Here is a 144,179-nt window from a genome sequence, read left to right as displayed (position 1 = left end):
TTTTCTTGTTTGGTTAATCTAAAAGAACAAAGGAATTGAATACGGAGTTTGTTATTTTTGAACTCTCAATCATAAAAATTGGGAAATGACGCCTATTTACATGAAATTTAAACTTAGGAATTGGAGGTCCCAAATTCCAAGTTTTTTTCCTACGCAGAAATTCTAAATTTATATGTTTATGAATCCAAACAAGGGAATTGGTGCATATCAGTTTTGTAAATTCTAACTTTTACCCAAATCTCGAGTTTATTTTCCTCATCCAAACATAGTGTAAGTTTTCCTAAGCACTATGAAACCATAAAAATACTAGGAAAACCCTAGATAAATCATTCATAAACTATACATGCAAGCACAAGCTCTCTCTGTCTCTCTCTCATGCTAAATCAGTTAAATTGGAGTCATTGATTCAACTGGAATGCCTCTAATGCTTTTGATTTTTGGACTTAGTGCCGAAAATAAATTATGTAAATTGAGAGTTTTCTCGTGGTCCAAATCCAACTCGATCAAAGGGTCCCCAAACATAAATTAGGGACCATGTCATAACTCTGATTGGCCCCAGGATCCAAAAGAAATACCACCAAGAGTGGCAATGCCTCATAGAAAGCAGGCGAGGCTACTTTTAGGTTGAATGAATCTCAGCGTGAGGAGTAATGGCAAGAAAGCCAAGAGAATCTGGAAAAATATGTCATGCCATACATCATTATTGCCATCCATGCTATGGGAGAAGCCCAAAAGGAGATCGTCGTGTCGGTAAAGGAACTGAATAGTTCAATCCCAAAACTAAGAGAGAAGATTAGCGAAAAAGACTACACACATAAGGAAAAGATCCCTAAGGAGGAATCAGCCGTTGTTGTTGGAAAAAGTTCTGAGTGTGGGAATGGACCATCCTTCGTCACCTAGGAAGATATCATTGCTATGTTGGAAAATGAGTTATACATGAGCTTTGAAGACTAGAAGTATGTTCCCCAACTGCCATATCCAGTCAGTCTCCTCCACATGCCATATCCTAAAACTACGAAACTCCTAATTTCGTTGTCTTTGACGGAAGGAAAGGTAGCCCAAATAAGCACATAAGTTGCTTCATTGATATTTTGGGTCCTCATGTCGGCGATTATAACCTCCGTCTTAGAGATTTTTCAAAGAGCCTTACTGATCATACTTATACTTGGTACAAGAGGTTGCATCAAGTTCTATTTGGTCCTGGGAAGAATTGGCAAGCAAGTTTTGCAAGAAATATTTCCAACATGAAGATAGGGTTACTACAACCCAACTCAACAACACACGCCAAAAACATGAGGAAAACCCTGTAAGTTTTGTCCCTTGCGTCCAGGATCTTGCCTTTGACTGCTACGATGAAAAAGATGAAGAAGCACTTACAGAAATTTGCATTAACAACACTGTCCCAGACTATAGGGTGTATCTCGAGAATATTGGCATAAGCCAGTTTTCGAGGCTTTTGGAAGCAGTGAAAAAGAGTAAAATGTTAGTCAAACCAACTGCTAAAAAGTCTTGGAAGAATGAAAAGAATGAGACTCATCAATCCTAGCCATTGATGACAAGCCTGACTATAATTTGCGAAAAAGAAAGGAAAAAGATGAAGAAAAAGAAACCTATCCACCACTATTATGCAAGGTTACAACTACCATCAGTACATGGGACATCATTATGTTGCTTGTCAAACTCTAAGAAGGATCCTCCATGCAAAAGTTAACGGAGGAACACTAGAGCTACCTTCCAAAAAGCAAGCCTTTGATACTAACCTTGTATCGAGGCATAGAAGGAAGCAAGTAGTGGTAGTGATAACGTGCTCTGATGATGACGATGCATATCACCCGTGGAAGAGCGATCCCTAGTTGCCATAAAATATTTGGGAATTTTTTGGGAATATGGAAAAAGCCTACTGGTGCATGTACTCTAAACCCTAAAGCTATGACACACTATGGCCCAAGCTAAGGAATATGAAGATAAAGATAAAAACATCATAGACTTGGATCTCAGGTTTAGCGACGAAGTCTTCACCATCAAGATGCCAGAATATATGTCGCATAAACTTTATTTGGACAGCAAGCTTGTTAGGAAATGGTAGCTGTAACCTTGCACAACATTTCCAATGTCGAGTCCAATACAGTTGAGTGTTACCTTGCCCAAAACCAAGGACTAACTGCGTCACAAGTCCTCCAAAGAAATCAAAAATTTAAATCCCTCTTCGAGCAACTCAGATATGGTTCAAAAGCAAGAATAACTAAAGCAACAAGGAATGTTTTCGAGGACTATGGTCCTCAATGCTTCACCGCCCAACCACATAGGGCATTCTTGGAAAATGACAATGTCGTTATCTTCATGAACGAAGGTATGAAAGTTGCTTTCCTAGACCATTGGAGGTTGTTATACTTTGAAGGCCAATCTTTATTTGGTGAGCTCTAGTTGATACAGGCTCTCTTGTCAACATACTGCCCTTAGCAATCCTAGGATTCTCCTGGTTTAATATGGGTTCCATATCCTAAAAGGTTCATATCTCGACTAGTATAAGTACACCCTTTCAGGGTTTATCTCTAGTAATGCAATTATCGCACACTTATTCTCTTGCCTACTGCTTGAGTCTCCTAATATTGCTTGCTAACTAGACCGTCGTAGAGCCTTTAACCAGCACTCCCCCTGGTTCTTTGTTGCTTACGGTTGTCTGTTCTGTTACAAGTAAAGAGATTTATGCATCTTCCACTACATATAGCAATGTGCAAATTTGGTTTGAACAGTTGTTTGAGGTGAAATGGAGTGTATAAAAATCACCACCCACGATGTATTGATACTCATTTCATATTTGACTTGTATGTTCTAGATTTTAAGTTCAACTTTTGAATTCTAAATTTGGTACAAATTATTGTTAAGTAGTTGAGTCGCTTAACCTAACTCTTACATCCATATCATCGTCCAAACATGAAGGTCATATCTTAGAGTTATTAGCCAAGAGGTGCTTATCATTGATTTGGTTGAAGGAGGCTTAAGATTCAAATCAGCTAGATTTTAAACATGAATTTTTTGTACTATTCATCGCACGTGGCATGATATGTCAATGGGTTTTTAGATCTAAATTTTTGAAATTTTTGAGCAAATAGAAACGGAAAGATCTTGGTTGCAATATTTGTAACGACCCATCCCCAATTACTACGAATTTTATAATTTTAAAATGTGAAATTTCGAAAATGCCCTTCGAGGCAAATGTGTTGACTTTTGTTGACCGCTTTGTCGCGGCACATAAGATCTTTTTTCTTGGCGTATCTTTGTTGTACTTGTCGTTACAAACGCATGAACGTAAACAAAACACAATTTGGAGTTATTAACGACCGAAGTCAAGGACAAAATGGTCAATTGATCATTTTTTGGAAGGCTCCAAAATTGTTGGAGAAAATCTGGGAAGCCACGTGTGTGGCTGTGAATGGAAAGATAAGGAGAGGAAAGAAGGAGCTGCTACCCAATCGGAGGAGAACGACGGGAGAGAGGGAAAGCAACCAGAGAAGAGGGAAAGATCAATCGGGAAAAGGGAAGAAAAAGGAGTGACCAATTAGAAAGGAGGAAATGAGGAAAGGGAAAGAAGAGAGGAGACCCCTAACCCAGACCCTCACCTGACCTGGTTTATGGCGACTTTTTCGTCACTGTTTCCATCAGATTTCCGGCATGTTAAAGCCATCCAACACCACCACTAAACTCATTGATCTTCCCTCTTCAATTCCCACCCAAACTTGATAGCGTATAGCCCCAGTTTCTTGAGGAACCGAGTGGGTGGTGCCGAGGGTCTCATGGGAGCGATCCGCCATTCCTGAAGCAAACTCTGTCGACTACCACCATAGGTCGACTCTTCTTGAACCTAGGAACAAGTCCTAAGCCTTGGTTGGTGCAGTGGAGCACTGAAGGTGACAAATCGAAACACACCTTTTATAGGGTTCCGGCGGTTCGTGGTAATCTCAAACCACTTCCTGGTTGAATTAGATTTTAGACCAGGTATGAAATTTTTTTCCCCTCGTTAAGATCTTCATTCCTGTAAAATTTAAGAAATTTTTGAAATAGTTTAATTTTCTAGTAAGTTGGGGCTGTCGGCCACTGCGTGCGGTGGCGCATGGGTAGAGACACCACTTGACCTCCCTAGGCTAAAATGGGTGCCCCAATTCCATATTAGACATCCAATTGACGAAGTTCCGTTGTTGGGTTATATTTCCGTTAAGGGCCGCCACTTGGTTATTATATGATTCGACGATCTGACCATTGGATCATCACTAAACTTTAATACATAGTAGTTCATAATATTTAAGGATATTAGGAATCAACGGATCAGGAATCTGATGTACGGATCTTCCTGGATGGGTTTTCTAAGTTTGTAAATCTAAACGTTGGCTGCCACTTAATTTTAGCGATTGTCAGAGATTCGACCGTTGGATCGTTCCGAAACTTTAGGATGTTGTGCTAGAAACTTATTGAAACTCTTGGGAATTACAGATCCGAAATCTGAGATACGGATCTTCCGGATCGAGTTACGTAGGGTTGTGGACCTTACCGTTGACCTTTGACCAGCAGTTGACTTTTGGTCAATGGGTTACAAATCATTCTAGAACATCCTTGGGGATGTGTTTTATGTAAGTTAGATGTTCTATTGATAAGAATTTTGAAATGTGATTTGATATTTGTTCTAGGCGACGATCGTTCGTAACGCCTCGATATTCGTGCTAGGGAGTTATAGCGCTGACTTTAGGTGAGTGGGTTTTTTCTTTTATATAGTATATAAATATTTGTTAGTTTCCATTTATACATTGAAGAAGAATTTACTACGTATGCCTAGCTTAAACTAATGCTTATAAGAATTAGTGAAATAACGGAAAATTACGAAGTGATCATAAATCCTACGGGATGCACATGTATGCGTATGTTTATTGATGCCATGATTATACCTATAGCTATGAATGATATTATGTTGATTAGAACTATCGACCCACGATGGAATGACTATATTTATGTTTTATGTTCATCGTTTGCTGCACCGGTATTAGTGCTCGCCTAGGGCCAGGGCCAATTTTTCACGTGTATGTTCACATCCGCACCACACACTCGCCTTGGATCCAAGTAGGTGCCAGTCTTGTCGTATAGGTTGCAATAAGCAACTTCGACTCGTATATGATCGCGAATAGCGCCAGTCTTCACGTGATTGTAGTACTAAAGCGTATATCATTATTACACTTAGTCATGTTCATGTCAGAATAACTCTGCATGAACTCGTGCATCAGCATGTGTCGATGAGCACTTGGTTTGATATGTTTGCTTATGCAAAAGTATACGATTACTGATGTCATGCACTTATATGAACTATTGTGCCGTATTGATATCTTGATATTTTGCAGGCTATGGTAAGTATTTTCATACTATATGTAGTACGTATATCTTGGAAATTATACATGTTTTACAGTGAAGGGTTATAACATTTTCAAAGGTTTTTATTAAAACTTTATTTTCAGGCCCACTCGTCATTGTTTTTTGCCCCTCTAGGTTTTAGTCGCTAAGCTTTCTTATCGACGAGGATTCTTGTTAAATCTTGGTGTAGATGATTACCTTTGATGTATAATTCTCACCCTATCTTATTGTACTGTACTTATGCTTTGACATCACGTGTGAAATGAGTTCATTCCCGTTCACAGCGCACTCTTATATTTAGGCACTTTTAGGTTTAAATTTATTCACATATTCTACCACACTACACTTTATGGCTTTGTCACCTTCTAGGTGTCGGCCAACACAGCTCGATTCGGAGTTCAAGTGGACATTCCGGGTCGAGGTGTGTCAATATTTATACACCAAAATATATTAAAATTTGACAACAATATTTATATTATTTAATTTAATTATTATGTGAATTTTGAGATTAATTATATTAAATATATGTAAATATTGTAACCAAAATTGACATTAGATATTTGATTGCGTAAGAGCATCTATAATGGAGATGTCAAAAAATAAATGTCAAATGTTAATTTGATGGCTGATGTGACAATATCAGATTTTCTCTTTTTCCAACCGATATGTTTTTTGTTATAAATGATATTTGTATGACTCATTTTAAAAATAAATCAATTAAAATTAATTTTCAAAATCTATAATTAGTGCATTTAATGGAACTCACACAATAAAATAATAAAAAATTATTTGACATCACCTTTTCTCATATGTCAATCCACATAGGATTAACATATCGGTTGAAACTTGCTTCTACCTTCAATTTGATTACATGACATTCTACTTGGGATTTAACATCTCCTTTAGATATGGTCTAACGATTTTAATGTTTAAATTAAGGCTAAGTTACATTTTACATCCTTAGGTTTGGGTGCAATAAAAATCTCATAAAACATTTTTAAAACATTTCAATCTCATACATTAGTTATCATTTTATTTCAATTTCATATAACCGATAAAAAATCTATTAAGTGATGATGTGGTAATAGTAGACTCTACAATTTTGCTGACGCGACTGCCAGCTTGTGCCACGTGGCAAAACAAGTAATAATTTTTTTTAATAAAATATCAATTCTTTTGTTAAATTTTTATTAAAAATATATATATATAAAAAAAAAAAAAAAAAGGAAAAACCAAACCCTCCCCAGTCCCAGGCCATTCATCCTCAGAATCCTCTCCTGAGCAGGAGATCAGGATCCTCCTGACCCACTAACACGTGCTATTGGATTTTGATTCAACGACTACAATTATTATAACTTTTAGAGGGCATTTTGTTTGTAATCGTTGGATTGATCCAACGACCCGTGTTAGCGGGTGAGGAGGATCCTGATCTCCTGCTCAGGAGAGGATCCAATTCCTGCATCCTCTCCCCTTTGGTTACAATTAAAAACTTAAAAAAATAGAAAGAAGAAAAAGGAAAACCCTAAATCCTACCTAGTCCTATGCCCCCCACGTTCTCCAAGCCCACGACACCCCGCCCTCGTCCTATCCACTTTACCATTCTCTACGACCCTGACCGTATTCGCTGTTCGCAACACCTAATTCCAGAACTTCGTCATTAATTACAGCGTTGCCTACTTCCTCACCGGTTTTCCTTAACTCGTCTTCTTCCCCAGCAACCACCTCGCCACTCTTCGTCTTCCTCACCTGCGGTTACGTTGCCTTGCATAGCACATTCTCCACTCACCATCCTGATCCTCGCCGAGGTCGCTAGCCTTTGCCAGAATGTCACCAACAGATTGATTCCATGGTGTGTTTGGGTTTCTTGGATTGAGGTGGTGATGGCTGCCATTTCTGTTAGCATTTTGTGCATTTCGAATCCCTGGGAGGAATTGGAAAAGAAAACTAAATAATAAAAAAAATCAAGAAGGAGAGGAAGAACGGCGTGGGTTGACGAATTGGAGAAGAGAACTGGTTAAAGAAACCAAAGGGGAGGGCAGAGGATGAATGGCGCTGGATTGGGGAGGGTTTGGCTTTTTTTTTATTAAAAAAAAAAATTATGTTTATACAAAAATTTAACAAAAAATAATATTTTATTAATTATATATTTTTAATTTTTTTTGCCACGTGGCACAAGTGTCACGTTAGCAAAATTGTAGGACTTATCACTACTATGTCATCACTTAACAGCTAATTTAATAAATTTTTTAACTTTTGTATAAAATTGAAATAAAATAATAACTAATATATGAGATTAAAATATTTTAAAATTAATATATAAAATTACAATTACACTCAATATTTAGGGGGTAGAATAATTTACCTTTAAATTAACGACAATCATAACTGATAAATTAGTTTTGTCGTGCAACTAGTGCATTACAGACATCCTATCATTTTTCAAAAAAAAAAAAAAAACAAAAGTAGAAGTCTTGGGGGTTCGATAAGTTTCAAGTGTTTTCCTTTGCGGAGGTTTGATAGCAGAAGTAGCGATCTGGGTTTTCTTCTCATTTGAGTGGAGAGTTGGAGTAGTTGAGTTGGGAGGGGATAGAGAAATGGCGAGTTATGGGGATGCGAGCCAGAAGGTAGACTATGTGTTCAAGGTGGTATTGATAGGAGACTCTGCGGTGGGCAAGTCTCAGATTCTGGCCAGGTTTGCCCGAAACGAGTTTAGCTTGGACTCCAAAGCCACCATCGGTGTCGAGTTTCAGACTCGGACCCTCCTCATCGAGCACAAGAGTGTCAAGGCTCAGATCTGGGACACTGCTGGCCAAGAACGGTCTCTCTCTCTCTCTAGCTGTAGCATACAACCCTTTTCTTTCAATCTGCTACTTGGGTTTTTTGGATTGATAGTTTGCAGCGATTTCATTAAACTTTCTGCTTTTTTTACTTTTTCCTGTTTTAGTAAAAGTTCTTAGTTGCTTTTTTGGTGAGCTGTATGCATAGATTGCATTACATCCTTTGAAGTTTTTTCTTTTCCTTCTTTCTGGGATGATTTCTTCAAGTAAATTTTTAATGTTGGTAAGTGAATTACTTCTCTGTATGCTACATATGAATTAGATAATCACAGTGAGAAAAATCTGTACAGAAAGTTTGGGTAAGATTAGTAGTTTTCTATTTATCTGAGAGTTTTAGATCCATGTTTTTGAACCTGATAGCGTACTTAATATGTTGTGATATTGATTTGGATATCCACTCGAATGATTAGAAATGTTAAATACCGAGAATTAAATTAGTTATCGGTTTCTTTATGTGATCCGTGTGTTGCTTAGTTGTAAAAACTTGACACCATTAATAAGGTTTTTGGCTACAAAGATATGAAATCGTGTTTAGTTCATAATCTAGTTTTGATCTTAGTTTCATTTTCTTGTAACTTGGAGATACCATGGATGATAAAGCGTGATAAGAATTGTTACCCTTTGTCAAACGGTGTGAATAATTACTCTTTTGATTTCCCCTATTTGAGAGGCATGACAATATGATTTGTCCAGGCTTGCGATTCGTGCCTGTTTATTCCAGATTTGGCCTAAAGGTTAATTTCATTAAAAAGAAGATATTAGACTTTAGAGTTGATTTATTTTTAGATGGGAATGGATAATTGCTCGGGTGACGATTGTCTTCATTATGATGATGCACGATTTTGGACAGGTTTACTCTACGAAGTATAGATGGTTGACAACTAAACCGGTCAACTTTGCCTCGTATAACTGTATAAGATGATTTGTGCATCTCATTCTTCTCATGGTATCTTTATCAGCAAGTACCATGTATAATAGAGCAAGTCAAAACATCATATGTTCATATGAGGCTCGGCTTTTGGTATCCTTTAAATAAACAAAGTACATCATTTTCAAAGAAAATAAAAGTTAGCCTTGTTTGGATATGTAAACTAGGTGGATTAGAAGCTTTACTCTGGCTGTCACTCCTTTACTTTCTCGTCATGGAAAAGTTTGGTGTATTGGCAATTGATGTGTCTATTTCTTCTCTTATTCTGTTTTGAGCAGATATAGAGCGGTGACAAGTGCATACTACAGGGGTGCTGTTGGGGCAATGCTGGTCTATGATATAACCAAACGCCAGACCTTTGACCACATACCACGTTGGCTGGAGGAGCTGCGCAGTCATGCGGACAAGAACATAGTCATCATTCTGATAGGCAACAAAAGTGATCTCGAGAACCAGCGTGCAGTCCCCACTGAAGATGCCAAAGAATTTGCTGAAAAGGAGGGACTTTTCTTCTTAGAGACCTCAGCCCTGGAAGCAACAAATGTAGAGAATGCTTTCTCGACTGTGTTGACAGAGGTATTCAACATCGTTAACAAGAAGAGCCTTGCAGCCAACGAAAATCAAGGTAACGGGAACCCTGCACCTCTGGCTGGTAAGAAAATCCTTATCCCGGGCCCTGCACAAGAAATCCCAGCTAAGAGCAAGGCGTGCTGTACGTCGTGATTCAACGGGAAGGCTGATTTGTAAACATCGAATACTTTCTTCGAAATTCTTAATACTAGCAAATTTTGAGGGGTGTGATATATTTCCGTTGTATATTTTGCGCATTGCTTTGCTTTAGTTTGCATGTGAAAATTTGAAATGAAGAACTAAAGACGAGCCTGATTTGGGTCTGCTCGTTGTTGATCTGTTTGAAATATAGTTGAATGCAGTTTTTGGAATATTGTTTCTGCTGCACATGCGATTGGGTGGTTCGGAAATCAACGGTTAAATCTTGCATCTAATAAATCTTTGCAACAGATAGATTTTGCATAAAACTTGTACCACTCAGCCAAGCCCCTTTTTATGACTCGCTACTACAAATGTCCCTTTTTATGACTCACCACTACAAATGTTGCGGCAATGTTTTGTATATTCAAATCGTTAGAAATGAATGAGGTTAGTACACACTAACAAGATTAGTACATTCATTTGAGAGATTTGTAGCTTATGTCGTTAAGAGCATTTACAACTGCAATTATTTGGCGGGATAACGCTTAAAAAAACCACTTAAAAGGCATGACCCATGACCTGAGTATAGCACTTGCCACAAAACACAACCAAAACAAGAAAGAAGAAATAATGAATGAGGATGATTAATCTCGTTGAACAATGTCATAGACAAAAATAAAAATTCGCCAAAAACCGGCCTGAAATACGAAGAATATTTCGATGTTAAAAAGGAAAATCCAATTTTGTATTAAATTATCTAATTAGAGTACAACAATGCAACCCTGGGATTACAGAAGTTATCGCTTAATCCTCCGATGAAGTTATCGCTTCATGTCCTGTATCTCATACCCGTTGACATTAGAAGCCTCGTTTTTCTTCCCCAAAGGTCCCGTCTCGGTTTCCATGCGTGCCAAAAGCCTTTCTTGCAGTTCTTGGCAGTCAATTGCAGTGACCATCACAGACAAACTCGACCTACCTTTCCAGCATCCAATGGCTATTGTTGACTCCTCTACTTCAATAGGACCCGACGTGGCTTTGCCATCTGCAGATATAAAGTTTACGTAGGTGTAAAAAAAGAAGGAAAAAAAAATACAATGAATGTGCACTTCTGGTCCCTGAACAAATGATGGTGTATACCTTTACTCAAAACTATCACACAGCATCCTGACATTATGCCTGATGCCTTCTGACCAAACTCAGAATCAACAAAATCAGCAAACTTGATAGATTTATACTCAAGAAGATGCTTAAAGTCCACAAGGGATGCACATAGAATCTGTTTGGTGATGTATGGAAGAATAAGTGGCAACCCTTCTGATGATATCCGGAATAAACAAGGTGCCAAATTGCCTTCTCTTGCAGTCTGTCGTTCCTGTTGTGCGAGAATAAATTAGAGAATGACTGTTACGGAATATTTAAAGGTAGCTCCAGAATGTAGAAAAAACTTTTGTTCATCAGTCCCGGGCTTTACCAGAATCTCTAGCTTCAAAGCATGAGAATCCTAGGATGAAAATCATATGTACGACCAACTTGGAATCCACTACACCGAAACAGTAGGCACTGCACTACTTGTTTCGCTCATTGTATTAATTTTAAACACACGTACGCTATGGGATTTAGAAAGTGATCAACCTATCTATAGGCATGACAATTTTGTAGAACCTTCTTTGATCACATATCTAGAAACTCGAATCATATAACAGCATTTTTTTAAAAGACGAAAAAAACAAATTCATATTTAAAATACTCACAAACATCTTAAGCCCAATGGATGTTATCTTAAGTTGCTGTCCAACGGAGAAATTCAGCTCAAGAACATCTTTGACCGACTTTGAGATGTAGTAAATTCTCTTCACATGATTAGCATCGGTGTTTCTTGTAACAAGGTGGTCATTGAAGGGAAACGATTCATCAATGCCATAGAATGTCTTTATGCTATCGATGGTAGCTTCATCTTTAAAGAAAACAACAGGGTCAACTCCTCTCCACTTGCCTTGACACTGCTTCTTTCTCTTTCCTCCAGCTTTTTTGGGATCAATTTCCTCATCAACAGGCTCTTCGGCTTTCTCCGATACATTTTCTTCAAGTGTGACAGAAGGATCGAGTTCCAAAGACACCCCATCTAGTTCGTCCTTAATAAACCCTGCCTCTGAAGCTGCTTCTGAAAAAGTCTCATCTGTACCATCTGCCAAACTAACCACTATCCCATTTGTATCTTGGTTACCCTGATTTTGTAATTCCACCTCCGGCTCATCATTTCTCGAGTCCAAGTCCCCTTTAGGACTACTAGGTTTCCCCTGAGTGGCTGCTCAATGAAAGGGAAAGAGGAAACCAAATTAAAATAAATATAAACAGATCACAAAAGCTGGCAGCACATGCCTTTCTTCAAATCCTAAACAAAACTACAGGCGACACATTATATATACTAAAACTCAGTTTCCCCAACACTGTTCATTAACAGTGATTTGACGAGTTTGCCCTTTATTTGGTACTCATCCTGAGCTTTTTAACATGTGTTGAACAGTAGATTTACCTATTTGCCCCTCCTATACACGTGCTGCTCATCGTGGAAGGCAAGAAGGATGGAAAAGCCGGGGCTCTTCCATTTGCTTCCAGAACGGATTTCTCCAGCTCTCTCTCAAGACCTGAACCCCCTGGCCTCCGCAAGAAGGTTCGTCTCTCTCTTTTTTTTTCAATTTGTGATCAAATTTCCTTTGCATGAATGCTTCCCAAACTCAATTTCCCCAACACTGATCATTAACAGTGATTTGATGAGTTTTCCCTTTATTTGGTACTCATTCTGAGCTTTTTAACGTGTGTTGGACAGTAGATTTACTTATTTGCCCCTCCTATACATGTGTTGCTCATCGTGGAAGGCAAGAAGGATGGAAAAGCCAGGGCTCTTCCATTCTTCCAAAAAAAAATCCCCAAAATTTCTTCTTTTTTGGTCTCAGATTTTACATTCCTCAGACCCCTAGTGTTCATTTATTTGATTTTTTTATTTTTTTTTGTTTTTTAGATTAATTATTGATATTTTGTTGACTTTAATTGATTGAAGCTCTTCGTTTGGATGCAGCCATCCGATTACGTAACTTACAACCCCAATTGCTCGAGGGGTTGTGGAATTTGAACTGTTTTGAACGAAATGCTGTGGACTTGGAATTGTTTTGAATGAAACCAAGTATCTTTTTATCCATTTTACTTCTTTCATGGAGACAATTGTTAATTTATTTGGTGGCTGATTTAAGAGGCATTTTTTTTCTTAATTGCTTGAGGGATTTGCTGCATATTTGCGTATTTCAATGTATTTATTATGGTTTGTAGTTTCTCTATGTTTCGTAATGGGAATAGGTATTCTAAAGTTATTAGATACATATTATTTGAGCAAGATAGAGGAGATTGTTGATAATTTTAATTTATGATAGCTCATGTCATATGCTATTTTTTTTTCATTGCTTCAAATATAGATTGATTACTAAAACGCATATATTGACCATCCTCCTTTTCGAATTTCCTTGGTTTTTTCCGTTTGGATTTTTTTGTTTGTATATTCCAATTTTTTTAGGGATTTTGGCTACTATGCACTTATCAATTCAATTCTCATGTGATTTGTACATCCACATTCCTTCTGATTTGCATCTCAGTTATATATATCTGTATGTAAGAAAAAAATATACATAACGGCAATAAAGAGGGGCCAAAGGAAGATTTTCAGATGCAGAACAAGGTCCTGGAGAGGAGAAGGGCTCCAGCAAATTTAGCCTTTGAAGCTTGCCAACAAATTGAACAAGTTCTCTCTCTCTCTCATACGAGATTACAGTGTGAACTACAATCCTTAAACATACTTTTAGAGGCTTTATTATAGCAAAGATAAATTGAACAAACTAGCTGGCTACAAAGTGGAATAGCTACCTCATTCGTTGTTCTTTCTTAGAAGGTTCTTTTATAGTAGGGTTATGAGTTCGACATCAATAATATATCTCTCGCTTAAAATTTGGGAGATAGCCCTTCCTCCTAGCCTACATAAGATCGAAATCGACTTTGTTCTTCTCAATCAAGGATCGACCTCGAGAAGTGGACAAAACTTAGAGCTTCTTCAAAGATTGCTAAAGATATGTATATCTTCATCTCTTTTTTCCCTATATGTGTGTGTGTGTATGTATATACACATATATATCTTTTTTGTGTTCTATATAGTTCATATTATTCTAAGCTCTGGGTTAAAATCTAAACCATGTGGTTTGCCATGTTGCCTGTTTTATTTTGCATGTGAGAACCAAATGATTACCAAGTAAATCAATAGAGTTCATAATATTATTTAGTTAATTTAATAAGCACAATAACATATTAAATGTTATCATCTTGTGTTATGTTTTTGCAAATTCATAGATCATTTGAATTGAATATAATTCCTATAAATATTATATCCAAACATGAATTGCAACAGTTAGCTTTGATTCATGTTCTAATTAAACAAATAGTTATGTTGCAGGTTTTAACTTGAATCATCTTTTAATATGTTCAAATTATCTAATATGAACCTATGCATATTGTCATTTCATCGTTATTATGGTTAAGAATTTCTGATAATACACTTAACTATTATCATAATTACATAATGTCTTTCAAAAATGAAATTGAGTAACCCTTGAAATTTGGGCACTTCTGCAAAAGCAGGCCAATTTCAAAACTGCAGGTACACACGCGGATGCACCTGGCAAATTGAAGTGAAGTACTAACATTTTACAGGGCAGAACCTTCAAAAGGTATTTTCTTAACTTCTCTTTTCACAAATTGTAGATTGCATAACAGAGCTCTTCTAATATTTGAAACACTATTTGATATTTGAATTGATACTTGAACTGCATAAACATCAGATAGGCCAATCAATTTAAATATCAGATTTCATTTTTGTATTATGTTTCTCAATATCATATTTTAATCATCATTATTGGTATTAAATGTGATAATGAAGCTTTATAATCAATACAATGTATTATCTAATATCATGTTGATTTTGTCATCTGAGTTTGTCATCATGTTGGTGTTTCAAGAAGAACCCCAATTTGTTTCAAATTGAATTTCCTTGGGAGATTAGGCGAATCTGATAAATGTGGAAAAAGACTGAAGCATTTTCTTCCAGATGAGTTCGGATCTTATCAGACTCCTTTCGAGAGGCCCAAACTGAAGGAAATTCAATCTCCCAATCTCACTTTCTTAAATACTGTTTGTGAACAGATGGAAGAAAAGGAGAGTGATGTCGATGAAGTTCCAATAAGCCCATCGGGCGGGTTGATTGAGGAGGAATCATCTGAACAAAGGATGAGGTTGACAGAGGATCTTGGTCTGGATTATTCTCAATTGTTAGAGTTTGTTGAAGACGAATACATGCCACAATCATCAGATTCAGAGGAGGAGCTTGGTGATTCATCACAAGATGAAAAAGAAACCTTCGATGTTTTTGATCGCTTTAACGATGTGTTTCACAATCTCTTCACTGATACAACCATGGAAACAAGGACGACGTTGGATGAGGTACCTTCTCAGTCGCATCATATAGCAGATTTAGACGTTGTGGAACAAGTTGAATACAAGGATATTGGAAAAAACAAGAAACTGTTAAAGTACAGCAGGAGGAAAAGGTCGGCTTGCGTATCAGTCAAACGTGAAGCACAAAATCGAACTACCAAATTCATGTCAAATATGAAAGTTTCTTTGGTGCCATTGAAAAGGTCTTTATTTCATGAAAGGAATACTGGGAAAGTCAATGTTAGCAAGCTTGTGGGTGGAAACAAGGAAGAAAAGAAAATTCAAAGGGGCATTGTCAGATTTAATGAAGATAATTAGCTGGAATGTTAGAGGATTGGGAGGTAGGCAGAAGAGGTTGATTTTGAAACAGTAATTCAGGCGCTTAAAGCCCGATATCATTATCTTACAAGAAAAAAAGAAAGAATCAATTGACAAGTCGCTTGTGGCTAGTGTTTGGGGAAGCAGATTTAAAGAGTGGATTTATGCCCCTGCTCAAGGAAGATCTGGGGGTATAGCTGTGATTTGGAACACCAAACACATCTCAGTTATTGAATCTTTGGTTGGAGCTTTCTCTGTCTCCATAAAAATTAAAGCCCTCAATGGGTTGGAATGGTGGCTATCTGGTGTTTATGGTCCCTGCAAAAATAGAGAGCAAAGGGAGTTCTGGGAAGAAATGGCTGGCCTTTACGGTCTTTGCGGACCAAGATGGTGCGTAGGAGGAGATTTTAACGTGGTGAGATTTGTAAATGAGAAATCAAATGGGGGAAGGATGACTACAAGCATGAGGAATTTTAATGATTTCATCCAAGATACAGAACTCAAGGATCTGGAGTTGCTCAATGCTCAATTTACTTGGTCAAACTTCAGAGAAGAACCTATGTGTCGAAGGTTAGACAGATTTTTGTTCTCAGTAGGTTGTGAAGAGAGGTAAGACAAATGGCTTTGGCAAGGGTCACTTCTGATCATTGTCCAATCCAGCTAGATACTAACAAGGTGAAATGGGGGCCAAGTCCTTTCAGATTCGAAAACATGTGGCTACAACACCCAGATTTCAGGAACAATTTCAAACAAAGGTGGTAATCTGAGCAGGTGGAGGGTTGGGAGGGTTATAAATTTTTGTACAAGTTAAAAGCTATCAAAAGAAAGTTGCAAAGATGGAGTAAGGAAATTTTCGGTGATGTTGAGAAACAAATTAAGGATGCTGAGGCTAGCATAGAGGATTTAGATAGGAGAGAAGGGTTGGAAGGGCTAGATGTTGCTGCTAAAAGAAAGAAGGAAGAGTTACTTTTCCTTGTGGAAGATCTGGCTTATAAGGAAGAAGTGAAGTGAAGACAGAGAGGTAAAGTGGAATGGGCTAAAGAAGGGGACGGTAATACTAAATTTTTCCATAGAATAGCAAGTGGGAGAAGGAAGAGAAACTATATAGAAAGGTTGGAAATGGATGACAGGGGAGTGGTAAAGGATGCAGAAGAGATAGAAAAACATATCGTTAACTTCTTCAAGTCCCTGTTTAGTAGCAACGAAGAGGCATGTTGGGGCTTGGAAGGCATCAATTGGGCCTCAATAAGTGAATCTGAGGCAGCTTGGCTTGAGAGGCCTTTTGAGGAATCGGAAGTACAAAGAGCAGTCTTTGATTGTGGAAGGGATAAATCGCCAGGACCAGATGGTTATTCCTTGCAAATGTTTCAACATTGTTGGGAACTCTTGAAAGTGGATATTTTGAAGGTCATGGAGGAGTTCTTTGAGACCGGGATAATAAATGCAGTGACAAATGAAACATTTATTTGTCTAATTCCGAAAAAGTCAGATTCTTTGAAAGTGACGGACTACAGGCCTATAAGCCTAGTTACTGGTTTATACAAAATGCGAAAACCCTAGCTTCAAGATTAAGGGAGGTTATGGGCAGCACAATCTCTCCACGTCAAGGAGCTTTTGTTAAAGGCCGACAAATTTTGGATGTTGTCCTTATTGCAAATGAGGTGGTAGAAGAGGTGAGGCAGAAGAAAGAGGAGGGATTGGTGTTCAAAATCGATTTTGAAAAGGCTTATGATCATGTTGAGTGGAGATTTTTAGACGAAGTTTTACAAAGAAAAGGCTTTGGCAATAGATGGAGGAAATGGGTGCAAGGATGTCTAAATTTTGCAAATTTCTCCGTTTTGATCAATGGGAGGCCTAGGGGAAAATTTCATGCTTCAAGAGGTTTGAGACAAGGCGACCCACTGTCACCTTTTCTTTTTACCTTAGTAGTGGATGTCTTGAGTAGATTAATGGAGAAGGCTCAAGAAAACCATCTGATCAAAGGTTTAGGCATTGGGCAAGAAAGGGTGGAGATCTCTCATCTTCAATTTGCTGATGATACCATTTACACGATTCAACTGTGGTGGAAATTGTTTCAGGAGGTTAGAGTTAGTTGGGTCATTCCAAAGGGTTGTTTTGAGCTTCTAAGCACCAATTTTGAGGCTCTAGGAATTGCGAGGAAAGCTAAAGCTTTGTGGGGTTGTCTGGTGTCGGCAGTTTTTTGGAACATTTGGTTGGAGCGTAACAAAAGAATTTTTGAGGATTATACTGGTGTGGGGGTAGCAGATCTATGGGGAAGAGTAAGATATTGGGCAGCCCTCTGGGCTTCAGTTTCGAATGATTTTAAGAATTACTCTCTTTCTCACATACTGTGGGATATGTTAGCAGTTGTAAAGTGATTTTGGTTGAGGTTTTCCTACTTGTAATTAGATCCTCTTGAGAGATTTTCTTGTTCTGTTCTTGGTGGATTTCTTATCCACTTCTGTGTATTTCACTTTTCTTTTATAATAAAATGTTATAGTTTCTTCTCAAAAAAAAGAAAGCTCGCAGCTCGGTTACTTTTTTTACTAGGGTTTTGACTTTTTATTTGTATTTTTTAGGAAATTGCAAAAACCTCGCATTGAGATTTGGTTCTTTCAGCAGTAGGACCTCAGGATTGAAGACTGAATTATTGTAAGTTTGTTTTCTTTTTCTTTTGTTTTGGCAAGTGAAATCTCAATTATGCTCCACTAATGTTTTATAGTGTTTTTGTTGATGTTGGTACACTCATATTACTGTAAAATGAGCTCTTTATCTTGGTTTGTTTGGCATATGGACAATTTTAACTACTCTAATTGATATGTCCAAGTTACAAATGAGGACTAGGGAAAAAAACATTAGTTGTGTAATTCCAGGAAAGGTGTAAATGAGAACTATCAGGGAAAATAATAATAGTTGTATAATTTCAGGGCTATGAAGAAGGTTAGAAAAACAATTTTAATCGTGCAATTTTATTCAAAATTTCATTTCTATTGGAGCTGAAAACTGACGTCACTGCAAGAACGCAATCTTGATATGCCTTTAGTTTGGATGAGAAAAGCAGTAAGCTTTTTCAATTTTTTTCCCTTTCATGTAAATGATACTAGATTAATTCTTTTAAGCGTTTCTGCCAGTGTTTTCCTTACCTACTCATTGTTCATAGAGATCCCTTCTAACTCGAGTGTTTAGAGTCGTACCTTCTATGACTTTTTGCACAGAACAAGCTTCACTCTCAACCTGGTTAGGCTTCAATCTACCAATTAATTTAATGTCATGTCTTCTAATTTGTATTAGTTTAGGCTTTCAAAATTCATGTTTGATTTCTACCATTTCTTATATTGTTCTATTGTTTTAGGCTCCATGTGAAATGTTAAGTGTTATTCATGTTAGGTAGAATGAAGAAGTGAATTAGGTCCTCTTGAGAATACAGTGGATAAATCCATGGGTGTTAACTTGATTTTTAGATTGTTTGTTTAGTAATAACATAGATCTCAATATTCACACCTCCAAAATATTTAACATCACCTACTAACTAAATATTAGATTGCACTGTTCTAAATAAGATCCTATTAAATCACTGAAAAAAAGTTCTCTCCAACTGGTATAAACCAGATTCCTTTCCTCAAAAAAAATAAATAAATAAATGACTAGGTGGTCATACTTTATTCTTATTTTCTTTATAGTATAAATTTGTTGGTGTATAAAATAATTGCATGTAATTTCATTTTATTTCTTTGCCTAGGCAGCTTTCTTGACAATCAAGAGTACTGGAGGAAAACTTTTGGTGCTCCAGTGAACAATTTCGGTCATATTTTCTCAAGATAAATGAAACAACATTCCCTAATATTTTTTTGCATGTAAATAACCCAACGTTTCGTAATCTTTTGTATATAAGTTCTACTATTGATCAAAAACCACAATCAAGTGGAAGGTCTAGATCTAATTTTTTTTTTTTTATATTTTTTATGTAGATAGCCAAGAGTTCTACGATTTTTTGTATGTGGACTGTATTGATTAAATCTTTTGTATGAAAAAAATCTTTCTAATGATTTCAATGTAAATAATGTTAATCTTCTATGACTCAAATTTTCAGATTTTTCAAAGTCAAACAAAATCTCTTACAATTTTTAATCCCGCATCGCGTGGGCAGCAATATCTAATTGACACTATAACCCAATTTATGTGTGACACGTCATTTTATTTTAAATTCTTTTTAAGGTGTACTCTTTTTCTCCTAAATATCTTTGAAAAGAATTTATTAGGCGAAAGAGCATTAACTAAATGAGAGAAGAGAATAATGGGGTAAGTTGTTTGAGGTCATAAATATTTTCAGCATTAGGATTGAGGTAAAACAGAGACGTGTTTTCTATGTACGATGCAAACAACCCCTTCATACCCATATAAGAAGACAAAATACAGTAAAGCTAACATTTTAGCACAGGCATACTAAATCAGAGCACTTCAACTCTTTGAAGAAACTTGAACTCACCTGGCAAAGCAGAATGTTTGTGGAAGACAGCAATGAAGAAAGCTCCTCCGTTTTGATCATGCGGGACTATCCTCATGCAGCGTTCTAGTGGAAAATCAGAAACTTCCTCCTCTTGTTCATTGGCTATAGTTGCAGGATCATCAGTTGACTGCAATGCATCTTCAACATTTCCACCATTCTCATGCTTTTCTCCCACTTCCATACTACCATTAGCGTCCATTTGTTCTGTAAAGCTTCTTCCAGAAGGAAACATGCTGGGAACAATGACACTTTTGCGATATTTGCTGACCATTTTGTGGGAAGCTAACCACCTACCCTTGTCACGTATCTGCATTGTCGAATGAATATGGATTTATTACTGACGCTGCAACTTGCAACACAGTAGGTGATGTTTGGACAAAATATTGCAATTGAGACCACTATCCTTGTAGACTTATTTTACTATGCTATGAAGATAGCTATATATGTATTAAAGACAAATAATTACAATGTTGACTCAATTTATAAATAACCACGCAGCAAGAGTAAAATAAAATGGCTTCACCTAACATTGATGGTGCAATATAATGCATTGATTGCAAAAGGATTTCTTAACCCCTGCAGCTTTTATCAGGAGAAGAATGGAAATTTGTGATATCTTCTCCTTTACATCAGAATTATTTATGGCAAATATACCTTATTACAGTTTTATATTAGTGTAGTGAATACATGACACAATCAACGGTTAGATCTGACAATTTTCAGAGCACCAGCATAACAATAGCACTAAAAGTGATATCAGCATGATCCCATTCAGTAATCAGAAACAAACCTATGTTACACAAACTAAGGAAACAATTCTTATTCAATAATATGTTGTGCACATCAAGCTTTCACTATACAGTACTACCTTAAAGAAAGGTAAATCTAACACTGACCTTCCATTTTTTAAGACCTGGCCTTCGAACAAGTTGAGGCAGCTCACTAGAGACATCAATAAGCTCAACAGACCCACCACCTCTCCGCAAAATCTGCAAAAAAAAAAAAAAAAAAAAGGGACACAGTGGTCAAATAGCGCAATGACCACAATCCATGGAAAGTCGGACTATAAAAAGGAACACTTTCCCAAAATAAAAAAGATGTAATTTACCACTCATAGCAAGGTCATCCAAACAAAAGAATAAAGAAGCACAACAAAAAATTATGAAACTCTGCCACTCATAGCAAGGTCAAAAGCATCAAACTAAAACAAAATGTTTACCCATGTACTATTTCATCATAAAGATAATACTTCAATTAAAAGCTAAAACATAAAGCTGAAACAGAGTGACCAAATAAACAAATCCATAAAATCAATTAATCATATGAAGGTGAAGAAGTGTTCCAATCCACTCATCAGTTTGCAAGAAGTGAACAAAGTCAAGAGAACTAGAAGAAACAACAGTTGCATGGTTGGCATTCCATGGCTAACTACCATGGCCTACAAGGCCTCTTCAATTGTATGGATAAACCATGCTGTTGCCACTTATAAAATACAATCTTTCAACCAATCAAGTTCTAAGTTAAATATTTTGTAAGAAAATAACCAAACATATTACCTCAGCAACCACAGCTTCATTCTCAACTGGATTCATAGAGCAGGTAGAGTACACCATTCTTCCACCAACTTTAAGCAATGATAAACCTAGGATAAACAATATAACATATGAGAATATACTAGGAAGCTAAGCATAGAGCCATGAAAATATACAGAAAGGCTTATTTTTTGGTATGCCCCCTGGAACTTGAATTTTGATCTCATTTTCCCCCTGACGAGCGGTTGCTAAAGCCAAACATGTGTCATCGACGAATGGTCCGCCCCTATCACTTTGGCCTAGTCTCCCTTAACACTCCCCTCCCTCTGATCTCTTCTTCTCCTCCTCTCCCTCTATTTTTATTTAACTTTCTATTTTTTAAATAATTTCTTTATGACTTAATTCAAAATTTTGATTTAATATCTAATCCATGTGGCGTCATATTATTGGTGCAAGAGGTCCCACATGTGTGCCACGTAAGCAACTTAACAGCATTCATGTAGAGCAGAACAAAACTTGAGTTTCAGGGGGTTAGGTGGTGTTATTTTTGTTTCAGGGGGGAAAGGGAGATTAAGTTCAAGTCCAGGGGCCATTGCAAAAAATAAGCCATACAGAAACTATGAGAAATTGCTTTTCATGAAAATACCTCGCATAGCTATTTGAATTTGTAGAGGATGAACCCCATTGCCCAATCCAGCATGCCTGTATATAAGCAAAACAAATCTCATCAACCTGCCAAAAGAAAAATAGTGATTGAAAAAATAAAAGTTATACCATTTCCTCCATATATCAGGAGCCTTGCGAAGGGTACCATCTCCACTGCAAGGAACATCACATAAAACACGATCAAACACAAGTTGGCTGATGGGTGGCTCCATTTCAGCTCCTATTTCGGAAGCAGTAGACTTTGCCCGGCAGCCAGGAAAGTGCTGAGCCTCATGATTTGTGACTATTAAGTTGGCTGTGCACATTCGTTTTGTTTGATGGATGAGTAGATTACATCTTTGGACATCAAGATCATTTGCTACAACCTAATTAATGAGCCAATAAAACAAGGAACCAAAATCATAAATGGTTAAATGAGGGAAAATCCATGGCACATGAAGGGAAAACACTAACTGATATAAGGAATGTGAAACAGTATATAATTAAAAGGAACCATACCAATCCATCAGGTAGGGATCCTGGTTTCATTGATCTGTGTATAATCTCAAGCAATTGGAATGTTTTCGAACCTGGTGCAGCGCACACTGAGAAAAATTATAGCAGACGGTCAATAAGCAGTAGGTTTAGTGTTGTAATGCAAAAAAAAAAAAAAAAAAAAAGAACTGTCACAATCAATACGGTAACAATTTTTCCTTATAAATTTTGAAAAATGCACCATAGAACAGAGTGTTCAGAATAAAATAAGTCCCACAAGGAATTATGCATCTCCAATCCAAACTACATTTTTCACCAACACTCACAATGCTGACAAGAAGCTTGAAAACACCATATAGAACACAACCGATTAGATTTTCACTTGACGCTCATGATTCAAGTCTCATCATTTGGGTCAACTAGGTTCCTAAATTTTCAGTTTGAGAAAGGGGAAAAGGGTAAATGCAATATAAGTTGCTTACTATCAAGTACAAAATGATCTGGACGTACATCAAGGAATAGTGGAGGCACCTGTAACATAAAAAATTAAAATAGTGTAACTGAATACTTGAGCATTACTATAAGGTAAACTACTTGCACTGAAACGCCCAAAATTTATAAATGAATATTACAGCATTATTTCAGGATCAGACTGCATGTAACATAGGCCTACCATGCTGACAGCCTCCTGTCTTGTGATGTTTCCAATCTCATTTTCAAGCTTTAAGAACTCATGAAACCTGAGATATTGATACCATCAGAACCATGAACACACAGAAATAATATTAAAATGGGGGATAGATCGAAACAAAAAAGAGTAACTTGATGCCATTATGGAGAATTTGGTTAAATTCTATATAAGTTAGAAAATGAAGAAGGATCAACCTGGAAACCATCACAATAGTTATGGTCGATCCAAACAACAACAACAACAACCAATCAGTATTATTCATATAGGAGCTCTGTGGTTAATACAAGAGTCAACTCAGCCATTCATCTTGATTAAAAATTACTACAGGACAGGTGGTAGTAAAAATCCCCAACACCATCAGCCGACCGAAAAACTTTTACCATTATAATCACAGAACAACAAATGCCTAGATTACTTGTTTCTAAGAATGTATTTACCACTTACATTACAAACTACAATGAATCCTCACATAATACATCATTTACCTCTCAAGTGTTTGGTTCTTCCTCAGCTGCATGCGAGAGAAATTCGAATGCCAAGCTAGATTCTCAGGATACCAAGGCAACGGCCTAATAGGCTGTGGTTCACCCCCTTCACTTACCTGGAATAGTACAGATTATATAATCATAAATACCTTAGAATTTACAACAAAACCCAAATGATGCAGCACAGTTTTTCGCTACATTTCATTTGTAAAGTAGCCTACAAGAGACCAACCTCAGATTGCAGAGAGATCATAAAGTCATCCTCTAACTGCCTTCGGATATCCGAACAAAATTGGCTACTGCAATATCCACATAAGTTCAATTGAGAATTGTGTGTCACATAGAATTAAGCCGCATTTAAAACATGAAAACACATAGAAAAGACATTATTTCAATCACCTTGAATTGATTCTAAAAGCAGCAGGCAACGGCTTTCGAAGAACTTCAATGAACGCATCCCACTCTTCTGGGCTCACTATCCCTTGCTCCTACCACCATTAACACATTCCACACACGAATAAATAATGACCATAACTTACTTCCAAAAGAAGAAAATGAACAAACTTTTACTCCAAAAACATACATGCAGATATATAAACATACAAACATATATATATATATATATGTATGTATGTATGTATATAGAATCTGATATCACCTTATAGTATTCATCGAATGCAGGGTTTTGAGTGGCAAAGGGTTCCCAACCACGATTCTCGCCATTGTTTTCATTGGTGTTTTCAGAGGAAGGATCAGACTTGGGACGCTTCCAAACGTTCTCTCTGTTCTGACGGAAGTGGCGTCGCTGAGTGCGAGAACCGCCTCTGCCTCTGCCGCCGCCGCCTCCCATTTGGGTATGTAGCTTAACTGTTTGATGCTTGGTCTCAGCGAAAAGAGTTTCGCTGTTCCGCTCGCTGTGAGTTTTATGGGAACTGCAAACAGATTCTTGGGCTTCCGGGTGTCTTGGTTTGGGCTGCTTTGTTTCTTTGTTAGATCTAGGGTTTCTATTTTGTGTTCTTTTCTTATCTTGGGCCACCTTTGTTATGCTTTTCTCTCTTTGTATTGTTTTTCCTTATTAATGAATGTGCAATGTTGACAAAAAAAAAAAAGAAAAAGAAAAAAGAAAAAAAGAAGGGAAAATATCAAAAACCCCAAAACAATAAAGGACCTTGAGGACCACACAATAGAAAATATCATACACAACTCCATCAAAAGACAATGAAAAACAAACGTCCCTATAAATAGCGACTTATTACTTAACTGTTTGAAAAATTTGAATAATGTACGTGAAACTTGAATTATTTCAATGGGCGAGGTAGGAGTTTGTATATTTCAACAGATGAGATTGAGATAAAATAACCTAATCCAAAACAACAATTTACCTAGCACTCTGAGATAAGAGAATCTAATCCAACACAACAATTTATCTTAACTCATCTGTTGAAATATACAAACCCCCACTTCGCCCTCTGAAATAATTTGATTTTCACATACAACACAACAATTTACCTAGCACCAATTGGTAAATTAGTATCATACAATTTGATAAAAAAAAAAAAAAAAAAAGTTGAAAATTTCACTTACCAGTGCCAATGAACGTTCAATCAACTGAAATTTTAATTTTTAAGAATTTTAAAACAATCATTAATTAGCCAAATTGCAAGAAAAATCTGTTAGAAAAAAAATTAAAAAAAAGAATAAAAAAGAATATAAGTGTATTCGCAAGTAGAGAAAAAATAATATAATTTTACTCACATGAGTTGCTACTTTTTTATAGGACCTACTGTTTTTTGAGGCTAAATGTAACCCCATTTAATGCTATTAAAAATAAAATAAAAAAGTTACTAGCTCTAGGTGATGGATTTAGTCTTATTTTTTAACCCTTTAAGATGAAATTCTCACTAAAACTTGAAATGTAATAATCCCGTAAAAGATAGAACCTTCAGACGATGCTTTAATAAATTTAGGACTGCAACAGATGACGAAATATGAGATAGCAAGAGGTGGTGGGTGTCGCAATTGTTGACTGACGCAGTAGTTGCAGTGTCCCCACCAGCCCATCCATAACCTCCTATGTCGTCACACATGTCATGAGTTGGCCCCTTCAGCCAATTGGCTTCTGCTGCCTCCTCTTGTCACAACATACAAACTCAACCTCTTATTTCTTTTTCTTCTTTTTTGGGGCAAAGAACCTCTTATTTGTCGACACCCATCCAAGAGAGAGACACGACCAGAATCCAAATTCCAAACCCCATTTTTTTGGATCAGCATCCACTCCTGATCTTTGTATGGGGATTTTCATGATAAAAAAATGTAGGTTGTTGGATGAAAATTCAACGACTACAAATAGGGAGTTCCTTTAAAATTATAATAATTATAGCCGTTGAATTTTCATCCAACGATCCACACTTCTTGATCATAAGGATCTCCATACAAAGATCAGGAGAGGATCATGATCTCAATTTTTTGAATTCATCAATCAATCAATCATAATATTATAGAGATTAAATTTGTAAATTAAATTTATAAACTTAATCTTCTTAACATTACTCATCAATTAATCCATAACTCACAACACGCCACTTGCCCTCCCCTTTTTACTATTGATATTATTACTCTATTATTCTATTTGAATTAAAAAAATTTAAAACGACGAAAATTAAAATACAAAAGTAAAAAAATTTAAGATTATTAAAATTTAAAATGACGAAATTTTATTTTTTAAAATTTATAAATTTTTTTTTTTATTTATTTAACCTAATAACAATAGAATTTGAGTATGGATTTTTTTTTTTTTTTTAACTCTTACTCATATAAATTTGAAAATAAAATTTAAACTTGGGAATTAAAGGTCCCAAATTTCAGATTTTTTTCTACGCGAAAAGTCTAAATTTTTTTATTTATGAATAAAAAAAAAAAGAAATTTGTACATGTCAATTATTAATTTTAACTTTTGTCAAAATTCTAAATTTATTTTCTCATCCAAACACAAGCTCTTGCATACATTCAACAAATTTTGAAAATGAGAAATTTTATTTGAACCCATATAACTTTTTTCTACACCCATATTACTTTTAGTTAAACTATCAATATCTCTTTAAACCCAATTTACTACCTAAACTACCCTCACAAGCCTAATTTAATATGTAAATTTATCTTTACACCCATTTAGAAAATAAAAACTCAAAGTTAGTATTTTGCCACGCATTCTATGCAGCACACATCACTCAATCTTTTATAAAGATTAGCATCAAATGACACTGCCAGCCACAACATGCACTTGAAGTGTTCATTGAATTTTTCCTCATTGCAGTCGAAGGAGACGAAAATTATCTCTCACTCTGTGCATTTCATAAAGTCTCATTAGCCTTCCAAGGCCTATGCCAATTTGCAGAGAAGTAGAGAGGCACAATGCCTCCCATTACATGACCGATAAAGAGAGTAGGATTCTCTCCCCTCTTATTCCCATCCCTTTTCTTCCCCTCCTCTCACATACTACTTTTTGTCCTTTTCTGACTATTAAAAATTAACGCAAAACGTTGACGTGACTTAACCATAACCGTTCAAATAGGAAGGGAGGGAAAGGGAAGGAGATTAGGAGGGGAGAGAATCCTACTCCCCGATAAAGACACCTAATAATCTCATAATCAAAACAAGATTATGTTTTAATTATCATAATCAAGATAATAAAAAAAAAATCACCTTAAAAATGAAGGCATATTTGCTATGCTTACTTGAACCTCACATTCATTTATTTTCACGAAATTAAAATATTTTTGATATCCAACAACTGAATTAAATTATGAAAAATTAATATGGATTGAAACAAGAGGAAGAAGGGGAAGCTTTTGGAGACTACATACATTTGTTTCACCAGATATAAGGAACTCAACACCTTCAAATTTTAGGACAGTCGCTATTTTGCTGCTATGCACTGCCATCATAACTACAAGCAAAGTACGACCTCCACCCTTCACGAATGAAGCAAAAAAAAGCGTGACATTCACACAAGTAGTTAGACTTTAGATTTTAAATCTCATATATATTTCTGCTAGTAATTATATACGTTGGAAAAGGCATTGATTTTGTTATTAATTCCTTAAAAATAAAAAATAAAAAAAAAATGAAGTCAAACTGGGATAAATCAATTCATACTTTAGTTTGAGCATTCAAAATTTTAAAATCATTATCATTGTTAAAAAATAACTTGTTTTTTTTTTCTATGTTAGGGTTTGATTACTATGTATGGGTTTATTAATAAATTTTTGTTTTATTAATTTTATCTTGTACTTAATTGTAATTATGTAATAGGATAAAAAAGACAATTCACATTTAAAATTTAAATTAAGATAAAAAAAATATTATATGAATTCCAATAAAATTTGCCCTAAAAAATCAGCCAGAAATGATTTTCACGGCGGATTAAAAGGGTAGAACAAATAGGGGTGAAGGGAGAGAGATTTTCCCCAAATAAAAGCCCATATCCAAAACTGCAATTCAGGCACTCCCAAATTCAGGTACACACACCTCTGCCACCTAGTAACTTAATGTCTCCTCTCTTGTTCCTCCCCTTCCTCCTCCTCCTGCTGCCCATAGCCGTGCCCGCCGCGCAACTCCGCCCCGGCCATTACTCCCAAACATGCCCGGAAGCAGAATCCGTTGTCCGGGACGTCATGAAGAAGGCTCTAGTCAAAGAGCCCCGCAGCCTTGCCTCTGTCATGCGCTTCCAATTCCATGACTGCTTTGTGAATGTAAATAAACAAAAACTTTCTGCAAAAAATTCTATATCTTTCCCAAGTTTTGTTAATCTTTAAATTAATATGCTTGCAGGGCTGTGATGGTTCTATGTTACTTGATGACACGCCAACAATGCTTGGAGAAAAACTTTCCCTTTCAAATATAAATTCTCTGAGATCTTATGAGGTGGTTGATGAAGCCAAGGAAGCCTTGGAGAAGGTCTGTCCCGGAGCTGTTTCTTGCGCTGATATCGTAATCATGGCGGCTCGAGACGCTGTTGCTCTGGTATCAAACTTTTCTTACTTATTTCATTACCTAAAACAGAGTTTTAATTTGTACATAATTTGATACGGATTTGTTTGCAATTTGGAAATTAGAGTCAGAATATCAGTCATAGATTTGCCCCCAAACATATGCACTTAAGCTTTGCATCGTAAGTGAAGTTAAGAGTCATTTGATCGGAATTCAAAGTAACCGAGGCGTAGTTTTCTAAGGGAATTATCAGTTGTATCTGTGAAGGGACTTTTGTACCTTTTGTTTGCTGTCAATTCTGGAAAACGCGCAATCAAATTTCGTTATTGCTCGGTCTTGGTTAAGAACTTAAGAGCTACTGATCAGTTCAAACGGGATGTTTTCCTTCTCATTACAGCGCAACTTGATATATTTGAAATGTTGTATATAATGTATCTGCGCTGTGGTCTCTTGAATCGTGTCGTGACATTTGGGATTTCGTTTTGTATAAAACGAAGACTAAAAACAGATTTGTCGACGTGAATTTGCAAAAGGACTAGAATTCTTTCTGCTGTTTGTACTTGAAGATATAATGACATAATTTTGTGTTAATCAGACGGGAGGACCTGATTGGGAAGTGAAATTAGGGAGATTGGATAGCTTATCAGCTAGCCAGGAAGCATCAGACAACATTATGCCAAGTCCAAGAGCCAACGCAAGCTCCCTCATTGACCTCTTTGCCAAATTTAATCTTTCTGTCAAAGATCTCGTTGCCCTTTCGGGGTCACACTCCATTGGCCAAGGTAGGTGCTTTTCCATCATGTTTCGGCTGTACAACCAATCCGGCACTGGGAGGCCCGACCCTGCCTTTGAACCAAAGTATAGAGAAAAGTTGAACAGGCTTTGCCCTTTAAACGTGGACCAAAATGTGACCGGAGACCTGGATGCTACACCTTTGGTATTTGATAACCAGTACTTCAAGGACTTGGTTTTGGGGAGAGGCTTTCTGAATTCTGATCAGACACTTTACACATATCCACAAACTAGGACATATGTTAAACACTTCAGCAGTAACCAAGGAGAATTTTTCAAGGCCTTTGTTGAAGGGATGATAAAGATGGGCGACTTGCAGTTTGAGCAGCCTGGGGAGGTACGACGGAATTGTAGGGTGGCTAATCACCGTCCTGTCAACACGCTTTGGAATCTTGGAGGGATGAATCCGACTTTCTGAATAGAGACTAGAGACAATACGCATTAACAAGGCTTACTGTGTTTATCATAATGTGGACGTTGGTTCCAACATACGAACATAGAATATAACGTAGTGCTGTAAATTGTTAGCAAGGCTTTTTCTATGGTAATCAAAACTTTCGGTTCTTCTGAGATTTGGTTAACACTACTTTGTTTACGCCGCTTCAACAGGATTGTTACAATTTGCGCTAGTAATTTTCTTCGTATGTGTACTGTTTGAAAGAAGGAAACAAAAAGTAGCTAATGACGCATACTCTCCCACAAATTTCAAGCACAAATTTCTGATGCTTGATTAGTTTTACATAAAAGAAATTAAACTGTGATTGCATGAACCGAATCAGGAGTCCATATACTACTCATAGAGTTTCTAAATACATTAATCTGCGCTATTCGTTGCAATGAAAGGATTTTTTGCTTGAGAAGTTTTAAAGGGGGCGTTTGTTGCGTCGGACTATCTCGGACTGGATTAGCTTCAATGACTAAGCTGGACTGGCTTAGACTAGACTAAACTGGACTAACTTAGTGAAGCGTTTGGTGCAGTATTGGACTAAGAAGCTGGATAATAACAAATTCTAATATTATTTTATTTAATATATAAATTATTAATATTTTATTATGATCTTATCTTTTTCTCCATCTTTTCCTACTATTTCCGTCCCACTATTTTCCTCTTCTCTCATCGTCCCACCCTCTCCCTCTTTTTTTCCTCTCAGACCTCTCAATTCATGTCTCTTTCTCATTCTTGGTCAAACTCCTTATTGATTCCAGTCTCTATTTCTCTGTCCTCCCTCCCTCTCTAGCTATGCGTTGTTCGAACGGAACCTCACGGCTCCAATTTTCCCGACGAGTTGCAAGTTTCCCGATGTGTTTTTTGGCCAACCCTTATTAAATTGGATGAAGTTAGCACCACCAAAAAATTTCTTACCATCCCTGGACCGAGATCTTAGCTTTGCATGCTCGAATTTGTCATGGATTTGAAGAAGCCCAAACAGGCCGAGACTTCCAGGCCATTTTCCGGCCACATTCGACCACATTTTGGCCTCGATTCAAGTACAATCGTAATCTTGTCACTCCCAACTTCAATTTGGTATATTTTATATGAAAGTTGGTTGTGAAATGGATCTGAAAGAGAGTCGGGAAGTTAATGATTGATCTAGGTGACCGGCGATGATGAGGAGTCTGTCGGGAGTGGTCGTTGAGCATGACAAGGACGAGAAATAGAGGATAGTCTTAGCTAGTCCCATGGTTATTGGGGGGTCTCACTAAGACCTCTTAGTGAAGGGTTTTGTCCATGCTAGTCCCCTTTAGTCTCATTAATGTTAGTCCCAGCATGGAACAAACACAGTATTGAACTAATAGCTAGTCCAGTCCAGTCCAGTCCGAGTTAGTGAGGGCAAACAAACGCCCCCAAAACGTCTTTGGACAGTGTGTTTGTTTGGTTGTTGAAATTTTTTTTTTTTTCGCTTTTTAATCCTGTGTGTAGCCTGTCACTTCCGGCTTGGCATCTAGTCGTAGTTTTTTAGCTTATGTAGCGGTCGGCCAGGCACCCCTCGTTCGGAATCCCTAGCATTCTTTATGTTCCTCGATCTGTGTATAATCTCAAAATGTGTGGAGTATTTTTCAACTTGATGCAGCATACTATACATTAAGGGACGAATGGAGGATAGAGTCAGAAAGCGCTACATTTGCACATGAAAATAAATAACTGATGCATCTCCCACCCTTCCTCCTTTTTTTTATTTTATTTTTTTTATTTTTTACATCAACAATAAAATTTCCAAAATCCCATTATTTTGATTTGGTATGAATATTTTTTAACCTACGTAAGTACCCTCCGTTAAACAACCCTCATGTGCAGTCTCGCCTCCACGTGGAGAGCCGACAACACTGCTATGTTAGACAACGTTTAATCATTTATGTAATAAGCCGGCAATACATATCAAGTAAATTTAATTATTATTATTAGAAAATTTTAACGAAAAATCTGCGGTACTGTTTACTTTAACGAAAAATCACATTTTTACACTAAAAAGTCAAATATAGTACTATTCATTTTAACTTTTTATTTTATCTTTATCATTAAAACTCAAAGTTTTCAAGTTTTTTCCATTAATTTTCTTTTATTATTATTATTAAAGAATCCATTCATAATGAGATAATAAATGATTGTATTAATAGGAGCTAGTGATTGTTAATCTTCTACTTTTAAGCTCAAATGGTGTTGGGAGATGAATAACAATATAAATACACAATGCCAAGGAATAGTAAGTCGAAAGTGTGTCTGAAGGTGTGAAGTGAGATTAGAGTAATGCTACCATCTTAGTTAACATCTGATGTGGACAGCCACATCATTTGAAAAATTTGCAAAACTCAAGAAAAAGAGGGAGAAAGACTCCTCGTATACCACAATCATACTTTAATTAACTAATTTTTCTTCATTATTAATTTATTAAATAATGAACTAAATTTAAAAATCTGATTAATTCAAATGATATGACTGTCCACGTCAGATTTCACCTAAAACTGTCCACATCGTGAGATTATCCACAATTGTCACTGTGTCCCACATGTCCACCATCGGCGATCTGGAAAAGTTTATTACTGTTTTCGATTGAATAAGGACCACTAGAGTGTTAATTATGTGGGTCAATTTGTTTGTTCAAAACTTCAACGACCAAATATTCCTTTCAACTTAATTTATATAAATGTATACACTACATTATTGCATTAACATCTTATTATACATCTTAGTTCAATTATTGAATCAAATATGATTAAATAAATTTTCGAATGTAAGCTAATCACGTTTATATTTGATTCGTTTAATGATATATTTATACTAAAAGGCAAGAGAATAAATTAGGATCGAATTTGTAATTCATGAGATTTAAATCAAAGAATTTTTACTTACAAGTGGATAAAGAAAAATATCACTAAATCATATAACTTCGCTATTTGGACGAATCTTCACCACCTTTGAAGATTAGTCAAATTAATAACTCTTTTTTTTATTTTTTTGGTAGAAGGGGAATGAACCATTTCACATCCACTATCCATTTTTTCCACTAAATTCCTATGCATGCACGTGGTGCAGCCCACAAGTTCAAAAAGCGCCCCCACACACAACTGAACCAATTGCTCACCTGCCTACCACTGACTAGTGCCTGAAGAATCCTCAATGTGTCCTCTCTTTTCACTCTTCATCCTACACATGATAACCGGCGCCACCGCGCAACTCCGCCACGGTTATTACTCGGAATCCTGCCCGAAAGCTAGATCCATTGTCCAGGATGTCATGAAGGTGGCTTTGATTCGAGAGCCACGGAGTCTTGCTTCGGTCATGCGTTTACAGTTCCATGATTGCTTTGTCAATGTAAGTGAATTATAAATACAAAACAACATTCTTTATTTCCTTATTGATTAATCCTAATTGTTAGTTGTTAATGATGAATTAATTAACTTGTATTATATCTGTAAATTAGGGTTGTGATGCTTCATTGTTGCTTGATGACACACCAACCATGCTAGGAGAAAAACTAGCCCTTGCAAATATTAATTCACTGAGATCTTATGAAGTTGTTGACCAAGTGAAAGAAGCCTTGGAGAAGGTGTGTCCGGGAGTTGTTTCTTGCGCAGACATTATAATCATGGCGTCTAGAGATGCTGTTTCTCTGGTAATAATCTTTCTTATTTATCTCCTATATACATGAACTTATTTCTGGTCCAACGTACATTAAGGTCCGTTTGATTACCAAAAAAACTTGTTTGTAACTGCTTTATTGAAAGTTAAACTTACTTTTTTGAGTTTACAAAATTTAACTTTTAATTTTCAGTTACTAAAACCTAATAATTGAACTAAAACAATTATCAAACAAACCCTAAAATTTAACGTTAACTTGACTACATTTAGTATAGTCGAATCCATAATGAGCTCCAATGCGATGCAACAAGTGAATGATGAGAATCTTAACTATGACTGAAAGGAATAAATTTCTATTTAACATGATTGTGTGATTATTAGACAGGGGGGCCTTACTGGGAAGTGAAGTTGGGAAGATTGGATAGCTTAACAGCAAGAAAAGAAGACTCAGACAACGTTATGCCAAGTCCAAGATCCAATGCGACATTCCTCATTGGCCTGTTTGCCAAATTTAATCTCTCTGTCAAGGACCTTGTTGCGCTTTCGGGGTCACACTCTATTGGCAAAGCTCGGTGCTTTTCCATCATATTTCGGCTGTACAATCAATCCGGCAGTGGCCGGCCAGACCCTGCCATTGATCCAAAGTTTAGACAAAAGCTAGACAAGCTTTGCCCATTAAACGTGGACCAAAACATTACCGGAGACCTTGATGCTACGCCTGTAAAGTTTGATAACCAGTACTTCAGGGACTTGGTTGCCGGAAGAGGGTTTCTGAACTCGGATCAAACGCTTTTCACGTTTCCGGAGACGAGGGAATTTGTGAAGCAGTTCAGCATTGATCAAGGTGAATTTTTCAAGGCTTTTGTGAAGGGCATGATAAAGATGGGTGACTTGACGGTGGATCAGCCTGGGGAAGTAAGAAAAAATTGCAGGGTGGTTAATAGTCATTCTTCTAAATTTCCAATGCATCCTAGCTAGGGTTCTTGAAGAGATTGGACAGTTGTAAAAGACTTAATGTTCCATTTCCATTGAGGACACCTTTGATGTTATGTATGGATCAGATTTTACTAACGGCATGGCTTATGTCATTTTATTAGGAAAAGAAAATCCCATAAAATGTTTTCACAATTGACAGAAAGCCTGAATTCTCATGTATTTGGCAATTATACCCTATATTCATCTTTTATTTACAGATGATCAATTTTCTAAAGCATCAATGCACGCAAACATGTTAATATATATATATGTGCGTGTGTGTGTAATATCTTTCTTCAACTGGAAGTAAGAGATTAGGTTTGTTTGTGCCATACTTTATCAGTCCCGAAACTACCAAGTATCGGTCAACTTAATACCTTCCGGGACCCACTAAAGGAGTCATACTGAAGCACCCTTATCGAAGCACGAGAGTTTTTCTCCAACCAGGAGGCCAATCACAAGATTCACAACACGACACGTGTTAACTTCAAAATAAAACTTCTAGAGTCCCACATCGACTGCAAACGGAAGCGAGCAACTCTCCTCAACTATAAAATAAGACCATTCTCCTACAATTAATCTCTAATGTCGTTATTGTACTTAAACTCGTCATTAGAACCCACTAATGATGATTATGTTTGAACCCATGTATTGTGTAATCTCTTCACTATTAATAAGAACTCCTCTATCCCGTGGACGTAGCCAAACTTAGGATGAATCACGTACATCTTGCTTCCATATTTATCTCTTTACATATTATCATCATAAGGTGACCAGAGTAACAATGTGAATGTCACAAACTTAACATTTTACGTTGTTCTAAACTCACCGATTTTGTGCATCAACAAAGTTCAATCTTGTAAACAAAAAATTCAGTATCAATTTATTCTCTCCGTTAATGTAAATATTAACTAGCAGCTCTTCTTTCTTGTATTTTGGCTCCGAAACAATGGCAACAATATGTGAATAATTCAAGCCTAAAGAGTTTAATTTCCATTCCTATCCATCATTGCTATCATCTAAATATTAAACTTGCACCATTTCAGTTAAATTTCATAGTGTAGTGGAAAACACTGGAATTACTTCATTTTAGACAAACATTGTCGGTTCCGCTCCAATTCAAGAACTTTAGTAATGTATTGCACAGTCTAGCTGTTAAAATACTTGAATTTAAGTTAAGTCACAATGAAAATGAATCACCACCACATATTTTATGCATTAAGTGTTGTTAGTAAGAATCATACACTAATTTTGTGAAACCTATTTAATATGGCTTAGATAATATATGTCATAGCGGGACATTCATTTTTTCTTGAAAAGGAGACAAACTGGTGGCTTTGTCACCGCACTCCACCTATCCGAGGACCAAGAAGACTCACAGAGACTCACAGAGGCATTTCAACATCTATCTGACCACCATGGTGTGATTCAGTAGCCCAAGAATGAAATCCAGCACGTGCATGTGGAATACGAGCCTAAAATTCTTCCCCAACCACTAGATCACATCGTGGTGGTTATAGTTGCACATTGATTGAATGAATTATGATTTGATAAGTCTCTCTTTCCTATAGTAAGGTGGATGGAGAGAAACCCTAGTCAATATAAAAGGCATATCCCACAAAACGAGCTTAGGGTTCAAATTACATATATTTTTTAAGGGTTAATCTCAGTTTACTACCTTGAAGTTTTTTGGTTTCAACATTTCATGCATCAAGTTTTTTTCATCCTAGCCTAGTACCTAAAGTTAAAATTTTAGGACATTTTATACATCTGTTAAGTTTTCCGTTAGAACCTCCGTTAACTGTTAACTGATGACACAAAGCCTACATGGACAATGACTTGGTGCCATGTGTCAATTTGGATCCACTTATATATTAAAAAATTAAAATTTTTAAAAAATTAAAAGTTAAAATTTTTTTTTTTTTTGCCTTCCTCTTCCTTTCTTCCTCTATCTCTCTCCCTCTTCTGTGAGAAAACCCACCAACCACCAACCTTTACCTACAACCCAACCTTGTGAGCCACCAGAAATAGGTCCCAATCGGAGACCGAGAGAGAAAAATGAGAGCCACCACCGATCCCGATCTCACCCCCGACCACAATGCGGAGCCTCCCTACCCAATTCCCAACAACCCATCGGTCGTGTCGGCACTTCTGTCTCGCCTACTTCCGTGGGAGATCAGCAGCTTCGAGGAGCAACGAGAAGGGACAATTGGGGAAATCTCCCAAGTAAGATTCAAAGTCAGTAAGTTGAGTACCTAAAAACCCTGAATTCCTGAATTAAAATCTGAATCCTAACTCAAATCCTAGTACCAAATTCTCGATACCAAAACCCTGGTCATGGCGTCTGACGACAAGATAGAGAAGACGCAGGAAGAGAAGAAGAGGATGGAGAAGCAATTGGCCTCCCTTACCTCCGTCACGTTCGACACAGACCTCTACGGCAGCACCGATAAGGGCGCATACGTTTCATCGATCCCTGTGAATGATGATGATGACAACACGGAGGCCATGGACAATGAAATTACTAGGAGGATGGCAATGTCGTACACAGCCCCCAAGTCGGACCTGAACAAGAGGCCGAGATGCGATGACGCCGATGAGGATTTGGGGTTCAAGAAGCTGTAGAGGATTATCGATCGGGAGGATGATTATCGACAGCGGAGGTTGAACCGTATCATGTCGCCTGAGCGGCACGACCTGTGTGCGTTCGGGGAGAAGACTCCGGACTTGCCGGTGAGGACTTATGCCGATGTGATGAGGGAGGAAACCCTATAAAGGGAGAAAGATGAGACTCTGAAGCTTATTGCTAAGAAGATGAAGAAGAAAGAGGAGGCGGTGGCTCTCATTTTTCTCTTTCGGTCTTCGATTGGGACCTATTTTCGGCGGCTCACAGGGTTAGGTTGTGGGTAAAGGTTGGTGGTTGCTAGGTTTTCTCACAGAAGAGGGAGAGAGACAGGGGAAGAAAGGAAGAGGAAGTAAAAACAAAAAATTTAACTTTTAATTTTTTAATATTTAAGTGGGTCCAAATTGACACGTGGCATCATGTCATTATCCAAGTAGACGTCACGTCATTAATTAATGAAGATTCTGACAGAAAACTTAACAGATATATGAAAGTGTCCTAAAATTTTAACTTTAGGTATCAGACTGGGATGAAAAAAACTTAATATATAAAATGTTGAAAATCAAGAAACTCCAGGTAGTAAACTGGGATTAACTCTTTTTTTAATATCGTGTTATGATACAAATTGAAATAAAAATTAAAACACATTCTCAAGGTTCAAACTCTTTGGATTTAGTAACTAGAGGCCAATCTCATAGATCAATTATTATTTTAAGACACAAGTACAAAATTAACAATCTACTAACTACTTAATCACATTAAATAATTGAAATGGAATGCAAAATAAACAATTGGATTTAGTACTTATGGGTCTAATTGAAAGATGAGTTTAAACTACAAAAAAAAAAAAAATCAAATATTTTATCCTATAATGAGGTGGGGCTAAAATGCAAACATTAAAAAGTGACGGGTCAAACCACAAATACCAAAAAGTTTAGTCAATTTTAAAAAAAAAATGCAAAAGATCCCACATGGGGCTCTTCAAGGGTTAAGCGGGCACTAAGGAAAATGGAGGAGTTTCCATTAAAAATAAAAAAAAAATAAAAGGGAAAAGGGAGAGGGAGAAAGCTAAATCATTCCTTTTCTAGTTCAAAAGCAAATGTCCTCATTATCCATTGTTCTTTTGTCCTAATTGGGTAAGGTTTCCTAGTTTGGTCAAAGATGGAGCAAACATTGGAGATACTTTAAGACCAAGTTAAACAACTGTTTTTTTTTTTAAAACAGATTTTAAAACTGTATTTGGAGAGAAACAACTTAAACAAAGATCAAAAATCCAAAATACAAAAATTATAAGAACAACAAGAAAAAAAGACATGAACATCAAGAACATAACCATGAAAATAATTTCAATATTTCAACTTTCTTTCTGGATTTTCAAGCCAAAAATAAAGGTGACAAGGCCTAGGCTTTCAAGTATAAAAGTGTGTGTGTCAACAAAAACAAACAACACCCCAAACCTAAAAGGCTGAACCCCTCCAGGCAAACTAAGCCCCAAAATTTTGTTCACAAACTCAAACTTGATTCATGCATCCAAAACCGTTTTGCATACATAATTTTTTCAACTCTTGAAACACTTTTCTCAACTCTTGAAAAACTAAAGAAAAACATAGAATATGTCATACATATAATGAAACCCATATATATATGAAATCCAAAAAGACATATGTTAATCAATGATAAAGGCCATAAAGAGACCACATACAAAATAAGTACACATGATTTGATCTCGCATGTCTTATTCTCATCATTGACCAACAACAATAAATAAATCAATCAAATGGGATTTATAAAGTTTAAAGAATGTTAGCTATCTTCCCAATTTGCTTTTCTTTTCTACTTTCTCCACTCATCACTTGGCAAATGTATCCCAGTAACACATTTGACTACATAATTAATGTTTTAAAACTATAAATTCTATTTTTCCACCTTTACCCTTAATGAATTTAAAAATTAAAAATAAAATAGATTAATAGGGACCGATCCCATCCACTGACCTCTCTTTGTATTTCGTTGTGCTCACCATTCTCCCTTTCTTCTAGAGGTGGCCATGGTGGCCATGGTCTGGTTCGGTTCGATCTGGTCTTACCCTCAAATTGAAATTGAAACTAGAAAATATCACCGGTCTGGTTCAGGTCGGTTTTACTTAAATTATTTTCAAAACCATATGGTTCAGTCCAGGCCAATTCCGGTTTGGTTTGGCTGGTTTTCGGTTTTGACCGAATTTTGTATTTTTTTTTATCCAAATCCTCCTCTAATTAGACACATAATAATGCTATAAAAAGAAAAAAAAGAAAAGAAAAAAAAAAGAGGAAAGAGGAGATGCCTTTGGAGCTACAACACATGATGAAATTTCAGATGTGATGGACCTCGGATCTATGACGGTGGGGTTGAAGGTTGTCAAAATTTTTCGGGACTTCAGCTTCGATATACACAAAAGTATCGTTGGATCTGTTGCCATGGAAATAGGAAGAAGCAAAGGCTCCAGACTTCCGGTTGTTGAGGCCATAAGAAAGGACAAAACATAAAGATTAGGGTTAATATCAGTTTACTACCCTGAAGTTTTTTTGGTTTTCAACATTTGATACATGAAGTTTTTTTCATCCCATAGTGGTACATAAAGTCATAATTTTGGGATATTTTCATACATCCGTTAAGATTACTGTTAAATCAGCTGTTAACTGGTGACGTGGTGCTCACGTGGACCATGACTGAGGACCACGTGAATATTAAAAATTTATAATAAAAAAATTAAACTTTAAAAAATTAAAACAATAAAAAAAAAAAATTTCTTCTTCCTCAAAGCCCCCGACCTTTCCTCCCTTCTCTCATTCTTCGACTCCACCTACCTAACCCTCATCCTCTTCGACGGCCCCGTGAGATCGAAGAAGCATGCCCCACCTACCAGATTTGATGGCAAATCTCGAGAAAACCGATTGCAAATTTGGAGAAAAGCAGGGGATCCATTTGCATTCGCATCTTCAACTTCATTCTCAAGCGGATTGAGATTAACCTTGATTGGATCCGAGCCGTGCAAGAGTTTTATGAGCTTGTCACAGTCCATACTTGACCTCCTGAATCCTCTCATCCGCAATGAGCTCTTCCCCTCCTTGAACGATTCCAACACTATCACTGACGGCGACTGTGTCTGTTACTCGTGAACTGGCGCGTGGGCTTTGGCGTTTGGTATTCACTTAATCTTGTTAGGTATAGGTGCTTTTCTTCTAGTATTCAAGGCTCTTTATTTTGGGGGTGTATATGATACCTGGTCTTCGGACATTTTCATCCATCCAATTTTTCATTCTTTTTGCCCCTATGTAGTTGTCATGTGTTGTTCGCGTGATCAAAATGGATAAAAAAATTGGATGAAAATTTTATTTAAAATCTAGGGTCAGGGGAAAATTGGCTATTTATAAAAGTTCAGGGGGGTAATCAGCGAAAATTAAAGTTCATGGGGGAAATTGGCACCTTTATACAAATTTAGGGGACAAATCGACAAATAAGCCACCTATCTATTATGAAAATATGACTTCACCCCTCAAACTCATTTTTCTTTACATAAAACCACCCTAATATATTTTTCTAACAAAAACTCAATAATTAGGCTCCATATAAGCAAATTACCTAATTGAGATTGTGTGTCTTATTTCCCCAAATTACCCTAAAATAAATTATTATAACATTTTATTATGTTGATATTGAAATTTAAATGGAAAGCTTTTTTATTTGCTTGTAATGTGTATAATGGCTTTGAAATTGTAATTACTGTAGGAGTAAATTAAAAAAAAAAAAATTGTTTCAACAACAAATGTTCCTATTAATGTACCCTGTTGATTTTAATAAAAACCATACTTGTTATTTAGTATTACGGTTTAGTGGTACCTTTTTTTTTCACTTATAAGTGAAACGTCTTAGGTTTGATTTTTACTAAAGACGAATTTGAACCACATTATCGTTAGCCAATTGTGAGGTTTCGCCACTTCCCACACTCTTAACGTAGATAATATCGTTTGTCTAAAAAAATAAAAAATAAAAACCATACTTTTGTTTTCTTTAAAACAAAAAGGGTAAAAAGTGATAGTGTCTAGTATTTTTTTTTCAGTTTATTTTTCAATATCGGTGTTCCTATTTTATTTTATTTTAATTTTTGAAAAGATTATATCTACTTACTACTAATAGTTTTGGTCATTTTGGAAAAAAACGAATCTATTATTAGAATTTGGATCTACAAAATATAGGTAAATTAGTTTAAAGAGGTAATTAGTATAACATTTCATACGTGTTTATTATGGATCTTGGATCGTTTCATTGAGCACCATTTAGAGATTGGACTCTCTTTACTTTGATTAGCTACGTTACTAAACGAAGAATTGGGTGATATCAAATCCTATGTCCAAAAGTGTAGCACCATTATCTGATCAAGCTAGGGAAAGACTGAGGGCAAATTCGATATGAAGGAAAGCTTGAATGACAAGAAGAGCCTTAGCGAGGAGACAACATCAAAGGGAGGAAATTCCTGCGAATAGGGTAGTTTACTTGCTTAGTGCTTGCCCTAAGTGGATCCCCCTTTTTCGCTATGTAGGTTCAATTACCCTTTGATGTAGGCCCTCTCATTCCTTCCAAATATGAGGCTTGAGGAACTCTTCATACAAATCTTTCTATTTCATCTTAATGCTTCGAGCCATTATCTCTTGAAGCCTTTGTAGCTATTCATGGACTTTGGATAGGTTCACCAAGTGGATTTTGAAAGAAAGGTTGTTGGCAAAAGCCCGGGTTAGGTGTGAAAGGTATTTGGTTACCACCAGCCCTTAAGCACACCCATTAGCATTGACTGCATGGGAACAAAAGTTTTCAGTTTTGTGGACGTGTCCATAATTTTATCATGGATCTAATTTGGATGAATGCACAGGAAGCCCAAAGACCTCATTTGGCATTGTGCGGTTTCCTTAGTGCAAGCACTAAGTAAGCAAGCTACCTTTCCCTATAGTCGAGCAAGTAAACTACCTTACTATAACAAGTAGTAAACTAACTCCTTCATGCTTCAAAGGGAGTTTTCTTCATTAACCTTGGCCACAACCATCCTTAAATGGATTGAAATACATTCTTTCTTGAAGGACCACACCCTTGGGACTCGGGAGATCCTGAGCCTCTATTAGGAGGTATATTATTAATATGGGTAAATTACACAAAACTACCTAAACTCATGTTTTAAAAATTACAATATTATACCCTATCTTACGAATTGTTGCAATGGCATACCTCTGTCAACTTGTCTGTTAATTTCTCTATTAAACGCAGAAGTGGCTTGGGATGGGGCTCACTTTTGTGCCCAACAGGATAAAAATATTAATTAAATATTAATAAATTAAAGATAAATGATTTAAATATTTTTATAAAAAAAACATGTGGGACCCACCCCTACAATTCTCTCTCTATCTATCTTCCCCCTTTCTCCAGATCCGTACCAACGGCGTCTTTCTCCTCGTCCATCTCCAACTCCCTCTCATGGAGCTCCTCCCCTTCTCTTCCACCAAATCCCTGCCGTTGAACCCACCCCCATCACCTTACACCCATCTTTCCTAATCCAAAACCTCAAAACCTGAAACCCCACCTCGCTAGCACTATGATCTAGACCTTACTCTCTATCACCAAGCCACCTTCCGGCGCCCCAATTTCACTCAACAATGTCAAAATAACTTCCGGGTCGCCATTTATGACAATGGGTTCCTCATCATTTTCGAAATCGAGAACTTCTTCGACCTTAGCATTTATCTCATCAGCGTCATCATCCTCATCGCCCTTTTTGGCAAATCTTCTACCTCTATTTTGACCCCCGCATCCTGGCCTTCTACCTCATCTCCTTCCAGATCCCCAAATTCAATCCTGTCCCCAAGCCTGAAGGGTCCTGGGTGCAAAAAAAAAAAAATGGGTTTTTTTTCTTTCAATTTTTTTTTTTTTTTTTGGGGAGAGAAAAATAGAGGTGAAATTGGAGGATGAAGGTGAAATTTTTTTGGAGAAAGAGGAGGAGAGGTGAATTTTTTTTTCTCTCATCCAATTTGAATTTCTGGGAATGAAGGTGAAGTATGGAGAAAGAAAGGAAAGAGAAGATTGAATCTCATAAAATCGGATTGAGAGAGAGAGAGGAGAGAGAAGATGTGAGAGAGCAAGAGAGAGAAGGGAGGGGTCCCATATTTTACAAAAAAAAATATTTACATAATTTTATCTTTATTCTATTAATATTTATTTTTATCCAGTTGGGTGAGAGAGAGGGTCTTGTCTCAAGCCACATCAGCATTTAATAGAGAAATTGACAGACAAACTGACGGAGGTTTGACATTGCAATAAATTCGTAAGATGATGTATGAAATTGTGGTTTGACCCATAATTAATGTAGTTTTATGTAATTTATTCTTTAATATTTATATAAATATTTTATTATTTAATTAGTGAATTTACAAAATATGAGTAAATTAATTTATATAGATAAATTAGTATAAATTTCCTACATAATTATTATGAATCTCGAGCCTCTATTAGTAGGCATATTATTGATATTCTCATATAGATATAATTAGGGTAAATTATACAAAACTACTTTAACTATAAATCGAACTACAATCTCATACTTTATATTTGAAAAATTACAATATCATACCTCATCTTACAAAAATTGTTGTAATGTCAGACATCCGTCAGTTTTTCTGTCAATTTCTCTGTTAAGTGCTGATGTGGCTTGAGGTGGGGCCCACTTCCTAGCCCAACTAAATTAAAAAAAAACATTTAATTATTGGAAGTTTTAATGAAACACTTCTAGTATTGTTCATTTTTAACGAAAAACCATATTTTGACATTTTTCTAGTACTATTCACTACACCTTTATTTGTCTATTTTCATTAAAACTAAAGTTTTTTTTGTTAGTTTTTCTTTAATTATTTTTATAAAAATATGAGAGACCCACATACAAACCCATCACCTTCACCTTTTTCCCCAGTCAACCGACGACAAAACCTTGCCCGTCTCCTGGCACCCCAACCTCATCAGCTGTCCCTACCACACCGACCTCGCCCTCTTCTCCCTCACCTGGTCACGTTCCTTCCTCTGCCGCTCCCTCCAACTCAACCTCCTCCGCCGCTCCTTTGACTCCCCCTCCCTCTGTTTCTCCTTTCTCTTGCTGTAGAACGACTTGCCAATTTTCCTCAACCCCAACTCACCCATCCTAAACCACCTACGACCTGCGACCTCCGACAACAACCCAGCCAGCCTTTCCCCCACCCAGACCCCATATTCACAGACGACCACCATCATACCATTTTGGGAAATTTGATGAAAAATTTATTTGTTCATTTTTCCTTTCTAGCTTTCTGAGAATGGCTTCAAACGGATTTTTTTATTTCTTCCAATTCAAGTTCTGAACCATTTGAATTAGAACCCAGAGGGCTTGACCTCTAGAATTTGGGGCGGATAAAAAACTATTTTCTAGAAAACCAGAAAAGTTAAAAGAAAAAAGAAAAAAGCTCTGGTTCACTATGATGTGTCTCGTTCGCGAGGAAGACAACAGAAAAGGAAGCAAGGGGTAAGAACAAAAGAGAAGGGAGAAAGGGTAAGGGAGGTAGAGAAGGGGGAAGGGGACGAAGGCAAAAGCAAATTGTTGGGTTTGCAAATGGGTGTGTCCCCCATGTTTTAATAAAAATAATTAAATAATTTTATATTAATTTTTTTAATCCAGTTGGGCTACCGGGTTTTAAGCATAGTCAGCACTTAACAGATAAATTGACAGAAAACTGATGGATGTATGACATTGCAACAAATTCGTAAGATGAGGTATGACATTGTAAATTTTTAAATATGAGGTATGAGATTGTGGTTCGACCTATAATTTAGGTAGTTTTGTCTAGTTTACCCATATAATTATTATTTAATCTACAAAATATTGGTAAATTAATTAGTATAATATATTAGTAGAAGTCTTGCTCTTCTAAGATCCTCATTTTGACGCTATGTGAGAACCAAATGCATATTAACCACAATATTATATCAGTTTAGATCCAGTAGCTTAAAATATTTGACAATTAATCAAGCAAAACCAACTTAAAATCCACGATTCATTTTTTTTTATTAAACGTTATTATCTACAATATGAGGAGGGGGTGGGCTTAGCCTCACAATGGGCTAACAATATTGTGATTCGAATTCGTCTTTGGCGAAAATCGAACTTAAGACCTCTCGCCTACAAGTGAAGAGGAATACCACTAGACCGTAGTACTAAGTGGCAAATCCACGAACCATTAGAAACTCACTTTCTTGTTTTGCTTTATTATGTTGCCAAATATTTTAGCCTTTAAATATAAACTAATATAATCTTATGGCTAATAATGCATTTGTCCTCATAAATGAGGACCTTTGGTGAGCATGACTCATATTAGTAGTATGGGTGCTTGTTGCTCATCATAATTGGGGTGAGTTATGATAACATTTATTGACTTAATTAGGGTGTTCTGGCATAAGTTATAAGGATATTGTAATAATAGGTTACTTATTTGCCTACATGTCAGATTATATGAAATATAATTTTTTTTTAATAAATAATATTATCTATACTAAATGGGAGGGGGATAAGTTTAGTCTCACAATGGACTAATTGGTTTTTGTTTGAAATGCGAGCAAGGGCCTAAGTTTATAGAACCCTAATCTATTTTATTTTTAAATTATAATTTTTTTAAAGTAAATGTGGAAAATTAGAATTTGTAATTTTAAAGCATTAATTATGGAGTAATGTTAGGGAGACTAAATTTGTAAACTAAATGATGTGTCGCCAATAGAAAATGAGCACGTTTATCAACGTTTAAGCAATAATACACTCATCAATTTTCATGTCATTCAATTTGCAAAATTTAGTCTACAACTTTAATCTTTCTAGCATTACTCTGAATTATGTCGCTAATTGTGTCAGTTGGATACATGTGTTAAGAGATAAGCGGAAAAGATAAATAGAAAAAGGCAAATGAAAAAAATAACCAGCATTCCTCTAAAGCTTATAGTTAATACCTCAAGAATCATGAAGAATTGTAATTCAAACAGTGGTCTCTTTGGTTGGACTCGTATTTGCACGGCGAACAGGTTTATTATATACAATTATACAAGCGATGTCTTATGTTAAATAAATTCAAACTATAAATTGTGAAAGTTAAACTAAGTGCATATAGAGAAACACATTTTCTCTGACTTTGGTAGCTACGCCCATGTGTATAATAAAGTGACCTACAAACTAGTAATACGTTTTAGTGATATTTATTTATTTGTAAGTGAAAAGTTTCAGCAACTAATATAGATGTTTATATTGAGTTCGAGGCCTAATTAGTAGTTAGCTCATTATGTAACCTAACACAATCTCTCTCTCTCTCTCTCTTTAAAATACTTCCTCCCTTTAAAATAGAATATCGTCATATAATAAGTAAATAAATAAATAAAACATAAAGTGACCTATTGGGATTTGTTTGTACAAGATTTAGCATAAAGGTGAGGTGGCTTGCACTTTCTTGATGCAATATTGCAGACATTAAAATGCGGATCAAAATTTGTTTGTCTGTAGGCTAGAGGATTCCACGGAATCGGATCATCTTCGGATCCCAATAATCTGAGCCCAATGATCATTTGATCCGAGCCGTTGAAATTGCAACAATTACAATTATTATAGCTTTTAGAGCGGCCCTTTGTCTGTAACCTTTGGATCAAATTTTAACGGTCCGGATCATTTGATCCTTAAACTCAGATTATTGAGATCGATTCCGGATTCCACAATATCTTCTTCTATATATAAAGCCAACACAAAAGGTGAACAGTAACTTTGGTGTCATCAAGCTTCAACAAAAATATTTGGACAAAAATATCCTCAAGACAAAAAACTTCAAAGGCATTCCAAAATAATGCATTAAATAAGGTAGGGGTATTTTCATCATTTTCAACAGTGCTTTTTTTAATAATTAATTTTTTGTGTTTTTATTTTTTTATTTTTTTATTTTTTAAATTAGTACATAACAATAGGCTAGCAATAATGTCAATTAATTGTTTATTAAATATTATTTTCTCTATTCTTAATGTAAATTTTATAGAGACCGATTTTATTATGTGAATTTAGCTGCTTTAATTGGTTTATGAGGGATTTTTTCTAGTATGATCTACGATTTTTCATTCACTTCAAATATTTGACTTTCCTTTTGTCAATTTACACATATAAATACATTTAAAAGTTGTAAGTCACGCGTAGCACGCCGTGATTCCAAAAATACCTTTTGCACGTACGTGAAGCGCGTGCATGAAGGCTAGTCTATATATAAGGCAAATGGAAAAGTGAATAGTGATTTTGGTGTCACCAAGCTTCAACAAAAATATTTGGACAAGAATGCCCCCAAGACAAAAAAAACTTCACAGGCATCCCAAAATAATGCATCAAATAAGGCAGGGGCATTTTGGTCAATTTAACAGTGTTTTTTTAGTAATTAATTTTTTGGTTTTTTTTTTAAATTTTTATAATTAGTGACACACCCCGACCCCGAATATCCGCTTGGACTCCGAATCGAGTTGTGCTGGTAGACGCCCGAAGGGTGACGAAACCATAAAGTGTAGTGGTGTAGAACCTGTGAGTAAATTTAAACCTAAAAGTGTCTATAAGTAAGAGTGTGCTAGTGAGTGGGATGAACCCAATTCACACGTGATGTCAGAGCATAAGTAAAGTACAGTAAAGTAGGATAAGAATTATACCATCGAAGGTAACCACTTATACCAAGATTTGTCAAGAATCCTCGTCGACATGAAAGCTCAGCACTACAACCTGAAAGGGCGAAAATAAGGGTGAGTGGGCCTAAAAATAAAGTTTTATAAAAAACCTTTTTCAAAATATTATAGCCCCTCGCCGTAAAACAATTATAGTTTCCAAAATATACATACTATGTATAGTATGAAATATTTACTGTAGCCTACAATATCTTAAGACTTCAATACGTCAAAAATTTGTAAATAAGCATATAACTTCTAGTAATCACAATATATTGCAGAAATAAACATATCACATCGAGTGCTAATCGACATATGCTGACACACGAGTTCATGCAGAGGTAATCTTACATGAACAGGACTAGGTGTAATAATGATTTACGCTTTAGTACTACAATCACGTGAAGACTAGCGCTATGCGCATCATAAACGAGTCCTAATTGCCTAATGCAATCTAGAACAAGATCGGCACCTACAATGGATCCAAAGTGAGTGTACGGTGCGATGTGAACATACAAGTGAAAAACTGACCCTGGCCCTGACCCAAGCGAGTACTAACACCAGTGCAGCAACGATAAGCAGATAACGCAAATATCATCATGCAATGGTAAATCCATAATTCGATAATTCAATAACCATAGTCAATGAAATGCTATTCATAACCGTAAATACCATTAAAGCATTCATACTAGTACGCATACCTATGTATTCTATATGACGTAGTATAATTGCACGAATTTCGTCAATACGTTAATTTTTATGTACACTACCCTAATCTATGGGTAACATAGAAAACTATTTATCAAATATATAAATGGAAACTTATATATATATATATATATATATATATATATATATATATATATATATTATATAAAAGAAAAGACCCACTCACAGATACTTGCGAGGTCGCAACCGTTCGAACTAGGATAGACGAAGTCTCTGATGGTAATCGCACCTAAGCATAATATTGGGGCCTATTAGTAAAACTCAACTAAAACAACTAAATTTCGGAAAATGGAGTGCGGATTTGGAATCAAAGCGTCGAATTACGCTAAGAGGGGTCCCAGACAAATTTTGTAAAATGTCAACGGTAAAACCTAAAAAGTCAATAGAGACGCCGAATCGGTCAACTACGTTAAAACTTTGGAGTTTCACTAAATGTATGTTAAAAATGAACTCAGGGTGTCGAAATTAACCTATGAGGGTTTTCGAGAAAATTCCAAAAAAGTCAACATAAGGAATATTCCAAGCCCAAATCAGAGATGGGCCTGGCCGGATCTCGGGTTCGGATCGCGGATCTGGTCTTCCTCTTTTTTTTCCTTTTTTCCTTCTTCTTCGTCGATCGGTTGCCAATGCAACCGCCGAAATAAGTCCCAGCTCCAACCACACAAAATCTTCACTAAACCTAGCCTTCCAATATATCAAATCGAAGCTCATAGGATAAGGAATCAGAATATACCTTTAGTTTCCTTGGTTATGGCCGGAGTTGGCTGAAAAATAGCTCAAAAGCTGCCGAAAAATCTGGGAAGTTCTTCATCAACATGGTTCTGCGTTCCCAGCTTCACCAAGATGACATTCAGAGTTAAGTAGGATTAGATCGAGCTATAAGAAAGGTTTGAAGAGTGTCGAAGCCTAACTTGGTTGTGGACGAAAAAAACTCGCTGAAAAAATCAAACCGATACAAACTCCTCCTCAATCCGTACACACCCAGATAACTCAGTTCTCAATTGGAGGTTGGTAACTGATACGATGGTGGTGGTTCAGTGTTCAAAGGGATTGCCTGAGTAACGAGGTGATGTGGCCATGCTTGTCATTCCGGCGAGGGTGGTACAGTGTGGCGTGGGCTCTCTGCACTTGTAGAAAGAGAGATGAGACGGAGCTGAGAGATGAGAGAGAGTGAAATGAGGGAAGGATAGATGAGGTGGCAGTAAATGAATGGAGAGTTGAGGAAAAAAAAAAAAGGATTTTTGGGGATTGGGAGACACGAAAGAGAGGGAAAGAGCGGGGTGTGGGCCCCATGTGGCTCACAAAACAAGCCGCAAAATCTCTCTAAACAGAAAATTACCAAATCTCTCTAAGTCCATAAAATCTCATCGTAACTCCAAATTCGATTCCGATTGCGCCTACGTGTTCGTACCGTCGAGTATTTCGAGAATATGATAAAATAACAGCTGACACACGTCACGAAAAGACGGTCAACAAAAGTCATCAATCTCACCTCTAAAGCATTTTCGTCAAATCACTCTTTTAAAATTTATAAAATCGTTAAATTAGGGACATGTTGTCCTAATCTACCCACCTTAAAAAAATTTCGTCCCCTCGAAATTTGAAATAAGTTGCTATATAGAAAATACTCAAAATAGAAAGAAGATATAAAGAAGAAATCAAGCTAGAGTGGTTATATAAAAGAGAATGTCATTTCGTCACGATCAGATTGCAATGATTCCTCTTTCATGCCTCCAACCTCATACTTTCGTTCTCCTTAGTACAATACTATAATATAATACTTTCATAAAAATATAAAGTCGAAAATATTTATATATGTATAATAACATTACGTCAAAATACATATACATAATAACGTAACGTTAAAATAATTGTACTAAAATTAAAACTGAACATAGAATATTTTTCACTGACACACTCATTGCATCACATACTCCGAAGATAAGTGTGTAGTATCTTTGGGTCAAGCCCAAACAATAGATAAATAAATAAATAAATAAAAATACTAACGTAGATAGGGCCTAGTTGCCCACTTACTTAACGAACCCAACAAATAAGTTATTGATAGTACGGTCTGCAACCCACAATACCGACAACTCATCGTTGTCTGGATAAGTAAGTAACAAATTCCCAAGGGTGCAATATTACCATCTTGCCCTTCATTGGGAAATACATATAAGTCAATCAAATAATGTCTCGATTGTGCTCACGTACTACCTTCTTGGGCGACGCCATCATTAGCACACAATTTGCTACATCGTAATCTCGATCATTCAAATACCTATTCGCAATACTCTTTTGTCAATCATACATTGTGCATAAAGCCTCCATATAACGTCTCAAATGGTGCCATACCCAAAACTGAAAACTGTAACCGTAGTTACATGCAACTCTAACAGGGATAGGTGTCAACCATGATCATGCTAAAATTGAAAAATGAATAAAACATAACAAGTAGACTAATGTTTGGATAGTTTGTTCAGATTGGCTATTAGTCTGAGAGTGAAATGTGGTATTGAACAAAAACTTAGTACACATGACCTTTAAAAGACTTCTTAAGACTTGGAAATGAAACACGTATCATAGTGATATATAGTAGTGACGTGCACTTCATGTAGCCGAACAATATAGTTCACAACACCTTGGCGAGCAGATTCATAGTGAATTTCTCTCGGATTCAGCAATACTTATGTCGAGAAGGCTAAAGAAACACTCAAGAATGTGAAGGTCAAAACAAGTCCATCAAATCTAGGATACAAGATAACTAGAGTGAGTGCATGACAACTCGCTACAATGGTAGTTTCCAGATTATTCAATCACCAACGGTAATGATTCATTTAATAGAGTATTTGTTAAGTGATTGAGGAATTAATTGTCACAACTAAAATTTCAATGTCCGAGCGATTCTTCTGAATAGTCTACCTACCTCATAAATAATACGAAATGCAGTAGAGTAAACATGTACTCACATTTGACTGAAATGCTTCCCAGCACACGAAGATGAATATGGAATCACAGGCAAAGTAGATGTTGATCGAAATGCCGGAAAATCTGAAAAATTCAAGGATGAAATTTTTTACCTAGTGGCTTAAATGTAGTTCCTCTGGACCAACAAAAGTAAGCTGACTAGTCAAATCGGTCGATAATCACCGAAACATCATCATAATCTCCACATGTACGAGATACCTCGTATCGGGAGCTTATGGTGATATTTCCTTATCTCCATTTGGATACGAGAAGTGATTATAACTACTCAAACGATTTCTTGATGATTGTAAGTAACGTCAAATCGATCCTCGTGAACTCCAACTGGAATGGAATAGAATAGGCTGAAAATGTTCAAGGGCAAATATGTCTTTTGTTGTTGTAACAGTAATTAGGTTTGCAAAATCAAGGTGATACATGATAGTGTAATCATAGGCATTGATTTGGTTCTTCCATTGTCATTGTTAGAAATTAAACTCATTGCAACTGAAGATGTATTTAAGGAGTCTAAGGTTGGTAAAGATTCTGGACATGTTTCTCCACAGAAAAGTGCCAACCAGTTTTCAAGTGAGGATGATAATTGTTGACTCTAGGTCAAGAGTAAGTTGGTTAACTTCATATGGTTTGAACCGTTGGGAAGCATAAGTGATACCCTGTCACGCTACATCGATACGTAGCCAAAACATTTAGTGGAACATTATAGTATATTTCAAAATAATCAGTGTCATCAAAATGCATACGAACAATGGTCGAAACAAGACAACACCTCAGTTGTCACAACTTTATTCATATTCCACGTCCCAACTAAACTGATTTTCCTCAATCAACATAAAAGGAAAAACACCACCACTGAAAAGTCACTAACAAACTGTCCATAAAGTCAACAAGGCCAAGGATACCACATATTTCACAACGATTTGTGGAATACAAATTTTTCTATATTTGCAACCTTTTTGTAAATTGATAAGAATGTCGTATGTTGAGATCACGTCTCTCAAGAAAAGTACCAATCTAAACAAAGGTAATATTTAAGGAATTTGGAATAAAGCTGACTGTCAGTGTTTAGAGAATTTGGTCTTACAACCGAAGTAGATGAGAAAGTCGTCGATAAGATCACTACGAATTCATCAAGCTATGGGAGAAAACTTAAGTTCCAAAAGTTGGTCAGGTAGATCATCAATTCAAAGTATGGGTTAACAATTTTAATCATCACCCGATTAAGTTGCTAAAATCTAGGTATGATCCTAAGGTTCGGCCTTTCGCCTTCGAGGATATGTTTGAGGTTCCCTAGATCAGGTGTTTGGTTGGATAAAATCCTAATTGGTATGCTTTTGTAACTAAGTTTTCTCAATGATGTAGTAGTCATTCGAAAATGCACAAGGAAAACTGGTGTAGTACGAGAAAATGGATTGATGGTTTACTTCATTTCACAATTTGGTGATATCCTATGTAATTTTGGAAATGACGTCAGAGGTATAAGTCCACGAAATGTACCATACTACTTTATTTTTCTACGACACGTACTAATAGGTCTTCACAGCTTTCTAGGTACTCAGTTTTGCTTTTACAACGGGAATTTAACTTGCGCTTTAATTCTAATGTTTGTCTGTGGATATGACCACAAGAATGACTGATTGAGAATGTTCGGGTTACCTAAATGGGCGATATGGTTAACAAAACTATGAGTTTATTGTCCTCCTAAAAGGCTTTCTCCTAAGTTTCTACGATTTAAATTTCTTTGGCTCAGGTAGTCACTATTAATCAGTGTATCAGTCGCGCCACTAATTAACGCATTTATGATATTTTGATATTGTTCATCACCCTAAAACTATGAACCGACATTCCGGTATAAGGGTATCACTCCCAAATACTAGTTCCTATGTCTGGTATCGGAAATCATACCTCCTGAATACTGGTTGACAGTTCCTGGATATCTAATAATACCGTCAATTAGTAGTGCCATCGCATGCTGATTACAAGTTAGAGCCTGCTTGGGTAGATGGTTTCGGATGATTGGTAAAGAACTGGTCCTGTGAGGTGGTTTCGTTGATTCTAGGAGAAATTAATTACTGATTTTGGGATTTCTGCTTCCTAAAGGTATAACGACTCATACTCATGAGCCTAAACTCATCGAAATGACGAGTACAATATCAAAAGGAATTTTGGGAACTAGTGTTGGTTGGAATGGACTTAAAAGGAATTTACTAATAATCTACTTTAGAACAGACTTAAATGGAAGTTGATCTTTCTCCTGAAGATCCGAAATCATCACTTGTGCATTTGAAAAGATTAGTTTTATCAGGGACCAAAAGTGATTGTTCCCATATGTTCTTCCATCGAGTGGTACCACTTTAGCACCAGGTTGTCGCTCAAGACATTTTTGGAATCATGATGAAAGCAAATTTCATAGGAATTCTGATAGATGGTATGCTAACGGATACTGTCAAGGAATCAAAACTATGCTTGGTTTCCTAACTCAAAAGGGTTGGTAAAGATGACGAGATAATAGTAATGGAATTGATGGGAAATTTTCCGGTGGTGCACAACTATTGATATATTAGCCCTGCTTCAAGGCCTTCAACTTTTACCAAATCGGGACTTTTCTTGGCAGCGAGGTTCTTTGTTTGAAATCTAGAGGCGGTCGCCAATATGTTATTCTAGAACGTCGATAAGTCGACTAAGTCACTAAAAACTTCAAAAAAGTGAACACATTTTTCGTGCTTGATGAGGTGGCAAGATTCGAAAATTAGGCTCAAGAACCAACAATGCTTACATCACGCGTGTGACGAATGCAATACTGCCCAAACTTGTGCTCTGATACCAAACTGACACACCCTAACCCGGAATGTTCGTTTGGACTTCGAATTGAGTTGTGCTGACCGACACTCGGAGGGTGACGAAGCCATAAAGTGTAGTGGCGTAGAACATGTGAGTAAATATAAACCTAAAAGTGCCTATAAGTAAGAGTACGCTAATGAGTGGGAATGAACCCAATTCACACGTGATGTCAGAGCATAAGTAAAGTACAGTGAAGTAGGATGAGAATTATACCATCAAAGGTAACCACCTATACCAAGATTTGCCAAAAATCCTCGTCAACACGAAAGCTCAACACTACAACCTGGAAGGGCGAAAAACAAGGGTGAGTGGGCCTAAAAATAAAGTTTTATAAAAAACCTTTTTCAAAACATTATAACCCCTCACCGTAAAACAATTATAGTTTCCAAAATATACGTACTACGTATAGTATGAAATACTTACCGTAGCCTGCAATATCTCAAGACTTCAATATGTCACAAATTTGTAAATAAGCATATAACTTCTAGTAATCACAATATCTTGCAGAAATAAATATATCACATCCAGTGCTCATCGACATATGCTAACACACGAGTTCATGCAGAGGTATTCTGACATGAACAGGACTGGGTGTAATAATGATTTACGCTCTAGTACTACAATCACGTGAAGCTGGCACTGCACGCATCACATACGAGTCCTAATTGCCTATAACAATCTAGAACAGGACTGGCACCTACAATGGATCCAAAGTGAGCATACGGTGTGATGTGAACATACATATGAAAGACTGGCTCTGGCCCGAGCGAGTGCTAACACAGGTGCATCAACGATGAACAGATAACGCAAATATCATAATGCAATGGTAAATCCATAATTCGATAATTCAATAACCCTAGTCAATGAAATACTATTCATAACCGTAAATACCATTAAAGCATTCATACTAGTATACATACCTGTGTATTTCGTAGGATGTAGTATGATTGCATGAATTCCGTCAATACGTTAATTTTTATACACGCCACCCTAATCTAGGGCTAACGTACAAAACTATTTATCAAATTTATAAATGGAAACTAATATATATATATATATATATATATTATAAAAGAAAAGATCCACTCACAGATACTTACGAGGTTGCAGCCATTCAAACTAGGATAGCTGAAGTCTCCGATGGTAATCGCACCTAAGCATAATATTGGGGCCCGTTAGTAAAACTCAACTAAAACGACTAAATTTGGGAAAACAGAGTGTAGATTTGGAATCAGAGCATCGAATTACGCTAAGAGAGGTTCTGGGCAAATTTTGTAAAAAGTCAACAATCAACCCTAAAAAGTCAACTGAGATGCTGAGCCGGTCAACTACATTAAAACTTTGGAATTTCACTAAATAGATGTTAAAAACAGACTCGGGGTGTCAAAATTAGCCTAGGAGGGTTTTCGAGAAAATTCTGAAAAAATCAACACAAGGAATATTCCAAGCCCAATTCAAAGATGGGCCGGGCTGAATCTCGGGTTCGGATTCGGATCCGGGTCGTGGATCAGGGCTTCCTTTCTCTTTTTTTTTTTTTGTATTTCCTTCTTCTTCTCCGGCCAGTTGCCACTGCAACCTCCAGGATAAATCCCAACTTCGACCACACAAAATCTTCACTAAACCTAGCCCTTTAACATATCAAATGGAAGTTCAAAGGACAAGGAATTGGAATATACCTTTAGTTTCCTCAGCCATGGCCGAAGTTAGCAAGAAAACGGCTCAAAAGCCGTTGGAAAATCTGGGAAGTTCTTCCCCGACGTGGTTATGCATTCCCAGCTTTACCAAGATGACATTCAGAGTTAAGTAGGATTAGATCGAGCTATAAGAAAGGTTTGAGGAGTCTCGAAGGTTACCTTGGTCGTGGACAGAAGAAACTCACCGGAAAAATCAAACAGATACAAACTCCTCGATCTGTACACGCCCATATAGCTCAGTTCTCGAATTGAGGTTGGTAGCTGATATTGTGGTAGTGGTTTAGTGGTCAAAGGGATCGCCGGAGTGACGAGGTGATGTGGTGATGCTTGTCGTTCCGGCGTGGGTGGTACGGTGTGGCATGGGCTCTCTGCACTTGTAGAAAGAGAGAGATGAGAGAGAGTGAAATGAGGGAAATATAGATGAGGTGGCAGAAAATGAATAGAGAGTTGAGAAAAAATGGGATTTATGAGGATTGGGAGACACGGAAGAGAGGGAAAGAAAGGGGTGTGGGCCCTATGTGGCTCACAAAACAAGCCCCAAAATATCTCTAAATAGAAAATTACCAAATTGCCCTTCGCGTTCGTAAGTCCATAAAATCTCTATCGTAACTCCAAATTCGATTCCACTTGTGCATACACGTTCATACCGTCAAGTATTTCAAGAATATGATAAAATAACAACTCACACTAGTCACGAAAAAACGGTCAACGAAAGTGATCAATCTCGCCTCTAGGGCATTTTCGTCAAATCACTATTTTAAAATGTATAAAGTCATAAAATTAGGGACGGGTTGTCACAATTAGTATCTCACAATAGGCTAGCAATAATGTGATTCAATGTCTCTATTTTTAAACACGTTCAAAGCATCTTAAGAGGTGTGTAATGCCGATTATAAAAAAAAAGGTCATTTGCACGTGGATAATAATGTGATTAAATAAGTTCTCAAATGATTGTTTTTTTTTATATTTTAACAAACAATTTTATCTACACTAAGGGGGAGGGGGTGGGCTTAACCTTACAATGGGCTAACAATAATGTGGTTCAATCTGTTGTTTATTAAATATTATTTTCTCTATTTTAAACACATTCAAAACATCTTAAGAGGCATGTAATGCCTGTTATAAAAAAGGTATTTCTCACGCGGATAATAATGTGATTAAATTAATTGTCAAATGATTTTTTTTTAAACAAACAATATTATCTACACTAAGGGGGAGGGGTGGGTTTAGCCTCACAATGTGCTAGCAATAATGTGATTCAATCAATTGTTTATTAAATAATTTTCTCTATTCTTAATGTAAATTCTATAGATGCTGATTTTATTATGTAAATTTAGCTTCTTTAATTAGTTTATGAGGGGTTTCTTCTAGCATGATCTAAGATTATTCATTTACTTCAAATATTTGACTTTTCTTTTTGTCAATTTACACATATAAATACACTTAAAATGTGTAAATCGTGTGACACACCCCGATCGAGACCAGGGCATGTTGGCCGTCACGTGGAAGTGACGTAACCATGTGCACAGTGCGGAAGCTAATAAGATAATAATAAAAGTAGTACGAATAAATAAAATCCAGCTTTACACAAAGTAATAACATACATGTGCAAGCGTAAGTGTGAAAATAAAGTTCAGAGCACGAATACCTAATGCAGTCCGGGAGAAAACGACACTACAAAAGCACACCCAAAGGTGGGCCCACACTGGTAATAGTCTGTCAGATATGCCAGGGAAATCCTCAGGGAAACCACCAAATGTGCTAGCCAACTAGAACCTGGAGGGGCGCAAAACAAAAGTGTGAGTGGGCAAAAACAAAGCTTTTCAAAAACCATTTCATAAACAAGTTCTAATCCCTCGCCGTAAAACCTGTATACTTCCCAGAAAATAGAATATACATATATATAAATCATGCTCGGAAAATATGCTATGCCAAAACCTCGAAGTAAAATGCAAGTGCTCAAGTAACAACACATCAATGCCATATAATCTGTCAGCCGGAGTCACCTAACGTGACCTGTACGGCTGAATCTAGAGCCCAAATCTCCATCTCACTAACTAGACCTGCACACGAGTCGGAACCACCTAAAGTGGTCTGTACGACAAGCCTGGGTGTAATATAAGTACGCTCAAGTGCTACGATCACGTGAAGGCTGAGCGACTAATCGCGGGTCACCTACGAGTCGGAACCACCTAAAGTGGTCTGTACGACAAGACTGTGCACCTAACTTGGATCCAAGATGAGCGTGTGGTGCGGGAGGTGAACATCACGTGAAAGACTGTGCCCAACTCTGCGTAGGAGCACTAACACCGGGGGTGCAGGTTGTGAGCTCTCTATGTGCATCTCAAAACACTACTAAACATAAACATAAATCATACTCACCTGGCACTTACCTGTGCGTCCGCAGCACCAAACATACATGTATATATATATATATATATATATATATATATATATATATATATATGCAACTAACAATGCATAAACAAACGGCAATATAATGCATGGCATATAAACGAATAAACGTTCCATATCCCTTTCTGGGAAAAGTATAAGTATATAGGTATATACGGAAAACCAAAAGCCCACTCACTGGTATGTGGAAGGGTCGTAAGCCCCTTGCCTCGAGTGACCACGCTCGTCTTTGGGATAGGTATCACCTATATGCGAAACAACTATAAAAACGTTAATTTTAGAACACATAACCAACCTTATGAAATAACTTCTCATACAATGCTCAAATGGGGTGTATGAATACACCAACGTGATCTACTCAATCTCAGGAACATCCCCATATTTTTAGAAAAAAATTTCACCGTCGCACGCGCCCCCACGCGCCAGCCACGCGCAGGCACGCTAACGCGTCAGTTAACGCCGTCAGGAATATTCCGGTAACTTTAACGGAATCCGTTAACGCCGTTAGGAATATTCCGTCCAAACTGACGGAATATTCCGTCGTCTTCTCCGGCAAGGCTCCGGCACCATTGCCGGCGCCGGAAAATCGGGAAAACTTCAAATCGTAATATCTTCTTCGTTTTTCAACCAAATTTCACAAAATTGGTACCAAATTGAAGCTTATAACGAGAGGAACAAGTTCATACCACTTTCAAGTGCTAAAATCCATGAAATCTCGCCGGGAAAACACCACCAACTCCCGCCAACCTCGAAACTCACGATCCCGATGTCCAAAACCTTTAAATGAACCACCCCGAGCCTCCTAAGGACCTCACCAAGCTTCCTACAAGCTTGAAATTCCCAAAAACATAAGAATTTACGTGTGCATGAACAGTGACAAAAATCGAGTATCCCGAGTTCGACGTGAAAACGAAGGTATCCTTACCTGAAATGGGTATGGTTGAACTTCTACGGACCTCATGAGCATGGATATGTACTTTGTTTCTTCGATCTGTAAAGATTTGGATGGTTTCTAGGTATGTCCGTACAAATAGAGGGGAAAATGGGAGAGAGGGGGCTCGGGACAGGGGGGTGCAGGGCAGGGAATGGTGAGGGTGTGTGTGTGGGAATGTGTGTGGTCCACAACCAGCCACACCAAGCTCAAAACAACCACACAACGTAAAAATCACACTAGGGGCAAAATCGTCCTTTCACACGTACGTTTTAAAAAATTTCGGAACGGGCTGTCACATCGTGCATAGTAAGCCATGATTAAAAAAATACCTTCTGCACACGTGTGAGTGCTTGCATGAAGGCTAGTCGGCTTGTAATGGGATTTGGTAAAAGCAACAGCAATGGATTAATGTATAACATCTTTGAAAATTAGTCAAATCACCCATCTAATTCAACCTCTTATTATAGTGTAACTTCAAAGAAATTCAACCGTTTTGAACTCGATAAGGGGAGGGCAATGTGTAAGACTCTCTCTAATGTATCTATAAAGAATTATATTTTACTTTAAATTTGACAAAATCTATATCCAATACACCGGAAAAAATTAGAGTTATATAGAATTTGGAAGTTATATGCAACGATATATGTATATTAAGCGGATGGAAGAATAAATTGGTATCAAAATTATCATTCACGAGATTTAAACTTAAAATCTCCCTTTTACAAGTTGAAATAAAATTGTAGACAACGTGGGAGCCCCACCTTAGAAGATACAAAAGTTATATTTGACACACTTCCTCCCTAATGCACAAGGATAAAAAAAAATTGAAGGTTACAAAATATGACTTTGTATACTTTAGAGATGGTATAACTTGGAGTCAAATATAATTTTATATTTGTAACTTTTGATTTTTTTTTATTTGGAGATATCGTAACCTACTTTTGCACAATGTCTATAGAGTGCAAATAACACATACATTATGACAATATTATTCCCCCTCTTTTGAAGGGGTAGAGAAATATAAATAGAGAGCGCAAGTAAAACCAAAATAGGAAATAGGAAATAGGAAAGAACGTTTCACATACACTTTATCTAGACATGTTTTGTACGTTGTTTTTTACACCACACCCATTTAATTGTGGCTATTAATTTTTCTCGATTTGTTCAATTTGCTGACTCAAATAAAGTAAGGTGTGTAGAAAGAGATAAAAAATGTGTTTTAAATGTGGGTAGTGCTATTCACACATATTTTTTTACTTCTTACACACTATTGTTAATTTTTGTTTATTGATTTTCTTCAATTCATTCTGAACGAACCGCCAAAAAATAAGTGTGTTAATAGCACCACCCTTAATTATTTCTCTTTTTCTATACATGCAAATGAGGCATCCAACATGTTTTAAAAGCCCCATAGAAGACTCCAAACTGAAACAACTCAAACACAAACCTGCCTACTAGAGATTGTCTCAAAACTTCAATGACTTCCCTCTTTTCTCTCTTCCTCCTTCAGTACATAATAATCGGGGCCGTCGCGCAACTCCGGCCTCATTATTACTCTGAAACATGCCCGCAGGCTGAATCTATGGTTCGAGATGTCATGAAAGAGGCTTTGATCAGAGAGCCCCGGAGCCTTGCCTCTGTCATGCGCTTCCAATTCCATGATTGCTTTGTCAATGTAAGTAAAAACTACATATACAGACAGTATATTCTCTTTTGATCGATTTAACATACATATATCCTGTAGGGTTGTGATGCTTCTATGTTACTTGATGACACACCAACCATGCTTGGGGAAAAACTAGCCCTTGCAAACATAAACTCATTGAGATCTTATGAGGTTGTCGATGAAGCGAAAGAAGCCTTGGAGAAGGTCTGTCCGGGAGTCGTTTCTTGCGCAGACATCATAATCATGGCCTCTAGAGATGCTGTTGCTCTGGTATTACATTCTTTTTTCCAATTACACATCAAATAGTACTAACGCTCGATTTTATAAATTTCTTAGGAATGTTTAAAACCCCGCTTATATAATTGACAATCTATAAAGATGTAGTGACATAATTTTGTGTTAATAAGACTGGCGGGCCTGATTGGGGAGTGAAGTTAGGAAGATTGGATAGCTTATCAGCCAGCCAAGAAGCCTCAGACAACGTTATGCCAAGTCCAAGAGCTAATGCAACCTTCCTCATTGACCTGTTTACCAAATTTAATCTTTCGGTCAAAGATCTCGTTGCACTTTCGGGTTCGCATTCCATTGGCCAAGCTCGGTGTTTTTCCATCATGTTTCGTTTGTACAATCAATCCGGCACTGGCCGGCCAGACCCTGCCATTGAACCAAAGTTCAGAGAAAAGCTAAACAAGCTTTGCCCGTTAAACGTGGACCAAAACATCACCGGAGACCTAGATGCTACACCTGTAGTGTTCGACAACCAGTACTTCAAGGACTTGGTTTTCAGGAGAGGGTTTCTCAATTCGGATCAAACGCTTTTCACATTTCCAGAAACGAGGGGATTTGTGGAGCAGTTTAGCAGTGATCAAGAAGAGTTTTTCAAGGCCTTTGTGGAAGGGATGATAAAGATGGGTGATTTGCAGGTTGAGCAGCCTGGGGAGGTGAGAAGAAATTGCAGGGTGGTTAATAGTCATCGTCCTGCCAGTGCCAACACATGAAAAAGCATTGAAGAAATGGTAACGTTTGCATGAAGACATGAACAATTGAGACAATTGTTTGTTTAAATGCCATCAATGAATTAAATTTTGCTATTTTGTCTTTGACATTGGTTGAATTCTCACAGGTAAGGGGTCATTCCTTTTTGTATGCCGACATAGACATCAATTCACTATACAAACATAATAATCTGAACATCATCTCTAGAAAATTTCATTTAATTTTGAAACCGACTCATTTGATTTTGAAACCGTTTAGTCAACTCATTTCCTTTATTATCCTCTAAACATCGTCTCTATAAAATTTTGTTTAATTTTGATCTAAACATCGTCTCTACAAAATTTTATTTAATTTTGAGACAATTTCATTTGATTTTGAAGCCATTTAGTCAAACAAGTTGATAATTAATCATGAGTGGATGTTAGTGGTAAACGTTCTCCAAATTAAATGATTTTTTAGAAAGATTACCATAATATCATACTAAAGAATGAATAATTCAAATTATTGATGCTATGTAGCCAAGAAAGAATGACTTCAATAGTCTAGCACTACTAAGAAGCCCGAGAAATGAACGGCATAGCTAAGAAATTTTTCTTCAATCTTCACCCTATAAATTTTTATTCAATCTTCACCGTATATTTTCCGGACTAATTCCAAACTATTGAAGACAAGGCCTTGCTTTTCTTCATTGTGCGGAAAGCAACATTCACATATTCCTTGCTCGACCGTTTCTTTGATGAATTCCATTTGTAAATGTCAATAGAATTGCACATCACAGACGCAAAATAACACAATACCAAAAAATAATTAAGGTCATCTCCAACCGATCTGACCAAAGGGTCATAGGGCTAAAAATAGCTCGAAATGACACGAAAACGGTCTCCAACCGAGGGATAGGTCAAATGGCTTGTGAGCCCCACCGGGCCAAAAATTTGAAATCAAGCCAATCAGTTGGCCCATTCCAACCAGCCAACTAGCTCGTCCCGGCCCAAACATTTGAATTGCAAAGGCTACCTAGCATCAGCATGATGTCAGCTTTTCTATATCATTTAGATTAAATATCTATGCCTTTTTAAAATTTGATTAAAGTGTTTTGACCAATAGTCACCTCTATTTTTTAAAATTAAAATAATTTTTCAATTTATCTTTTTATCTACAAGATGCATTTTTTCTCATTTAGTGGAGATATTAGTAATTAAACTATATTTTATCTTCTTCCAAATATGTTTTTTCGATCACAATTTTTTTTTTTTTTTTTTTTGTTATGCAAACATTTAATATTATTTCTTTTTCCAAATTGTTTTTTCTTTTTCAAATAGCTGGTGATCGGCATAAAAACTTTGTGTAATTTTTTCAAATTTTGACACACCCCCACCAAAATCAAGACGTGTTGGCCGTCATGTGAAAGTGACGTAGCCATGTGCACAGTGCGGAAGTATAATTAATAAAACAATTACGAATAAATAAAAACCAAACTACTAGATAAACTAGTTAAAGTAATACGCTAGTGTAAGGCTAAGTGTGATAAACATAATCAGAGCACAAAAAGCCGAAGTGCAGTCCAGTAGGATGAATACTAATTGCACAACACCCAAAGGTGATCCTACATTTGTGATGTTATGTCAGAACCACCGTCAAAGTCCTCGTGATCCACCAAAGCGCTTCTACCTAAAACCTGGAGGGGCGCAAAATAGAAAGTGTGAGTGGGCAAAAACAAAGCTTTTCAAAATCATTTCATTCTCTAAAGTTCTAACCCCTCTACGTAAAACCTGTATAATTTTCCAGAAAATAGAATATATATATATATATATATATATATATATATATATATCGAAATCATGCTCAGAATAACAACATTCGTAAATATGCCATATCGAATATCTCAACATAAGATGCAAGTAACCCAGGTAATGACAATCAATGCAAATGATATATCAGCCAGAGTCACCTAACGTGACCTGTACGGCTGAATCTAGAGCTCAAATCCACATCTCAACAACTATACCTGCACACGAGTCGGATCCACCTAACGTGGTCTATACGATAGGACTGGGTGTAAATAAATACGCTCAAGTGCTACGATCACGTGAAGACTGTGCAAATAATCGCGGGTCACCTACGAGTCGGAACCACCTATAGTGGTCTGTATGACAGGACTGTGCACCTAACTTGGAACCAAGATGAGCGTGTGGTACTGGAGGTGAACATCACGTGAAGGACTGTGCCTAACCCTGGGCGGGAGCACTAACACTGGGGTGCAGGTTTATGAGCTCTCAATGCATCTCACATAACCACTAATTCACAACCGTAAACTATAACTTACCTGGCACTTACCTGTGTGTGTGTGTTCGTAGCACCAAACATACATATATGCAACTACTAATGCATAAATAAATAGGCAGACACTTTGCATGGCATTTTAAAACATATAGACATTCAATTTCATTTTCTGGGAAAAATTCTCAAGTATATAGGTATATACGGAAAACCAAAAGCCCACTCACTGGTATGTGGAAGGGTTGCAACCCCTGAGCCTTAAGTGACTGCGCTCGTCTTCAGGATAGGTCTCACCTATATGCGAAACAACTATAAAAACGTCAATTTAAACCACAAAACGAAAACTAGGTAATAACTTCTCAAACAATGCTCAAATAGGGTGTTTGAAACGTGATCTACTCAACCTCACGACCATCCCCATATTTTTAAAATAATTTTCTAACCACCCACGCGCTACCACGCGCCGGCCACGCACAGGCACGTGCCTGGTGATGCGAGAATTATACGCACACAAATTAAACCCTCTTTTTGACAATTGTAGTAAGTATGTAAGTAGGGATCGTTCTGGACCGGGGATTAGGAGGGATTGTTAATCACTTGGATTTGACTCAAAAACGCTAAAAACACAATCTAAAACACTATACTAGACTCAAAGAATGCAAAACTAAACTTTAAAACACTAAGACAAACCAAAGACTCAAAATGCTTTAAAGCATAAACTAAATTGATTTCTAACTAAATTGAACAATAAGGTAAAGGGGGATTTAGGTTTTGATTAAACTAAATGACAGATTGTAAATTAAAGCATAAGGAAATGAAGTAAACACAAAATGAATGAATCAACAGCTAATAAAAAGAGATAGCACAAATGGAGATGAAGCTAGAGATTCGATTTCACCATTGCTAAGCCAAGTCCATGCTTGTTAAGTCAGATTATACTCATCCCTCTACTTATTTCTTGGGTTTGTTTCACTTAGATATGATCAGCCATATGATGTGTGGATTTGATCAAATGTCTCTAATCATGAGCCTAATTGTGATGTGCAACTTTGGTTCCTAATCAAGACTATGTAGTGCACAAGAAACTTTCACAAAACCAAAGGGAACACTCGGCAGGATGTTTGCAAAACATTCCCTTCATTCATTCACATATCTACCAAGATTATGCATGATGTGTGCTTTAATCTTGGCTAAACAACCTGTGGTTAATTCAAATGATGATCAAGCATTAAAATCAACACACCAAGTCACAATTAAATCGGAGAATGAAACAAGAAATAGATAGATTAAATGAGAATTCCGAATTAACTACATGGCAATCTTGCAAGGCTACATCGAATCCCTAGAGAGAGATTAGTTACACTTCATGTTTACAAAAGGTTTGACATAAAAATATATAACATGAGTGAACATAGGATTAAGAAGAAAGAACCCTTGAAGCAAAACTGATGTCGAAATCCTTTAAGAAATGGGAGAGTGTATCTAATGGAAAGAAGCCGAGAGGAAGTTCCTCATGGTACAAAACAAAGAGAATCAAAGAAACACCTAAACATTCCAACAACTCAAACTTGAATTGTATGAACGTTTAGGCCCTCTTATCTTCCTCTTCGTCGTAGCACAAGGTCTAAGGGATGTTGTTGGTGTGTTGAATGGATTGGGGAATTATGGAAATGGATGAGGAATGGTGTTTGGATTATAAGGGAATGGTAGCTCACGGCAATGAGGGAAGATTGGATGTGTTTGTGATGTGTTGTGTATGAAAATGAGATGTGATTTTTGTGTATGAATGCATGGGTTTTTATAGGGGGAATGGGAGAATATGTGGGTGATTGTTTAAGAGTGAATGTGGTTGTTATGATTGAGAGTGCATGTGGATGAAATGATGAAGTAGGAAGGTGGAAATGCATGTGTTGAATTGGTGGTGCAATGATGAAAGAGTAAGTGCATGTGTGTGTGAATGGTGGTAGCTAGGGTGAATTATGATGAATGCATGTGGAATAAAGATGGAGAAGGTGGTGTAATGATGAAGGATTAAGTGCATGTGTGTGTGAATGGTGGTGCAATGATGAAAGAGTAAGTGCATGTGTGTGTGAATGGTGTTTCTTGATGGTTTTGGGGTTGTGATGCATGTGAATGCATGTGGCTAAGGGTTGTTGATTGGGCTAGAGGTTTTGCATGGCTCAAAGGATTGTTTGATTGGGCTAGGCCCTTTGTTTTATGTCCAAAGTGCATACAAGGCTTTCAAATTCGTCCAACACTTTGGCTCCAAGCATATGCTATCCATTCCAAGCCCAATTTTGCTCCAAAATGCATCTTTTTGCTTCCTTAGCCATATGAACCTAAAAACACACGAAAATGGCTTAAACTACTAAAACAATTATGAATTAACAACATAGATGCACGAAAACAAGCTAAGTAAGTCGCCTAAATATGCTCCTATCACCTGGCACACAGGTGGAAACCCTAACGGCGTTAGGGAATATTTCGTCCAAAAGCAAGCATATTCCGTTAAAACTAACCTGACGCCGTTAACTACCGTGATGAATATTCCGTTAAGATTAAAGGAATATTCCCCTTTCTTCTCCAGCTAGTCGTCGGACTCTGTCGCCGTCACCAAAAACTAGGAAAAACTTTAAACCTTTATATCTCAATCGTTTTTCATCCAAATTTCATGAAATTTGTACCAAAATAAAGCTTACAACAAGTAGAACAAAACCTTACCACTTTCAAACTCTGAAATTCATGGAATCTCGTTGGAGAAACCTCGATATTTCGGCCAAACCTGCAACTCATTGAACCTGGGCTTCCCGACGTCCAATTTCTTCCAAAATGTTTCTCCAAGCTTCGTGAGAGTGTCTTAAAGCTCACTATAACCTTAGAATCCTCTAAAACCTTCGTATTTACGTATGCATGAACAATACCTCGAACTGGGATCTTGGGTTTTCGAGGGTCTCACACCCACACACACACACATCCGTGGACCTCTCTCTCTCTTCTCTCTCAAACTTTCTTCCATTTCTGTCAAAGTGTACGGATAAATTCCCATCCACCTATTTCTGGCACGGATCGTGATCAATGTAGGTGTTTTTGGACTCCTTTCGAGCTTAGGAGTCGATTGGTAGTGGTCACGCCTTGATTTCGGTCAGGGTGTGTCAATTTTTTTGTGAAATTATATATATATATATATATATATATTGCTATTTTTTTAAGTATGGTTGTTGACGAATTATTATTAGGTACAATACATTACGTATATTTTATCTGTGGGTATGTTTGAATTTACAAAAATCATTAATTGGTACGTTTATTTGTAATTTTGGTACGTTTGATTTGATACATATTGTTAATATTGATACATTATTTTTATTTTGGTACATTTTATTTTGTACACATTGTGTATTGTACGTTTATATTATTCTCAATCCTATTTTCTCTTAACGTACTAAAAGAAAAACTTATTTCGATACGCTTGATTTGGGGGGATTTAAAAATATTTTAAACTATTTTGGAAAGAAAATATCTTAAATCGTAGATAATTATTGCTAAATTGTAGCATTATTGTGAAAATAAATTGAATCTAACCAACTTTTTTTTACAATTATCTCTAACAGAGGAGAGTGTAATCAAAAGGCTAGATTATAGGAAATTTGATACAATATAATGTGCATATAGCACCAAAACTATGACAAAAAAAAAAGAAAAAAGTTTAATCAAATCACTAAAAGACATGGATGTTTGATCTACAAAATTCAAAACTAAGGCGCCTATATCAAAAGATCCATTTTTTCCCTATAAATACCTAAGTCATTCATACTTCCATACTACCTCATTTTATTTCAATTCTTCACAACAGTAAACAACATTAAACAACACAATCTCCACCCTAATACTACTTGGGGGAGTTATTCAAACTTAAACAACATTAAACAAAATAAAACTGAAACGCCTATCTCTTGGTTCTTTTGGCGCAAAGATGTGCAACAAGATCCTATTGTAGGTACCTGTTTGTGGCATGTGAACGTATCATCATGTGGCACCTCATGTACTCATTTAAAGAGATATTACCAGTTCTTGGATCCAAAGGCAAATTAAGCACATCATATATTTTCGCACGAGCCCTTCTTGACCTATTTAAATCATCTTGGTTGTCATCAGACTCTCCATCAATATAGCCATCTCGCTCATGCTCCATAATTATGTTGTGTAATATGATGCACGACACCATGATGGAGTTCAATTTATCTCGACTCCACCCTCTTGTCGGTTCCTTAATGATCTTCCACTGTGCTTGTAGAATACCAAAAGCTCTCTCAACATCTTTCCGGTATGCCTTTTGGTGTAAGATAAACCACCTTTGGGCATCATCCACAGGGTTTGCAATTGCTTGGACAAGTGTCACCCACTTTGGGTAAATGTTATCTGCCAAGTAATACCTCATAATGTACTGACACCCGTTAATGTAGTAGTCAAGTTGAGGTGATTTACTCTCCGTCGGGTTATTAAAGAAGGGTGAACGTCCAAGTATTGTAACGTCAATTTGGGATCCTAGGACTCTAAAGAAAGCATGTCAGATCCATGTGTTAAACGAGGCAACCGCCTCTAACACAAAAATTGGCTTTCTCAATCTTCCACTAAATCTTCCTTGCCATCTGGTGGGACAGTTCTTCCACTACCAATGCATGCAATCTAATGACCTTATCATGCTCGGAAAGCCACAGTCTTCAGCTTTGCGAATGAGCCTCTCCAGATCTACTTGATTTGGTTCACGAAGGTACTCCTCTTTGTAAATCTGAACAACTGTGTGACAGAATTCAGCAAGATTATCAAGACATGTAGACTCAAACATACCATATGTATCATCCATCACATCAGCTAAGGAGGCATAAGCCAGAATTCAGAGTGCAATAGTAACCTTTTGATGAGGTGAGAAACTAGGGCGGCCTGCTTAATCCATCTTCTATCGAAAGTATGGATTGACATGTTAGACATCATGAAGTAAACGCTCGAAGACATGACGCCTCATCCGGAAACGACATCTGAAATCCTCTTCTATGTACACGGAGTTGGAGTTGAAGTAGTTGTTCATCAGAGTTTCATGCATCATCTCTCTATTTCGTGGTTTGTAAGAGTGACCAGCAACAGAGCCATCCCATTGAGGTTGTTCCTTAGTTTCCTGACACGCCATGACCCCATCCATTGCTGCCATATATGTTGTGTTGTGCCATTTGTGCCATGCTTCATCTTCTTCATCGGACTCCTCATCTTTTTGTCTCATATGCGCCTATTTATCTTCCAATTCGGAATTGGATAAGGACCTCCAATTAGAATGCAAAGAGGATCCAAAGTTGGAATTCATTGCAAACTTGAATTGAAAGAGATATTAGAGAGGGCAAAGATGAAGGTGTGTGAATTCTACCCCAATATCACCCTATTTATTAACATTGGAAGCTGAAGATAAGAAGTGTGACGTAGATAAGAAACCTATCTAAAATTTGCACATCCAATTACATCTCGACACGTGACACTCAAAATCATATCAGAAAAATTATTAAGATTACATAAAGATAAGAAATTTGGAGAGTTACTCACTTTAGCGACACATGTTATTTGAAATCCTATCCGAAAAATTATTGAGATTACATAAAGATAAGAAATCTGAAGAGTTACTCACGTTAGTGACACATGTCACTCGAAATCCTATCTGAAATATTATTGAGATCACACCTCGACAAGAAATCTGGAGAGTTACTCACGTTAGTAACACGTATCACTCGAAATCCTATCCAATTTTTTTTTTAAATTATATAAAGAGAAAAAAATCCGGAAGCTTATTCATTTGGCGATAAGTGGCACTCAAAATATGTTCGAAAACCTTATTTTAATATAGCAGTTTAATTTAAGTAACCATATTAATTCAATTAAAATAATAAATTATATTTGGCCTATGACCCTTTAGCCCCCTCGGTTGGAGATGATTTTTTGTCAAACAATTATGTTTGGCCTATGACCCTTTAACCCCCTCAGTTAGAGATGATATTAAATATGATTTCACACTGTTCATTAAAATATTAATTTCTTATAGGACTATAAGACTAAACATAACCCTTTGGCCCTTGTTTGGGTGGAGATGACCTAAGGGTCCATTTGATAACCCTTTCTTAAACGGCAATCTTTTTCTCGGCCACTACTCATTTTTCAAAATTCAACGGTGGCTGAAGAGGCCGACGATAATCTATATGGAAATGCAGCTAGGGGTTCCCAGCTTCGATCAACTTTAAAAAATGAATAAGGTGCATATGTTATCTAACTTTACAGTCCTCTCATCTCACGCTATGGAGAATAATAACCAAGTGGGATTGCACAATAGAGGACTGAGAAACACCGAGAGAGATGTCAAACACCGACAATCAAATATGAATATTGCAAACAATATCTGAAATGTGAACCACTTCAACATGTTCGACATCTATTGTGAACTACTTAAGGCTCTGACTCATTGATGAAAGCCTCACATGCTCAGAGATCTAAACAGTAATAGATGGCTTGGAAGCACCAGAGAGTCTTGATCTCCTCTTGACTAAGCTCTCACTACGGCGCTCTCGCTGCTCCTTCAACCTGGAAGCAAGGAGCTTTTGGTACTCTGCTGCCTCTGACTTTGCCTTTGCCACTCTTTTCTTCTTCTCTACAATCCTTGCTCGCTTCCTTTGTAAAGTCAAAGGAGTAACCAGTCTCTGAATTTTGGGAGCTTTGCTAGTCTCTTTGCCTGAAAACCATAAAAAATTATAGAGCACTTAGAAATAAAATAGTGGCTCATTTTGAACTAATATTAAATATGGAAACTCTATCACTGCCTAGTGTGTAATATTCTCTCCAAGTAACTTTTATTCTGTTGAGTGAAGCCAAATTTATAAACAGACTAAAAAAAACCCACCCTTTTTGTTTGTGAATGTTCTGCGGTAGGTGTTGACATACTTCCTAACGTCATCTTCCTTGGTGAGGTTAAATAACTTCCGGATCTTTGATGCCCTCTTTGGACCCCTCGTTCTTGGCTTTTCAACATCAGTCAGCCCGGGGAGTTCAGAGTCACCTTTCTTAACAACAACCAAGTTCAGAATAGAGAGGTCTGGACTGACAATGCATCCACGAACAGACTTCCTTCTTCGTTACCCATTCCTCCTTCCATACCCACGGAAGCACGGGGTTCCTAAACAAACAATATACACCAATCAGTTACATTGCCCAAAAGTTGAAACCAAGAGGTCTACAAATTAGCAATATAGAGGAAACAACAAGACTTTTCAATCAATTAGCAAGGGTCTCCCTCTCCCTCTCACAGACCAATGGGTAGATTATAACATACCTCTGTGAAGCAAAAGGCCTCTCACACGACCCTGAGTTAACACTCCTTTCTTCATAAGAAAGCCTTGCTTGTCACAGCCACCCATAATTTTAAATACATAGCCCCTGAACTCCTATCAAAAGAAGAAAAAGAAAAAAAAACACTAATAAGTATTTTATTGTCAAAAGAATAGAACTTGAAATCTTGCAAAAGGGGCATAAAAGAATCAGAAAGTAACCATACATCGCCCAGTGAATCACCATTGACTTCTTGAGAGATCCTCTTGTCTCAGAATGCACGACTGCATGATAAAAGAATTTAATGGTCATAATCTAGATACATTAGAGGTAAAATAGCAAAGAATACAAACTGTTGTTCGAAAGAAAAAAAAGCCGAGCACACGAAAAGTGAAGCAAGTCTAGAAATTGACAAAGCCATTGTTAGCTAAAAGCACACATAAGTAGCTACACACGATATGCCTCTCACTCAAAAAATCCATATCCAGAAACTACGTAAAACTATGAAGCCAATGCCCTTTTTATAACACAAGAGTACAAATAGTTTCCTTGGCGTCACAAAGTACATATAACATAGGTGTGGATACAAATCATATCCAATCAAAACACAGACGGGTAAGGATTGTAATCTGATAGGTGGATAAATTCCACATAATGCAAAATTATGGCCCATGTCTGGCATAGTCATCCACTGGTCAATGTTCACATGAGTTTCAAAAAATCTCAATTCATGAACCATATTTTAAAACTCATATAGCTTGGAGTAGCAACTTGAGTAAGTCTCTAACTCTAATAAATCTTTTTTCACTTGTATCCATCCATTCTCATTATACTCCAACAATGACGCAATTGCTCTGAAACTGCAATGTCCATCAATTACCACATCTTGCTCAGACAACTTACTCTTTAATTGTTGCATTTGAGACCTCCCACCTTTTCTCCAAAAGCCTCAAACATTGACGTGCATTATATATTTAGACAGATCAGTCAACAACAAATTCTCCTTTGATGATAGTCTACCATCAAATGAATGCCCTTAAAATGGTCTGCTACTATGTGATTATACACTCCATTAATTACTATCAATTTCCAATCATCATCAGTTGCTAGCCTTTTACCCTTTAATTGAAACGGGCATCCACACTTTTTCGTTCTTGAAGTCCTTCCATCCTCATCCTTTATTTTTATTTTGCTAATTCAGCTTATATATTGTCCATTCCTTTCACAACCCAATGTAAGTCTAGGGTTCATGTTGCCTTTTCCGCCTCAATCAAATCGTAATGTCACAATAACAAAACCATTGACCTACCCAACTTCTCGAGCCCATTGTATTAATTCCTCTCTATTCTTAAATAACTATGTCCCAAAATTTCACATATACATAAACATACAAGAGTATAAATAAATCAATTACGTAGTCAAGTAAAATCATACCTTATTTGTGGTAAATTCACTAGTAGAGTTCACTATATGTTAGATGCTAAATTGTTTGCAGATTCATCTACCTGCAAAGAACAATTTGCACGAGCTTCTTCAGAGTGGAGAGACAGCTCAGAAGTACATGCAAGGATCCAGAAGCAAGAGAATTGAAAGTTAGATCCTCCTCGAAACTACGTGCAAGGACGTGGTGTTTCAACTGGCTCTCGTGCCCGGTGCTGCACATTCATTCCAAGTGTTTTAAAATGCACATGTAAAATGAAACAACAAAAAAGGAAGGGATTGTTTGATTTGCTTAAAGATTTTCATTAGCTTTGTGTTTCTCAGCATATGTTGCCATTCATGATTCCAACAAGTAATAAAAATAAGGATATGTTGGCCAAATTCTTTTTGCTGATCTTGAATTCGTAAGTATGGAAATTCAAATGGAAAACCACATAGGTATCCAAATTCAAAAGGACGACAACGAATTCAAATATATGATGCGGCAAATCAAATGATCCACACAAAAAATTATTATTTTTTACCTCTTCAATGGAAACATAATCTTTTACCTCTTTCATATAAGCATCATCTTCCACTTCTTCAATGAAAAAGTCATCTTCTAAATCCATTGTGTGTTTCTTATTTTTTTTATTTTTTTATTTTTTTTTTTTAATGAAAGGAGATGGAAAGATGAATTAAGGTTTAAGGTGGACTGAGCATGGAACCCAACTTTTTTTTAACACATGGACAATTTGAAATTAAAAAATCCAATAAAATGTGGATGGGAAGATAAGACATTGAAATGAGAATAACATCACTTTTTTTGAAATTCTTGAGAGGCAATTTATGGTATTTTGAATGCTTCAGCGTTTTGGGGCGTTCACTCTATACATATAGATTATATCACTTTTACCTTACATTAGTTTTTATATCTACAACACTTTAAACATACAGTTTATCAAATGCTAATCTGCTTTATTTTACAAATGATTATTCTTAACGGACAACAGAAACAATTTATAAAAAAACACAGCAACCTCAAACCAACCCCTATACGATAAATGCAAATAATTAAAGAATGTTTGTGCGGCCAATAATTAATTAAGCAGCTTCTTCAATCAACCTTCTCCAATTTACCACGAGCGACTAACCATTGGACTTGCAACAGTATAATGGACGTATGGTGCTTGTCCACTAACAACATATATATCTTCAAGATTGATATTATGCGTTTACTTACGTAGTCCTTAATTAAATTATAATGCATTATTGTCCTAATTTTTTTATTTGGATCCATCCTTTTTGTGAGAGTTCTAGGAATCCTTCATCCTATCTGTTCACCATACATTGTGCGGCCAGAAATTATTATTACGTTTTTATTTAAAATTAAACACAAACAATAATTAATGAAAGCTGACAGCATAATGTACGATGAACGAATAGGATCCTGAAAATCCTCATCCTAATCTTTTGCAGATCAGGTTGGTAGAGTGGTAATTATAACATACATGTAGGCTTATGTCACAAGCCCACATAATTTTGAGGGAGGGAGATTCAAACACGAGACTTCGGGTGCAAGAATAAACGATTTTAAACACTTGAACTACAAATCATTGTCTTAATCTAGCTATGATTCCATATATAAAAAGCAGATGAGCATTATAAGAATTTGCAAATTACAAACCTAAGAAGCAACGGCCATAAGGTCCCCCTACAATGGAAATGCCATTTCACACCATTGACCTAGACAGCAAACTCCAAGCAAGGGAAAATAAACATCACTCTTTAAAGAGACAGTTTGATTCCCCAATACACCACATGAAAAAAAGGCCTTATCTCCAACTCCAACCACTTTCTGGAAATGGCATTTGGCCTCCCTGCAGCTACAGAGTGCAAAAAGTTGTATATATGATTTGAACCGAAAATCCCACTATGCTCGTGTAAAGGATACATCGGACATAATGGAAAATCTCGATATAAACTTAAAACTCATAACGCACAAACAAAATCACCACTTGTCTCTATATCATCTATTTCAGCGTCGTCTATCTCATCAAGATCCATGCTCCCAAGTAAATGTCCCCCATATTTGGTGCCGTTCACAGCAGGTTTTCTAGCTTCTTGAATTATTGCCAATATTTCTTCATTGCTTTGGGATGATGATTCATAATTGTGGTCATTGTTTGGGAGGCCAATTTCTTCCATGAATTCTACTGGGATGTTTTTTAGAAACCACGGATGCTGCTTTATTTCCGGGATAGTTATTCTCTGCACCAAATACAACGATTGACAATCAACCACGTGTGTATAACGACAACCGTTGTTAGAGAAGCAAAACAAAGGGTATAAAGTATAAAGACTAAAAAAAGTGACAAAGGATTTTCTTTCTAAGCACGGTTGTGAGCCATCTACACACATCAACAATTGACAATTATGTCGTGCACAACGATAGCCATTCTAGGCGAATAAAAAAAAGGGCATTAAAGTATAAAGACTCGAACAAAGTTACAGTAGGTTTTCTGTCATTTTAGGCAGGGTTGTCAGCAGTATGCGTACATCCACGACTGACAATTAATGACATACATACCAGTGATTGTGAGTGCAAGGAATAATACCTTTTCTGGGTTAGCAACGAAGATTCGAGAAAGCAGATGTCTGCACTCCATGGAAACACGTACATAGGCCGGAATTGAATAGTGGACACTAAGAATCCTCTGCAATAAGCCATTATCAAATTATAGTTGTTAGGCAACAACATCGAAAGGCATGGCAATAGGCGAAACAAAAACGGTACAAGTAGCACAAGGATATACATGTACCTGAAGTGTTTTTCTGAAATTTTTTGGATCTTCTGGATCTTCAAAGGGATAAGCACCAACAAGCATGACATACAAGGTAACCCCACATGACCAAACATCCGCAATCTAAGATTCTCAAAGGATAAAAAAATGAGTGAGAAAACATGGATGTTAGTTAGGTGACCAAATAGTTGGTCAAAAATGACGAGGACAAGACCAACAGAAGATGAAAACAAACCAGCCTTGGATAAAACGTTACCTTGCCATCATACCCTTTTCTTGACAGGACTTCCGGTGCAATGTATGCCGGTGTTCCAACAGTTGATTTCGGTTGGGAATGCAACACAGATGACTATAAGATGCAGAAGAAAAGTAATTACCATATGAAATAGAAATTCACTATACGAATTGCAGTCAATTAACTGGTAAATTGCCTTGGAATAACCAAAGTCGCAAATTTTGAGACGCGGGGCTGAGCTTCCATCCAGAAGAGTGTTCTCCAATTTAAGATCTCTGTGGCAAATTTGCTGCAAGACAAGAAAAAAAATAATATCATAAGCTGGAAGAATCACAAATCATATCATGATTTTGGTGGGTTGAGGGTTTTACCATTGAATGACAATAGCTGACTCCTGATATGAGCTGTTGAAAGAAATATCTTGCTTCGTCCTCACTGAATCGACCAGCATTGCATATTCTTTCGAAAAGTTCACCTCCAGCTGCATATTCCATCACAATTGCTAAATCGTTTGGTGTCAACAACACCTGCAAAAATTAATTGATAATTAGTAAACAAATCAAAATACGTACAGATTAGAAAATTCCCGTTTGCTTTCAAACATGCTGAACCCTAGAAATTAATAACAAATAGTTACGCAGAGGAATTGAGAGGAAAAAAAGGTGATAAATAAGCACGAATATTTACTTTAAATCAAGTGGAATTAAAAGTTAAAGACAAAAAGTAGTCTGATTATTCTCTAATAATTTTTCAAGCTGCACACACCACCAACATAACTTGCAAGTTGCAATTAACCATTTATTCCCACCGCAGAGGTTAATTCCAATACAATTTCACAAATAAGAAATTAACATACCTCTTTAAATCTTATTATATTTGGATGCTTCAAGGACCTGTGGTTCATAATCTCCCTCTGTACATGCTCATCAATCTATAAAACACACACAAACCCAGTTGGATTTAACACAAACCAAGTTCATAAAAACGAACAAACTGATAAAATCCCACCTGGGAAAACAAAGACACTGATTAAAACTTGAAAAAATAGTTGAAATATGCAGAAAATTAATAAATAATTAATCACCTTCTGGCCTCTCTCAATAAACTTGATGGCAAAGCGCTCGCCACTCCATTTGTCCTTCACCAGCTTCGCAACCCCAAAATTCCCAGACCCAATATCCTTCTCTATCTCATACCTTTCCATTGCTTGCTCTCTCTAAAACTCTCTCTTTCTCTCCCTTAAATCGTCTGTAAATTCACTTCTCGTCGTGGAATTAACAAAAGAGGCAGTAGAACCAGAAGCTCCACGTGTCAATTAGGCAGTGGTCGTGATATCCAGCAGACCTAAGCAAGTTGTGACCGACCACTACCTATATAAGTTGGGTTTTGTACTCGCGGTTACAACTTTACGACGTGTCGTTATGAGAATGTTGTTGGCAGCTGTTTGTTTAAACTTGGCGGGTAAAAGTTTTGGCTACCCTCAGCGAGTGGCACAAGTATCTTTTGGGGTTTACGAGGAGAGAGGATGATGACGTGGACGGTGGAGGTGGAAGGGCATTGAGATTGTGGTGTGCAAATTTGATGGGCGGGACCACACACTTTATAATGCGGTGTGGCTTTCTCCTATCATCTATCTTGGAATTTGGAATTTGGAATTTGGAATTTGAAATTTGGAACGAACAAGCAACCAGATTGGTTGGCATTTTGCATACACTAAAAAGTTGGCTTCATCATAAAGGCAACAGACCCTCCCCATCTAAAGGATCCCCATTTTATTGATAAAAATAAGTTGTAAGACTCAACTATCTGAATTGTTTATTTTTTAAGTCTTCATTTATAGATAATTTTTATAATAAAAAAATCAATATAATCCGAAACCATTTGTTCATTTGATTGTCATAATGAAATTACAATGTTTCTTAGGACATAATGTTTATCAATTTCTTTAAACTCGATTAGATATTTCAACCGTTTCCAATTTGGCTAATGTTTTGGAATGATGATTTATACAGTGAAACTTGAAAAATAGATAGCTTGTATCGTTCGTTCTATGTGAAGTGAGCCCCACAACTAGTTCTTATTTTTACCAAAAAACAAGGATCCTTTTGGATAAAGGTCCTGAAAGGATAATCACCCCACACTTTGTGCAAATATTTTTCAATGTATACGAAACACAACACACCAATGTCATAATCCAAATGAATAGACGTACACTAGGAAAAAAACAAAAAAAAACTTATTATCACTTATATTATGACTTCTATTCTAAAATTCTCACCTATACCCCGTCTAGCACTGCCTTGGCCCCACTTAGGCATTAGGCACTGGCCACCCTTCCGATTAATCCCTAGACATTTGAAAATTAAGAAATAACACATCGACATGCTTAGGCAGGCCTATTCAGCTTAGACCCACCTAGGTCATGACTCTCACTTAAATAGAAAATAGATAACTCTCATATTGCAATTTATTTTTTTAATAAATTGTAAGAGAGACTTGTTGAATACTTAGATGAACACTCATTATATGCTTGCTTCCCGTGTTTTCATTATGTTCTAAAACTTTATAATTTATATGTAATTCTATTTTACAATTTATATATTCTATTCGCAATTATATATCTTTTAATATAAGCAGACACTTATTTATACGAGTATATAATAAATTTACTTAAATCCGCTTAGTCCGCTTAGTCCGCTTAGGCCCCACCTTGCCGCCTACGCAATAGGCCCTAGTTTGCTGCCCGACTAACTCTTAGCGTCTTTTAGAACCTTAATTATGACACTTGGTAAACCAGACTATGTTTCAGTACACTAAAAAATTTCTTCCCTTAGTGAACGAAGAAGTGATTCATTGGATTTAGTTCTACAATTTAGTTGCGCTTTTCATTCTCTAGGACTTGAATCAAGGAATTATGTTTTTAAAGATTAATTAGGGAGTTGGAGCAAGTGATGTATTGCTCTGTTAAAAAATGCAATCCCACATCACAACTTTGACATTATATATATTGCTACTTGTAAATGAATGATTTTCTTGTAAATAACTCCAAGATTTTTTGTTTTAAAATCTTTTAATGCAGGTCTGTGTATGTGGTTAAGTTGAGATAATATATATATGAGTTATAGTAGACAAATGACTCACTCTGAAATCTTGACACAATGCTCTGGTAGAGCATTTTTTACTATACCAAGGTCATTTACGGAGTGAGCATTTGATTACACTATTAATGTAGTATATTATATTTGAACCTTATTGCATAACAATTTAGACAACCCCTTTTGATAAAATTAAAATATATATTTAGATTTTTAAAAATATAATAATACAATCCTAAAACGTTTGATTGAAATTAACAGAAATGCTCGTACAAGTTTAGAAACACCTCTACAAATGAAAAGGGAGTTTGTAGTTTGTAGCTAGCAGTTTTTTAATGAAAGATTTTATTTAATCTGTTTCTCATTCGTCTGTAACATAAAAAGGATAGCGTACTGTATCTATCTTTTCTTTTGCTTAAAATTGCCTGAGGGAGCGACTACAACATCAACATCTCTCCACACTCCAATGAACAGCCTAACAAAGTAACTCGAGTTATATAATATTAATTACTTGCAAGTGGCTCTTTACTATAGTGGTGAAAAGGTGTTGAGCTCTTGCGTGACGCTATGAGTTTGAATCTCGTCGGTGATTAATCTAAAAAAATCTATCGTTTGACAAAAAAAAAAATATATATATATATATATTAACTAATTGCTGCCCTAATTAATTAATTAATTAAATCCATAATTAGAAGTTTTGTTTTTCACTTTCAGTTTGGAGCAAGTTTAAAAATGTGTCTAATGTTCAAAAGTAGAAGTTTTTTTTTTTAGGTAGGAAACTTCAGCTGAATCAGCACTCTACTGCATGCATGGTTTAAGCTACACGAGGGTTTGAATCCAAAACATAGTAAATTCATAAAAGACTTTTTTAACAGGGATAATCCGCTAATTAAAAATAAGAGTGAACTACTCAAAATGACAGATTTGATAGACATCTATGTAACATGGCGCACTGGTATGGAAGTCAGACTTATGGTCAAGTGGAGGCTAAAATGCCTCTACGAGTCTTCCCAGTCCCCGAAAATTGTGGATAATCGTAACTTGACACCAGTTGTTCCTTTTTTTTTACAAAAAAAAAAATGTAAAATGGGTCACATCTTTGCGAGAGAATACAGAAGTAACATCTCTAATATAAAAAAAAAAGAGATTAATAAATATGAAAAGTAAAGTAGTGTTGAATAACTATTTCGAAGTGGTTAGAGAATATTGCATGTAGTGTATTGACAACCCCTTTTGATTATACCAATTTCGAAGAGGAATTTAGACAACCCTATTAATTTAGTATATTATATTTTTTTACTATACCAAGGTCATTTACGGTGTGTTTTTATTTATTTACACTAAATATTTATTGCATTATTTGTACACATAAAGCATATATGCCCGAAGTTCTTAACAAGTTCGGTCTAGAGCTTCCTGGAATAATGCGAGATCATCCTAGCAAATCACTAGGAATTGATGTGATCGAGAACCCAATTTACGGGATTGATCACCTTGTGTAAGGATCTGAAGTGTTGTTCAAAGTTGAGAATATTGCATGCGATTATAAGAAGTTGCCAATTACTTACTTCTTGAGCGAAAAGTAAACTTATTTCATCCAAAGCTTCGATTACTTGGAAGTTGACGGATGTCAGTCAACGATGACTGGCCAATCCAAAAAGGGAAAAGGAATAGAAAGAGAAGGAATTGTGAAACAGCAGTTTACAGCTACGGTGCTGGAGTGAAGCCTGGAGGAATGAACATGCATCTTGTTATTTTGGGAACAATCCACAATCTTATCCCCTCACAAGGCCGTTCTCTCTCCAAACATCAAACACCTGTGCGTGCAGCCATCACTAACCTCTCACTGTTCGACAGTCTGTGATTTCTGATGGTCATTTGATTGGACGCAGGCGAATTGGTAGACCAAAGTGGTTTTGGCGTTTTCACTTTAAAATCATGTATTTTGTTCTTTCTTGTTTTCTAGCATAAAAGTTGTCTAAATAATGCACAACAGACAGCTAAATATGAGCATGCAGAGATATGGAAACTTTCTTTTCAGTTAGCAAAATATAAGGGAGCTGCTGCGGCTGCTGCTGCTGCAGATATCCCTATCAAGGAAGAAGAAAGAAACCATTTAGGTGAAGGCATCTGTCCCATGATTTAGAATGATATTTCATGTCATTTGACCACTGAATACATTAAAGAGAGTGATAATCTAGTGTTTTATGCTGACCAATGGCCAAATAATTACAATTGAGATTGTTATTATTATAGCAATTTAGAACCGTGTGAAAAGTTTAGGACTTGTTTTTGGTAATAATTTCGTTTTCCACTTCTTTTTTGCGAATATATATATACAACCAATAGGAAAAGTGAATAGTGGTTTTGGACGTGTTACCAAGTTGCTTCCAAGACAAAAAAATTTCAAAGGCATCCCAAAATAATGCGTCTAATAAGGCAAGGACATTTTTGTCATTTTAATAGTATTTTTTTTAATAATTAATTTTTTGTGTTTTTTTTAATTAGTAACTCATAATAGGCTAATAATAATATGATTCAATTTCTTTATTTTTAAGCACGTTCAAAACGTCTTAAGAGGCATGTAATGCTAGTTATAAAAAAGGTCATTCACACGCGGATAATAATATGATTAAATTAGTTGTCAAATGATTGTTTTTTTCTAACAAACGATGTTATCTACACTAAGAGGGAGGGGTGGGCTTAGCCTCATAATGGGCTAGCAATAATGTAATTCAATCAGTTATTTTTTAAATATTATTTTCACTATTTTAAACACATTCAAAACATCTTAAGAGGCATGTAACACTGGTTATTAAAAAAGTCTTTCGCACGCAGATAATAATGTAATTAAATTATTTTCACTATTGGTTTTTAACAAACGATATTATTTACACTAAGGATGAATAGTGATTTTGGTGTCACCAAACCTCAACAAAGACAAAAAAAACTTCAAATGCATCCCAAAATATGGATCAAATAAGGCAGAGGCATTTTCATCATTTTAATAGTATTTTTTTAATAATTAATTTTTTTGTTTTTTTATTTTTAATTAGTACCTCACAATAGGCTACTAATAATGTGATTCAATTTCTCTATTTTTAAACACGTTCAAAACATCTTAAGATGCGTGTAATGCTGGTTATAAAAAAGGTCATTCGCACGCGAATAATAATATGATTAAATTAGTTGTCAAATGATTGTTTTTTTTTTTTTTTAACAAACGATATTATTTACACTAAGGGTGAGGGGTGGGCTTAGCCTCACAATGGACTAGCAATAATGTGATTCAATCAGTTGTTTATTAAATATTATTTTCTCTATTTTAAACACGTTCAAAACATCTTAAGATGCATGTAATGCCAGTTATAAAAACAGTATTTCGTGCGCAGATAATAATGTGGTTAAATTAGTTGTCAAATAATTATTATTTTTTTTAACAAATGATATTATCTATACTAAGGGGATACTAAAGGGGTGGTGTCATATCCCCGCCCGGGCAGGACCACTTCCTGGGCCCGCTCCACCACCGTAGCACGATATTGTCCGCTTTGGGCTTACCATTCCCTCGCGGTTTTGTTTTTGGGAACTCACGAGCAACTTCTCAGTGGATCACTCATCATGGGATTGCTCTAGCCTCCTTCTTGCTTAACTTCGGAGTTCCTACGGAACCCGAAGCCAGTGAGCTCCCAAAAGGCCTCGTGCTAGGTAGGGATGGGAATATACATTTAAGGATCACCCCCCTGGGCGATGTGGGATGTTACAATCCACCCCCCTTAAGGGCCCGACGTCCTCGTCGGCACACCACGCCCAGGGTTAGGCTCTGATACCAAATTGTCACATCCCCACCCGGGCAGGACCACTTCCCGGGCCCATTCCACCACCGTAGCACGATATTGTCCGCTTTGGGCTTACCATTCCCTCACGGTTTTGTTTTTGTGAACTCACGAGCAACTTCCCAGTGGGTCACCCATCATAGGATTGCTCTAGCCCCCTTCTCGCTTAACTTCGAAGTTCCTACGGAACCCGAAGCCAGTGAACTTCCAAAAAGCCTCGTGCTAGGTAGGGATGAGAATATACATTTAAAGATCACTCCCCTGGACGATGTGGGATCTTACATATGGGTGTGGGCTTAGCCTCAAAATGGGCTAGCAATAATGTGATTCAATCAGTTGTTTATTAAATATTATTTTCCCTATTTTTAAAACACGTTCAAAACATCTTAAAAGGTTGTAATGCCGGTTATAAAAAATATCATTCGCATTCGGATAATAAAGTGATTAAATTAGTTGTCAAATAATTGTTTTTTTTTTTTCAATTAGTAACTCACAATAGGCTACCAATAATGTGATTCGATTTCTCTATTTTTTAACACATTCAAAACATCTTAAGAGACGTATAATGCTGGTTATAAAAAATGTCTTTCACATGCGGATAATAATGTGATTAAATTAGTTGTCAAATGATTGCTTTTTTTGTTTAACAAACAATGTTATCTACACTAAGGGGGAGAGGTGGGTTTAGCCTCACAATGGATTAGCAATAATGTGATTCAATCAGTTGTTTATTAAATATTATTTTCTCTATTTTCAACAAGTTCGAAACATCTTAAGAGGCGTGTAAACCCGGTTATAAAAATAGTATTTCACATGCAAATAATAATGTGGTTAAATTAGTTGTCAAATGTTTTTTTTTTTTTAAACAAACGATATTATCTACACTAAGGGGGAAAGGGCGGGCTTAGCCTCACAATGGGCTAGTAATAATCTGATTCAATCAGTTGTTTATTAAATATTATTTTCTCTATTTTTAAACACATTCAAAACATCTTAAAAGTCATGTAATGCCAGTTATAAAAAAAGGTTTTCACACGAGGATAATAATGCAATTAAATTACATTAAATTAGTTGTCAAATAATTGTTTTTTTTAATTAGTACCTAACAATAAGCTAGCAATAATGTGAATCAATTTCTCTATTTTTAAACACGTTCAAAACATCTTAAGAGGCGTGTAATGCCGATTATAAAAAAAAAGTCATTCGCACACAGATAATAATGTGATTAAATTAGTTGTCAAATGATTGTTTTTTGTTAACAAACGATATTATCTACACTAAGGGGAAGGGGGTGGGCTTAGCCACAATGGACTAGCAATAATGTGATTCAATCAGTTGTTTATTAAATATTATTTTTTCAATTTTAAACATATTCAAAACATCTTGAGAGGCGTGTAATGCTGGTTATAAAAAAGTCTTTCGCATACGGATAATAATGTGATTAAATTAGTTGTCAAATGATTGTTTTTTTTAACAAACAATATTATCTACACTAAGAAGGAGGGGGTACACTTAGTCTCACAATGGGCTAACAATAATATGATTCAATCATTTGTTTATTAGATATTATTTTCTCTATTTTTAAACACGTTCAAAACATCTTAAAAGATAAGTAATGCCGGTTATAGAAAAAGTCTTTCGCATGTGGAAAATAATGTGATTCAATTACATTAAATTAGTTGCCACATGATTGCTTTTTGGGGTGTGATATCCAACACCCTTTTTTAATTCTCACACACCTTTCTACTTTTCGACCGTCGGATCGGATGAATTGAAGAAAATCAACGGGCAGAAATTAACAAAGGGTGCGTGAGAAGTAAAAAGGGGTGTGTGGATAGCACACCCCTTGTATTTTTTTTTTAACAAACGATATTATCTACACTGAGGGGGAGGAGGTGGGCTTAGCCTCATAATAGACTAGCAATAATGTGATTCAATCAATTATTTATTAAATATTATTTTCTCTATTTTTAAGCATGTTCAAAACATCATAAGAGCCGTGTAATGCCGGTTATAAAAAAAAAAAAAAGGTCTTTCCCACGCAAATAATAATGTAATTAAATTAGTTGTTCAATGATTATTTTTTTTTTTTAACAAACGATATTATCTACATTAAGGGGTGGGGGTACGCTTAGCCTCATAATGGGCTAGCAATGATGTGATTTAATCAATTGTTTATTAAATATTATTTTCTCTATTTTTAATGTAAATTCTATAGAGACAGATTTTATTATGTGAATTCAGCTGCTTTAATTGGTTTACGAAGTGTTTCTTCTAGCATGATCTAAGATAATTCATTTACTTCTAATATTTGACTTTTTTTTTTGTCAATTTACGCATATATATACATTTAAAACATGTAAGTCGTGCATAGCATACTGTGATTCAAAAAATGCCTTCATAATTTTAATTAGTTTTTTTGTGCTGTTTTTTTTTTTAATTAACTACCTCACAATAGGCTAGCAATAATGTGATTCAATTTCTCTATTTTAAAACACGTTAAAACATCTTAAGAGACGTGTAATGCCGGTTATAAAAAATAAAAATAAAAAAGGTATTTGGCATGCGGATAATAATGTGATTAAATTAGTTGTCAAATGATTGTTTTTTTTTTTTTAACAAACGATATTATCTACACTAAGGGTGAGGGGTGCGCTTAGCCTTATAATAGGCTAACAATAATGTGATTCAATCAGTTGTGTATTAAATATTATTTTCTCTATTTTTAAACACGTTCAAAACATCTTAAGAGGCATGTAATTCCGTTTATAAAAAAGATCTTTCGCAAGCAGATAATAATGTGATTAAATTAGTTGTCAAATAATTTTTTTTTTTAACAAACAGTATTATCTACACTAATGGGGAGGGGTCGGGTTTTGCCTCACAATGAGCTAGCAATAATTGGCTTACAAGGGGTTTCTTCTAACATGATCTAAGATTATTCATTTATTTCAAATATTTAACTTTCCTTTTGTCAATTTACGTATATAAATACATTTAAAATGTGTAAGTCATGCGTGGCATGTTGTGATTCAAAAAATGCCACGCGCGTGCATAAAGGCTAGTATATGAGAAATAAATATGAAAAATGATGAATTAAAAAGCATGATGAAAGCGGAAAAAAGAAATAAAGATGAATGAATAAAGAACAAAATGTTAAAAGGGAAAACAACTTAAAATCGTTTTCACCATTTCTTCTACATTTATCAGACCATCTTTTCCCCACTTTTCTTTATCATTTTTTCCTCTATATAGTAATTTCATCATATTTTAAACACAAAGAGTAAAAACTATAAAACTTTAAAGCTAAATGATTATCAAACGTGCCTTACCTATGGAGACAAAAAAACAAAATACATTTCATAGAATCTCTTTAGTTTTGAATTATTTCAAGGAGAGACAAAAACTCAAACCCTAACAAACCTAACCCAAAAACAAGCAAACCAAAATTTTGAAATTTTAGCGGTGCTCCCAATAAACTTGTTACTTAACCAAAACAAAACTACAAGCTGACACCATCTAAAAACCTTCAAATTTATTTTAGATTCGTGAAAATTATTTTTTTGCACTTTTGCAAGATCGACTTCAAAACTCATGAACTTTTACAAGATCAGTTTCAAAAAATTTCGCACATCCACAAGATCATTTTCAAAATTCCAGCACTTCCGTAAGATTAGTTTCAAAGTTCTAGCATTTCTACAAGATTAATTTCAAAAAATTCAGCACTTTTGCAAGATCAGTTTCAAAATTAGCATTTCTGTAAGATCAGTTTCAAAATTTTCTGCACTTCCTTAAGATCAATTTCAAAATTTCAACACTTCCGCAAGATCAGTTTCAAAATTCCAACATTTCTACAAGATGAATTTTGAAATTTGGCACTTCTTCAAGATCAGTTTCCAAATTTCAACACTTCCGCAATATGAGTTTCAAAAATTTCAACAGTTCTGCATGATCAGTTTCAAAAATTTGGCACTTCTGCAAGATCAATTTCAAAATTCTAGCACTTCTTGCAAGATTAGTTTCAAAATTCCAGCATTTCTGCAAGATCAGTTTAAAAAATTCTCACACCTCTGCAAAATCAGTTAAATTTCAGCATTTCTCCAAGATTAATTTTAAAATTCCAGCATTTATGCAAGATTAGTTTAAAAAAAAAAATTAGCGCTTCTGCAATATCAGTTTCAAATTTCCAACATTTCTACAAGATCAATTTCAAAATTCCTTCATTTTTGAAAGATCAGTTTCAAAATTCATGCATTCAAATCAATCAAATACTCAAAATCAAATACTTTTAAAAAAATACTAATAAAAAATTCCAATAGTTCTTAAAAAAGATAAAACAAACACTTGTAAGTTTAGGAAACAATATGAAGGAGAAGCAAACGAGGGAGAGAGAACTCAGAGAAGTGGGAAAAAGAAATAAGAGAGAGAAGGAATGAAGGAGAAAGAAGAGAGAGAAAATGACGAAAAAGAAAAAAGAAAAATAAACAATACAAATAAGGAGATAGAGATAAACATTTTAATTATATAGGGTAAAATTGTAAATACAAAAGAAATTTAAAAAACAATCATGACGTCACATATCATATAGATAAGTTTTGTCACTCTTTAAAAAAAAAAAAAAAAAAAAACTTGGTCTCTCTAAAATATAGTCTTATAATTTGGATGTATATGTAGTTATTCATACAATTAAATGCTATAGATTCCCCCTTTTTATGTGCCTTGAGAGAAAATTTTGTGGCAAAGGAATTAAATATACAATCCCTTTAACTCGTAAGTTTATGTCACTTAGTATCACGATCTAGTAGTATTTCTCTTTATTTGTAAGTGAGAAGTTTTAAGTTCGATTCTTGCCAAAGACGAATTTGAATTATATTATTGCTAGCCAATAGTGAGGTTAGCCCACCCCACTCCCTTTAGAATAGATAATATCATTTGTTCAAAATTAAAGAAGTTTTAAGTTCGAATTTCTACAAAGAGGAATTTGAACTACATTGTTGCTAGTTCATTGTGAGGTTATGACTCACTTCCTCATAGATAATATCGTTTGTTAGATAAAAAAATAAAAATAAAAATAAAAATTAATAAGTTTATTATATTACTGGATAGTAATTTGACACTTTTAACAAATGTTAATGTTTTTAAATTATTTAACTTGATAAGATTGTGTTCTCTTAATTATATACCCCTTTCTAGAAAGATCGATTGAAAGGCCAAGGGTAGTCCACGCGTGTCCTTGAGAGGATCACAAGTGGAGTCGATGATCATCCATGCAAGCATACCTCCTCCAAATTCCAATTAAAAAAAAATTTGTTAACACTAATTAAGTTGGTGGAGTCAAGGATCATCCGTGAGCACATATTCCTCTACAAATCATTACGTGTGGAAAAATGATTTATTAACACATAAGTTAGTGGAAGCGTGATCCTTCAACTTTTGCAAATAACAAGCAATCGCCAATAATAACTATTTCTGGAAGGCACGGAGCAGTGGTACTTTTCTATATAATATTTTATTAGTTAAATAAAACGAAAAACATTTTCTTAATTACAAACGCAATGTTGTGTTTCTTTTAAGTGCAAATATAAGGATAGTATAATGGCACAAGTAAAGGTGTCGAACCACAGGAACTGATTATAACTCTACAAATTACTAGCTTTATATGAACCCTAACTAAGCAATGAAAATAAAAATTGAATTTAGATTTTTGTTTTGAAAGCTAAGGTAACTTAAAATGCAAGACAAGATAAAGATGAATGATAGATTGATTCAAAAACGATGGGAACGGAACTAGGATACCGATTTCACCATTACAAGTCAATTCCATGAAAATTAAGTCAAAACACATTCAACTATCCAATCTATAACTAGGGTTCGTTTTACTTATTTATGATCATCCATTTGATGTGTGGTTGTGATCAAGTACTCCTAATCTGCAACCTAGTTGTGATGTTCAACTTAGATTAGCAAGTAAGAATCCATGAAGAACAAGAAAACTTCAAAGAACCAAAGAAATCACATGGCAGGACGTATGCATAGCAGTTTATTCATTCATTTACATGTCCACCAAGATTAAGCATGACGTGTACTATAACCTTGATCAAATAATTCATAAGCAGCCCTAATGGTGATCAAACATTAAGATTAACAAACAAATTATACTATAAAATCAGTGAATGAAACAAGAACACAGATTGGTAATTTGAATACTTTAACTTAATAAAATAGAGTAGGTTTGCAAGGCTACACCGAATTCCCCAACTATGAACTTAATTACACAACATGATTGCAAAATATATAAATATCAAGAACAACATGAGTGAAATTAAAGTTCATAGAAGAAACCCCCTTGAAGCAATTCTGATGTTGAACTTCTCCAAGAACAGCGCAGCTGCGTGGTTTCTTCGGTGGCAGCGGATGGCGAATGGAAATAGGGTTTTGTTTCTAGAAGAAAGGCCAAAGAAAGAGAAGAGAGAGAGCTCTGGGCGACCCCCAAGGGGGGCTTGTGTAAAAGTGATCTGAAACCCTAGTATTTAGATGCTAAATGGGGCTGCAACTAATTGCAAGGTGATCCCAACCATTAAGCCAAAGTTTTGAACGTTTTTCCTTATTTGGCTCCTCTGAATCAGGTTAGATATTCCAATTCCTTTCCCATTTTGCTCTTGGTCTCCTAACTAGCCAGATTCACTTTGGATTCTTTATTTGGGCTTCAAAACAAGTAACAATTTTATTTTGGCTCCAAAACTGCCACTAAACTTCTCTCCACGTTTGAATAAGGGTCAGCTCCAAAAATGGCATGTATTCACTTCTTTTGCCTTCAAATTGATCATAAAGTACATGTAACTGCACACTAACACAAAATAAGGTAAAATGCAACTAGTTTAACTCAAAAATATCACAAATAGACTAGAAATGGATGGTATAAATGCATGCAATAGATGAGTTATCACACAATTGGGTACCTCTCCCTGTATAATCTTGATAATGGCCTTTGCAAAAGTTTTGGGCTTTATATCTTTCTACCAAGCTATCAAGATTATTGCTAGGCTAAATACCCTAGACCCAGCTGGACAAAGGCCCAAGGTCTTGTTATTGTATTTAAACGAGCAGGCCTTATTATATATAGAAATAGTGCTTAAATTAGGGTTTTCACAAAATAGTCCTTTTAGGCATTGTAAAGTCATAATTTTAGTCTTTTAGGGCGTGTTTGTTTGCCCTTCCTAAGCTTAACTGGACTAGACTGACTTAGCTAAGAATATTAATCTGTGTTTGGTGCAAGCCAGGACCGAGTTTAAGGGGGGGAGCTCAGAATTGTTCCAACTAGACTCTTCATTTGCTGGGCTTAACGAGGTCGGGCAAAAAGGATGGGATTGCTAAGACCAGCTCTTTGCATCATCATCGTGATGAGGCTTCGAATTCATCATCTTCCACAAATCCCCAACCTATCGCCATTAAGCTTTTCTTCTTTCCTCAGCCTGCAATCAACCGATTCAGTAGCTTCATCTCTCACACAAGCCCTGCCCGCAACTCCAGATCTCGCACCACTGATCTTCGTGTCCTCCTCGAGGCCGCCAAGCGCTCTGCTAGGAAGATGTGTCTGTAACTTTGTCGTCGATTTGTAGAGATCAATTGAAATCATTTTGCAAATCCAACGATCCGAGCCTCTTTAAATTGGAAAAAAAAAAAAAAAAAAAAAGAAGAAGGGATTTTTCTGTGTTTGATTTGAAGAGAAAGTAAATTAAAAGAAGAGGAATATGGGTTTTAATTGGAGAGAAAGCAAATGAAAAGAAGAGAAAGTTTATGGTTTGATTATTAGTGGGAGCAAATCTGGTCTTGCGAAGAAGAAAATGCAAACCAAAGAAGAAAAGTAAAGGGACTAGGGATAGAGAGTCAAATAAAAAAAAGTGTGCATTAATAATAAAAAAATATATTGATAAAATGAATTAAAAATGAGAAAAAAAGTATTTTAACTCTAAAATAATTTAGTTCGTGATTTAATCTGACACTGTACCAAATGCTTCAGTATCCTTATACTACTTAGTCCATGTCAAGCCAATTCAATTTAGTCCCTGAAATTAGTCCAGTCCGAGATAGTCCGTTGCAACAAATGCACTCTTAAGTTTCAAAATCATCACTGTCATTTTTCATGTTTTTATCTATACAAATTTCCAGGAGGATCCTTGCTGAATCCTCCAATCACATATGTTCATCGTACATTGTACGGTCAGAAATCATTGTAATTTTTTTTATTTAAAATTGAATATAAATAGTACCTGATAAAAACTGGCCGCATGATGTATGATAAACTGATGTGATTGGAGGATTCCTGAGATCCTCACAAAGGATCCAGTCGATGATCCTCTCTCCACCACTTTAATCCTTCCGTCTACTCTCATTAATTTTTATGTTGCTTGCTTACATGGCATGTGTGTGGAGACTCCCAAGTCTAATGATATGATGCCACATGAAAATATTAAATAAAAAACCTAATGTTTTAAAATTAAGAAAACAAAAACTAAAAAAGAGTAAAGATTAATTGAAACTCGAGAAACAACAAAAGGAAGGAGTCGGAACCACCATCCACCCTCCCTCCCTCCCACTTCAGTACAACAAACACCACCCCTAGCCACCCATCCACCCACCACCACCCCCGAGCACCCCCCAATATCGCAACCCCACCTCTTACACGGAAGAAATTCAACCAAAAAAGGATTAAAAATATTCAGATTCCAAAAGCAAATAAAAAGTTTGGAATCAATTGGGTAGAGATAGTCAGAAGATGAAAAATGAATTCTAGGGGAATCCAATTGTGGAGCCAAAAATAATACAGAAAAATTATTGAACTGACATGTGGAGTTTTGCCCACGAGTGACGAGGATGCACACGACCCACATTCATTCTGCACACGATTTAATTCTTAAGAAGACCTGAAGTTGCCAACTACGACTTCTCCAAGCTTTCATGTCCATTCCAAGGAGGTATTAAAGATTGGATTAATAGTGAAATTCTATCTTTAAAGCTTTCCTTATTGAAGACCAACTCAATAATGAATCACCATCAAATCCAATCAAGGATTCCACGAGATAATTTCAAGATATTATTAATTAAATAATATCTTCAGGATTATTTCTCAAGTGGCCGGCTATCTTCTAATACATCCAACAGATGACACATCAACGGGGACGTCGAAAAATGGCACGGCAATCCCTATGCATGTGGTCAGCTATCTCCTTATATATGGGAGCATTTTTGCTTACCTCACTAAACTTTGGTGTATGTTCACCATACCAATCATCTGACACGTGTTCTTTCACTTAATCTTGGTTATTTTTTTTCAAAATTGAAATAGTAACATTTAATGTGAAAGTTCACTAGAGTTAGGTGAAATGATACATGGCAAATGATTAGGTGTATGGTGAGCATACACCATAGTTGTGGTGGTGAGCAAAAATCCACCCCTCATAAATATCTCATTCTCCACCAAATTTTAGTAAGTTTTTGTTACGCAATTAAGCCCTAAAACTCTCTCTCTTTTCAGAAAACCTGACTTAGACATCGAAGATCCATTGGCCAGACTCCCCTCGCTCCATTACATGGACTCGTGGCTTTGGTCTTTGATCAAAGGTGTTTAATTGTTTTGAAGGTAAAATTCATCAAGAATGCAGATATCGGATTTTTGCTACAACAAATCAATACTTTGATTGCGAGCTTGATTTAATTCTTGTAGAAGGCTATTGCAATTCCTTTCGAAATTTCTTACCCCTTGATTTTCTCACATGCTCATAGTCTCTGAATTTTTTTAATAAAAAAAAAATTATTTGATTAATCTTTGGAGAAAAAAGACAATGATAAGAAATTCTGAAACCACGACAATAAAGATGTTAATTGTTCGAACATTCATATCTAATGAAGAAAAACCCGCTCAAGAATCTCGACACTCCGCTCCAACTGAATCATGCAAAGTCAATGAAGAGGATATCGCCTTTGACTAAGGTGCAGAACGTGAAGGCTAAGAAGGAGAAACTTGACAGGAAAATGAAGTTCATTCCCAAGAAATTGTAGCAAATTCATATCCCACTCAAAAAAATCTTGGCTATGGTCGGTGAAAGAATCACAATCCTCTTGGATGCGTTCTCTAATCATCGGAGGTTCAAAGAAAGTGTTGTGATTGTTGGTAAGAGTTAGTTCCATGCTCAAAGATGTCTTCTTTTTTTTTTTTTTTTTTTCAAAGAATTAAAGTAGAAATTTGGTAATTTGAAGGTTTGGAAGGCTAGAACTCTCAAAGAGGTTTCCTATAACATAGAAAAAAATTTATACATGAGGAATTGGAGGAGGAATTTGGACCGTCTCACCTCGAGATTTGTGTGTTTGGCAGCCAAAATAGCTTGGTAACAGAAAAAGTAGCTCATCGTTTCTTTTACATGTGCGAAGCAATGTCTCCCATCATTGTTGTCACTACGACATAATTTTCGAGGTTGCGCATTTGAATTTGGAACGTCTCTACTACTTTGCAATGATAACGAGGCCAGATTGCAAAAGAATCTTAACCGGTATGTATTTTGATATATTCCATAAGACATGGTCTTTGGATAGCTATCCATCCTCAACATGAACACCTTTTCAGATACATAGTTAGGGGCAATTATGGGATAAGGATTTTCTAGGGCTAGAGAAAGGTGGATCGGAATACGTACACGGACCCAACATCTCCGATCAGATTAAGTTACTCAAATAGACCACCGATCCCACAACATCCTACTATGCTCCGGAAAGATAGGCTCTTCGCCCAGATTGACCATTCTTATTCCACAAGATACGAAAACCTTAAGGATCAGACGGTTTCCTATATTCTTGGAGATTTTTGCAACCTAGGGATTGACATGCACTGCAAGTAATCACATTTCTAAGAGGACATAATATCTAATCCTAGATTCCTCTTAGACTATGCCAATTTAATATGGATTCTATATCCTAATAGATCCCTCTCCCAACGAATATAAATACCCTCATCTAGGGTTTTATCTTTGGTAACGCTTTCATAACGCACACTTTATTATCTTGCTCACTACTTGAATCTTAATACCGCTTACTAACTTGACTGTCGGAGAATATTTGGTAGATGCCTTATCGGTACTTTAGGTTAATCGTGGTTGTTTGTTCTTTTATAGGTAGTCGGGTTTGCCACAGGTCCTCTCTCAGCTGCGGTGCTTAAATTTAGTTCCAATATGTCATATACATTTACATCAAAAATGAAAACAACAAAATAGTTGTCAAACTGTGCCTTAACAATTAACATCCTTTCCACCACTGATTCCTCTGGCAGCAACTTCGTCTTATAGATACTCTCACACCAAAACAAGTCGGGCCTTAGTATTAAGGTGTCTTACTTGAGTTCACATCTATATATACATGTCAGGCTAGAGTCATATACTAATAAATCTCATAACTTTTCACAATTTATTACAGTTCATAACCCGGAAACCTAGAATTTTCGGGCACATGAAGATCAAACCAGAGGCAAGCTGTTCCAGCAAGACCTTGAAAAAGAGAGTAGACATATTCGACCCCATGAGTGCGTCCTGCAGTCGAAAACTCTCCAGCCTTATGATACAAGAAGCTTGCAAATGCCTTTGCTCTCTCTACGTATATGCTCTCTCCAGTCAGACGATACAGAGAAAGGAAGGCATAGGCATTCCCAGCCACACCGTCAGCAAGTCCTACCTTCTTCAGTAAACCGTTCTTCCACACAACTTCCCCTGCTTCTATTGCAGCATCACGAAATTCCCGATCACCTGGAAACACCTGAAGAAGAAAGGACAGGAACCGCTGTTAACCCATATTCTTGCAGACAGACAGAAAATACACACATACAATGACCTTCTTTTTGGGCTAGAAAAACTTTGAGGATTTGGGATATATGTGAGAAGGTCGAGCATCACAAATAACTCTGAATGCATCTTGCAAAAAATTTAAATAGGTAATCGACAGACATCAACACTTTGAAGCTTGCTAAAGGAAAATGCTTCAGCGATTATATTTTCGGCCCACATTACTAACAAGTTGGTCTAAATAGAAAACACGCATTATTTTCATACACCGTTAATTTCTCTCCAAAATAACAGAAGTTTGGTTACCACATCAACTTCATCTGATCACTGTTATGGTAAAGGCTCATGCACTATTAGTACTAACTCGTTTTGTTATAATTCAACAAGCGTTGTACATGATAGTAGCATCGAGGACTTACTCAAACAAAGTGAATACTAGGTCTCACTAAACTAAACGATCTTTGACTACCCACTGTGAGAATTGCATTAAGAAAAGTAAATTTATGAAAGAGCCACCACACGAACCTGAGATGCCTTGCACAAGGTTATGGCCATGCCAGCTGCACCATGAGACCACTGCACCAACTTGTCTCTAGGGTTTCCTTCACTTGAGGGGTAGTTTCCACTACGAGGGAACCTATTAGCCATCATATATCTAAGAGTTGCCTTCACATCTTCTGCATCCTCATTACAAAGTGGGAAGTGAAGCAGCACTTGCAAAATTCCAGCTATGCCATTGGCTGCCCCTAAGTACCTAGTCCCGTGCCATCTGTACATAAGCGGGCAGGACGGGATATGAGATGCGCCCGCCCTACCACCAGCTAACACAGCAACCACAACAGGCATTAGAAGATCACTTGGTAACTTGTCCTGTCCAAGATACTTGTTTATGAACAAAGCTGCCCATAAAAACCCAGCTCTCCCGTAGAGAAGATCGTACGACATTCCAAAACCACCTTCCTCTGGCCCAACAGACAAGGCCTTCTCTTGTGCCACCTGTACAAAGTCAACCAAATAGGTATTATCAAGGGAAAACAATGCAGAAGCTACAAATAAGAGATTTTTTCATGTAACTAATTCACCACGTCATATCTCAACCCCTTTTTTTTTTTTTTTTTTTTGTCCTGAATATGGGAGTTATCCCAACAAATTGGTAGCAGACTGATTTATAGACATGTAATCTCACTTTCTGTTAGGGGTGAGCATTTTAGTGGGTGATTTATAGACATGTAATCTCACTTTCTGTTAGGGGTGAGCATTTTAGTGGGTGCATTTTAGTGGGTCAACCGACCAACCTAACCGAAATGATTTAGCTTACTTGGGTTGGGTTGGGATCTCAGCTTTAAAAACTATTTTTGAGTGAAAACCCGACCAACCCGCTTATTAATAGGTAGGTCACGTTGGGTTAGAATATTATTAACCCGATTGAAACCGAATTATTCATAAAATTAAATTCTTTAGCATACTTATACTCGATTTGAATGATGTAGTGTCATAGACTCATAGGTGGTGATTCTATACCCCCAAATCCACATAATTTACATGTAATATAACATTGGCCTTGAATATTGGTCAGTCGTATTCGCAATAGAACTAAGAAAAAATGCATTATGTCCAGCCCGTGGAACCCGTGCAACCCAACCCGCCTAAAATCATTTGGGTGAGTTGGTTTGTCTATTTACTTGAGTAGGTTTTATGGGCTCCAAATATACCAACCCAAACTTTTAGGGATGACGGATGGGAGTCCAACCCAAGCCGAACCAACCGATGTCCGCCCCCACTTTCTCAAAAATAAATTTCATATGTTTTTAGTGGAGCACACAAAGAAAGTCATATAAATACGAAAATCTCACCATCTTTTGTCAGGAAGTTTTTAATTGAATTTCTAAGTAATGTCATGTGGCGTCCAACCAACTGTTAAAACCGCAAATATGTTTCCACCCATCTACCTAAGCATAGGTCCACACCAGGAAATTTCACATTGACCGCACGGGGTCAAAAGACTTCCACTCTTGTGGACGCGTCCACATATAATTTGAGAGTTTTGTTATTGGTACTCTAAATTATTATGTACACTATTTTTATTGTCCTAGTTTTTTTTTTTTTTTTTTTTATAAATTTGTAATAATATCAATAACAACATTATAAATTTTTTTTTTTTTAACAAACGATATTATCTCCACTAAGACTGAGAGAATGAGCTTAATCTCACAATGGGCTAGCAATAATGTGGTTAAAATTCGATTTTGGAAAGAATTGAACCTAACATCTCTCACTTACAAGTGAAGAGGAATATTATTACACCGTAGTACTAAGTATTTTTAATGAATACGCGTGAATTCTAGAGTCCTCATTTGAGGTTGTGAGGATTCCTTAGTGCAAGCACTAGGTAAATCCCTAAACTGTTATTAATTAGCTCTCCTTTGAAGGATGCATATGACTAATTCCAAGAAAATACAATGACAAATTACAAGAACACAACCTAAAAGAAAAGCCAAAACTTTGATTAGACTTTCGAGGCAATTACTCAACTATTTCACAAAGTAGATGCTCCAAAGTCCAATTAATTAAAGAATTAAAACAAAGCAAGTTAGGTGATAAGGTTGTTTGGGAAGTTGAATAGAACATTAGCACATAGTTGGGGTTCATTTTCCGTACAACTAACATATCGGACTTTTGATGGTTTTGGCGAAAGAATATATATTTTTAAGAAAAGAGAATCAAATCAACTACTCTCCTTCAGTCGATCTGATTACTTATTTTTAGGTATTTGATTACTCATCTTAAGGGAAATCTTGCAGTTTTTCGATTACTTATGTGTAAGTAAATGCATGGAAACGTTAAGTAATGAAATGACTAATGTACCCATATTTTAGTAAACGCATGGCACTCAAGAATTTAAATGATTCCAATACCTATTTTTAGTAAGTAAACATGCCCTTAAACATGTAAATAGACACTATTTGATATTGCTAATGAACTAAAATTTCTAATTAAACTATTCCATATTTGATAGGACGGTGTTATCCCCATACCCCTTTTTACCTTTTACACATCATTCTCAATTTCTGATCGTTAAACCAAATAAATCGAAGAGAATCAAAAAACAAATATTAACAGAGTAAAAAATAAAGAGATGTATAAATAACACCATCCGTCTCGAGGTGAGTAGTGCTTATTCCAGTTGTGAGATATTTATCAAGTAAGTATCCAAAACCAAATCTGAGAGAGAGAGCTTCACAATACTAATAAAAGGACACAGATGGGAATATGAGTTAGATATAAATACCTCAAGAAACAGGTTCAAATAGAGGCCACATCTTTCATGGTCCCCAATCAAACTAGCCACCACAGCTCCTAGGGCGTACACTCCTCCCCTACCACATAAAAAGGTCACGTGCCTGCATAAAAGCAACATTGCCAATCAATCAAAGACACTGCTTACTTAATCACATAGTGATATCACACTCATTTCTCCTTCTGCGATCGATGAATCTCTTTTGATTTATTGAAACTGCGCATCCTTCTTAACAATAAAAATGGTTGTCGATTTTAGCACATAGGCATAAAATTTAAAACACACTAGATGAAATTAAATTTATATTTAAAACGTATCATTTAACATACATTTAATAGTTGTGGACACCCAACCCCCAACTCACAAACCCAACTCATTTGCAGATTACTCATTACAGTTAATAGTACGGAGACCATCAATTTATATTATATTTTATAACTCAGATGACATGATTGATGATGATTGAATTATTACTTACAAATAATATAAGTTATCATAGTTTACCATAAGATTCTGTGTATTCTACGAGAGACGGGTTACCTATATCATGGCGTTAGGTCTAATTATACATTTGACACATATAAGTTTCACTATATGTGAGAAGAGAACTGCTAAGGCTTTCACAAAAGTAGATCTCTTTATGGATTCTCTGTCATCATATGTTTTTCCGTTTTATAATGTTGACACAAGAATTAACGTTAAATTATAAGATGACAGAGAATCTATAGAGAATTCTATTTTGAGAGAATCTCTTTAACATTTCTCATCACGTAAGAATGTACTATTATACTCGAACTGCCGCATGTTTGTTCCATGAAGGTTTCTCACTTACTTTTTTTTTTTTGTTTTTCCTTTCATAAAAGGTCACTTATAATCGTTTGTTAAAATTAAAAATTAGGGTAAATAACAAAAAACTACCTCAACTATGAATCTCACGACACTATCATACCTCATCTTTTAAAATTGACAATGTCATATCTCATCTTTAGAATTTGATTCAATGTTATACCTTCCATTAGTTTGGCGTGAATTTCTCAGTTAAATTTGACTGAGACCTACTTTCTATTAAAATATTATTAAAAACTAAAAAAAATCATTTAATATTTTTTTAAATATTAAAATAATAAAGAAAAGTTAAAAAATAAAAAAATAAAAAAACCGTCAGTTCGTCCCTTCCCCCCCCCCCCCAACCCTTCTCTCTCTTCTCCCCCATCTTCATCTTCTTCCCCCTTCCTGCAACCCAGAAAAAAGAAGAAAAATCAATTTGTCTTCCCCCCGCACCCACCCTCAGTTTGTCTTCCCCTATCCCCCACCGCCCCCCCCCCCCACCCCCACCCTTCTCTGTCTTCTCCCCCATCTTCATCTTCTTCCCCCTTCCTGCAACCCAGAAAAAAAAAGAAAAAAAAAAAGAAAAATCAATTTGTCTTCCCCCCCCCCCCCGCACCCACCCTCAGTTTGTCTTCCCCTATCCCTCAACCCCCCCCCCCACCCGCACCTGAGCCCAACCTGCAACCTTAAAAAAAAAAAAAAAAAACCCATCTTCATCTTTCCCGACCCCCCCCTTCCTTTCTTTTCCCCTCCCGTCTTCCCTAAACCCTCCCTCCTCTCCCCCACCTGAGCCCAACCTACAACCCATAAAAAAAAATAATAAATAAATAAAAACTCATCTTCATCTTCCCCGACCCTCCTTCCTATCTTCTCCCCTCTCGTCTTCCCTAAACCCTCCACACCCACCCTCGCACCGACAACCTGCAACTCAAAAAAACAAGAAAAAAACCCATATCCGATTGAGGTGGAATCGGGAAACCTTCGCCAGGCCGATTCCGCAGGTAAAGAACCTGGGCGAGGAGAAAATGGGGAGAATGGATGTGGAGGGAAGAGGGTGGGTGCGAGGTTAGGTGCAGAGGGTGGGTGCGGAGGATGGATGCAAGGGTGGGTGGGGTGTGGGGAGGGGGGAAGACAAATTGGTTTTCTTTTCTTTTTTTTTTTTTGCAGGAAGGGGGAAAAAGATGAAGATGGAGGAGAAGAGAGAGAAGGGGGAGGAAACGAATTGGTGTTTTTTTTTTAACTTTTCTTTATTATTTTTTTAATAGAAAATTGATTCCGGATCAAGTCACGTCAACGTTTAACTAAGAAATTTACGTCAAGTTAACCTAGGGTATAATATTAGACCAAATTCTAAAGATAATGTATGATATTATCAATTTTAAAAAATAAGGTATGATAATGTCGTGATTGATATAATTTTGTGTAATTTACCATAAAAATTATTACCTGCTGGACGCAGGTGCGACGGCCCCGCACTTATGGACGATATCAGCGCAGAGCAGCAAGTCCTGCCGGTTACCCGTGGCCTCATACGACCTCAAGCACGTAAAAGCCGTACCAAGGAGACCCGTATACACTGTCGGATCCAAAACCATACCCGTAGGCGTACCCGAACCATGTCCTCCTTCCCATGTAGCCTGCACCACCTATATTCTCAAAACGAAAAAAAAAAAAAAAATTAAAGCTTTAATCTTTTTAATCTTTAAAGAGCTGGGAAATTATAAGTAAGATTTTAGTTGATTAATTAATGATGGAGCTAATTAAGCAAGATTAGTTAAAAGTAAATAAATTGAAGAACTGAGGTGAATATGTACCTGATCCTTGAGAGCCTCCGCCGCTATGAGAAAAGTCCCGCTCGGAAGTGACAAGTTCGGAGCCGTTGGATCAACCAAATCCACCCGTTCCTTGTTGGCATCTTCGTGGTCCTCCGGAGGCAACGCAAACTTCACTCCAAACGACATGTCGTTGCTTTCTCTCTCTCTGCTCTCGACTTTCCTTGTAGAGTATGGGTTTGAATTTGTGTTGGGAGAAACGCGCGTACAGCGGCAGATATGTAGAGGGGAGCGAGGAGAGGGAAATGTGTTGAGGTGTGATCGTATGGAGTGGCGGTGCACTGCGGAGATATGCTTCCCCGCGTACCGCGTAAGCTCATTGCCTTTCAGGATTATATTATATTACCGTTGGTTGCATGTGATTCATGCTACTCTTGCAATTTGAAACCGAGGTCTGCAACACGTAAGTCCTATTTTTATTAGAGAAATAATTCTATGGGCGTAGATTTTTGTTTTTTTTTAATACAATAATAAATCAGGGGTCGGTGGATATGGTTTGTTGTGGGGTCCAGATTTCAAAATAATTTAAGGAGGTCGTTTCGCACGATTTTCATGTGATGTGAATTGACAATTAGAGGGGAAACAAAAGGAAACTAATTAAAAAGATATGAAAGTTTTGAGTTTTAATGGTAAAGGTAAAATAAATGATAAAATGAATAATATCAGGATTGATTTTTTAGTGTAAAAATGTGATTTTTCGTTAAAGTGAACAATACTTGAAACTTTTCGTTAAAGTTCACACAAACAAAAGTGTATGTGAACATGACAAACATTTTGGGGGCCATACCTCCCAAATTAGGATTCTCTCTTTCTCTTGTCATCCCCTTTTATTCTCTTCTCTCACATTTTTTACTTTGTTATTTTTTTCTAGAAAAAAAAATTAATATAAGATGTTAATGTAGCTTAATCGTAACCGTTTAAATAAGAGATGAGGGAAGGGAAGGGGAAAAAAAAAAAAGAGAAGAGAATCCTACTCTATACCTCCAACCCCCAAAAAATGGAAGAAAAAAAATATTCATTGTAGCGAGAAAATAGATGGTACACTACGTGTTTTTATGTAAGTGATGAGAAATTTTATTTTTTAAGTTATTAACTTTTTAACACACATCACATCATTTGTATAATAACACGTGATATACCACCCCGTGTATTGATCACACTAAAAAATCTCTCCAAAAAATGGTCGATGAATTTGTTTCAACTATATGACAAATAGGGTCTGTCGTGCTAAACTAAGGTCATCTCCAACCGAGGGCTCGATTTAGTCCTCTGGCACTCCAAGAAATTAATATTTTAATGAACCGTACAGGGCCATATTTGCCTCCGTCTCCAACCGAGGGTCAAAGGGCCATAGGGCTCGTTTTAGCCCTGTCACAAAAAACCTTCTCCAACTGAAGGCTAAAGGGCTATAGGGCCAAACATAATTTATTATTCAAAAACTACAACTTAAATTCAAATCCGACGGCTAAGGCCATCTCTAACCCATGGCTGGCCAGAAGACTCGTTTTAGCCCTCTGACCCTCCAAGATCCTCCAAGATATTAATATTTTAATGAACAGTACAGGGGCATATTTGCCTCTTCTCCAACCGAAGGCCAAAGGGTCATAGGACCAAACGTAATTTATTATTTAAATTTAAAAACTACAACGATAACTGGCCCAAAAAACCAAAAAAATTAGAACTTAAATTTAATGAATGGTTTAGGTATTTATAGGAGAAAAAAAAAAATTAAAATTTTTAAGAATTTAAAAAAAAAAAAAAAAAATTTGGCCCAAAAACCAAAAACAAAAAAAATTTTGAATACCGTTAGCTGACTAGCCGTTGTATTCAAAAAAAAATTTAAGCCATCATGTCAGTTATAACCAACAGGATTGCTCTATTTTCTGGCCAGCCCCAGGCATGCAGCCATGTCACATCCCGGCCCGGGGCGTATCACTTCCCGGGCCCGCTCCACCACCGTAGCAGGATATTGTCCGCTTTGGGCTTACCATTCCCTCACGGTTTTGTTTTTGGGAACTCACGAGCAACTTCCCAGTGGGTCACCCATCATGGGATTGCTCTAGCCCCCTTCTCGCTTAACTTCGGAGTTCCTATGGAACCCGAAGCCAGTGAGCTCCCAAAAGGCCTCGTGCTAGGTAAGGATTGGAATATACATTTAAGGATCACTCCCCTGGGCGATGTGGGATGTCACAATCCACCCCCCTTAGGGGCCCGACGTCCTCGTTGGCACACACGCGGCCAGGGTTAGGCTCTGATACCAAATTGTCACATCCTGGCCCGGGGCGGATCACTTCCCGGGCCCGCTCCACCACCGTAGCACGATATTGTCCGTTTTGGGCTTACCATTCCCTCACGGTTTTGTTTTTGGGAACTCACGAGTAACTTCCCAGTGGGTCACCCATCATGGGATTGCTCTAGCCCCCTTCTCGCTTAACTTCGGAGTTCCTATGGAACCCGAAGCCAGTGAGCTCCCAAAAGGCCTCGTGCTAGGTAGGGATTGGAATATACATTTAAGGATCACTCCCCTGGGCGATGTGGGATGTCACAAGCCAGCCCTCCAACCTTCTCTGATTTCGTAGGGCCCTCTCTGATTCCACATCCCTCTGGCCCTCTGGACCCTTCAGTTAGAGATGGCCTAAGTGACGTCAGCTAGCCGTTGGATTTAAAATTTTCTTTTGCTATAAATGGGGTGGATATTAGGTTATAATTCACACAGGGGTGGATATTAGGTTATAATTCACACAACTTTGAATTCAATCTATTTTAATTCAATCTCTTTCAATTCAATCTTTTTCAATTCAAGTTTGCAATGAATTCCAACTTTGGATCATCTTCAGATTCCAACTGGGGGTCCTCATCCAATTCCAAATTGGAAGCAAAATGGGCGCAAATGAGACGAGAAGATGAGGTGTCTGATAAAGAAGTTCAAGTAAAGCGCAACAAATGAAACAGAGCAGCAGCCATGGCTGCGGCCATGGTGTGTCAGCCAACTGAGGAACAACCTCAATGGGGCGGTTCTATTGCTGGTTGCTCTTACAAACCACAAAACAGATCGATGTCACATGCCAATCTGATGAACAACTACTTCAACCCCAACTCGATGTACACATAAGAGGATTTCAAACGTCGCTTCCGGATGAGGCGTCATGTCTTCGAGCATTTACTTTGTGATGTCCAGCAAGTCAATCCATACTTTCGACAAAAGCGAGACAGAGCAGGCCGCCCTGGTTTCTCACCTCATCAGAAGGTTACTGTTGCACTCCAAATGATGGCCTATGGCTCCCCAGCTGATTCGATGGATGAAACACATGGTATGTCTGAGTCTACATGCCTTGATACTCTTGAACAATTTTGTGACACAACTGTTCAGGTTTACAAAGACGAGTACCTCCGCGAGCCAAATCAAGAAGATCTGAATCGGCTCCTTTGTAAAAGCTGAAGACCGTGAGTTTCCGGGCATGATAAGGTCATTAGACTACATGCATTGGGATTGGAAGAATTGTCCCACCGGAAGGCAATGAGGCTTTAGCAGAAGGTCGAGAAAGCCCACTGCAGAAAAGTTGTTTACCTTACACCAAGAGGCATACCGGAAAGATGTTGAGAAAGCTTTCGGTATTCTAGAAGCACGGTGGAAGATCATCAGCGAACGGGTAAGAGGGTGAAGTCGAGAAAATTTGGACTCCATCATGATGTCTTGCATCATATTCCACAATATGATAGTGGAGGATGAGCGAGATGGGTATATTAATGGAGAGTCTGATGACGACCAAGAAGATCTAAATAGGTCAAGAATGGCTCGTGCAAAAATATATGATGGGCCTAATTTGCCTTTCAATCCAAGAACTGGTAGTATCTCTATAAATGAGTACATGAGGCACTATATAATGATACATTCTCGTGCCACAAACAAGTACCTACAACAAGATCTTGTTGTATATCTTTGGGCCAAAAGAAGCATGCAGTAGGCGTTTAAATTTTATGTTGTTAAATGTTTTTTAAAATGTTGTTTAAGTTTCATGTTGTTAAATATTTTTTTTATGTTGTATAATTTGTATGTTGGTTAATGTTATTTAATGTTGTTTCATATTGTTTAATGTTGTTTTATGTTACTTAATTTAATTTAATGTTGTATAATGGCTTAGGAAGTTATAGGAAAAAAATATAATTTAAAAAAATATATGAAACAAATTTTGTGAAATAGAAGTTATAGGAAAAAATGGAATTTAAAAAAAATATGAAACAAATTTTGTAAAATAAAAGTCATAGGAAAAAAATAGAATTAAAAAAATTGAAAAATGGAAGTTATAGGAAAAATTTTGTAAATAAAAAATAATAATAAAACGGTAAAAAAAAAATTTCAAATGCAACGGCTAGCTGATGTCAGCTAGCTGTTGCATTTGAATTTTTTTCTTAAGCATTTCTGTCGGTTATAACCAATAGAAATACATTTATATTAAATAATATAAACGTATTCAACCAATAGGAAATATATTTTTCTGGCCAGCCCTTCAGCCCTCTCCGATTCTGTGGGACCACTTATCGTTCAATCTTAATTCAATAATGAAGGAGAAAGTACAATAAAAATGTTAAACAACCACATACGGTTGGATTAAGATCGAATAGTGGATGACCACAATTTTCTTAGACCACGGGGTTTAGGAAAACAGGCCTGGAGAATAAATTTGATGCAACATCCCTTCATTGTCCGGCAGTTGCGAATATGTTGGACAACCAGACATAAGGCCCGGAACTACGAGGATTCAAATCTAATATATTCTTTGCAGCCAGCTCCCCTATTTCTACGTTTACGTGAACACTGCAAATGGCATCTGTTGGATTGTGTTGCAAGCCTTCTCTAACTGACCTGCTCAACACAAAATGCCAAGCAAGCAAGCATAATGCTCCGATCTAGGAGCAATGCCGTATCTACAGACCATCGAGCCAAGGAACTTCAAGCTCTCGTTCATTTTCCCTGCATGAGCACAAGCAGATAACAAGCGAAGATATGTTATACCGTCTGGTTCTAAGCCACAGACCGCAATCTGGTTGAAGAAATCAAGAGCTTTCTCATAGAGACCATTCTGTGCAAAAGCAGCAATAATGGTGTTCCATGAACGAGGTCTGGAAGCTCAATTTGTTTGAAAACTCACACGGCATCAATGATCGCACCACATTTGCTGTACATGGTAATCAAAGCGTTATATAGGGAGAGGTTTGATTCAAATCCATGTTTAATAATGAGCAGAAGAGCTTGTCTTCCGTTTTTAAGCGATGCAAGACTAGAACAGGCAGCAAGAACGGAAACAAGGGTCCATTTATGTGGATGCAGACCAATCTCAAGCTTTTGTGCATAGCCTGTAGATGAAAAGGCATGTCAGGGGACAAGTGATTAGAACAATGCCTTAGAAATCGACACAGACACAACAAACTAGTTAAGCTTTCGATAAACATTTGAAGGAGAAAAGGAAAGCCTGCTAAATTAGGACAATGGTTTAGAAACTCGAAGAACATTTCCTGAGCAGTGAGCACATTAGGCATGGAAGATGTTGACCTAATTGAAGTACTATGAGAAGTGCAAGCAAATCAATGTCGTATTAGGTAAGGATTGGAGCTGTAACGTTGTCACTTACATCACGAGTGCAAGTAGAATACCCTACCAAGAAATTTTAAGGTTCCTCCAGATTGAAGAGTGAATTGCACTGAATTTGATCAAATAAAGCTCTGGCATCTTCCATCTTTCCCTCCTTAGAACAGACCGTGAGCATAGCTGTCATTGCAACCGCATTTTTCTCCAGCATCTGGTCGTACAATTCCCTTGCTTCATCAAACTTGCCGTTCTCCACATACCCACTAAACAGCGCTGTCCAAGAAACAGCACTCTTGCGAGGCCTGCAATCAAACAGTGCTCTCTCTCTCTCTCCTGTCTTAGCGTACCCATCAATCATTGCAGTATAAGAAATCACATTCCTCCTCGGCACGTCTTCAAATATCCTACTAGCTTCCTCCAGCCGATCATATTTCACAAACCCCGAAATCATAGCATTCCCAGAAGCGACTATTTTTTCGGGCATCCGTCGGAAGTACTCGAAAGCGTCATCGACCATCTCATTCTCGACGCATCGGCTAACATGGAATTCCAGGACATCACACATTCCCAACAGGCAGCTTCCGATTCCCCCAAAAGACCCATTTTTCCAGTACCCAGTAATGATAGCATTCCTTGTAACTACCGTCTTTTGTGAGCAATTCTTCGAACAATTGACGGGTAGCTTCAATCGTTCGATGGAGTAACGTTCGACAGGTCAATTTTAATCAAAAGAAACCTAAATTCCAGTATTCTATTTTGTTGGATCACAAAATTGAAATCAAATTTTAAATTACTAACCCATTTCAACGATTCAAACATTCATCAACCATCCAACGCAAATACTTAAAGATGGAACAAGGAGAAATAACAAACTACACTAGATTACGACGAAATATTGTTCAATAGCAAGGCTGCAGACAACCAAATGAACAAAAAAACGCAAATTAAACACATCTCTAGGTTGTTCATATTCTACGAAACAAACCAACCAAAAGCAACAGCATATCTTAAAGATTGTTTTGCCTATAACCATAATATCTGACTACATCTTGTACCAAACCCTAGCCACCTATCATCCTATCACAAAAAAACACCGCCCTTCTGTCCGCGAAAGCATTATACATATCAGCCTTCATTCCCATCTGCAGCCACCACAATTACCCCGCCGTTGCAAGGCAGGCAGGTCACTTAAGCACGCTCACCCCTGATCCTCCTGGCAAGCTGGATATCCTTCGGCATGATGGTAACCCGCTTGGCATGGATAGCGCAAAGGTTGGTGTCCTCAAACAGACCCACCAGGTAAGCCTCAGCAGCCTCCTGCAGTGCCAGCACTGCGTGGCTCTGGAAACGCAGATCAGTCTGCAAACACAAAATCCAAATAGAAATTCATCAATGCATTCACTTCGAGGCACATAACCAAATCGACTCAACAAGTTACAAACAATAAATACCTTGAAGTCCTGGGCAATTTCACGAACAAGCCTCTGGAATGGCAGCTTCCTGATCAACAGCTCAGTACTCTTCTGGTACTTACGGATTTCACTGCACAAGACATTCCAATCAATACATAATTCAGACCAAACCACATACCCATCAAGAAACAACACCGAAAACCTTTAGCAACAATGAACAACAAAAGAAAGAGGATCAATTGACTTACCGAAGAGCAACGGTACCAGGGCGGTATCTGTGGGGCTTCTTGACTCCTCCAGTGGTTGGTGCAGACTTACGGGCAGCCTTGGTTGCGAGCTGCTTCCTGGGAGCCTTTCCTCCAGTTGACTTACGAGCAGTTTGCTTGGTACGGGCCATCTAAATACACACAGCATTACCAAGGTCAGTATATATTTAATCACAACCACCTCTTTCATTTTACCAAAATCATACCCTCTATTTGTTCAGCCAAAATTATGAAACAAATTTTCCGAGCAACCAAACATACCTTCCACAGATACGGATCTAGATCACGTTTACAGAAATCGAATTAATAAAATTAGGTTTTTTCATTAATCCCATATTATTAGCTAAACGAAAACCCAGAAACCCCGAAATATTTTCATTCAAATACGGAAAAACCCTAAATAATAACACTGAAATATCATAACTATGTCAAATCTTTAGATCTTCACATAAAAATACGATAGCAATGTAAAACCCTAAATCACTAACTACATATCCGATAATATAATTCTTTTTTTTTTTTTTCTTAAAACCCTAGATCCATATCAAAATAGAAAGAAAACGGAATCGAAAATGAAAAGTAAACCCTAATTCCCGTAAGAAGAATTAATTAAATTTATAAAAAAACTTCTAACAAAATTCGTACCTCTGCTTGCTTCGCGTTCTGTTCGCCTCGGTCTTCTCTTTCTTCGAACGAACAAAAGTTTTGGACGTTCAACAGGTTAAGGCGTATATATAGGGTGTGATTGTGAAGTGGCAGGGGATCGGACGGATGCAATTCAGTATCCGTGTGTTTTCTCTTAGTTGTATCTAACGGTCAAGGAGGGGCTTAGTTGTGTTTTCTCCCTTTGAATGTCCGGTTGTGATTTGATTTTACATTGGTGACGCAGATCGCTATTGACTAATACTGGATTCCTATTGGTCGACATCTTTTCATATGGATGCAAACTTGTGTAATATTTTTGTTTTAAACGGGGAGTTGAATTAACGTTACGTGGGAATTTTTAATTTTAAAGTTTATATTATATTGTAGCTAGCTTGACTTTTGATACGGTGCGATTCCGGGTATAGAACCTCCATTCAAATTCGAACTCTCGCCGATCCATTTTTAGTAGCAACTAATTATGGGTTGAAATAATATTTGACTTGGAGTAGAAGTACATATAATATCGAGTTTTGTAGTGAGATATCAATCTATCAACAATGTGTTTGAAATAGATCATGTATTTAAAAATAAAAATAAAAACGTCCCAAGTTCAAATTCTTTATGAACCAAACCACACTCACACTCCCCATTCGGGTGGGTTTGGAGCGATGATTTCTGTGTGGTGGTGGCAAGTGTTGCAGACAATTACGTCTCACTCAGTTGTATGCGCTTTATGCAAGATCTAACCTTTGTAAAAATCCATTTTGCTTACCATTTTGCAGGGCTGTCTCTGAGATTTCGAGGACCCTATGTGAAATTTATCAAATGGGCCCTTCTTATAAGACATCTTAAAAAGAATTGAACAACATATTGATGCTAAAACGCAATATTGAAATAAACTTTAAAACTAACCAACCATCTGTTTCTAAATATTATTAAATGTAAAGAAAACTACAAATTAACCATAGTACTTATAACTAACGATAAGTTCAATCTAAAGAAACCAAATAAATAAAACCTTAAAAAGTCTATCATTGAAGTTTCACTTAAAGATGGCTCTTCGTGCATTTTTTGCTACAAAATCATCAATTAAACCTTCATAATCAATTTTGTCTAAAAAATCACTTTCAATCGATATCAAAGCAAGTCCATTTAACCTTTCCTGCAACATGGTTGACCGCAAGTATGATTTTAATAACTTTAACTTTGAGAAACTCCTTTCTGCAGATGCAACGGTAATAGGTACAGTCAACAAAATTTTGTCTGCAATGCTTGCAGTCGAGAAACAACGCATCATCTCCAGGTAGTTCAATATGTCAATGAATATTTTTATTTCTTTTAGCAAAGGCTCTCATAAAAGTTTCAACTCTACTAATAATGCATCCCCATCAACATCAAAGGGCTCATCTTTCTTGAGAAAGTTTTGAAGCCAACCATAACAATCTTTCAATTTATCATTGTCTATTGAATTCAACCATTCTGAAGTGAACAAAACTCAAATATATCATCATACGCTTGATATTCTTCAAACCTTCTCTTCAGTGAACCAATAACTTGATCTATTATATATAAGAAGTAATGAACTCTAAAAGATTTCTCCGCTGATTGTTCAGTTGGTTAGATTCACCTTCATTCTCATCAAAATGTCTTGTTCTACGAACTTGGTGCTTTTCAGGAAATACAGGATCAATTTCCATTTCAATGGCAAGTTTTTTAGCATTAATCATAGCATCCGCAAACCCAGTTTCTTTGTACTTTTTAAAATAAGCGATCAATTATTGTACTTTTTCTATAGCAACATCAATAAGCATGTCTTTAGATTGTAAATCTTTGCTAACCTCATTAACAGGAGCCAATATTTCATACCAAATAGTCATGCTCAATAAAAACTCAAGATTCCCAATATCATATGTTGCCAAAGATTTAGCAGCACTTCTTGTTACTAAGTTATTGTCACTTTCTGCTAATTGGAGTAAAACTTTTTTTATTTGTAGAGGTTGGGATTGAATTGCTTTAACACTCACAACACGGCTTTCCCATTGTGTGGCCGACAATGATTTGAGAGTCAGTCCTCTTATATTTTCTTCCAAAGAAGTCTTTCGATTTGCCACAAGAGTTTGTCATATCACAAAGTGTTAAGTTAAGACTACGGCAACCACATGGAGTGTACATTGCCCTATGATTTATATCCAAAAGCCTTTTTTGTACACATTAGTGTCTCCCTCTCATATTTGATCTATTATCATAACCTTACCCTCTCACATCGTCAATATCAAGATCAAGAACTTTTAATACATTCTGCAACTCTTCAAACAGTTCTTCTCCTGATGTGTTATTCACAATTAGATATTGCAAAAAATATTCTTCTACTTTTATTGGAGTACTGTTTATATCCACACATCTTATCAAGGTCATCTGTTCTTTGTGGCTAAAATCAGGAGTGCAATCAAGTATCATGGTAAAATTTTTAGCTTCTTTGACTTTTTGAATGATTGCAGCTTTGATTTCACAAGATATCAACAATATCAACTCATTAGATGGTATGACTAAGATAATGATAATGAATCTCATTATTTTGGAAGCGTTGAAGATGATTCTTTATCAATGGATTAGATTCAGCCATCATTTGAACTAGGCCCATAAAATTGCCATTACTTTCTTGATAAAACGTATCGTTATTTCCATAAAAAGCCAGTGTGTTTTTAACTAAATATTTCACAATGGAAATCAACGTTCGTAGTAACTTCCTCCAATGCTCTTTTTATTTCTTGATCTGGTCTTGCACAACTTTGTCAATTGTTTCGTTTTTCTGCAATTTAAGATGCAAATCAATCCAAATGGTCATGTTCAAGATGTGATCAAAAATGTTGTCATGCTCTTTAAGCCTCACATTAAGATGTGTCCAATCTTTGTAGCTCTCATTTGCTAATTGACCTTTGAGAGGCCCTTTCTTGAACAATTTACAACAAAAGCAAAACACTTTATCAACACCATTTGAATAGACTAGCCTCTATCATGTTTCTTTCCATTGGATAAATATCGAGTGTAAAAGGCTACATTAAAACGGCTATTAAACTAATCTGTAGGACCTTTCTCAATTGATAGATCTCTTGCAGGACCTTTTTCTGCCAACAAATCAATCCATTTGGGAGCAAGACTATCCCAAATTTGAGGATCATAAATGTTTGAGGAAATAGACTCACTTGGTTGATCAGTGACAATAGGAGCATCCTCATGATTATCATTATCACGAGGGTTGTCATCAACTTCATCATTGCCCAAATCATCAACTAATTTCTCATTGTCATCATGTCGTTCCGTAATTAAATCATCCACTGAACTTTGTGGTTCTTTTTCTTTCAGAAAGAACCTATCAATAGCTCTTTTTTTTAGACTAAGTCAATTGTTCAACTTTTCTTTTTCTTTGACGCTTCAAGTAGCCAAATGAATATTTTCTAGTAGGTGCTATCTTTTATATCTCAAATAAGATCACAATAAAATTATAGTAAGTATGAACAAAGAAAGCTGATAGTCCGTAACGTGTGTGCGTCTAGCAATATTTTGTGACTGTTCTTCTCTTGATTTTGCCTTGAAAAGTACAAAAGAAAAACAAATCATTATAGATGAGAAATACCCAAATCTTCAAATTTCAAGTCAATATACTTAAATTAGTAAATATCTTACTTTGATCGAAGTCTACATCATTTTGATCAGTTGAATTGTCTTCATGATTCGGAAGCTTCTCTTGAATTTCATAAATTTATAAATTAGGGTTTAATAATTTGTGGGAAATATAACAATGGGACGAAGAGAGAATGGGAAGTAGACTGGAACACGACAACGTCTGGAATTCTGATTTCTAGTGCTCTGGTAGTCTGGTGTGAAAGAAGAAAAAAAATGGAAGCAGCGATTAGACTTTGGCGTAAGAGAAGAAGTTTGAGCCTTTGAATTGTTTGCCTCGGTCAATGGAGTTTTCCACTTTTAATCGATTAGCTTTGCCCTTTGGTAATTATTATTTTATATAATTTCGTATAGATTTTAGGTAGTAGTCTGATGGCTTTTTGGGCCCATCAGATATATATATATATTATTTGATTAATATTTCTATATATTATTTTTATATTATTATATTTAATAAAAAAAATATTTTTGGGGGCTCCCCAAATTTTGGAGCCCTGTGTAATAGAATCGGTAGCACTCCCCAAAAGCCGGCTCTGCCATTTTGTATTGCATTTTTAGTAATATTCATCCTTATACGTAAGTGAGAGATTTTAAGTTCGATTTTCATTAAAACTTGATTCAAACCAAATTATTATTGCTAATCTATTGTGAGAACTGACTCATTATGGCTCATTATGAGAGTTATCACACTCTCTACCCATAAAATTAACAATATCCTATGCATTAAAAAAAAAAAAAATCATTTCCATGTGTTGAAGATCTAACAACAATTTTCCTAATGGAAGGAGTGCAAAATTGACCAAGGGCTCATTTGGAAGTAACTTTAAAATGACTGGAAGTGCTTTGAAAACCAATCTATAGTAAAAATGCAAGTGAATCGTAGAAAAAGCACTTCAAGTACTACAAGAAGCACATAACTGATGTTTGTTGCAGAAAACACTTAAAGTGTTTTTTGAACCCAAAAAGGGTTTCAATCGTTTCAAAAACACTTCCAAATGAGGCATAAATCCACTAGTACACTGTACAGCCAACAAAGTTGTGTCAACTACGGTATTATTAATACACTGAATAAATAAATTAATAACAATGAAGGTGTTTAAACAAAATACAAAGTACAAAATAGAAGCCAAAAACTCAAATCACAATGTGGAGTTGAAAAATTTATCTGAGATCCACTGGCCTATTCAGAAGCTTGAACGAGAACGTAAAATCGACGTCACGAATGGTTAAAACTAATTTAAATTTTGTATCACTAGCTCATTTCATTTTCTTTTACAAAGGTATACGCAACTATATGCAGTTCCAAGGATCAGGCACCTACCTAAACACAATAACTCCACCATTACACATCAAGACACAAAGGCCTCCCAATATTTTCTCTATATTTCAAGCCTATCAGCCGATTTGTATCTTCTCAACCTCCGACCCGAGTACGCCAATTAATTCATCTGTGCTGTGATCGCACGGTGACACACCGGATCCACGACACTTAACCCCAGAATGCTGCTATACTTACAATCTAGCTTTGATATCTCATTCACTAATCATGTCTCAACAAGGTGAAATAAGTCGGAGACGCTGAGGTGCTTCGCAAGCCTCTGGACAGCAGACCGCACAACTTCAGAATCTGGAGAAACTGAATTTGGGAGAAGAGGAAGGCAAACCGGTAAATGCTGCTCGCTGTCTTCAGGAGGACAGAAGAAATAAAGCACTGCTCTGCAGAATATAAATCTGGAAGTAGGATCATCATGTAAGCATTTCCGCTATTTTTAACTTTTAACCAACAAATTAAAAGAACCAAAGACAATTGCTATTATTGCGTTTCCTATTATAAAGGCAAATGCACACCCCAATCAGGACCAAGTCATGAAAACAAGTAAGATCGCAATAACACTAGGCATAACAAATTACGAGAACCAGATATTTGTTGCCTTATATTCCTTGGCAGGGTGGGGAAGATGTGTACCTCAGAATAAGTCGCCGCAAAAAAGGATCGGATATAACTTGTGCCCATACCAGATCCAGGCTTGTCGTTGTACAAAGAATAACTTCCCACTCAGAGAAGGCAGCAGAGAGTAGGCTTTCAGCATTGCTATAAACCTCCTGAAAGCAGAATAAATTAATTGGAACAACTAAATAAAATGTATAGCCAGGACGTACAGCAGTCCTTGGAATTAACTTACTGCTTCGGTATCAGAAGAGGAGAAGCCAACTAATTGGCCGAAAGCTGCCAGGGGAGCAGTCAAGAAAAAGGTAAACTGACTTCCATTTTGCGTTAAATCAGCATCAGCTGGATTTTTGAATGCTGGTCTCATAGGTGAAAGAAGCAGAGCAGCCGTCTCTCCTCTTTCCGCTCCATGTAAAACCTGAAATCATTCATCAGCAGAATGTAAGTATTTTCACTAACAAACACCACTAAGATGCAGATCGACTCTTTCCGCTGTCTCAAACATCAGGCAATGAAAAAAGACCATAGGATGGAGAAAGCTTCTCCAATCCCATCCAAATGGCCAAGAACCAGGAACAGAAGATGGCATCTGGGGAGGGAATGGGAGGGGGCAAGAATTACAGAAGTCTTTTCCACAAGTGCAACGTTTAGAAAGATTCACTAGGCATTGGCACTCCCTTGAATTTAGATGCCAAAACATATTTGAGCCAGAAAAGCATCAAGGTTGTTAGGGATGTACGTGCTTCCAATAACAAATACCAGGTAAAACATTACTGATTCCAGAAACTTGATAAGTTACTCTCAACATGTCAAAACTTACTCCAAGAACAAAGATATGTAGACCCCATAAAATGAAATTAAAACAATAACCATAAAATGTCTTTTTATTTTTTTGGGTGGGGGTGGGGGGTGGGGTTAAAGGAAAAAAATCTGATTTGGAAACTACACTCCAATGTAAAAACATGCAACCACAGAATTTATGCACAAGTTTTGACAAACCTGCCTTGAATGCATGGCTGTTGTCGCTATCTATTACCAAGAAAAGAGGTCTACGAGTAAAAGGAATTATATCGCCGGGGTAAAGGTTATTCAAACCTGAAAATCAAAGAAAACGTAAAGGCAAGAACCAATAACACAGGGAAGCCAACAAATAAAATAAATGACTTAACAGAATACTGTTCACAAAATTGGCCAAATAAAACAAGGCAGCACATCGATGCATTACAGGAACCTACCACCATTTCCTCTAGGGCCAAACCATAGATATTGATCATAATAGCCACTTGACTCTCCCTTGTTATTTGTACGTGATTCAGGCAGAAACTTGTTCTGATCTTGGAGAGGAACTTTGTTTTTTGAGGACTTCTGTGATCCCCCAGAATTGTACACCTGACTAGTATTACTTTGATCAACCTTCCCTGCACAACAGATCATCAAGTTCACTAATCTGGGATGACAAAACATGATGATTGATGAGTTGATATTTATCCAACGAAACCAAATTTAACCTGAGGCTGACAGATACACTAGCATAATACTGTCCAGAGGGAGCTCCTCACAAATTGTAGCCATCACCTGCCGATGCATCATTAGAAACTCAGCATTGGCAACTAAGATTAATTAAAAAGCACATATGTATGTATATGATAGGTTGAAGATTTTATCTTCACACTGGCTAAAAAGCAACCAATATTTGATGGTCCCACACTACATAATTGCATTAGGACATTTTTACCCCATTATCTATTGCAGGTACATGAACGAACAGTGCAACTGGCGATGCCATTTTACAAACAAAAACATAAAGAACACCGCATGATAAAGCTGACTAAAATCACTAAGCTACATACAAATATGACAGGACACTGTGCGACCGAACATGCAAATAAAGGGGTTGTATGCCTATATTTGGCCTGAAAAAAGAAAGGGGTTGGACACATCTACGACAAAGCTTCAACATAATGGGCCAATTTCAAAAGAAACAAAAAATATGAAGACTGGGGTTCACTTTGTAGTACAAAAAATTAAATAATAAAAAGATTCTTTCTGTTTTCCCTTTATGGTAAAAATATACTTCTCGATGTTTTCGTCGACCAAAACTCTCATTATAACAAGGAAATGGAGACCAAGGGGCTAGGGCATTCATTGGCTTTTCAAGTTTTCAACTAACGTAGTAGGGGCTAGTAAGACATGAAGGCTCACACTCCAGTGTTTCTTTAACAAAGTAAAGGCTAAAACTATATATAACTAGTTTTTCAAGATTTTTGTTTCATTTACTCTTCTTAAATTATTTGAACAATTCAAACCAAAATAGAAGTGGGACTTTGATCAAAATTTCATGAATATTCCTTAGATGAGCCATACCTTTTGTAAATTATTTAACGTGTTAATTCTTGTGTCCTATATTTTGGGTTTTTCCAATTCCCTTGTCAGTTTTCTATCATTTTGAATGTTGCATATTTCAAGCATAACAGAACATGAGTTTCAAGGCTCTCAGCAGGTCCCTACAGTTCCAGAGACAGAGCCCTCAAATAACAAATATGATAAACATATGGCCTTAACACTTACCGCTATCAAATGTGTCACAGATGGACGATAGATAACAGCTTTCCTGGGATTTGGTGGTAAACTTGGATCAGTCATGTCCGCAGCCAAGTTCAAATCAATTACACCAGATGCCGCAGAAGCCCCAGAGTGTTCAATAAAAACGCCATTCTCCTTTGGTTCAACTGGTCGCTTTTGGTAGAAAGACCCACTTGGCTCCCATTCCAAACATTGCAGCATTCGGAAAGTGTCCAATGTAAGTTCAGCAAATTTGACCTGCAAGTCACAATGCATGGACATTCACATACCTTTTCCTTTGTGATGGCTTTATATTACTATCGATTCTCAAATGAATTAAAATCAATGATTAAAGATGTGAACGGTTATTTATTTTTACCTCATTACGGTGATAGCTTGTCAACAATGCATCTTGAAATTTTAAAACTCTCTTTGCATGGAAACGAGTAACATATAGAAGAGATGCTGGATTTGAATCAAACAAGGTGGAGTATCGCAATGGCCTGACATTCATAAAGGCCGTATCAACTTTCATAAATCGAGCAATTTCTTGCACCACTAGCCTCCATTCTTTAAAATTAGTGTCCTGAGAAGAGATAGCTCAAATGTCCAAAATCATGCAGGTAAACACAGGAAAGAACTTTGCAAGAAATTAATCAAGGAATACTACTACAAATTAACTATTTGAAGTTACAACTGAGGCATAAATAAAAGTTTGCACATATATTAGCTGTTTGAATTGTGACATAAGTAAATGCATACATAGTCCTTCAGTAAAAATTTGATTTAACTTTGGGATGTAGGTTTCAGTTGCTTCATTCATGAATCTTTTCAAAGAGTACAAGCAGAAAAACAAATGGGCTTTGGTGACTTGCAACTTCAAATTGCTTCGTCTAACTACTTAGTAACTCCGGAGACAGTTGTTGGACCTCAAAAGATTGGCCACACCTAAAACTAACCAGTCCCTGTGTATCAGCATAAATTCCACTGATTCCACCCTAATCCAACTGCTTCTGTCAGTCACTTTGCCAACTTGTATCTCAATGCTTTGCTTAAAATTAATTGTGATCTATAGGACTGGTGCACCAGTAGTTGAGATTACACATCCAGAAATCACATATCACTATTTCAAGGCAAGCCCACCATACTGTGTATATATAATTCAATATCATTCAGGGTTTGTCCCTGGTACTTTCACTTTGATCCTGCTCCCCAATTATCATCCTTCGTATGTATGAGATGCTAATTTTAGTCTCAACTTATAAAACTTTAAAGCTAGACAATTTGTACTCAATCTGAGCTTCAATCATATGCCATAAAAATTCACACATGTTTGAATTAGCTACCTGATGTGCATGCAGTCAGAGAGAGGGAGAGGGAGGGAGGGAGGGAGGGAGAGAGAGAGAGGGAGAGAGAGAGAGGGAGAGAGAGAGAGAGAGAGAGACTAAATTGTTAATCAGATTTATTTATCAGCTAATAATTGTTCAAAATCACCAAAAAGAACCAGCACAAGTTTCGATTCAAGACTGAGTTTTCTATATGTTCTCCTTTGCCTCGCCCCTCAACATGATGTGGAATTCAGACCCACCTGAGCCGGTGAATTACTCAGCTGGCGGTACCACTTTCATTAATGAGGAATTCACATCTCCTCTTCAGCCATTTCCCATAACAGCATGGCAACACTCGACACACTCGGATCTAGTTTACGTGACAAGTCCTTTTCACTTAATAAAATGACAATTAACAAAAATGTAGAAATGAGTCTTCGCTTGAAAACCGAAGACCCCAGATTGCATATATCAAAAATGCAAATCAAATTTCAGAAACTGCACTAACAAATCACACAAGGGATGTGCTATCCACACACCTTATTTTACTTCTCACACACCCCTTGATAATTTATGTCTGTTGATCTTCTTCAATTCATCCGATCGACAGCCGAAAATTAAAAAGGTGAGTGAGAAGTAAAACGGGATGTGTGGATATCACATCCCATCACACAATTGATCCAATCACAGCAACCACCATAAAAATTTGTCCATAAATTTGAGAAAGATTTTATCTTGGACTTGTTAGTGCTCTGTCTCTCCTAGAATAGAAAGGACTCAGTCAAAATCTCCTAGTCACTTGTATGACTCATTGGTTCTCACTTCTCACTTTCTTAGAAACCAAACAAATCCTAATGCGCAAAAAAGAACGAGAAATTACCCGAAAATTGGCTTTGCAGTTGTCAACAAGCGATTTGAACCGCTCAGCAAGAAGCTGAACTGTCTCGGTCCGGTTCAAAATCAACGAAACGAGCAAAAACCGAGCGTAGAACCTCAGCTCCTTGAACCGGACTCCGATATCCTTCTTCCCAAAACCTCTGGAGCCGGCGGAGCCATCGAAGTAGTTGCGGCTGAGAATGGCCTCGTAGAAGACGTAGGCCTCGATGAGGAATCGGGCCTCGCTGGTCCGCATATACTGGCCGAAGTAGAGCTGGCCGATCCGGCTGGCGATCTCGCCGATTTCCCAGCGGTTCAGACCGGCGCCGACGAGCTTGGAGCGGTTCTCCTGCTGGTACTTCCAGAGGCGCATATAGGCCTTGAAGACCTTGTGGAAGTAGTGCTGGTTGGGGAGGCGTCCGTACGCCGGCACGTCGCGAACCCTAGCGAACTTCCGGTCGGCGCCTTCCACCAGCGCCCGGAACGTCCGCGTCACGACGTCGTTTTCGGACATGTGGCCGGGTTAAAGCCGCTTGGGAGCTTGGGTTTCAGTAATTACAGTCCCCGGAGGTCATCGGAAATGGTGCAGTAGCCTTTATAGACCATACACGGACAGGCTATAGAGAGAGAGAGAGAGAGAGAGAGAGAGAGTGTGTTTCTGGCTTATATGAATATCTGCTTTCTAATATTAAAGATTTTTTATTTTATTTTTTGTTGGGATTTTGGGTTTTGAATTTTTGTTTTTCGGTCACTGAATTTGTGAAATACTATTGGCTTGAGAGATTTTGTCTGATTTTGACCCGTGACGTGATTTTTTTTTAATCATTTTTTTAGCATAAAGAGGAGTACACCCAGAGGTAAATGTCTATTGAAACCAAAATGGTCTCTAGATTGGAGTTTGAAAAATATACATGTAAAGCTCTTCGATGACCATACAAATGTTTGGTACGGTTTATTTTTGTGTTTACAAAGTGTTTATTGTAATATTAAGCATATCTCAATAAGTTGCGTTGATAATATTTGACAAATTCTCTCGAATTATTTATCAGATTATTTCAGTATATGTCGATAGTTGTTGACATGTGCGCCACATTGTTTGGCTGACGACAAAAAACCCACCAAATGTTTGACGAGATGCCTCAACAGTGAATCAATTGAATTTTTTTGCGCGCTTCACGCTTTGTTTATGTCTAAAAAACTTGTACTTTTAGCACTATAACCCCCAAGGTTAGAATCTGACTCTGTCATTGATTACACTGCCAGTAAAAGTTTTATGTCAATATACCTATGATATATGAATAAAATCTCCCATATCTTTATTTTATAAATACGAAATAAGACACTATAGTGCACCTGTATAATGTATTGTACAAGTTGTTTTAAGTAAGGAGAGTTTTTTAGTGCTGAAGAATGGTTTCCATGTCCATGTGATCCTGGAAGTACAATTGTGGACTAAGAATTAACCTCCTCTTTTAATATGATAATTCATTTACCAAAACAAAAAATATCCTACTTAACAAATATATATTTTTTATTATTTCAAAAAGTTCATTTGCTACTATTGTTGCTTAGTGGTATATACTGAATTAGATGGCAATATTGTGTGTTAGCCCATATCTCATATCTCGATGTATTAAAAATAATTCTTAAATGATTGTTGTGATATATAATAAAGCTCACTAGTCTATTAGGCTATCTTTAACTCAAAGGTCTAAAATCCTATAATTGAGTTTCGTATTTTTAACTATTCATCTATACGTGCGGTTAAGTAGTTTTTTTCTCTAATGAAAAGGAACCTATTTCACTTCCAACTTTACAATTTGTTAAACTTTTGTATTTCGTTGATTTTTTTTTTTTTTTTGCTACTAATTTTAGAATTAGTTTGGTATAATCTATCTTGTTTTATCCCCAAAAAAAAAAAAGGTAGTGAAATATGAGAACATTGAACTTTTTATGCATTAGATACGAATTTGTAGAGTTTGGGAGGAGTCTTCTTGTTGGATCTGATTTGGATTATTAATAATGGTAGTTTGAAGTTGTGTTTAAATTTGACTCGTTGGATATGTTATTACCGTTAAAATTGATTAAATTGAATTTAAATTGTTGGATTTAAGAATGGATGTAGCTGGACATGCCACACTGGATCAAAATCCAAAAAATGCACCAGCCACTCGATCTAAACGTCATGCACATTTAGGCTGTTAAAATAGTGCTTGTTGTGTGCTCATCCGCATTGGATCTTTCGACCCAACTCCTACTGCAAGACGACCTCTCGACCCAGTTGCTTCCTTATCCACCCGCAGGGGGTGGGAGGAAACAATCTCAAATTCCCACTCTCAATCGCATTGTAACCTTAGGCTTTGTTGAATTATTTCTCTCATTGGTGTACACAAAAGGTTGATTAGTCTGAATCTCAATAGAATCCAGTCATATGCTGAGTTGTAAGCGTTAACATGTGATTAGTCATTTCAACACGTCTAAACTAGTTGAGTAAATGCACATATGCACTTGCTCGTTATTTTAAAATGGTACACCTCCATTAGCTCAATAGATATCAAGTAAGATTTGGTGGTTTTGAATAAACTCTCTAGAAATTGATTTGGCATAAACCTAAGTTTGAAACTATTGGGTGTTAGAACTACATATTTTGACAAGAGATTGTCTTTATGCATTTCCTGGCAGGCATCTAATGAAGAGGGAGATGAGTAGTTGAATGACTGGTAGTTGATTGAAGGAATTGCGTTAAATTGAATGGGGGATATGAAATGCATAAGGAAAAAGCTTCTCCTCCTCCTTTACTCTCTCTTTGGTCTAATCACTCATTTGGCTTTATATATGCACTTTTTCCAATTTTCAATGCCGGTCATTTTCTTATGCTTTATTAGGTGGACTCTACGCATTTTCTGCTTCCTAACCTAACGCAAACCTTGGATCATGTTTCATACTTTGACAAAAACATGTCCTTTTTCACAATTGAGATCGAGGAAAAGACGACTGTGATGAACTTTAGATGGTCCTTTCCCTTCGTGACTTCATATTTCTCCATTGTTTGTTCAAATACCATCACTAAAATGCCTTCATTTACTTGACTTTTATTTACGACTTTCAAACGTTTCTCGAATCACATTTCAAGAGCTCGCGAATGTCCTTTCAAAGACTCTTCGGATGTTTGACATGGGACCTTTTTGTGCCCACTAAATTTTGATATATTTATTCTGCATATTTGGATAACCCTTGACATGAAGCAACATCAATCTACATGGATCTCGAGAGGACTTAGTAGGGTTACTCTCATCACTCAGTAAATGTCGACATGGGCACTACATGCACACTACTAAAACAAAACAAAAAAAATGCTAAACTTCAAAAAACCAAAAACAAATGCGCACTATTTCTTTTACAATAGCCCCCTATTATTAGATACCTTGATCCCCATTGTTCTGGGGCTTGGAAGGCAGTAAAAAATAAATCCTTTAATTTAATCATAAATGATGCTAATTAAGGTGGATTATTATCAACATTAATTTTTTTGTACAAGAAATAACAGAGTGGTGTTCCATCAATCATCACAAATAAATATAATGGGAACATTACTTTATTGACCAATAAATTGATCTAGAGTGACTTTGCACAATTAAACAGAGTAAACACCTAAATAATTACCACAAGCTCAAGCATACAATCACCACTAGTAATGACATGTCACAATAAACAATAGACGCAACATAGTTATACTCGAAGCAACTTGAGTCCAAATGAAATTGTAGTTGATTAGGTAACTGAAAAGGCTACGTAGACACGAGTGGTGTGATCTCCCACTCCCACCAATGAGAAAAATAATTCAACAACTTAGTTGAGAGCTTTAGAAAAGATGCTAAAAGCAAGGGCCAAGCACAATTAAACAGAGTAAACACCTAAATAATTACCACAAGCTCAAGCATACAATCACCACTAGTAATGACATGTCACAATAAACAATAGATGCAACATAGTTATACTAGAAGCAACTTGAGTCCAAATGAAATTGTAGTTGATTAGGTAACTGAAAAGGCTATGTAGACACGAGTGGTGTGATCTCCCACTCCCACCAATGAGAAAAATAATTCAACAACTTAGTTGAGAGCTTTAGAAAAGATGCTAAAAGCAAGGGCCATCCATATTGTCAATAAAAAAGTGAAAATTATTTGTAAGTGTAGAATCCAATGACGACCTAATGGAACTGCTTAAGAATCTTCTGAAGTGTTGGAAAATAGCAGCAGCAGCAGCTGAGGGTCAAAAGAAATGATCATCCGTGTAATGATGAAGGGAGGGAAGCAAAGAACATTTGACACTTTTATGAGTGGTCTGCTCTGAAACTTCATCACCTCTCGACCAATGGCCGGCCATAGTATTCTCATTATGTTTCAGAAAGACTACTGACATTGATTTCAGGTCGTTGGCTGCCAGCAAAACTGTGTCAAACAGAAAATGTTTTCAGAAGTGTCCGAGGTGGATAGTGCTACTATGTCCGTTCACTATTTTTTATTTATTGAAAACATCATTTTAATCCTCGGTAAAGATGACTTTTTGATTAAAACCATAAGTAAGATCAAAATCTAATTTTAGTCCCTTGATACATTAATAACCTCATTTACTAATTATATTTTGATGTTTTAATTATTTATCTTTTTCTTTCTAATTTTTAATGTATTAATTTCATTTCATTATAATTTTTATTTTCATTTCATTCATCGTAATATATTTTGTTGTAAACATTTAGATAAACTAATTTTTGTTATACAATATAGTTCGATATACTTTATCTTCTTCATTTAGGTATATTAAATTTATTATAATACATTTCGGTGCATACATTTAGGTACACACATTTCGGTACATGCATTTCGATACAAACATTTAGGTACATTAATTCAATATAATACATTTTCGGTACTAACATTTCGGTACACATATTTAGGTAAATTTAATATTAATACATTTCGGTGCATATATTTAGGTACATATGACACACCCCGACCCAGAAAGTCCACTTGGACCCTGAATCGAGCTGTGTTGGTCGACGCCTGAAAGGTGACGAAGCCATAAAATGTGAGAGTGTAGAAAAATGTGAATAATTTGAACCTAAAAATTTTAAATACCAGAGTGCGTTGTGAGCAGGAGCGAATCCATTTCGCACACGACGTCAGAGCATAAGTAAGGTACAGTGTGGGTAAGAATCATACCCTCAAAAGTATCCATCAATACTAAGATTCGCCACAGATCCTTGTCGATACAAACTCAGCAGCTAAAACCTGGAGGGCACCAAACAGAGAGTGTGAGTGAGCAATAAAATCAAGCTTCCCAAAGTTATTACCTCTCTAAAAGTAATGCCCCTCAATGTAAAACCCATATCGTTTTCCATAAGACAATACAACATATATATACATATATCCAAACCATACTAAAAAAATGGCCAAAACCACGGTTTGCTATGTCCATCAACATCACCATGCATTAATAAGTAGGCCAAATGAACTTAATCAATACAAAATGATATATCAGTCGGAGTCATCTAATATGACCTATACGACTGCACCCATATCTCATCAATCAATGCTAGCACATAAGTCGGAGTCACCTCTAGTGACCTGTACGACTTATTCATATCTCATCAATCATGGCTAGCATATAAGTCAGAGTCACCTATAGTGACCTGTACGACTTATCCATATCTCATCAATCATGGCTAGCATATAAGTCGGAGTCACATATAATGACCTGTATGATTTATCCATATCTCATCACATATCTCATCAATCATGGCTAGCATATAAGTCGGAGTCACCTCTTGTGACCTGTACGACTTATCCATATCTCATCACATATCTCATCAATCATGCTAGCTAATAGCTCAATAACATGCTAGCCAATAGCTCAATAAGTATACCTGCACACGAGTCGGAACCACCTAAAATGGTCTATACGACAAGACTGGGTGTAAATAAATACGCTCAAGTGCTATGATCACGTGAAGACTGTGCGAATAATCGCTTGTCACCTACGAGTCGGAACCACGTAAAGTGGTTTGTACGACAGGACTGTGCACCTACCTTGGATCCATGGTGAGTGTAAGGTGCGGGAGGTGAACATCACGTAAAGGACTGTGCCCTGGCCACGAGCGGGAGCACTAACACCGGGGTGTAGGTTTATAAGCTATAATATATCTCAACACAATCATACTCACTACCATCACTATCATCAACATGTACTCACCTGAAGCTTACCTGGGCGTCCGCGACGTCATTTAGCACTTCAAAGCATTCATAATAGTTAGGTTCAGGTAATATCCATATGAATATGCCATGATGCAATCTAAACCCAAACATTTCATGATATTCCCAAAATATATAATACGGCGTAACATGTGCAATCAATAACACCCCACTCCCAAACTATTTAATTTTGAGAGTAATCATCAGTGATAAGCCCAATTAGACACTAGTTAAATTAACTATCATTACTTACCTTTCCTTACTTCAATTTCTTGATTCTTCACACATTGATTTATGATCAACATTTAATCACCAAATCATAAAGCTAAATCTCACACTTCCCATCAATGTCCCTCACATTGCTGAATTCACTAAACAAGGCTATTGTCTCAATTATTTAATCTCATTTATTATACGTACCCTAAACAGGGATCAAGCCATTCGTAATTCGTAATGATTAATTGTAGGTAACAAGAATATATCACTTTAGAAGTGCTTGTGGAACTATCAATTATATGCCTATGAAAGAAAAGGATCCACTCACCTGGAGTCCACGCTATGATTATCTTGCACGCACATCTAGACATCACGATCTATCATCGCCTGATGCGAGATTTATACGCACACAAATTAAACCCTCTTTTCGTCAAATTGTAGTATATGTATAAGTAGGGATCGTTCTAGACCGGGGATTAGGAGGGATTGTTAACCACTTGGATTTGACTCAAAAACGTAAAATAACAATATGAAACACTATACTAGACTCAAAGAATGCAAAACTAAACTTTAAAACACTAAGACAAACCAAAAGACTCAAAACAACACAAACACACTCAAATCTGCCTAAAAACGTAATTAAGTAATAACTTGACTCAAGAACGTAAAAACACAATATAAAACACTAAACTAACTCAAAGAATGTAAAACTAAACACTTAAAACATTAAAACAAACCAAAAGACTCAAACATCACCCAAAACACTCAAAACTGCCTTAAAATCACTTTCTGGGCAGTTTTGAGCACATTGGTGAATTTGGACGAAATTGGGAAATAAAATTGAATCAAAACACTTTAAAACATAAACTAAACAAATTCTAAACACTAAAGAACAAGAAAGTAAAGGGGGGTTTTAAATTGACGAGAATTGAAATAACGAAACAAGTTAATAAACTAGACAGAATGTAAAGATGAATTTGATGGAATTGAATGGATGGGAACCTAGCTAAGGGGTTCATCTCCATACATGTTATACTTGCATAATAAAATGATTTCCAATTGCATTTCAATAAACTATGATACTCAACACCCCAAGTTAACCGTGATGCACTAATTAACCTTCAAATCTTCCTAACGTTATTGAATTGGATGATGCATGCGACAATTCAAAACATTCCCCACAAGTCCTCAACATGAATGCATAGAAGAGGTACAAGCAAGAATCATTACGCTCTATGAAAATTATAAGTGTTGACGAGGCATTCGTTACTATGATTGCATGAAACTTATGCCAAGAATTTGTTTAACGCGATTGTTTATAAGCAACCTCCACTACTTATGAATATAAGTTCGTAACTATTAGGTGAAACTCACTTATATTCTAGCGTCATATTCATGCATGAAAATTAAGCGTGCTCTCTCAATAAACATACATAAATAAGTTATCAATCAAACAGTTAAACAAATTGAATCCACAACTTATGAAACGCAATTAGAAGTAATCAAATCAAAATGCAAGCATAAACATATATTTCGAATCCCCCCCTAGCCAAGGGGGGTTTAGTTGAATTTAAACATTGGAATCAAAGAAACACCTAAACATTCCAACAACTCAAACTTGAATTGTATGAACGTTTAGGCCTTCTTCTCTTCCATTCCTCATTCGTACAAAACAAAGAGTATTGAAATTAAACATTGAAATCAAAGAAACACCTAAACATTCCAACAACTCAAACTTGAATTGTATGAACGTTTAGGCCCTCTTATCTTCCTCTTCGTTGTAGCACAAGGTCTAAGGATAGTTTGATGGTGTGAATGGTTTGGGGAGTGGTTGGAGTGGCTGCAATGGAGGAGAAAAGTGTTTTGGTGGCTGCTGCAAGGGTGTGGAGAGGTTTTGACGAATTTCTGGAATATGGAAGAGTCAATGAGAATGAATGCAATGGATGCTTATTTATAGGTGAAATGGGGGGAACATGACAGCTAGGAGGGAATGTGGCTGCATGTTTGAATGATTAAAGGATGCATGTGGGTTGGAATTGCATGTGCAATGAATATGTGGCTGCATGTGCAAGGGGACAATCTGAAAATGCATGTGAAAGCATGTGTTGGCTGCAATGATGAAATGGATGGGAGTGCATGTGGCTTAATTAATTAAAGGGAGTGCATGTGCAATGTTTTAAAGGATGGAATGCATGTGAATATGATGGAAATCTGATATGGTGATGGGAGATGCATGTGGCTGATTTATGCATGTGAATGCATGTGGCTGCAAGGTGTGAATGATTATAGGTGCATGTGGCTGCAATGGATTAGGAATCCTTCAATTTCGTCCATTCCTTTTGCTCCAAACATAAGCTATCCATTCCAAGTCCAATTTTGCTCCAAAATGCTCCAAAATGCATCTTTTTGCTTCCTTAGCCATATGAACCTAAAAACACATGAAAATGGCTTAAACGACTAAAACAACTATGAATTAACAATATAAATGCACGAAAACAAGCTAAGTAAGTCGCCTAAATATGCTTCTATCATCGCCTGTGACCAATTATCAAATCACGTCTCAAAGTTCTTACTGATAGAATACATAATTTACATAAAAATATCCTTAAGGACCTTCAAGAATAATTTGAGACCTATTAACCAAAAGTTAACCATCGATCTTTGATCGACGGTAGGGTCTACAACCCTGTATAACTTGATTCGGAAGATCCGCATATCAGATTTCCAATCCGTAACTTCGAAAGATCCACATTATGCTTCTAGAATAACATACTAAATTTTTATTACGATCCAACGGGTGAATCCTCACCAATTCCCAAAATTGATTAGCGGTTAACATTTTATTTTATGAACTTACAAATCCAATTCGGAAAGATCTGTACATCGGATTCCCAATCCGTAAGTTCCTACATTCTTCAAATATTATGTACTACAACGTAACAAAGTTTGGTGACGATCCAACGGTTGAATCGTCGATTCACATAAATACCTATTAACGTATCGTAGAGAATTTAGATTCCAACGATCAACCTACATCATTCAAATATCAAGACTAAATTCAAGACATTTAACATAGCCAAAAATAGCATTGGCGGCCTATTGGCCATGCGCCACCGTGGGTGGCGGTCGACCGCCCCGACTCGTCAGAAAATCCAACTATTTCCAAAAATTACCAAAATTTACAGGAATGAAGACCTCAAAGAGAGGAACAACTTTCATACTTGCCACAAAGTCCAAAAGTGGACGAAAGGGGGTCAATTTTGCCCACAAAGCTGGCAGGTGCCTAAAGCTTCCCGACGTCGATTTGTCGTCTACGGTGGTCCAACGGGGTCAAGGTTGGTTCGGATTTTCTCCTGGGATGATGGGCGATAAAGCTCAAGTGGTGGCATCGGCCATCACTTTGCCAATTTGCCGGAAATTTGAAAAAGGTGGTCAGAGTACTATTGATTGTCATTGACTTTCGTGGCCTCAAATCGCCACATACCGTGGTTAATCAAGATGGTTCATAGGTGGGTTTTGTAGAGGGGAATGAGAGCTTCAAGATGGTGGTGGTGGCGTCGAAAATCTCCACCGAAATTGGCCGAAATCGGCCTTGGAAAATGGGAGCTCGTGGTGGGTATGGGTCGACGGGAAGGCTACTCCCTTTTTTTTTTTTTTTTTTCTTTCTTTCTTCTTTTCTGATTTCTCATTGGTCCTCTTTCCCTTTTAATTTGATTGGTCCTTTTTTCTCATTACTTAAGGCTGATTAGTTAGTCTTCCCACAAGGTGGGAGTTCAAATAATTTAACTACCTTTAAATAACCAACTTCAAACGTTCGTAATTATATCGTTATAATTCAGACTCACAAACGGCTTTCGCTTATGCGTTCGTAGTGGCAAGTACTACGAGGATATGCTAAAAGAATAAGTCATACGTCACTCTAACCGATGATCAACGGAAGTCAAAGTCCTTGCCTCTAGGGCATTTTCGTAAATTCATGCTTCTAAAATTAATAAAAACGTAAAATTTGGGATGGGTTGTCACACATACATTTTGGTACTAACATTTAAATATGTTAGTTCAATATAATATATTTCGGTACTAACATTTAGGTACATTAATTGAGTCTTTCAAGTTTGAAGAATGTTAAATAAAATTAATAAATTAAAAAACTCTTTGTTGGTCAAAAAATAAATTAAAATTTGTGTATTAATAAATTTAAAATTTTAATGGGAGACATTAAATAAAATACACATTAATTATTTTGAATTAAGGACACATTAGGGACTAAAATCAATATTCAATCTAACACCAGGTTTTTTTTTTAAATTTTAATCTTCTTAAAGGATTAAAGTTCAAAAACCCCGTTTTTTTTTTCTCTCACATTATATTGTTTCGTCATTCATATTTTGTTATAAAGTGAGTGAAAAAGATGACATTTGATGGACCATAATACATCGTTTTTTTCATCAAAAAGCTAGTAGAAGACAAAGGAAAAATGGGCTATGTGGTTTATTTGATGATGAAGGCGTTTGGCATGAGGACAAGAGAGGCATGGAATCCATTATCGTCTCTTATTTTCACCAAACATTTTCCTTCCCAGGGGCATGAGGAGGCATCTGTGGTGCTTGACTTGGTGGAGCCTAAAGTAACGCCAAATATGAACAGGGAACTCCTTGCACCATTTTTGAATGAGAAGATTTAATCGGCGCTGTTTCAAATGCATCCTACCAAGGCTCCTGGTTTCGATGGTATGTCTCCCGGATTCTACCAAAAGCATTGGATGATTGTTGGTGAGGATGTATGTGATGGGGTTCGGTCTCTTCTAACTTCCGGAAATATGTTACGGAAGATTTGTTGGACTTTTTAAGGTATTTCAAAATACAAATCAATTTACTTCCTAAAAATTATGGTTGTTAATATTATCAATTTGGTTGGTATCCATCACTACTAATGTGCGTTACTTTCATACCTCGTGTTTTAAACATTTTAATGTCATACCTTAACTTACGAATTTGTAGAAATGTCAGACCTCTGTCAACTTTTCTGTAAATTTTTCTGTTAAATGCATACGTGACAAGTGCAAGAGTCTGAGACCCACCCCTCGCTTAACTGGATTGAGAAATTAATTAAATATTAGTAAATTAACTATTTTTTGTAGAACAAAATTAAAATTAATGAAAAACTCCCTCTTCCTATTCCTAGAATCCCAGTTCCCTTTTCCCACCACCACCATTTTCATCGTCTTCTCCTTCCTCCAACTTATCTTCACTATGTCCCTGCTATTTTTCTTATTGTTTTGCACATACCTAATACACAATAAAGCTAAAACCACAGTGGCAGTCATTAAACCGATAATAATGCCAACAATTGCCCCAAGACTCTACGCAAAGCTTTCACTGCAACTTTTCAAAAGTGCCCTACGAAGTCTAAGGCTGTTGTGGAGCCTAAAATAATTCCAAAAATTCTAGAGGCGACACATGGACTTTTACTCAAGAAAGACACGATTGCCCTCATCAAATGGGCAGACTCCTCAGATACTCCTATGAGCAGTTCAACACCCCTGAAGGTTCATGCAGCTGAATACGACTGCCCACAGCTCACCTGCCCTGGGCAAGGAAAAGTCAAAGAATCAAAGATAAGGATTAATTACCCAAATCCTATCTTTAATTACATTTCCAATTGAAGCTTGACTCCATTTAAGTAAGTAATCCCTATTTAAACCAATTAGGAAAATTTTTTCTATTATCTTAAGATATTATTTCCTATTTAATATTTTGATAGTATTTCTCCATAAAACCTTCACCAATAGGATGTCGCCATGTGTAATGTAAAACCCTAACACCATGGCCGGCCACTCCCCTATATATACCCCCAATTCTACCAAAATTTGGTAAGTTTTTACAACCCTAACAAGCCCTAAACACTTATTATTTTTCAGAGAAACAAACTTAGGCATCAGAGATCCATTAGCCTAGCCCCCCCCACCTCGTGGGCGCGTGAGGCTTAGGTCCTTGATCAAAGGTGTTGATTTTTTTATAGCTGCATTTTCGTCAAAGCTAGAGACGGCAGAAATTTGCATCGACAACTATTACCCTGAAAAGCTTCCACTCCAAACTTTGATCCCCCAAAAACATGCAACAACCCACAAAAATTATTATGGAAAGGTTCAATTTTTGAGGTTTAACTGTGCTAAACCCTCATAAATCGGTCCCGAAAACATGTTACTCCCAATATCAAGCTCTTTAAGCCCACCAAACTCGGTTACGTATTTTGGGAAATTCCTAGAAAACTTGTTCCTGCCAAAATCAAGACACTATAAATTCTTGCAACTTGAGTTTCACAACGCATGTTTAGGAACTGCCCCGGATAGGGAATTCTAATGAACCCGAAGCGAAACTAGATTATAACACAAGTTCCAAATCGACGACGCTAAAACCTTGTTCAACAAATTGCCTCTAAAATCAATGTTAGAATTGTACCCAAGATCCAATGTGACGATGCCATTGAGGAAATTGATACCCACAACGGATGATGATCTCAACTGTTAGATGATACCCATAACAGCACATACAAGAACATGAGTGTGGGGCCCACGACAACCACTAAAGATGAAGATGCCAAGTCATGACAGATTAGTTAGTATAGTCAGCCAATCATTTAGTTCATGTGTCTGTAATTAGTTAGTTTGTTATAGTTGTTATGTAAATAGCTTTGGCTATATATATATATCAGAATAATGTGTAATTATTTTATTAATAAAATGAGAAAAGGAATATTCAGAGAAACAAGATTCTTTAGTTTCTTCATGGTACCATTGCCAACTGCTTCATAGCTTATTCGACCTTCATTTCTTTTGCTTCGATTCTTTAGCTCTGAAATTGCAAATTGCATCTGTCTGTAAGAAATTGATTGGATTTCTTCTCCATTCGTGATTCTTGATCTTTTGGAGGAAATGCCAAAGAAAGATAAGAGAGAGAGAGAGAGAGAGAGAGAGAGAGAGAGAGAGAGAGAGAGAGAGAGAGAGAGAGAGAGAGAGAGAGCTCTGGGCGACCCCCAAGGGAGGCTTGCGTAAAAGTGATATGAAACCCTAGTATTTATATGCTAAATGGGGATGCAGCTGATTGTAAGGTGATGCCAACCATTAAGCCAAAGTTTTGAACGTTTTTCCTTATTTGGCTCCTCCAAATCAGGCTAGATAATCCAATTCCTTTCCCATTCTACTCTTCGTTTCCTAACCAGCCATATTCGATTTGGATTCTTTATTTGGGCTTCAAAACAGGCCACTAAACTTCTTTCCACGTTTGAATAAGGGTCAACCCTAAAAATGGCATGTTTTCACTTCTTTTGCCTTCAAATTGATCCTATAGTACATGTAACTGCACACTAACACAAAATAAGGTAAAATGCAACTAGTTTAACTCAAAAAGTCACAAAGAGACTAGAAATGGATGGTATAAATGCATGAAATATATGAGTTATCAAAGATTAATAGTGAAGGAGATGTCGGGTCTAGTGCATTGAGCGAAGTACTAAGCACCAATTGCACTTAGGTATGGAACTTCAGGCTCCAAAGTCTCATCCTCATCCTCCTTGGAATGGAAGAGATCTCGTTTAGTATCTAGAGTCCGAACGACCATAGGAGTCCTCGAAAGATTCGCTTTATCTTCATTAAAATGTCGCAACACCTTTTGGGAGTACTTTAATTGATGTTCTAGGATTCCATCCGAACAATGCTCAATCTTCAGGCTGAGACAATATCGAGGTTTTCCAAGATCCTTCATCTTAAATTCTGATTTCAAGTGAATGGCAATTTTCTCAAGATTTGCAGGAGTTTCGATGAGGTTCATGTCGTCGACATGAACTGCAATGATAACAAATCCGGAATGTGACTTCTTGATGAATATGCATAGGCATATTTCATTGTTCACATAACCCTGACTTGTCAAATATTCACTCACACAATTATATCACATCCACTCGGATTATTTCAATCCGTAGAGTGATCTCCTCAATCTAATAGAGAGTATTTCGTAGTCTAGAACTATTTGAACTAGTCAATGGAAGTCTTTCTGGAACTTTCATGTAGATTTTCGTATCTAGACCACCATAGAGATATGTGGTTACCACGTCCATAAGCTGTATATTTAGTTTTTCGGAAACTACAAAACTGATAAGGTAGCAAAACGTTATGACGTCCATTACGGGGGAATACATCTCTTCGTAATCAATCCCAGAGTGTTGAGAGAAGCCTTGCGCTACGAGGCGTGCTTTGTATTGCATTATTTCATTCTTCTCATTACGCTTCCTCACGAAGACCTACTTGTAACCTATGGGCTTCACATGTGGTGGAGTAGGAGCTACATGCCCAAACACCTTACATTTCGTAAATGAATCGAGTTCAACCTGGATTGCTTGTTTCCAATTTGACTAATCCGCTCTACGTTGACATTCATCAACAATATGTGGTTCAATGTCATCGTTAATCATAATGTCGGAAGCAATTGTATACATGAATTCATTATCGAAAATCATCTCATGTTGATTCCAAACCTCATCCAATACTGCGTAATGGACCGAAATCTCACGATTCTCGGGAGGACGGTATGTCTTATCTAAGACATCACCGTAATCTAGAATAACCTAGACTAAGATTACTAGTTTGTGATGTTTTCCTTTTCCAGGGTTGTGAATCATTTGAACCAAGGGTCCGCCACGCTTTAGGGTAAGAGCAGGTGATTGGCTGGCTGCCAGCGTACCAGGCTATGTGGGAGGTGTGGCCACCCTGCCCTTGGGACGGTTCGACCTTCCAAGGCGGTGATACATCATACGTTGAGTACGTCCACCCTTGCAGGTGCATTTGTAGAGGGTATATGTGATTTCGTCACCTTTGCTAGATTAATAAAAGCATCCGACATGCTTTGAGCGATGCTTTGAAGATCTAGAATACGTTGCACTTCAGTTTTAGATTGAGGGGTGCATGGATCTAAATAAGACATAGTGGGAGTAATCCATAACAATTCACGGTGCTTTACAGGAACGTTAGTGATCTTACCTCCCTCTGATGACGGGAAGATTGTCTCATTAAAGTGACAATCCGCAAAACGTACAGTAAAGAGATCTCATGTCAAGGACTCTAAGTAGTGAATAATGGATGGCGAATCATAACCGACATAAATTCTCATTTTTCTCTAGACGTAGTGGCAGTGCTATTAGCACATAGATTGCACACCCTAACACACATAAATGCTAGACGTAAAACTTGATCTAGTAATTAACTGTAACGGTGAATGAGATTGGGTAACAGGTAGACCAACATAACTGTGTGCAATATTGCATGGCCCCAAGCAGATATCGGCAAGTTGGAATGCATAACCAAAGTCTGAGCTATCGTTTGAAGGCACCTTATGAAAGCTTCTGCCAGGGCGTTTTGGGTGTGAACATGGGGTACATGATGTTCAATTTCAATCATAACAGACATGTAATAATCGTCAAAGGTCTGTGATGTAAACTCTCCAGCATTATCCAATTGAATCGACTTGATCAGATAATCAGGGTGGTGAACCCTAAACTTAATAATTTGTGCTAGGAGTTTCGCAAATACAGCATTGCGTACGAGCAATAAATAGACAAGTGATGATATGAGCATATTTATGCGACTTTGTTATCTTATTTCTTTGCATTTACTTCGTTAATTTCCATTTATTTTGGTAGTTTATGTTATTTTCGTATTATTGTAGGTCCAATTGGTAAAGATGACAATAAATGGCAAAATGGAGCAATTTGGAGCAGTTTTGGACTTGGGTTGGATAGTAGGCGTGGATAGCATATGGGCTGGATGTTTTTGGTGTTTAAATGGTGCTAGATATGTGCTAAAATCTGGAGAAATTAAAGTTGAGGCTTGGAAGGCAAGGAATTACACAAGAAAGAGGAATCCTAATTGGGGAGGAACATTTCTTATCCAACCTTATCCTATCTTACCTTATCTTATCTTATCCAATCTTATGTTATCTTATCTCCAGCTGCAAGGAGGAATCCTAATCATATTCCAACAATTTCTACCTGATTTTTAGAGTCCTAAAATAACTCAAAAACGCCAAAACCCTTTCCTTATTGGATTCAGCCATTTCCCCTCCCATATATATATATATATATATATGAATTCTTACAGAGATTTAGAGGGTGCCATGCCTGCCATTCATCCATTGAAGTTGCTGGAATTTTCAGAGTTCTTTCTATCTTTGTTTTAAGTTTCAATGTTTATTTTAGATTGCTTTTCAGTCATGATGAACATGTGTAACTAAGTTTCTTTTTAGCTAGAGGTGAATTCGAAGCCATGATCATATGTTTTATATAAATTGATTACATCCAGTTATTGTTTCATAAAACATGAATGCGATATACTTATCTGCTTTATAGAAAACTTATTCTTATATGTTTATTAAGGGTGCACACTTAGTTTGCATGCAGGGATTTGATGCAAGAATATAAGGGAATTTCACCTAATCGTTATGAACTTATATTTGCAAGAAGTTAAAGTCACTAGTCATGATTGAGTTAAGCAAATTCTTGGCAGGAGTATCATGCTTTTCATAGTTACGAATGCTTTGTCAATGCTTATGATTTTCATAGAACTTAATGATCTTCGAGATGTATCTCTATCATGCTTTTCAGAGTTAGGGAACTTGAGAATAATAATTTGGTTGCATCACTGAGTCCAATTCAATGAACCTAGGAAATCTGAGAGTTAATTTGTGTAGTTCATAGTTGATTTGGGGCATTGTCATTCATGGTTTATAGAAATAATAAATGGAAATCGATTTGTATGCGTATGTTTCATGTGTGGAGAAGAATCCTCCAGCTAGCCTTTCACCTATATCTCGTACAAGGCCTAATTGGTTTGCTACAATTTACTTTATTGTTGTTAAAATTCATCCAAAAATCCCCCTTAGTTCTTATTTTGTGTTAGTCTAGCTTAGTTTTCAGTTTTTAAGTTTAATTTGTGTTGATTAGCATCTCTCCTAATCCCCGGTCTATAACGATCCCTACTTCCTAATCCCCGGTCTAGAACGATCCCTACTTGCTCATACTACAATCGTCTAAATTATAGGGTTTAATTTGTGTGCGAGTTTCTATCATATCAAATTTTGGCGCCGTTGCCGAGGATTAGCAAAATGGCTAATCTTCCTTTTTGTTTCTGTTCGTGTCTTTTCTTGTGTTTCTGATTTAGTTTAGTTTTGTTTTCTTTGTTTTAGGTACTAGTTTATGACTCAAAGTTCTCAACCTGTTCGTGGGCATATATTGGAATTTGACGACGATTTTGAACAAATTTTGAGAAGGAAGAGGAAGCAGCCAGAATTCAATCCACCTAGTTCTAGTTCTGAATCCGAATTTGAAGCTGAAATTGAAACGAAATTGGAAGAGGAACAAGACATAGTTGTTGACAATAAAACAGTCAAGGAACTTTCAACCTCGGGATTGGACAATGTTGTTCCTCTTTGCATCCAATACCCTATGGCAGTTCAAGGCAAAACTGATGAGTTTGAACTGAAGTCTAGTTTGTTGCATCACATTCCCAAATACCATGGGCTGTCCATGGAAGATCCGAACAAGAATCTTAAGGAATTTGAAGTAGTATGTTCGAGTATGACACTAATTAATGTGGATGGGAGTATTTTGAATATGAAAGCCTTTCCATTTCTCTTTTGGAAAAGACTAAATATTGGCTATTTGAATTAGCACATGGCACCGTCACTTCTTGGGAAAGCATGAAGAAAGCATTCTTAGAGAAATTCTTCCCAATTTCAAGAGTCATTCTTTTGAGAAAGAAAATTAGTGGAATTCAACAAGGCCCAGGGGAATCCTTACCAGCTTATTAGCGTTTCAAGATTTTAGTTGCATCTTGTCCACAACATCAAATGAAGGAGGAGCATTTAATTCAATATTTCTATAAAGGACCACTTCCACTTGAGAGACACATGCTTGATGCTTCAGCAGGAGGTGCTTTAGTTAACAAAACCCCAGTTGCTGTAAAGATTTTAATAGCGAATCGAGCCTTGAATGCACAACAATATGAGGGAGTTGGAGAAAGAGAACATGCACACCTAATCCAAGTCAATCAGGTAAGTGGTATTTTAGAACTCCAATCTTAAATGGCTAATCTCTCTACTTTTATATCACAGGTTGTTGAAGGATCCAAAAGTGCAAAGTGTAGCTGCATGTGGCGTGTGCTCTATGCAAGGACATCCTACCGATCAATGTCCTCAATTAATAGAGAATGGGGGATGGGAAAGTGCCAATGCCATAGGTTATCAAGGCCAAAATCAACCAAGGAGTGACCCATTCTCCAACACCTACAATCCGAGCTGGAGAGATCATCCAAATATGAAGTGGAGGGAACCTCAACAAACTCAACAAAAAGGTGGATATAGACAGCCACCTCCAGGGCTCTATCAAAGGCCATTTGTACCACCACAGCCACCTCTACAACCTTCCCAACCAAATTCAGGTTCGTTAATGGATTGTGATAAAATTCTTCAAGCACCAATTTATTTGACTCAAGGTTTACAAAATCAAGTCAAAGAGATGAGCGAAGTGAACAATCAAATTAAGCAGATGGCATAATTCATGGGACAATTTAAAGAACAAGGCAAACTCCCTAGTTCAACCATTGTCAATCCAAATGGAGGTTTTGAAACTGCTAAGGTCATCACCTTGAGAAGTGGTAAAGAAATTGGAACCAATCCAAAAACGTCCAAACAAAGCCAAAAAGAGGACGAACAACTGCTGCCCGAAGAAAAAGTGGTGGACAAGGCCACGGCAAGAGAAGAACAATCCTTGCCTCAGCCTTCTAAGGCTCCTATGCCACCCAATTTAGGTAAGGTTGGTTCGAATTCAATTCCTTCTAACCTTATTCCATCAAATGTGCCTTTCCCTCACAAGTTTATGCAATCTAAGAAAGAAGAGAATGAAAAAGACATCTTAGAAACCTTCAGGAAGGTACAAGTCAATATCCCGCTTCTTGATGCAATAAAGCAAGTTCCGATGTATGCTAAGTATTTGAAGAAGCTTTGTACAACAAAGAAACAGATATCGAAGAAGGAGGTGGTACATGTAAGTGAAAATGTCTATGCAGTTTTGCAAAGAAAGCTGCCACCCAAATGCAAAGATCTAGGTAGTTTCACTATCCCTTGTGTTATTGGTAATACAAGGTTTGAACATGCTATGCTAGATTTAGGTGCTTCCATTAATGTCATGCCATATTCTGTTTATGCATCTATGAATCTAGGAGAGTGATGCGAAAATAGTTAAGCACACAAATTAACCCTCTTGTTGTCAAATTGTAGTAAGGATGCAAGTAGGGATCGTTCAAGACCGGGGATTAGGAGGGCTTGCTAAAACCTCTAAACTGACTTAAAAACATAAAAACAAAGTTAAAAACGTTCTCAAAGACTCAAAGGACTCAAAACAGGTTCAAAAGACTCAAAACTGCCTAAAAACACTAAATAGGCAGTCTCTGACCTTAAACACAATTTTGGACGAATTTAAGATTATAGGTTGATTCAAAACACTTTAAAACACAAACTAAACAGATTCTAAACACTATAGAACAAGAAAGTAAAGGGGGATTTTGATTTGACGAAAATTGAAATAACAAAACAAGTTATAAAACTAGGCAGATTGTAAAACGAATTTTGAAAACAAGATGATGGATGGATTAGTTAGAGGTCCATTCTCCACACATGACATATTTGTATATGAATCGACTTTCCAATTGCTTTTCACTAACTATGATGCTCAACACCCCAAGTTAACCGCGATGCACTAATTAACCATCAGATTTCCTTATGTCATTGAATTGGATGATGCATGCGACAATTCAAATCATTCTCCAACGGTCCTCAACATGAATGCATAGAAGAGATACAGTGAGAGATCATTATGCTCCATGAAAATCATAAGTGTTGACGAGGCAATTGTAACTATGAATGCATGATACTCTTGCCAAGAATTCAATTAACGCGATTGTGACTAGCAACCTTCACTACTCATGTTTATAAACTTGTGACGATTAGGTGAAACTTGTTTATAAACTAGCATCAAGTTCATGCATGAAAACTAAGTATGCATCCTTAATCAACATACAAAAACAAGTTTTTAATAAACAGATAATTGAATTGCAATCACAACTTAACAAATCACAATTGGAAGAAATCAATTCATATTTCAAACATGTTCATGGCTTCAAACTTTCCCCTAACTAATTAGGGGTTTAGCCACTCATGATTACAGCAAACTCAGAGATTAATAACAAAGTAAACATTGAAAACAAGAACGAAGTACACCTAAGCACGCCCCAATTTGCAAGCATGAAACGTTCAAGGCCTCATTCCTCTCCTAATTGCTGCGGCACAAGGGTTTTGGTGAGTTTAAGGGGTTATGAATGATGTAGAATGATGGATTTAGGTTTGGGATGGATATAGGGGACGGCAAGGGTTGGTTTTGGGCAGAAAAATATGGAGAATGGTGAAGTATGGATGTGTTAGAGGGATGGCAAGAATTTCTGGCGTGAATGGTGAATGAATGAATGTTTTGTGGCTGCAACAAGGAGGTTTATTAATAGGATTTCAGGAATTAAAACCCTAGGTTATTTAGGTAATCAGAATTTAAGTCAAAAGCTTTTAGAAATAGGAAATCAAATCAGAAAAGTGAAGGAAACTACCTAAAAGTTGCGGCCAAGGGATTAAACACAAAAGGAATGTGTTTTAATGCAATGAAATAGGCAAGAACCATCTCCCTTGCACGGCAAGGAAGAGGGAAGGTCAATGGAGGTGCACGGCAAGACTTTTAAGAAATAGGTAAGTGTTTAATTCCCTAAATCAATTCTAAGAATCAGGAATTAAGTTAAATCCCTTTAGAATAGGTAATTGAAATCAGGAATTAGGGGAAAAAGGCCAAGTCTTGCGGCACAAGGGAGGAAAAGAAGGGGAAAATGCAAAACATGCAGATTTTGAGAGATAAAGGGAAGGTAAGGTGCGGCAAGAAAAGAGAAAGGATTTAAAGCCATAAATTTGGAGAGAAAAAGGAAGGTAACTCACGGCACAATTTAGGACATGTCTAGGGCTTCTAGAACATGTGATTTAGGCAACCAACATTATTTGGAAACTTGCACAATTGGAAACCTTTCAAGAATAGAAACTCCCCATAATGGAAACTGGTTTCCAAATCTTGATTCCTCCTTCTTCCTTCGATTCTAGGCTCACTTGGTCTTCAATTTCGTCCAACACTTTGGCTCCAAGCATAAGCTATCCATCCTTAGCCCAAAAGTGCTCCAAAAGGCTCCAAAAGGCTCCAAAATGCACTTCTTTGCTCCTTTAGCCCTTAGAACCTGAAAACACACAAAAGAAGCATAAAGGACTAAAATAACTAAGGAAACACAACGTAAATGCACGAGAACAAGCCAATTAAGTCTCATAAATATGCTCCTATCAGAGAGCTTAAAAATGATGGTGTCATTATTCAATTGGCTGATCGATTTAATATATATCCGAAATGAGTTTTTGAAGATGTTTTGGTGCAGGTAGACCATTTGATTTTTCCAACAGATTTTTATGTGCTTGAGATGGAGGATTCAGCCCACTTTACACCATTGCCAATCTTACTTGGAAGACCTTTCATGAAAACTGTCCAAACCAAGATTGATGTGTCCAAGGGAGCGTTAACTATGAAGTTTGATGGCGATATGATTAATTTTAATGTTTCTGAATTTGTTAAGTATCCTAATGATGTTCATTCTTGTTTTTCCATTAATGTGATTGAAAATATAGGGCATGAACGTTCAGCAGCTATCATGAATGACGTATTTAGAACCACCATTGAAAAGGGCATTAGAGTGGATCACACGGGACAAGCCACTGCCCTCAAAGCACCCAAGGATGAGAGCACCACCTCTGAAATTGTTGACAATGCTGCTACTTTTGAGTTTTTATCGCAGTACATCAGTAAGCCACTTATTCCAATTCCAATTCCCATTTCAACTAATAGGTTGTTACCTTCGTTGGTTTAGGTGCCCAATTGAATCTAAGCTGGCGGGAGAGTTTATATTGACTTTAGGAAGCTCAACGCTACAATCAGGAAGGATCACCATCCCCTTCCATTCATAGATCCAATGCATGGAAGTTTTAAGGAGCATGTTGTGAAAGATGTACCCTTCCATGCCACTGGTCCTAGTGAGGATTAAATAGAGGTATTGTCCAGCTGGAAGACATTAAAGCAAGCGCTTCTTGGGAGGCAACCCATGTGTTCAAATAAAGAGACATTGGAATTTTCGGCTCCTACAATCAAATTTGCTCTCTTTTACCCTTCTTTTTATTGTTTTTACTTTGCCATGATTGTCTTGTTTGCTAGTTATCTTTTGTTGCTTTCTTGTTTAAGTTTATTTTTGAAATAGTGAGGACAATGTTTAGTTTAGGTGGGGGGTAAACAGACTGTTTTTCATGACTGATTTTTGAATTTCACCACCTATCACTACTAATATTACTTATAAAGTGTTTTATTGTGTCATATAACAAAATTTTGTGAAAAAAAAAACCAAAAAAAGTCATTTTTGTTGCTTGTTTGTGTCTTAGGGTACCTTCTAACACAATGATGAGAATTTGGTTTTTAATTGCATGACTGTTAAAGAAAGTTACAAACATGGGTGGAAGTTTGATATGCTCTTTAGTTAATACTTAGTTGTAGTTGTCATTTACGAATTCACATATAATCACAAAGAGAAAAAATTAGGTTTTTGTAACATGCTTGAAGGAAGAAACTCAAACTAACGCTACAACCCTGTGAGACTTAAGCCTATTCTTTGTTTGGAGAGTCATTAATATGTGATATTGTTGTTTTCTAAAGTCTTTGCATGATCTCATTATTTCTTTACTTGGTTGCTACTTGGAATGCTTTTTCATCATTTTAGTTCCAAATACTAGAACTCATGCCTGTTTCATTCAAAGCATAAAACTGATTGCATAACAAATAACAAGATAAAGTTGCTTAGTTACCACCAGAGCCAAAAAGCTTTATCCCTTGCATATGTATTGTAGGTTTAACCCATTTGAGCCTTATTTAGCCTATTTTCTTTGTTAGCTTACATTATCCCTACCTAGCCTAGTATAGGAATATCTATACCCTTGTTCTTAAAGAATAGTGGAGCATGACTTATTGGGAATTCCTTTTGATCTATGATTTGCAAAAAAACAAGTGTGGGGGGAAGAATTTGTTCTTTTGAATCCAATGAAGTAGTGCGTATGTTTCAAAGAAACAGAAAAAAAAGAAGTAAAAATAAAACGAAAAAAAAAAAAAAAACTTTAGGAAAGAAAAAAATAGGTTGAAAAGAAGTGAGCATGAGTTCATAAGTGTTGGTTGTTGAAAAAGGGTCCAAAAATGTGAATCTGACCCTAAAGTTGTACGAATCTCCCCGTTGTGTTTAATGTTGGGTGCTGCAATCAAAAGTTGAATTTTAAGTGTTGATTTCATTACTTTGCTTACTATCGCTTTAAGAACCTTTATTTATCCTTAACCTTTCTTTGTTGGCCAATACCTTAGCCCCATTACAACCCTTAGACTTTTATCTTAATTGGTATGTGTTTCAATATGTGGAGTTTGAAATTGGTATGAGCATATGGAATCCCTGGTTCTCACTTCTAAGTAATGGCATTCCATTCATGAGATCATATACATGTTTGTATTAATAATTCCAGAAAGTGCCTTCTTTGTTATAACATATGTGAGTGCTAGTCTACATGTTTATACCAATCTTCTCATATATATTTAGTATAGGGAGTGTAGTCAGAAAATCTGTGTGAAAATAGAGAGTATATTCGGTGAGGAGTTGAGTGAATTCTCTAAGGCAAGTTACTACTTTCAAATGTTGTTTTAATTGATTAAATGTGAGCTAGTGAGTGGTTACTGTGGTTAAGTATAAGCTCAAGAGTAAGGATCGCTAAAATCTATGTAAGTATTGATTTTTAACATGTCATGTTTCATTGGAAATATGACATCCCACATCGCCTAAGGGAGTGAT

The 144,179-nt window shown here is 36.6% G+C and overlaps 10 protein-coding genes, 1 long non-coding RNA gene and 2 pseudogenes across 13 annotated transcripts; 5 read left to right on the top strand and 8 right to left on the bottom strand.

The window, feature by feature from the left end:
- Positions 1 to 7,805: 7,805 nt before the first annotated feature.
- Positions 7,806 to 10,100, top strand: LOC137721184 (ras-related protein Rab11D). Its single transcript, XM_068460289.2, has 2 exons — positions 7,806 to 8,212; positions 9,438 to 10,100. Exons 1-2 carry the CDS (start codon positions 7,989 to 7,991, stop codon positions 9,880 to 9,882), a joined length of 669 nt encoding a protein of 222 aa, XP_068316390.1. The 5' UTR covers positions 7,806 to 7,988; the 3' UTR covers positions 9,883 to 10,100.
- A 398-nt stretch (positions 10,101 to 10,498) lies between these two features.
- On the bottom strand, positions 10,499 to 25,096 carry LOC137721183 (uncharacterized). Its single transcript, XM_068460288.2, has 15 exons — positions 24,731 to 25,096; positions 24,472 to 24,560; positions 24,305 to 24,371; positions 24,073 to 24,188; positions 23,570 to 23,636; positions 23,379 to 23,427; positions 22,921 to 23,006; positions 22,531 to 22,787; positions 22,403 to 22,458; positions 21,781 to 21,866; positions 21,121 to 21,213; positions 20,204 to 20,531; positions 11,622 to 12,175; positions 11,008 to 11,242; positions 10,499 to 10,912 (listed from the first exon to the last, which is right to left on the bottom strand). The coding sequence occupies exons 1-15, from the start codon at positions 24,920 to 24,922 to the stop codon at positions 10,692 to 10,694; spliced, it is 2,496 nt and encodes an 831-aa protein (XP_068316389.2). The 5' UTR covers positions 24,923 to 25,096; the 3' UTR covers positions 10,499 to 10,691.
- Positions 12,468 to 20,778, top strand: LOC148699230 (uncharacterized). Of its 2 annotated transcripts, XR_015965499.1 has the most exons (5): positions 12,468 to 12,541; positions 12,947 to 13,986; positions 14,548 to 14,636; positions 18,297 to 18,369; positions 20,190 to 20,778. It is a non-coding gene; the product is annotated as an uncharacterized LOC148699230 (long non-coding RNA). The 2 variants fall into 2 exon arrangements; XR_015965498.1 differs by having other exon boundaries at positions 12,947 to 14,636.
- Positions 25,097 to 28,528: 3,432 nt separating the features above from the next.
- On the top strand, positions 28,529 to 30,423 carry LOC137721294 (peroxidase 17). The gene is made up of 3 exons (XM_068460399.2): positions 28,529 to 28,823; positions 28,903 to 29,094; positions 29,657 to 30,423. Exons 1-3 carry the CDS (start codon positions 28,620 to 28,622, stop codon positions 30,269 to 30,271), a joined length of 1,011 nt encoding a protein of 336 aa, XP_068316500.1. The 5' UTR covers positions 28,529 to 28,619; the 3' UTR covers positions 30,272 to 30,423.
- Positions 30,424 to 33,391: 2,968 nt separating this feature from the next.
- LOC137721392 (peroxidase 17) lies at positions 33,392 to 35,125 on the top strand. Its single transcript, XM_068460488.2, has 3 exons — positions 33,392 to 33,664; positions 33,774 to 33,965; positions 34,313 to 35,125. Exons 1-3 carry the CDS (start codon positions 33,470 to 33,472, stop codon positions 34,907 to 34,909), a joined length of 984 nt encoding a protein of 327 aa, XP_068316589.2. The 5' UTR covers positions 33,392 to 33,469; the 3' UTR covers positions 34,910 to 35,125.
- Positions 35,126 to 61,324: 26,199 nt separating this feature from the next.
- On the top strand, positions 61,325 to 62,764 carry LOC137719436 (peroxidase 17). The gene is made up of 3 exons (XM_068458473.2): positions 61,325 to 61,566; positions 61,636 to 61,827; positions 61,965 to 62,764. Exons 1-3 carry the CDS (start codon positions 61,369 to 61,371, stop codon positions 62,553 to 62,555), a joined length of 981 nt encoding a protein of 326 aa, XP_068314574.2. The 5' UTR covers positions 61,325 to 61,368; the 3' UTR covers positions 62,556 to 62,764.
- Positions 62,765 to 68,818: 6,054 nt separating this feature from the next.
- LOC137719873 (uncharacterized) lies at positions 68,819 to 70,105 on the bottom strand. The gene is made up of 3 exons (XM_068458870.2): positions 69,832 to 70,105; positions 69,525 to 69,702; positions 68,819 to 69,383 (listed from the first exon to the last, which is right to left on the bottom strand). Exons 1-3 carry the CDS (start codon positions 70,103 to 70,105, stop codon positions 68,819 to 68,821), a joined length of 1,017 nt encoding a protein of 338 aa, XP_068314971.2.
- Positions 70,106 to 71,221: 1,116 nt separating this feature from the next.
- LOC137719872 (small ribosomal subunit protein eS6-like) lies at positions 71,222 to 72,281 on the bottom strand (annotated as a pseudogene). Its single transcript, XR_015955078.1, has 3 exons — positions 72,191 to 72,281; positions 71,762 to 72,034; positions 71,222 to 71,593 (listed from the first exon to the last, which is right to left on the bottom strand). The product of XR_015955078.1 is annotated as a small ribosomal subunit protein eS6-like (transcript).
- Positions 72,282 to 75,221: 2,940 nt separating this feature from the next.
- On the bottom strand, positions 75,222 to 77,990 carry LOC137720008 (serine/threonine-protein kinase SAPK2). Its single transcript, XM_068458997.2, has 8 exons — positions 77,729 to 77,990; positions 77,501 to 77,575; positions 77,016 to 77,171; positions 76,841 to 76,933; positions 76,666 to 76,758; positions 76,428 to 76,532; positions 76,224 to 76,322; positions 75,222 to 75,876 (listed from the first exon to the last, which is right to left on the bottom strand). Exons 1-8 carry the CDS (start codon positions 77,846 to 77,848, stop codon positions 75,598 to 75,600), a joined length of 1,020 nt encoding a protein of 339 aa, XP_068315098.2. The 5' UTR covers positions 77,849 to 77,990; the 3' UTR covers positions 75,222 to 75,597.
- A 16,846-nt stretch (positions 77,991 to 94,836) lies between these two features.
- LOC137721315 (lanC-like protein GCL1) lies at positions 94,837 to 101,684 on the bottom strand. Its single transcript, XM_068460415.2, has 5 exons — positions 101,341 to 101,684; positions 100,973 to 101,172; positions 98,690 to 98,801; positions 95,926 to 96,396; positions 94,837 to 95,374 (listed from the first exon to the last, which is right to left on the bottom strand). Exons 1-5 carry the CDS (start codon positions 101,485 to 101,487, stop codon positions 95,033 to 95,035), a joined length of 1,272 nt encoding a protein of 423 aa, XP_068316516.2. The 5' UTR covers positions 101,488 to 101,684; the 3' UTR covers positions 94,837 to 95,032.
- A 4,242-nt stretch (positions 101,685 to 105,926) lies between these two features.
- On the bottom strand, positions 105,927 to 107,634 carry LOC137719871 (pentatricopeptide repeat-containing protein At3g49170, chloroplastic-like; annotated as a pseudogene).
- Positions 107,635 to 107,810: 176 nt separating this feature from the next.
- Positions 107,811 to 109,404, bottom strand: LOC137720542 (histone H3.3). The gene is made up of 4 exons (XM_068459627.2): positions 109,269 to 109,404; positions 108,606 to 108,754; positions 108,397 to 108,487; positions 107,811 to 108,304 (listed from the first exon to the last, which is right to left on the bottom strand). Exons 2-4 carry the CDS (start codon positions 108,752 to 108,754, stop codon positions 108,134 to 108,136), a joined length of 411 nt encoding a protein of 136 aa, XP_068315728.1. The 5' UTR covers positions 109,269 to 109,404; the 3' UTR covers positions 107,811 to 108,133.
- A 4,581-nt stretch (positions 109,405 to 113,985) lies between these two features.
- Positions 113,986 to 120,346, bottom strand: LOC137720212 (uncharacterized). The gene is made up of 9 exons (XM_068459249.2): positions 119,668 to 120,346; positions 117,839 to 118,045; positions 117,466 to 117,717; positions 116,406 to 116,472; positions 116,133 to 116,315; positions 115,901 to 115,992; positions 115,133 to 115,315; positions 114,916 to 115,052; positions 113,986 to 114,680 (listed from the first exon to the last, which is right to left on the bottom strand). Exons 1-9 carry the CDS (start codon positions 120,175 to 120,177, stop codon positions 114,494 to 114,496), a joined length of 1,818 nt encoding a protein of 605 aa, XP_068315350.2. The 5' UTR covers positions 120,178 to 120,346; the 3' UTR covers positions 113,986 to 114,493.
- Between the last annotated feature and the right edge of the window lie 23,833 nt (positions 120,347 to 144,179).

The sequence above is a fragment of the Pyrus communis genome, chromosome 1 (assembly GCF_041283825.1).
Source record: "Pyrus communis isolate YQ-2024b chromosome 1, ASM4128382v1, whole genome shotgun sequence".
Classification (NCBI taxonomy): Eukaryota; Viridiplantae; Streptophyta; class Magnoliopsida; order Rosales; family Rosaceae; genus Pyrus; species Pyrus communis.
This window is presented reverse-complemented; position numbering and strand designations above follow the sequence as displayed.

Excerpts from the sequence above, each read along its gene's own strand:
- LOC137721184 (XM_068460289.2), top strand. The coding sequence starts at position 7,989 with ATGGCGAGTTATGGGGATGCGAGCCAGAAGGTAGACTATGTGTTCAAG. Across the intron at positions 8,213-9,437 it reads GACACTGCTGGCCAAGAACG|ATATAGAGCGGTGACAAGTG; the intron begins GTCTCTCTCTCT and ends TGTTTTGAGCAG.
- LOC137721183 (XM_068460288.2), bottom strand. The coding sequence starts at position 24,922 with ATGGGAGGCGGCGGCGGCAGAGGCAGAGGCGGTTCTCGCACTCAGCGA. Across the intron at positions 24,561-24,730 it reads CATTCGATGAATACTATAAG|GAGCAAGGGATAGTGAGCCC; the intron begins GTGATATCAGAT and ends TAATGGTGGTAG. Across the intron at positions 23,637-24,072 it reads AAGAACCAAACACTTGAGAG|GTTTCATGAGTTCTTAAAGC; the intron begins GTAAATGATGTA and ends TCAATATCTCAG.
- LOC137721294 (XM_068460399.2), top strand. The coding sequence starts at position 28,620 with ATGTCTCCTCTCTTGTTCCTCCCCTTCCTCCTCCTCCTGCTGCCCATA. Across the intron at positions 28,824-28,902 it reads TCCATGACTGCTTTGTGAAT|GGCTGTGATGGTTCTATGTT; the intron begins GTAAATAAACAA and ends ATATGCTTGCAG. Across the intron at positions 29,095-29,656 it reads CTCGAGACGCTGTTGCTCTG|ACGGGAGGACCTGATTGGGA; the intron begins GTATCAAACTTT and ends TGTGTTAATCAG.
- LOC137721392 (XM_068460488.2), top strand. The coding sequence starts at position 33,470 with ATGTGTCCTCTCTTTTCACTCTTCATCCTACACATGATAACCGGCGCC. Across the intron at positions 33,665-33,773 it reads TCCATGATTGCTTTGTCAAT|GGTTGTGATGCTTCATTGTT; the intron begins GTAAGTGAATTA and ends TCTGTAAATTAG. Across the intron at positions 33,966-34,312 it reads CTAGAGATGCTGTTTCTCTG|ACAGGGGGGCCTTACTGGGA; the intron begins GTAATAATCTTT and ends TGTGATTATTAG.
- LOC137719436 (XM_068458473.2), top strand. The coding sequence starts at position 61,369 with ATGACTTCCCTCTTTTCTCTCTTCCTCCTTCAGTACATAATAATCGGG. Across the intron at positions 61,567-61,635 it reads TCCATGATTGCTTTGTCAAT|GGTTGTGATGCTTCTATGTT; the intron begins GTAAGTAAAAAC and ends TATATCCTGTAG. Across the intron at positions 61,828-61,964 it reads CTAGAGATGCTGTTGCTCTG|ACTGGCGGGCCTGATTGGGG; the intron begins GTATTACATTCT and ends TGTGTTAATAAG.
- LOC137719873 (XM_068458870.2), bottom strand. The coding sequence starts at position 70,105 with ATGAGACAAAAAGATGAGGAGTCCGATGAAGAAGATGAAGCATGGCAC. Across the intron at positions 69,703-69,831 it reads GAGGCGTCATGTCTTCGAGC|CTGATGTGATGGATGATACA; the intron begins GTTTACTTCATG and ends ATGCCTCCTTAG. Across the intron at positions 69,384-69,524 it reads GGCTTTCCGAGCATGATAAG|AGTCCTAGGATCCCAAATTG; the intron begins GTCATTAGATTG and ends TGCTTTCTTTAG.
- LOC137720008 (XM_068458997.2), bottom strand. The coding sequence starts at position 77,848 with ATGGAAAGGTATGAGATAGAGAAGGATATTGGGTCTGGGAATTTTGGG. Across the intron at positions 77,172-77,500 it reads ATATAATAAGATTTAAAGAG|GTGTTGTTGACACCAAACGA; the intron begins GTATGTTAATTT and ends TAATTTTTGCAG. Across the intron at positions 76,759-76,840 it reads GCGACTTTGGTTATTCCAAG|TCATCTGTGTTGCATTCCCA; the intron begins GCAATTTACCAG and ends TGCATCTTATAG.
- LOC137721315 (XM_068460415.2), bottom strand. The coding sequence starts at position 101,487 with ATGTCGTTTGGAGTGAAGTTTGCGTTGCCTCCGGAGGACCACGAAGAT. Across the intron at positions 98,802-100,972 it reads GTCGCACCTGCGTCCAGCAG|GCACGTGACCTTTTTATGTG; the intron begins GTAATAATTTTT and ends GCTTTTATGCAG. Across the intron at positions 95,375-95,925 it reads CCTTGTGCAAGGCATCTCAG|GTGTTTCCAGGTGATCGGGA; the intron begins GTTCGTGTGGTG and ends TTTCTTCTTCAG.
- LOC137720542 (XM_068459627.2), bottom strand. The coding sequence starts at position 108,754 with ATGGCCCGTACCAAGCAAACTGCTCGTAAGTCAACTGGAGGAAAGGCT. Across the intron at positions 108,488-108,605 it reads CCTGGTACCGTTGCTCTTCG|TGAAATCCGTAAGTACCAGA; the intron begins GTAAGTCAATTG and ends TGTCTTGTGCAG. Across the intron at positions 108,305-108,396 it reads AAATTGCCCAGGACTTCAAG|ACTGATCTGCGTTTCCAGAG; the intron begins GTATTTATTGTT and ends TTGTGTTTGCAG.
- LOC137720212 (XM_068459249.2), bottom strand. The coding sequence starts at position 120,177 with ATGTCCGAAAACGACGTCGTGACGCGGACGTTCCGGGCGCTGGTGGAA. Across the intron at positions 116,473-117,465 it reads CTGTGACACATTTGATAGCG|GTGATGGCTACAATTTGTGA; the intron begins GTAAGTGTTAAG and ends ATGCATCGGCAG. Across the intron at positions 116,316-116,405 it reads AGTGTATCTGTCAGCCTCAG|GGAAGGTTGATCAAAGTAAT; the intron begins GTTAAATTTGGT and ends TCTGTTGTGCAG.